The sequence below is a fragment of the Ranitomeya variabilis genome, chromosome 7 (genome assembly GCF_051348905.1).
Source record: "Ranitomeya variabilis isolate aRanVar5 chromosome 7, aRanVar5.hap1, whole genome shotgun sequence".
In the NCBI taxonomy this organism is placed as follows: domain Eukaryota; kingdom Metazoa; phylum Chordata; class Amphibia; order Anura; family Dendrobatidae; genus Ranitomeya; species Ranitomeya variabilis.
Window position 1 is genome coordinate 67,744,828 of NC_135238.1, and position 144,179 is coordinate 67,889,006.

At 45.0% G+C, this 144,179-nt stretch overlaps 3 protein-coding genes across 5 annotated transcripts in view; all 3 read left to right on the top strand.

The window, feature by feature from the left end:
- Positions 1-8,065: 8,065 nt before the first annotated feature.
- CARHSP1 (calcium regulated heat stable protein 1) lies at positions 8,066-119,490 on the top strand. Of its 3 annotated transcripts, XM_077275234.1 has the most exons (5): positions 8,159-8,205; positions 54,544-54,672; positions 57,156-57,356; positions 62,100-62,222; positions 118,910-119,490. In XM_077275234.1, the coding sequence occupies exons 3-5, from the start codon at positions 57,169-57,171 to the stop codon at positions 119,070-119,072; spliced, it is 474 nt and encodes a 157-aa protein (XP_077131349.1). In that variant the 5' UTR covers positions 8,159-8,205; positions 54,544-54,672; positions 57,156-57,168; the 3' UTR covers positions 119,073-119,490. The 3 variants fall into 3 exon arrangements, with proteins under 3 accessions (XP_077131348.1, XP_077131349.1, XP_077131350.1); XM_077275233.1 differs by lacking the exon at positions 54,544-54,672 and having other exon boundaries at positions 8,066-8,205; XM_077275235.1 differs by lacking the exons at positions 8,159-8,205; positions 54,544-54,672 and adding an exon at positions 14,852-14,976.
- A 12,545-nt stretch (positions 119,491-132,035) lies between these two features.
- On the top strand, positions 132,036-135,267 carry LOC143786057 (uncharacterized). Its single transcript, XM_077275236.1, has 4 exons — positions 132,036-132,496; positions 132,612-132,837; positions 132,920-133,079; positions 133,195-135,267. Exons 1-4 carry the CDS (start codon positions 132,389-132,391, stop codon positions 134,114-134,116), a joined length of 1,416 nt encoding a protein of 471 aa, XP_077131351.1. The 5' UTR covers positions 132,036-132,388; the 3' UTR covers positions 134,117-135,267.
- Positions 135,268-135,307: 40 nt separating this feature from the next.
- The window catches only part of LOC143786058 (uncharacterized), a 10,781-nt gene continuing 1,909 nt past the window's right edge, over positions 135,308-144,179 (top strand). The window contains exons 1-4 of the mRNA XM_077275237.1: positions 135,308-137,067; positions 137,839-137,953; positions 138,951-139,036; positions 143,485-143,646. Coding sequence (XP_077131352.1) covers positions 136,959-137,067; positions 137,839-137,953; positions 138,951-139,036; positions 143,485-143,646 — 472 coding nt within the window. The 5' untranslated portion in view covers positions 135,308-136,958. The remainder of the gene's footprint in view (positions 137,068-137,838; positions 137,954-138,950; positions 139,037-143,484; positions 143,647-144,179) is intronic.

Sequence of the window (144,179 nt, forward strand, 5' to 3'; positions counted from 1 at the left end):
CCACCTAGTGAACTGAAAGATCTCTATTCGAAACTGGAGAAGTTTTCTCAGCAAGAAATACGCACCTGGTGGGACCATAATACTCTCAGAAAATACGTTGAAAAAGAAATGATTCCCAGGGGTTTGCGTATGAAAAAATCTCCTACTTATATTTTTTCTGACAAATTTCTCTCTGAGTGGAATATGATTCTTTCACAATGCTCGTTAAAGCTTATGAGTTTGATTATATCATATGAAGAAATAAAACTTCACCAACTCAAGGTGGATATTGAAAATACTAACAAAGAACTTTCCAAATATACAAACCAGCCTGATTTTGATATGCTTTCTAAAAAAATGACTGATCATTTGAAGACAATGGAGGATTCCATTATAAAAATGAAAAAATCTAAATTTAATAGAGACTCTTTTGACTACAAAAATGATAAAGTGTACTCATGGAAAAAACGAATTGATCACACACCCAAGCCTATACTTAGAAACCAACCTCAGTGGCATCAATGTGAATATGCACGTAGAAAATCTGTGTCTTTTTCTTCATCGGAGTATAATCCATCGGAGTGTGAAACAGATGTGTCCTTCTCCAGTGCGGATGCCAGACATGCTCATAACACTGCTATGTCAAAAAACGCCGGAGGAGGAGGGGGGGCAGGAGAGCCCGCAAGAGACGAATGGAGAAGATATCCCAGGAGGGAAAGAAAACGCAGATATCAGTATTGAACCAGCATCTGGTCAGTGTCATAGTTCTGACTCCGACCATTTTATCTTCTACACAAATTGAGGTATTGGCCAAGGGTCTGAACTTCGTTCCATCTGGCAACTTTAACTTATTTGAGACTATCAAAGATGTCAATAAATTTACTCGTCTTCTTACGATTAAAAGACATTTTTTTTCAGAAAATCTAAATGACTTCAATCCTGGCAGCAAAAGATCATATTGCACTAAAGAAAATAATGCGTCTCTTTCATTCATGGAACAATGTATGCTACTTACTTTAACCTCCCTCCAAGAGGAAAATTTTGATGAGGACAAAATAAAGGACAAAGATGTGCAGGTGCTTTCATCTAATCCCGCATATTATCCCCTCCAATCAAGAGTTCCTGCTCTAGACTTGTTTCAGACCTTAGTAGAACAGGATTTGAAAAAACTACATGCTGAAACACGGAATGCTAACCATCGAAGCAACTTGAGTAAAATCCAATCTCAGGCTGTTAGAGATTTACAACATAATTATGATCTGACAATTCGCCAGTCAGACAAAGGGGGTTGTATAGTAGTTATAGATACTGCTTTGTACTGTAAATTGATAACATCTATTATACAGGACACCAGTACATACACTTCTATAAAATCTGACCCCACATTGTCTTTCAAATATGACATGACTGATATACTGAATAATGCACAGAGATTGGGGGTCATTGACAACAAAATTTATAAATGGCTACTTCCGGAACATCCAATCATTCCAATTTTTCATGGGCTCCCAAAAACACATAAAAATGTTTTCCCTCCACCTTTACGACCTATAATCTCTGGGATGGGTTCCCTAAATGAGAATCTCAGTCATTTGATCGATGAATATCTTCAGCCTTTGATCCCAAGAATCCCAGGGTATCTTAAAGACACCTCATCAGTTTTGAAGGTTTTTGATACCTTCCAGTGGTGTCACGATTATTCTTTTGTGACTTGTGATGTCACAAACTTATATTCGTGTATTCCCCACTCTTTGGCTATGACAGCAATTGAATATCATCTAAATAAGTATAGCAGTTACTCAGACTCATTGAAATGGTTTATTCTTGCGTCCTTACATTATCTACTAAAACACAATTTTTTTATGTTCCAAAATGACTACTATATTCAAACCATGGGTGCTCCTATGGGGTCTAAGTTCTCTCCATCTTTAGCAATTTTATTTATGGCATGGTGGGAAGAAATTTATATATTTACAGATGATAATCCATTTCTCCCATGCCTTAATTGGTATGGGAGATTTGTGGATGATTTTTTGTTAATTTGGCAGGGGGATGTGACAACATTTCTTGATTTTATGTCCTATCTAAATGACAATCAGTGTAATCTGCGTTTCACCAGCGGCATTCCTTCAGATGAAGTCTCATTTTTGGATGTTCTCCTTACAGGCAGTAATACAACACAGAGGGTTAACACCTCACTCTATAGAAAAGATAACTCTGGTAACACGATCCTGATGTCCTCAAGCTCACACCCTCGTCATACCATTCACGCCATTCCTAGGGGTGAGCTTACCAGAGCGAAAAGAATTTGCTCTAGCAATGAAAATTTTCATAAAGAGTCGCATTATTTCCGATAGACTGCTGGATAGAGGGTACAAACATTCTAATATAAAGCATGCATTCAGACAGGTTTCCAAAATTCCACGTACCAATTTGTTGCATTCTGAAAATAAAAAAGTAAATGCTGCTTCTGAAACGCATATCACATTTTCTACTGCTTATAGCAGTCAATACAACAAAATCAGACAGATTATTCTTAAATATCTTCCTGTAGTCAATCAAGATAGTTCTTTGTGCACAATTCTCCAAAATGGTTGCAGGGTAGTGGCGAAAAGAGGTTGCACACTGGGGAATATTTTATCTCCCAGTATGGTGCGCCCGAGAAAAACTCCCACATCATGGTTATCAGTGAAGGGATTCTTTAAATGTTCTGGCAATAGATGTAATGTCTGCCAATTTGCAGACAATAAGAGAACTTCTTTTTCTTCAAATCACAATGTTACTTATAATATAAAATCATTTATCAACTGTGATTCTGATCATGTTATATACTGCATAAAATGCAAAGCCTGCAATATTTGTTATATAGGTTATACCACAAGGAAAATCAAAAAAAGAATTTCTGAACATATAGCCAATATAAAGAATAGTAATCCAGGTTATTCTGGGGCCACAAAACATTTTATTTCTGTGCACCAGGGTGATCTGTCAGATTTTTCCTTTTTCGGCATTGAAAGGGTTAGTCAGTCACCCAGAGGTGGAGATTGGAGGAAGCAATTAGCTCTGCGGGAAGCCTTTTGGATTCTAACTTTAGACACCAAATATCCACATGGTATGAATTACAAAAACGATCTTTTTTATATATATTGAATCAACAAATGGATTTTGTGGTAATTTAAAACAGATATTTATGTATTTCTAAGACATTTGAAAAATAAGGTAAAGTTTTGTTATGTGAATTTAGCTGCAGCCTTTTCCAATGAAATTAATTGCTATGTTTGTGATTGGTTCCCTGTCATATATAAACCTGTGTATTCATGTCATATTAGTTCCTATGACTAAGGGCGCAGTGGTGCGCCAGAAACGCGTCAGGCAAAGAGAGTTCTTCTCTCTTTTTTTAATATTGTTTTTTAAAATGTCCTAATAAATTTTGGTTATTTTACTTATACTGGATGGATGTGCTGGAAATCCCCATTTCTCCTCTCGTCATGGAGGGTAACTCTGCATCTCCAGAGCTTCCAGCTTGGCTGAATAAATCCTTACACAGACAAAGCTGGACAAGAAAAAACACAGAAATGCACTGAGCCATAAGGTCCACAGCAAGTGGACTGCAAAAACAAAGCCAGGACCCATCTCTGACGACTTGGACAGTCTAGCAGGAGAAACCAAGCAGAGATGTGAATCCTCCAAGAAACAATGGACAGCTGGCACTGACCAAAGGATCTAGCCAGAATAAATAGCCCAGTCAGAATTGGTAGTAAGTGAAAGCACCTGATAACTGCTGAGATCCAAAGGAGCAGCAGTACCACTTACAACCACCGGAGGGAGCCCAAGAGCAGAATTCACAACAGTCTCCTGTCTCTAGCAGCTCTGTGAAACCTCATACCACAGTTGGATTGCAGAGCTTCAGGAGGACAGATATAACTGTGCTAATCTCTCAGGCTCATTGTATGTGAACACATCACACTCAATAATGTTGGTATTTTATGTTTTTATTCATCACAATTGTTTATTTAGCTTGTTTTATGAATGTATAGCACAAAGTGTGAGGATATTTCATAGAAATAAGGCAGATTAAAAAAAGAAAGTGTGCTGCTCAGGCATATACAGTAGATTCCGCCCAGAAGATGATAGTGAAAATTCACCACCTGCACCACCTCCCAAAAGAAGGAGATGCACCACCTGCACCACGGAAAGCGGAATCAGAAGGCTTTCTAATTATGAATGTCACAAATGTCATAATGCAATCTGCCTGACACATGCAAAAATGATGTGTAATTCTTGCTCTTTGCTCTGCAAGTGTAATTTTTCTGGGGAAACTTCAGGATCTAATTCTGATTGAATATGTGTTTAATAGTACTTAAGGTACCTTAAAATTAAGTTTGTTTCCATAAATTTTCTTTGTAGAGTTTTTTGACAGAGTCGAACTGGGGACTATTTGGCGGGAGTTTTGAAATGTTTGTATTTCAGAGTTATTAGTTTTATGTTAAGTAAATGTTTTTTTTTGCACCTATTATGTGTAGTCTCTTTTATTACATCCCTATGAAGGTCACTGATCACTTTTAGAGCACTGAAATTGCAAACATTAGATATTATAGGTATTTTTCTAGCCTGCGCCTGACAGTCACATTGTATGTGAACTCGTTAGAACCGATATTGTATGTGACGGAGGGTTTTTTAAGGTTTAATGTTATGATATACATTTTAACTAACATATTTGAAATGTCTTGTATGAATCTATAAGGAATTCTTGTATGAAAATCTATTGTTTTCTTTCTCCTTTTTTCCCTATTCCTGTTTCTCATCCCCCTTTTTTTCTCGACTTTATCTTCATAAAATTTAAAACCCAATAAAGTTTATTGGAAACAAAAGTACGAGTTAAGGAGGAAATGCAGTGAGAAAGAATATTTATAACTCCCATCCTTATGTGAGCGGAAGCAGATGCAGAATTTCTAGCCCACACTGGAAAGTCTGTAAATTATAAAGAACATACTGCAACACATCCAGACTTCAATACACATTACATGCTGAGAACGGCACAGATGTAATGATCCATAAATCAATTCTTAATCAAACATTCTCTGACAATTCATGAGACTGCTTGATCTATTCTATGACCTGTAAAAGCATTGTGGTGAATGCTAATGTATTATACCACAGTGTGTACACCCACATAGATCTGTATTATGACCTCAAGCTGAAGCCCACTTCGGTTTTGCAGCAGGACAACGATCCAAAACACACCAGCAAGTCCACCTCTTTAATGGCTGAAGAAAACCAAAATTTAGACTTTGGACTGTTCTAGTCAAAGTCCTGACCTTAATCCGATTGAGATGCTTTGGAATGACCTTAAAAGGCTGTTCATGCTCGGAAACCCTCCAATGTGGCTGAATTACAACATTTCTGCAAAGATGAGTGGGACAAAATTCCTCCAGAGACTTGTAAAAGACTCATTGCCAGTTATCACAAATGCTTGATTGTAGTTGTTGCTGCTAAGGGTGGCCCAACCAGTTACTATGTTTAGGGGGCGATCACTTTTTCAGGGCTCTATAGATTTGGATTTCTTTCCCATAATAATAAAGACCTTCATTTAAAAACTGCATTTTATGTTACTTGTATAAAAGAATTTGTGCTCTGTAATTCACTTCCAGAGGAGGGAGGGATTAGTCAGAAGAGCTAAAAACACGTCAATAGCGAATGGAGAAATCAAATATTCCAGTACTGGCAGTGTGGTTGTTCATAGGTTAAGATGTAGTCCAGTTATTAGGATGTATATAACCAGATAGTCAGCACAATGATAAAAAATTGGCAAATAAAAATCAAAATTGGACCATGGAGTAATGAAAGGTCACCAGGTCTGATGAACCACATTTCTTGATGATGGCCAGGGACATGTGGCATCTCTTCTCCCAGATAGGACATTGCACAAGGCGAGCGGCGGAGAAAGCTTCATCCTCTTTGAAATGTTCTGGAAGTAAACCTTGGACCCTGGATATATTTATGGATGATACTGTGACAAGTACTGTGTACCTTCCAAAGACATACTGGTAGGGAATTTAGATTGTGAGCCCCATCGGGGACAGCGATGATAATGTGCGCAAACTGTAAAGCGCTGCGGAATATGTTGGCGCTATATAAAAATAAAGATTATTATTACCTCAACTTTTTTCCAGACCAAGAACCCTTCTAATGACAGTGGCCTTTTGGGGCAGGATAATGCCTCTGCTTCACTGGAAAACATGCACAATTGGTTTTAAGGAATTTGATAAATAGTTCAAAGTGTTGACTCCATGTTCCCCAGATGTTACTGTGATTAAGCACGTGGGAAGTGCTGGAAAACACCTCCACACCGGAGGCTGGACCTCACAACTTACAGGCCGTGAAGGATCTGCTGCTTACGTCTTGGTGTAGGTCCCACAGGATCTTCAGAGGCCTTGTGTAGCCAATGGCCCTGCTTTAGTCTTCTTCAGGACTTTATCCCTGACCTGTCTGTGTGTTCCTTGGTTTTCATTATTCTGTTTGATCCCTATTGTTCTCAAACAAACCTCTGAGGCCTTCACAGAACAGCTGTAGTTATACTGAGAATATATTACACACAGGTGCACTCAATTTACTAATTATGGAGGCAATTGCTGACTTAGGGTTTTATTTAGGGGAATCGGACTATAGGGGGCTGAACATCAATGCACTTCACAATTTTCAGTTTAATATTTTTATTATAATTAGAAAACCATGCATCAATTCCTTTGCACTTCACAAATACCTGCTATGTGTTGGTATATCACATAACATCCAAATAAAAAAGCATTTTAGTTTGTTAGTCTAATGTGGAAAAGTTCATGAAGGATGACTGTTTTTCAAGGCACTGTATATTCACTTCACATTAGGACTCATTCAGACATCAGTGATTCTTCTTGTACGCAAAGAGATATGCGTTTTATTGATGTTTTTTGATGTGTTATCAAAGTTAGATCACTTTTTTTCTCAGATCAGATGAAAATACTGAGTAAGGCCATACTCACATGCAGCAGCGTTTTTAATGCAGCCAAAACCTGCTATCTTGACAGTAAAAATTCTGCAGTCAAAATGCCCGTTTTCATCAATTTGGCCAATTTTTTTTCATAGTGCCTTTTGGGTGCGGATTATGTGTGTGCTTTGTCTACAGTACGTGTTTAATAAAATTAGTTTTAGTCGCCAAAAACGATTAAAATCGCTGTTGCGCTTATTGGCAGCGTTTTTTCCTAATCTTATTGCTTTCTAAGGGTAGAAAACGGCAAGCGACCATGACAAAACACACAGCACTGGGACCAATGATATCCAATGCGGCTGTGCAGATAGGCAATTTTTTTCACTGGCCAAATCTGTGTATGAAAAACAAATCGCAGCATGGACGAGCTCCTCCGGTAAGTCGGGTGAGGTTCGCACATTCAAGTCTATGGATGCCCCAAAAGCAGGAGGCAACAGTATGGCATCCGATTATTAATGGTACACTTCTGTAACATAGGAATCTGTAAATGATTGATAATGCTGTAAATAAACGGATTGTATGCGGACTGGGGCCTCATTACTTTCATGGACCCATAAACTCGCATTGGGGAGTTTGACCCAAGACTTTCATCAAAATCTGACCACTTAGTAGGTAAGAACACACGGCCATTGCATGTCCCATAGGCTACAACTGGTAGAGTCCCATCTGTGACCATATCTGTGGTGTATAGTCACTGTGTGCACCAGAAAATCTCCTCAGAGTCTATAGACACAATGGCTTCCTGTCCTGCCTAATGTCCCGGGCATGTATGGGCCATATAGACAGCCACACAGACTAGAGACAGCCATTGTGCTGCTGTAGACTAGTCAATGACTGCTCACTAGTGCTTGTGAGGAGACGTGTGAGCTGAGCGTAGGGCCTCGTTCACATTAGTTGTACGCGTTTTATCTCAGTGGCCACTGCATTCGGCTGAGGGTGGTTTGGCGGCTGCACAATGCCCGTTATCTGCCACCTCAGCAGTTTCCCGCCTCCTGCACCTCACACACTTCCCGCTGTGCCCGGAGGACGGAGGATATGGGAGGCGCCGCTGCGAGAGGAGGGGGAGCGGCCATGATGACACGAGGCGTGGTGTGCTGATGTCACAGGGGGAGGAGGACAGGAAAAGCCCGGAGGACAGTACTTTTCTAGTGAGAATTGGGTCTCTGCCTGCGAGTGGTGTAGCTGCGCTCTGCCCTCAGGTGAGTGACTGGTGTCGCTGCGGCTTCTGCCCTCAGGCAGGTAATGTGGCCTGTGTCGCTGCGGCTTCTGCGTCTTGTGTAAAGTTCTCTCACTCTTCGGACGGCGCTGTTGTCCGGCCAGTGGCTGCTGGTAACTGGTACCAGTGGGAGGTCTGGAGCAGCTGACATTGCAGCCCTGGGTGCAGCTCTGCGTCCTGTGTGCCCGCAGCCTCTGACAGTATGTGGAGGGCTGACCGCACCTGTAGCCTCTGCTCTATTCTGCCCTGTTCTCCATGGGGGAGGCATCTGCAGTCATTCACCTCTTCCGCGCCCCATTTCTGCATCTGTGCCCCATTATCCACGTCTGTGCCCCATTCTCCTCGTCCGCAACCCATTTCTGCATCTGTGCCCTTCCCCTTGTCCATGGCAAATTTCTGCATCTGTGCCCCATTCCCTGCGTCCATTCCCTGCACCCCATTCCCCTCATCCACGCCCCATTTCTGCATGTTCCCCATTCCCCTCATTTGCGCCCAATTTCTGCATCTGTGCCTCATTCCCCGCACACCATCCCTCACGCTCCATTCTTTCCTGCCATCTCTTTTGCATGTAGTATGGGACAGTCCACAAGTAAGTTTGCGTCCGTGCCTCTCTATAACATCATATTTCTCAGTATGGCGCAGATTCATTCGTGTCTGAAGTGACGTGTACGGCCGCTCCTGCACACCACGGCCATATGCTCCATTCTGTAGGTAATACCTGTGAAGTCTTGCTCCTGTTGCCATCCAGGTGTAGTTTTAGCCAGATGTGACCAGCACAGACCTTGAGGGGTGACCCCGGGGGGCAGTGGTTAGTACCCACTAAGAGTGGTCTGTGTGAATCGATTCGCAGGATCCCGTGCATCAGCCAGGTCAGTAATCTGTGGTCGCTGGACGGAGAGCCCCCTCTTACCTTACCTGGTGTAACGTCCAGCCCAACTAACAAAAAGACGGGCTATGGCTGCCGGGAGGTAGGAGGTGACTCTCGGGGCTCCCACCCAGTGGCCATACATCACTGGTGTGGCTGATGGATGGGCTCCTGCACTAATTCTACTTACCAGCAAACCGACGACCGTCAAAAATGCCCGAGCTCCTGTATGTACATGGGGAAGAAGGGCTCGCCTGTCTGATCCCACAGAAGAGCTACGGTAACCACATTACTGCTCCCGTGATAGAAAGCACAAAAAGGAGGATATAGAGCAATGATTTAATCAAAAGAACCTTTAATTTATTAAATAGTACATAAGTAAATACTTTACAAGTAACAGTAATGAATGGCTAAAACACAGGATGAATGCCCGACAACGCTGATGTAAGCCCCCATCTCCCACACTCCCCCAGATGTAAAACCGGTGTAAAGGCAGGTCAGTAAATCATGATGCTGCCCCCCAAAACTAGGGATGTAATAGAGCAAAAGGAAACACACAATAGGTGCATGGTAGCACCTTTGAAACCGGGCTGCACCGCCCAAGTGGGGACCCAGTAGTAAGATCCTATGATGCACCAGTGAAAAAAGTACTAACACTCACCTATACAAAACCGGGTGGGGAGACTGGCGTGGATGACACCCCAACGCGCGTTTCGTGGCCGCACGGGACCACTTCCTCAGGGAATAGAAAGGAGTGCGGAGTCACTGGGTACTGATGCCTGCGAACACTGCGGCTCAGTATTCCCAGACCGTTCAGAGAAGCCATGTTGTTCCCTGTCCACCACCAAAAATGTCCACAGATGGCAAATAAACATCAGAATTGGACCATGGAGTAATGAAAGAAGGTCGCCAGGTCTGATGAACCACATTTCATGATGATGGCCGGGGACATGGGGCATCTCTTCCCCCAGATAGGACATGTACAAGGCGAGGGCTGAGGAAGCTTCATTCTCTGGGAATGTTCTGCAAGGAAACCTTGGACCCTGGATATGTTTATGGATGATTCTGTGACAAGTACCGTGTACTTCAACTTTTTTCCAGACCAAGAACAATAATAACAGTGGCTTTTTTGGTCAGGATAATGCCCCTGCTGCACTGGAAAACATATGCACAATTGGTGTCACTCTCCATAAGGAGAAATGTTGCCCCTTAGGGTATGTGTCCACGGGCCGTATTACATCTGGAATAGCTGCGGATTGAACGCTGCGTAGAGCCGCAGAGTCCAGATGTTACAGCATAGTGGAGGGGATTTTATGAAATCCTGTCTCCACTATGCATGCGAACACGCACCCGGCGGCCCTGCGTTTCCGGACATGCGGCGTGTCTTTTTAGAACGCAGCATGTCCGCAGCATGTTGCGCCGCCGCAAGGTAAAACACAGGGCCCTATGTGTGGGGTGCGATGATTCCGGATGTGTGCAATGAACACATCCAGAATCATCGTGTCTGCAGAAGGGGGCGGCGCTTTGGGCAGAGCGAGTTTTCTGCGCCGGCCATCCTGAAAGTGGACACGTACCCTTGGTCCCCAGTCCAAAGCCTCTCATCTAGCCAAATTAGTTCTCATGCTTCGCGCTGACGAGGGCCAATAGCCTGAAACAGTGTCTGCGAATTGAGATACTGATTTGGCTTTAATCCTAAGTCATATTGCATGACTCGTTAGAGGGTTGATTGTGACTTGTAGGATCGCTACTTCCAACAGGTGGCGCTATAGAGTTTACGGCTATGTGCACACGTTGCGGATTAGGCTTAAGAATTTCTGGTGCGGATTCTGCCTCTCCTGGCAGAAAACGCACCTGCGGATTTGTCACGTTTTTGTGCGGTTCTGCAGCAATTTTTGCTGCGGTTTTCTTGCGGATTTGCTGCGTTTTTTACCCCTGCGGTTTTCTATAATGGAATGGGTACAAAAACGCTGCAGATTCACAAAAAAAGAAGTGACATGCTACTTCTTTTAAACCGCAGCATTTCCGCAGCAGATTTTCTGCAAAGTGTGCACAGCATTTTTTTTTTTTCTCATTGATTTACATTGTACTGTAAATCAATTGCGGATCTGCAGCGTTTCTGCACCTCAAAAAACGCTGCGGATCCGCAGAGAATCCGCAACGTGTGCACATACCCTAAAGGTACCTTCACACGAAACGACTTTACAACGAGAACGACAACGATCCGTGACGTTGCAGCGTCCTGGATAGCGATATCGTTGTGTTTGACACGCAGCAGCGATCTGGATCCTACTGTGATATCGCTGGTCGTTGAATAAAGTTCAGAACTTTATTTGGTCGTCAGACCGGCGTGTATCGTCAGGTTTGACACCAAAAGCAACGATACCAGCGATGTTTTACGCTGGTAACCAGGGTAAATATCGGGTTACTAAGCGCAGGGCCGCGCTTAGTAACCCGATGTTTACCCTGGTTACCAGCGTAAAAGTAAAAAAAAACAAACAGTACATACTCACCTGCACGTCCCCTGCCGTCCGCTTCCTGCTCTGACTGAGCGCCGGCCCTAAAGTGAAAGTAAAAGCACAGCGGTGACGTCACCGCTCTGCTGTTAGGGCCGGCGCTCAGTCAGTGCAGGAAGCGGACGCCGGGGGACGCGCAGGTGAGCATGTACTGTTTGTTATTTTTACTTTTACGCTGGTAACCAGGGTAAACATCGGGTTACTAAGCGCGGCCCTGCGCTTAGCAACCCGATGTTTACCCTGGTTACCCGTGGACCTCGGCATCGTTGGTAGCTGGAAAGCGGTCTGTGTGACAGCTCTCCAGCGGCCAAACAGCGACGCTGCAGCGATCGGCATCGTTGTCGCTATCGCTGCAGCGTCGCTTCGTGTGAAGGTACCTTTAGTCCTCTTTTTCTCTGAAGAGGCAATTTGCAATTGGTTTAAGGAATTTGATAAAGAGGTCAAAGTGTTGACTCCAAGTTTCCCAGATGTTGGTGTGATTGAGCATGTGGGAAGTGCTAGGAAACACCTCCAATCCGTGGAGGCCGCACCTCACAACTTACAGGCCGTGAAGGATCTGCTTCTTACGTCTTGGTGCAGGTCCCACAGAATCTTCAGAGGTCTTGTGTAGCCAATGGCCCAGGAGGGCTAAGATGTTTTGGGGGTGCAGGAAGGAGCTGCATAATATTAGGCAGGTGGTTTTAATGTTAGGGTATGTGTCCACGTTCAGGATTGCATCAGGATTTGGTCAGGATTTTTCATCAGTATTTGTAAGCTAAAACCAGGAGTGGAACAATTAGAGGAAAAGTATAAAAGAAACATATGCACACTTCTGCATTTGTCACCCACTCCTGGTTTTGGCTTACAAATACTGATGAAAAATCCTGACCAAATCCTGACCAAATCCTGATGCAATCCTGAACGTGGACACATACCCTTATGGTTCATAGGTGTAAGTATCTGTGTTGTGGCTCGCTCACACTGCTTACAAGGCTGAGTGCTATGAGGTGTCTTATCAGATAGCACTCGGCCCAATGTTATACTGTGGGGCAGTGCAGATCTGCGATTATTTTTTCATACCGATTCGGCATAAGAAAACAATTGCAGCATGCTGCGAGTATGGCCGAGCATTGGATCATGCACACCCATAGAAGTCTATGGGTGCATGTGAACCATCAGACTGCACTCAGATGTCATCCGAGTGCAGTCTGATGAACTTGCACGGAGACAATAGGATAGATGAAGAAATTATATTCTCCATCTTCTCCGCACCTGAGTTGCATTTATCTCATGCAGGAGAGTCAGATCACACACATGCCTATGCAGCATCAATAGTAAAAGATCTAATGTTAAAAATAATAAAAAAAAAAATCATGATATTCTCACCTTCCGGCGCCCCCCGCAGCCTTCCCGCTCCTCATGATGCTCCCGTTCTCAGTTATGCCTCACGACAATGACCCCAGATGACGTAGCATCACGTGAGACGGCTACCTCATCACAGGTCATTGCCGCAAGGCATTACTGGGAACAGGAGCATCGTGTGGAGCGGGAAGGCTGCGCGGGCTGCCGGAAGGTGAGAATATCACGATTATTTATTTTAATTTTACAGGTATATGGTTCCCAGGGCGCGGAGGAGAGACTCCTCTCCTCCACCCTGGGTACCAACCGCACATGATCTGCTTACTTTCTGCATGGTGGGCATAGCCCCATGCGGAAAGTAAGCGGATCAATGCATTCCTGTGTGTGGAATCGGTGCGATTCCACACAAAGAATGAACATGCTGCGTTTTTCTCCGGAATGCGATTCTGCCGCGGAAAAAAAAGCAGCATGTGCACCAAAAATGCGGAATGCATTAAAAATGATGGGATGCTTATGTAAGTGTTTTTTTAGCGTTTTTCAGCGGAAAACGGCCGAAAACCGCTAAAAATCCTGAATGTGTGCACGTAGCCTTAATGAGTTTTTTTACGCTGCACCATTTCTGCACCTAGTATTTAAATTGGGCTGCTTGCAGTTTTTCATTGCGTTTGTGTGCGTTTTTTTTAACACGCTGTTTTATCTTATTTTTTTATGCTGCATTTTTTTTGTCTCTTTTTTTTTTTTGGTGTGTCCTGCTTTAAATAAAGCTGCTTTGTTTTTGATACTTCCTGGTATTTGGCTTTGACAAAAATTTATTGATATACTTAATTGCGGATTACATGTGTTTTTGATGCATTTCCGCCACGGAGACGCACTAAAAAACGCATGTGTGTGTTTATTACCTGCATTTTTTTCTGCATCTAATGCAGCTCTATGGCCGGTGTCACACTTTTGAGTGCAATGCAAGAAACTCGCATCAATGTCCGGCACTGCCGACGGCGGTTCGGACCGGAGCGTTCAGCTGCACTCCGGACCCGAGTGGCGGCGGCAGTGCACTCATAAGTGTGACACCGGCCTATGAGGAAAATCTGCATAGAAAACTCAGTATACTCACAAGAGGAAGACGCTGCATTTTTGATGCAGCAAATATATGCAACAATCAGCTGACATATTCTTTGGCAGTAGACTGATGTAATGACTCGTTTAAATGTGATTTTGCTTTACAGCACCAGCAAAATGAACGAGATCTCTGAAATCTCATGCACACGCTGCTTATTTTTTCCAGATAGATTTGAATCCGTTTTATATTTGCAGCATGTCAACCCCTTCTGCTGTTTTGCAGCGTTTTTCACATATTCTAAAGAAGAGTTAAAAAACAGCATATTTCCTGCCAACACTATGGTTTTTGGTGCAGAATAATCTGTTATAAATACTCAAGATGTGCAGATCCCCTAAACAGTGTACAGGGCAGAACAAAGCAGCTCAGTACACTTAGTGGCTGCAGTTTATCCTCCTGCCCATGAACCAACTGATCTGGTAATGACCTAGCCTATGGATAGATCATGGTTAGTTTAGTCCCTGACAATCTCTTTAACATGGATGTCTCATGAGGACAGCCCCTCTCCTAAATGCAGACCCGCTAGAGTGCAGCTCCTTGTGGGTTCCACAGCTGAAATCCCCAGGGCAGCTACAGTTCATCTTGTTCTAATTTATTGGTGACCATATGTTTCCTGTAGTCGGCAAGTCACATCTACATCTCAGTTCAAGCCAGGAAAATCCAGTCTTGCAGAAGGAGGCACAAAGGACATTGGGACAAGGATACACACTGTGTTACCGCAGGGCTCAGGAGGAGTCACATACCATCCTGATTTGTCTCATAACGGGACTGAAACTTTCTGATTTACATGCTGCAGCCGTTCAGCCCCAGCACTGAGATCTCGAGGAGATGTTTATGCGCTTGTATCTAACCACAGACCTGCTACAAGCTGCAGAATCTATTTATTCTGCTCCTCTCAGTCTCCGTTCCAACCCTGAGCTTTTGGTGAGTTTTTGATGTTGCAGAATTTCTGCACCTATTATTTACTTGCATTTTTTTTCTTGCGTTTCTATCGCGTTTTGGTCTCCTTTTTGGTATGTCAAGCTGTAAATAAAGCTGCTTTGTTTTTGATACTTCCTGTTATTTGGCTTTTACAAAACTTTATTGACATACTTGGGTGCGGATTATATGTGCTGCGGAAACGCACTAAAAAGGCCATGTGCTTTTTTACCTGCAGAATTTCTGCACCTGTCGTAAGTGTATGGGGAAACTACGCACAGAATACTCGGCGTACCCACTAGTGAAATTGACATGCTTCGGATTTGAAACACACTCCGCAGTTCAGTTTCCGCTGTGTTAAAAAAAAAAAAACACAGTGGGCATGAGATTTCTATAAATCATATGCACTTTGCTGGAACTGTAAGACGCTGCGTTTTTGCCGCAGCAAAAATATGCAGAAAAAAATATGCACCAAAAACTCATTGTGGGAACGTAACCTAAAAGACACATTTTACAACCTAAAAGAAAGCTGATATGTCATTTGTATAATGCATGTACATACCGGTAGTAACCCGTGTATATGCCTGTCCAAGCAATAATAGAAATACACTTCGTAGGCTTCTCATTGGTGCTCAAGTAAAGTCTTGGACAATTTGTGTAGCAGTCAGGAGCCTACCAGAGAAAGCCAGCCGTCCCTTCTTGAATGCTGAAACTTGCAGACATTTTCCTACTTGTCTGAGATTCTTGTGGTCTATTGATGTTGAAATCTCTCATTGGATGTTGTTTTTATATAGCACAAGAAGAACTCCCCCCCACCCCCCCCCCCACCCCATATCTAAATTCAAGAGCAAGTGGGCACAGAGATCAGCAGCCATGTCAGAAAATTGTTTTTAATTAAGTAGTAAATTTTTGGAACAAATTTTTAGCAGATGTGGGTGGGGAGCAGCCACCGGGGACCCGCCTACCACTGGCAGTGGGTGGGGAGCTGCCACCGGGGACCCGCTTACCACTGGCAGTGGGTGGGGAGCAGCCACCGGGGACCCGCCTGCCACTGGCAGTGGGTGGGGAGCAGCCACCGGGGACCCGCCTGCCACTGGCAGTGGGTGGGGAGCAGCCACCGGGGACCCGCCTGCCACTGGCAGTGGGTGGGGAGCAGCCACCGGGGACCCGCCTGCCACTGGCAGTGGGTGGGGAGCAGCCACCGGGGACCCGCCTGCCACTGGCAGTGGGTGGGGAGCAGCCACCGGGGACCCGCCTGCCACTGGCAGTGGGTGGGGAGCAGCCACCGGGGACCCGCCTGCCACTGGGTGTGGGTGGGGAGCAGCCACCGGGGACCCGCCTGCCACTGGGTGTGGGTGGGGAGCAGCCACCGGGGACCCGCCTGCCACTGGGTGGGGAGCAGCCACCGGGGACCCGCCTGCCACTGGGTGGGGAGCAGCCACCGGGGACCCGCCTGCCACTGGGTGGGGAGCAGCCACCGGGGACCCGCCTGCCACTGGGTGGGGAGCAGCCACCGGGGACCCGCCTGCCACTGGATGGGGAGCAGCCACCGGGGACCCGCCTGCCACTGGATGGGGAGCAGCCACCGGGGACCCGCCTGCCACTGGCAGTGGGTGGGGAGCAGCCACCGGGGACCCGCCTTTCCAACTAGTCTCCTGGGCGGCTCGGGCCTCAGTGACTTTGTATAGTTTTTCTTTGAAACAATGCAGTGTTTGAGAGTCAAATATAACTGGCTAAAATCATTCAGCCACATGCTGCTTGTGGATCGGGCAGCATGTATCTGCTGTCAGGTTCTCTTTAAGATGGTTGTGACTGATCTTCCAGTTGCTGTACACCACCGCAAGAAATGTACTACATTTCAAGACTGAAGTACTTTTCGGACATACCGTAATTACACTTTTTTGTGTAAATGATGATTTTGTTGGCCTTGCACATTCAGCTAAAGTCTTCCTACTTTTCAAAAAGTTGTTTGGTCAGCAGGTTTGGACAGGCGTAAAAAAGTCATACATTTCACGATCACATCAGTTGCCGTAATTGTGGCCTAAAACTGGAGAGTAACTGTGGTTTGTCTGTGTCTGCGTCACGCTCTTTATCTTCCTCGCTCCCTACGTCCATAGAGTTGTCAGAGCACCACCTGTCATCTCCTATCTCAGTCATGGGGAAATCTGTTTTCCCCTGAAACAGAGAGTGAAGGGTAAATCCAGAAAGAGAGAAGCAGATTTTTTTTATGAGATATACATATGTAATTTCTTATTGTCGTGCACTTTTGATTTATAGGAAAAGCTAAAACGACGTACTCTTTAATCCGGCTGTGGTGACATAGATTTGAGCGCTGGTCCCGGCTGCTCCTTCTGATGGGTTCATAAGCAGGATCGTGCTCAGTTAGTACTGCAGCATACAATGTGTTCTGCAGCAATCGTCAATTTATCTTCTATTTACTCTGGATCTGTTGGCGGTGAACCTGTGCTTTATTACAAGCTTCCATTTTGATGGTACTTATCCTGTGTGTGAATATATATTGAATTTCTTCTCTTCCATATTGTTATTGGGTGCAAATCAAATGAAACATCTAATATATAAAGCTGAATGTGTGTATGTCCGGGATTGGCATCTGAACCGTCGCAGCTACAGCCACAAAATTTTGCACAGTCACACGTCTGGACCCCGAGAGCGTCAAAGCTATGTTGTGAGGTGAAATTTTAACCCCGCGCTCTCCAATTCACCAAACAATTTTGCCCCTATCTACATAATGGGGAAAAAATGAAAGGAAAAGTGTTGGAGGCAAATTAACAGCTGCCAGATGTGAACAAGGGGGACTTAAAGAATGAGAGCGATGGCGCCAAAGAGTATATACTGTACAGTTGCTAAGGTGGGGCCCCGACATGGGATAATCACCACACCACCACGGGGATATGAACACACACACAAAATGCGCCACACACTACCACGTGCTCGAACACATATACCACTCTCAGCGCACATTTCACCACACCTACACCAACCTCGCCACATAAAAGTCGAAACACAAAAGTCGCCGCTCAAAACTCGCCACGCGCAAAACTCGCCACGCGCAAAACTCTCCACATGCAAAACTCTCCACATGCAAAACTCACCTCATGGAAAACTCGCCACACGCAAAACTTGCACACGCGGAAAAATTGCCACATGCACAAAAGTTGCAACACATGTAAAAGTTGCCTCACACAAAACTTGCACATACGCAAAAGGCACCACACATAAAACTCGCCACGCGTAAAGCTCACCATGCGCAAAACTTGCTGCACACAACTTGCTACACTAACCTGTCACATGCAACTCGACACACAAAAAAGTTGCTACACGCATGTCGCCACACAAAACTCATCTCACAAAAGTCGCTACATGCATGTCGCCACACGCAACTCAACACACACAACTTGACACACGAAACTCGCCCTAAAACACACACGTCTGGTATTATCCTTCAAAAATAAAAATCTGATTAATAAGCAGACAAACTACAAGAGCAACAAATGTACCATATAGGAATCCGGCAGCTGTCAGTCACATGACCAGTCTATTATGTGTATGTGTGAGCTAATATATACTGCCAGGGGGTGGGCTTACTGTTGGCTGGGGATTTATCAGGCTGCCAATTTAGCTTACAAATACTGAGGTAAAAATACTGACCAAATAACGTGTGAACGAGGTCTAATACAGGAGGAGATGACATACAGATATATACTATATACAGGAGGAGATGACACACAGGTATATACTATATACAGGAGGAGATGACACACAGGTATATACTATATACAGGAGGAGATGACACACAGATATATACTATATACAGGAGAGATGACACACAGGTATATACTATATAGAGGAGATGACATACAGGTACATACTACATACAGGAGGAGATGACATACAGGTATATACTATATACAGGAGGAGATGACACACAGGTATATACTATATACAGGAGCAGATTACCTACAGGTATATAGTATATACAGGAGGAGATGACATACAGGTATATGCTATTATAGGAGGAGATGACATACAGGTATATACTATATACAGGAGGAGATGACACACAGGTATATACTATATACAGGAGCAGATTACCTACAGGTATATAGTATATACAGGAGGAGATGACATACAGGTATATGCTATTATAGGAGGAGATGACATACAGGTATATACTATATACAGGAGGAGATGACACACAGATATATACTATATATAGGTGAGATGACACACAGGTATATAGTATATACAGGAGAGGAGGAGATTACATACAGGTATATACTATATATAGGAGGAAATGACATACAGGTATATACTATATACAGGGGAGATGACACACAGCAGGTATATACTATATACAGGGGAGATGACATACAGGTATATACTATATACAGGAGATGACATACAGGTGTATACTATATATAAGGGAGATGACAAACATGTATATACTGAGGTGACAATGAGAGGTGTGAGGTGAAAATGAAAAGGTGTGAGTGCAAAATGAGAGGAGTGAGGGAAAATAGTGGAGTGATCGGAAAATGACAGATGTGAGGTCGAAATGACAAGTGTTAGGGGGGAATGAGAGGAGTGAGGGGGAAAATAAGAGGAGTGAGGGGAAAATGAGAGGTGTGAGGGAGAAAATGAGAGATGTGATGGGAAAATAAGAGAAGTGAGGTGCTATAACTAACCACAGATATTTACTATGCCCAGGCAATGCCGGGCTCTTCAGCTAGTTTATTAATAAATACTGAATAAAACACTTTCTGCAGTTACTGACTTCTTTGTACTAATATTACGGTCAGTGGCAGTAACCAAAGAAGGGGCAACCGAACACATGCAAAATTGACCCATACGTCTCCTCTTATAGGGCTTTCTCCTATATTCTGCAGTACTTGCATATATGAAGGAGTGAGACGTAGTGTATCAGTATGTTGTCAGCAGTGTTTGCTCAGCAGTCAGCACATTGATTATTGCTTGCCCCTGCCTCATGTAAAGAACTCATCTGCCTGGTTTGTTTATTGCCATGGTTGGCTGATCTGGCCTCTACAGACAGCTGTATACAATAGCAGGGATGACGTACCTGTATATAGTCTGCAAGGTGGTAGAGGGCACAGAGTGGGTCCTTGTTATCAGTGAGTGACATAATTACTTGTCATCCGTGACATTTACAGACAATATCATCCTCCATCATGCTGCAAAGTGTTTTGTTTTTTATTTCTCTGCATGGCATTGATGCTTGACAAACTATACTGTTTGCGAGAGATAAAACGAAAACTTGCAAAAAGCATGACTTCCTTATATTTGTATGGTGTCAATGAAGTGCCAAGATGCGCTCTTTAATCCTGCCTTCTGCAGCACAGGAATCCTGTGTGCTTACTAACGTCTGCAGTGTGGGGCTTTATAGCTAATGATGTGCAGCAGAAGTTTTCTGTATTGCAGCAGTATAGGGAAGACTCAGAGGTTTGAGGCTTTGCCTTCTGTTACTTTGTATATTATATTATTATAGGGAACTTATCATCTGAAACATGCTACCCCAACCACAGGCAGCACGAATCAGAGCCTGGCTGCATGATTGCGCCAGCACTTTAGAGAATATATACTTTTTAATGATCTTGACCATAGCCAGAAGAAGCGAGACTAGTCTGACGCTCTCCCAGCCGGTTATTCCCTGATCTGCTTGAGACGTAGGGATACATAGACCTGGGAAGAGCTGGCCACTGGATTTATTTTCATCTCCAGATGTTCCATGTCCAGATTTTTTATTTTTTTTTTATTGATTTTCTAAAGATACATAATAGATGTTCAACAAGATATAGGAATGTAAACAATTTAAATAGGAACAAAGAGATGGGAGCAAACGGGATGAAGGGAGGTAGAGCAGTCTGAGGAGGAAGGCCGAATCTTTTGAATATAAGTTTATTGAGGGGAGTCGGGAATGGTGGAAGCCTGCAGACGTAGTGGTGGTGTGGCGAAGGGAGTGCGGTTGGTATGGTAAAGCAGGAAATAATTTCTTAGCTTAAAGAAAACCTGTCAGTATGATTTTGTAATGGAAAATAAAGACATGGCTGTAATACTGATTACATTGATACCTTTGACAAAATCCACTTTGTTGTTGTTCTTTATCAGCATTTGAAGTTTTCTTCTAATTAGATCTCGGTGCACAGGGGCCGGACTGTACACGGGGTCTTCTCCTGTCTGTGATTCCCCAGCCCCTCCACCTGCCTCCGGTCTTCAGTTCTCCAGCCCCTCCACCAGCCTCTGGTCTGCAATTCTCCAGCCCCTCCGCCTGTCTCCAGTTTGTCAACTGCATATTGATAAACGTAACAATTAAATATTAATACAAAAAAAATTGGGGTTTGGGAAACTCCTAGTGGGCAGTGTGTGTCTTGACTATTGCAGACGCAGTAGAGGTCATATTGATTCCTTACTGTTAATGGCTGAGCCAACTGTTACTTGTGACTGTAGTGTAGCAAGTCCCATAGAAAAAAGTCATTACTATTGGCCTCAGATGAGCATAGTCACTGTGTGCCACCCGTGCGCAGCGGACAGCACACTGAGCCAGTGTTATTCTGTGGGTAGTGTAGCGATGGATAGAATCGCTGCTTTTACAGACCAGATTGATGTATTTGTATTTTGCGTGTAACCCCTTCTTATGTACAGCACTATGGAATGAATGGTGCTATATAAATAAATAATGATGTACAGTGGGGCAAAAAAGTATTTAGTCAGTCAGCAATAGTGCAAGTTCCACCACTTAAAAAGATGAGAGGCGTCTGTAATTTACATCATAGGTAGACCTCAACTATGGGAGACAAACTGAGACAAAAAAATCCAGAAAATCACATTGTCTGTTTTTTTTTTCATTTTATTTGCATATTATGGTGGAAAATAAGTATTTGGTCAGAAACAAATAATCAAGATTTCTGGCTCTCACAGACCTGTAACTTCTTCTTTAAGGGTCTCCTCTTTCCTCCACTCATTACCTGTAGTAATGGCACCTGTTTAAACTTGTTATCAGTATAAAAAGACACCTGTGCACACCCTCAAACAGTCTGACTCCAAACTCCACTATGGTGAAGACCAAAGAGCTGTCAAAGGACACCAGAAACAAAATTGTAGCCCTGCACCAGGCTGGGAAGACTGAATCTGCAATAGCCAACCAGCTTGGAGTGAAGAAATCAACAGTGGGAGCAATAATTAGAAAATGGAAGACATTCAAGACCACTGATAATCTCCCTTGATCTGGGGCTCCACGCAAAATCCCACCCCGTGGGGTCAGAATGATCACAAGAACGGTGAGCAAAAATCCCAGAACCACGCGGGGGGACCTAGTGAATGAACTGCAGAGAGCTGGGACCAATGTAACAAGGCCTACCATAAGTAACACACTACGCCACCATGGACTCAGATCCTGCAGTGCCAGACGTGTCCCACTGTTTAAGCCAGTACATGTCCGGGCCCGTCTGAAGTTTGCTAGAGAGCATTTGGATGATCCAGAGGAGTTTTGGGAGAATGTCCTATGGTCTGATGAAACCAAACTGGAACTGTTTGGTAGAAACACAACTTGTCGTGTTTGGAGGAAAAAGAATACTGAGTTGCATCCATCAAACACCATACCTACTGTAAAGCATGGTGGTGGAAACCTCATGCTTTGGGGCTGTTTCTCTGCAAAGGGGCCAGGACGACTGATCCGGGTACATGAAAGAATGAATGGGGCCATGTATCGTGAGATTTTGAGTGCAAACCTCCTTCCATCAGCAAGAGCATTGAAGATGAAACGTGGCTGGGTCTTTCAACATGACAATGATCCAAAGCACACCGCCAGGGCAACGAAGAATGCTTCGTAAGAAGCATTTCAAGGTCCTGGAGTGGCCTAGCCAGTCTCCAGATCTCAACCCTATAGAAAACCTTTGGAGGGAGTTGAAAGTCCGTGTTGCCAAGTGAAAAGCCAAAAACATCACTGCTCTAGAGGAGATCTGCATGGAGGAATGGGCCAACATACCAACAACAGTGTGTGGCAACCTTGTGAAGACTTACAGAAAACGTTTGACCTCTGTCATTGCCAACAAAGGATATATTACAAAGTATTGAGATGAAATTTTGTTTCTGACCAAATACTTATTTTCCACCATAATATGCAAATAAAATTATAAAAAACCAGACAATGTGATTTTCTGGAATTTTTTGTCTCCCATAGTTGAGGTCTACCTATGATGTAAATTACAGACGCCTCTCATCTTTTTAAGTGGTGGAACTTGCACTATTGCTGACTGACTAAATACTTCTTTGCCCCACTGTATGTGTGTAGCAGGCAGCTCCTACACCCATATCCCATGCGGATGAGCACATGAGCCAGTGACCAAAAACTGTATGACTGTGCCTACGATCCGGAATGTCAGTGTTTTGGATTCAGCGCACATGCACTGCCTCCTACATTAGAAGCACAGTGGATGAGATTTAGGCTGGGTTCACATCACGTCCAAGCAGTCCGTTGAACGGACTGCGTTACACCGCAGCATAACGTGGTGTAACGCAGTCCGTTAACACTGCCATTAATCTCTATTTCAGGCGCATCGCTAGCGCACGCCCAAAATGGGCGTGCGCTAGCAATGTGCCGTCATTGAGTGACAGACCCTGAGACGCGGGGCTGCAGCATTTCCGGGTCCGTCACCGCTAGTGCAGATAGTCGGCACTTGCGTTAACGCAGCCCGTTTAACTCATGTGTTGAATGGGCTGCTGCTAACGCAATGTGAACCTAGCCTTATAGAAATCCCATGCCCACTGTGCTTCTATGTAATTCTGTGTAAACTCTCCTGCGGTGCGGGTTTATGAGCTGCAGCATGAACATTTCTGTAGCGAAGACGCTAGTTTCCGCCATGGATTTTGATCAATTAAATGTCATTACTTGCGGTGGATCTGCATGTACAGACAAACAAGTGCTGCAATTGGAAGGCAGCGTTTTGGATGCAGCGAAAATATGCTTCTCCCAAAACGTTGCTATTCCTGATCGTGGGGACGTAGCCTTAGGTGCCGTAAACCTCAGACTTCTGGTGTCTCTTGCAGTGTATTACTAAACTGCTTGTTCAGGATTGCTATGTGAAATCATCTTGTAACCACTGCAGTGACACTGACCATGCACATTGCCACCACATTCCTGCTGGGGTCCTGTCCTACTGATACTTCCGAACACGTCTGTCTTCTCTTCATCCTAAGGCTCCTTGCACGTGTCCGTGAATCCCATGGGATGCATTACATGTGCTGTCTGTTACATCAAAGAACCATTCATAGACACGTGAGTTTGATCCACGAGCCTCACCAAACTCAGGCTTGTTTATTTATTTTTTTCCCAAATAAAAACAAATCAGGCGATCATAGGTTCACCTCTGCTAAGAGGACTACAATCATGGGGTTAAATTAAATACAAATAAATGTTTTAATATAGATAGAAATATAAAACCTTTATTCGCCCCCCCATCAACCCTATTAAAACATTAAAAATACTTTTATGCCCAAAAATGACAAGTGTTCTACACTGTGTGCAGAATTATTAGGCAAGTTGTATTTTAGAGGATTATTTTTATTATTGATCAACAACTATGTTCTCAATCAACCCAAAAGACTCATAAATATCAAAGCTTAATATTTTTGGAAGTTGGAGTGGTTTTTTTTTAGATTTGGCTATCTTAGGAGGATATCTGTTTGTGCAGGTAACTGTTACTGTGCAGAATTAGTAAGCAACTTAATAAAAAACAAATATATTCCCATCTCACTTGTTTATTTTCACCAGGTAAGGCTGCTTTCACACTAGCATCGGTACGGGCCCGTCACAGTGCGTCGGGCCAACGTACCGACGCATGCTGTGAAATAAATGCCCGACATGGGCAGCGGAAGCAGTCTTACGACACTTCCGCTGCCCCATTGTTACATGTAACTTTTTTTGTGCCGACGGTCCGCCAAAACACGACGCAACCGTCGCACGACGGTTGCGATGTGTGGCGATACGTCGCAATGCGTCGCTAATGTTAGTCTATGGGGAAAAAACGCATCCTGCAGACAACTTTGCAGGATGCGTTTTTTTTTTCTCCTAAACGACGCATTGCGACGTACAGCCAAAAACGCTAGTGTGAAAGTAGCCTAAACCAATATAACTGCACAAAATTTAGAAATAAACATTTCTGACATGCAAAAACAAAACCCATAAAAATTAGTGACCAATATAGCCACCTTTCTTTATGATGACACTCAGCAGCCTTCCATCCATAGATTCTGTCAGTTGCTTGATCTGTTTACGATCAACATTGCGTGCGGCAGCCACCACAGCCTCCCAGACACTGTTCCGAGAGGTGTACTGTTTTCCCTCCTTGTAGATCTCACATTTTATGAGGGACCACAGGTTCTCTATGGGGTTCAGATCAGGTGAACAAGGGGGCCATGTCATTATTTTTTTTCTACTTTGAGACCTTTACTGGCCAGCCACGCTGTGCAGTAGTTCCCTTCATGTGATGCGAGTCGAAGGGCAGCGCAAACTGTGCATGCCCGACAAAAACCACTTACAGCGCAGGCGTCGGGGACGTTAATGAAGGAAGTGGAGGCGGCGCACGGAGGCCCTGAATGATGGCTGGGAGGCGTTTGTGTCAGGGGGAAAAGACATGCCCCCCTGACAAACTACAGGTAGGAAAGGCAAATTCTAAAAACGAATAGTTCAGCGTTGGCAGGGACCCCAACTAAAAGAGCCACCTTGACAGAATGCAGCATTAGTGCTGCACAAGGTGGCTCTTTTAGTTAAAAAAGCCTGGGGGGTGACAGGTTCCCTTTAAGCAGAAGATTGATACGATCAGAGAAAGCTTTGGCCTGCAGCCCCCAATGCCAGTCTTCGTTTCTCAGCACTGTTCCTTCAAAACCAGCTTCTCCACCATGACAGATCAGCTCTCTACCCTCCTGTCAAGATCACATCTTACCACTTGTATGCTTGACCCGCTCCCATCCCACCTCATCCCTAACCTCGCCACAGTCTTCATTCCAACCCTAACACACCTCTTCAACCTCTCACTTACAAATGGTGTCTTCCCCTCATCCTTCAAGTATGCCTCGATCACACCCATCCTCAAAAAGCCCTCCCTTGACCCATCCTCTGTGTCCATTTATCGCCCGATATCCCTTCTCCCTTATGCCTTAAAACTACTGGAACAGCATGTCCATCTTGAACTGTCCACCCACCTCTCCTCCTGCTCCCTCTTTGACCGCTTACAATCTGGCTTCCGACCGCATCTCTCCACTGAAACTGCCCTAACTAAAGTCACCAATGACCTACTAACTGCCAAGAGTAAGTGACACTACTCTATCCTCCTCCTCCTGGACCTGTCTTCTGCCTTTGACACTGTGGACCATTCCCTCTTGTTACAGATTCTGTCATCTCTTGGCTTCAGATTTGGCCCTATCCTGGATCTCGTCATATCTAACAGATCGGACATTCAGTGTCTCCCTCTCCCACACCACCTCCTCACCTCGCCCCCTGTCTGTCGGTATTCCCCAAGGCTCAGTTCTAGAACCCCTGCTTTTCTCAATCTACACCTTTGGCCTGGGACAGCTCATAGAATCCCACGGTTTACAGTATCATCTCTACGCAGATGACACGCAGATCTACCTATCTGGAACTGACATCACCTCCTTACTTACCAAAATCCCACAATGTCTGTCTGCTATTTCAGCTTTTTCTGCTCGCTTTCTAAAACTGAACATGGACAAAACAGAATTCATCATCTTTCCCCCGTCTCACTCCGCCCCTCCACGAGACCTATCCTTCAATGTCAATGGCTGCTCACTTTCTCCAGTCCCACACGCTCAGGGCATCTCTTTCAAGCCACATATCCAAGCCCTGGCCTCCTCCTGCCGATTCAAACTAAAAACTGTTTCCCGGATCCGCGCTTTCCTTGACCATGAAACCACAAAAACACTAGTGCACGCCATTATCTCCCGCCTCGACTACTGCAACCTGCTACTCTCTGGCCTCCCCTCTAGCACTGTGGCACCACTCCAATCCATCCTACATTCTGCTGCCCGACTAATCCACCTGTCTCCCAGTTATTCCCCAGCCTCCCCTCTCTGCCAAGCCCTTCACCGGCTTCCTATTGTCCAGCAGAGGCTCCAGTTCAAAACCCTAAGGGTATGTGCACACGTCCGGATTTCTTGCAGAAATTTCCTGAAGAAAACCAGAAATTTTCTGCAAGAAATCCGCATTTTTTTTTCGCGTTTTTTTTTTAGCATTCTGCAAGCGTAATTAGCTTGCAGAATGCTAAAGTTTTCCAAGCGATCTGTAGCATCGCTTGGAAAACTGACTGACTGACAAGTTGGTCACACTTGTCAAACATACTGTTTGACAAGTGTGACCAACTTTTTACTATAGATGCTGCTTATGCAGCATCTATAGTAAAAGAATGTTTAAAAATAATAAAAAAAATAAAAAAAATGGTTATACTCACCCTCTGCAGACAGCCAATCTCCTCAGCGGCGTCCGTTCCTATAGATGCCGGTGTGGTTCAGGACCTTCGATGACGTCGCGGCTTGTGATTGGTCGCGTGAGTCACATGAGCGGTCACGCGACCAATCACAAGACAGCGATGTCATCACAGGTCCTGAACCACACCATCTATAGGAACGGAAGAGAAAGCATGCACCGGAGAGGCGGGAACACTTTGGGGGGCCATCAGAGGGTGAGTATATCACTATTTTTTATTTTAATTCTTTTTTTTTTACCAATTATATGGTGCCCAGTCCGTGGAGGAGAGTCTCCTCTCATCCACCCTGGGTACCAACCGCACATAATCTGCTTACTTCCCACATGGTGGGCATAGCCCCGTGCGGGAAGTAAGCAGATCAATGCACTCCTAGGTGTGCGGAATCCCCGCAATTCCGCATTTTTAATGAACATGTTGCTTTTTTTTCCGCGATGCGATTTTTTCGCGGAAAAAAATGCAACATTTGCACAAAAAATGCGGAATACCCTGTAAATAATAGGAGGCATATGTAAGCGTTTTTTTCACGTTTTTATAGCAAAAAAAACGCGAAAAATCCTGAACGTGTGCACATGGCCTAACTATGACATAGAAAGCCATCCACAACCTGTCTCCTCCAAACATCTGTGACATGGTCTCCCGATACTTACCCACACGCAACCTTCGATCCTCTCAAGATCTCCTTCAATACTCCCCTCTTATCTCTTCTTCGCACAACCGCGTACAAGACTTCTCCCGTGCTTCCCCCATACTCTGGAACTCTCTACCACAACACATGAGACTCACGCCTACCACGGAAACCTTCAAAAATAACCTGAAGACCCACCTCTTCTGACAAGCCTACAACCTGCAGTGATCCTTAGTCTGCTGACTGCCGCACAACCAGCTCTACCCTCTCCTAGTGTATCCTCACCCATCTCCTGTAGACTGTGAGCCTTCGCGGGCAGGGTCCTCCCTCCTTATGTACCTGTGTGCCTTGTTTTGCTCATGTTTATTGTACTTGTCTATAATTGCCCCTTCCACGTGTAAAGCGCCATGGAATAAATGGCGCTATAAAAATGAATAATAATAAAAATAGTAATAATAATGAAACAAAATAGGTGAAAAGCCAAATTTTGCAAGCCACTGTATATTTTTCCTTGCAGTTTGTGTTATGCATTTACAGCATGATGTATTTGGCCAAACACAGGAGGCTTATACATGGATAACAAAAAGCACGCTGGCATAAGATGCGCCTAAGAGATGCACGCCGGTGAATAAATTGTGCACATCTCTTGCTGCCCGTGAAAATGAATTCTTGCTAAGTATTTTACACCTCTTTCTGACGTAAATGTGTTTGGCCTAGTTTCCAATTTTTTATACCAAATCAAAAAAATCCCTCCTCCATAATGCTGACATGCAGATGGAAACATCAGAAGGTTTTTTTTCCATTCTGCGCTGGAAAATTTCCTCACTAATGTATATATCTCATAATTTACAGCTGAAAGCAGAAAATGTAAATCGTACATTCATCTGTTTTTTCTTGATGATGTACACCAGCATCACATGTCTGGGTCTGTTCGCTCTGTGCACCATGGGTGAATCTGCTGACTATCTATTCTAGAAAGTTATCACAAGCAGAATGTACTGGTAAAGGTAAAAGCCATGTCCGCAGCATGTATTATTCACTCCAGCCTTCTGTTTCAACCAGGATCATTTACTCCACTGCAGTCCCAGTGGTCTCGGTATCCTGGTAGCTCAGGTTATATTTGTTCCCTCTGTCTCTAGCTGATGTAACCTTATCACCATTAATAGTAAAACAACACCAGGGGTGAGACTCATTACTATAATGCTTTGGGCCGCTATTGTTCTAGACTAAACAGGTAACTTGCTTCCATCAAAAAGAGATGCGTAGAGATTTCACAGGTTTATACCTCTTTGTGTTTCTTTTTTGTGTAAAATGTTGTGACTCAGGATCCATGCCATGTTTGCACTAAAATTTGCAATTTTCTTCAGTACTTAAACTTATGAAATTAGGGGTTTCGGTGCACCCTTGGTGTGGCCAGTAGTCCGGTGCTTAAGTATGCCTCCTCTTGCATATTGAGGACATTCTCCAGCTTCTAATTGACAGGCCTCACTACACACTACTCTGATTGGTGGCAGTGGGGATAGTCACATATTAGATGATGGCGTAAACTCAGGAGCTGTCCTTTTTTTTTTTTTTTTTTTTTTTTTTTGTCTCCACCCTCTCCTGTTCTTTGAAGCCGCCAGTTACACATATCTGGTCTATTAGTGCAGTGAATGGAATCAGCAGAAAGAAGCAATTGTGTGCACCCACGGCACAGGCAGTGTCAGTGTGCATGGGCCTACACGCTAGCAGCATTAAAGCTACTTTCACACTAGTGTCGTGTGACGTACGTCGCAATGCGTCGTTTTGGAGAAAAAACGCATCCTGCAAAGTTGCCCGTAGGATGCGTTTTTTTCTCCATAGACTTGCATTAGGGACGCATTGCGTCGTATGCCACACATCGCTTCCGTCGTGCGACGGATGCGTCGTGTTTTGGCGGACTGTCGGCACAAAAAAATGTTCCATGTAACTTTTTTTGTGCGTCGCGTCCGCCATTTTCGACCTCGCATGCGTGGCCGAAACTCCGCCCCCTCCTCCCCGGACATTACAATGGGGCAGCGGATGCATTGAAAAACTGCATCCGCTGCCGCCGTTGTGCATTTATTTCACAACGTACATCGGGCCGACGCATGGCGAAGGCCCCGTACCGCATCTAGTGTGAAAGTAGCCTAGACAGTGCTCGCTCTAGGGAAGCACTGTCACTCAGAAGAGGGGAAAATCTTCTGCAAATGAGGAGGCAAAATGATGCACCAAACTCTTGGCCTTTGCTTTTGGTTTTCAAGGGTGAAGTTTCTGGCCCTTGCGGTGGCTGAAACCTGTTCAGACCGTGGTGTAATAGCAGAAGATCTGGTGTGTGGGGTCTGTGTCTGACCTTTATAATGTGTGCTCCACCAGCACTTCTGCCTTTGCCACCAAAACGATGGTGTTTGTGTGACAGCTCTGGAGTGTCTGTACTGGGTAGGTTTCCCTCCTGGAGCTCACACCTCAGAATACAGTATATTTCAGCTTTGCAGCAATCTCCATCTGCTGCTGATTGTTATGAAGATTGGGACAGAATTCACTCATTGCAAATCTGTTTTTAAAGGGTTGTTACTTCTAGGACATTTGTGTCTTATCTTATTTATGTGCCATAAATGTCGTGGAATGGAACTCCTCTTCAGATCTATAAAGGGAAGAGAATAAAGCACCTCAATAACTGCTCCATATTCCAGTTGGTAAGTTGTGATAAGATAAGAATTGGACAAAGTCCGCTTGCCTGATACTGCAGCTGTAAAATGATGTACTAACAGCAAGAGTGAATTCATCTGTTTCCCAATAAAATGACTGAATTACCTTTTATTTTATTAGGCCACATGCTGAAAGGAAAGTAACTGCTTTTACTGGAGATGCTATAGATTGGTGCATGAGATTTAGGATGAAATCGCACACAGAGGATTTTGTTGTGGAAGGTTCTGTAACTGTCCGATTCATCTGAAACGACGTCATTCAGATGGATGGAACTGATTTTTGGTCTCTGAAACATCTGTGAGATGTCAGAGTTTGAGCCAAGTGTCATCTTGGTGTGATCTTGCATTCAGAGAATCGTTTCACATGTGTGGAGAAGACAGAAAATCTAATTTCTCCATCTTCTTCATTGTCTGAGTCTGCCAATGTTGGACCACCCGATGTTTCACACCCAGCCATAGACTTGTATGGCTGCATTTGATTTAAATTCCGGAGCCACTTGCAGCATGCTGCGATTTATTGTTTTATTCTTTCATGCCGAATAGGCATGAGAAAATAATAGCAGATCTGCACTGCTCCATAGTATAACATTAGTCCGAGTGCTGTCCAATAAAACATTGGATAGCACTTGGCCATGTTAAAGGGGTTGTCCACTACTGGGCAGCTGCCGCTTAATCAGTAAAATGTATACTCGCTTCCTGCAGTGGCACCATTTGAGCGATGGCGGGTGACGTGACACTATTGTCACATGCCATTTGCAGGCATTGGTCGTCCACTGTTTGACTGCAGCCTTTACTGTTTCATCAGATCAATGGTCCGCTCTGACGAAATAGTAAACACTACAACTGGTGAGTGGTGGCTGATTGTCTGCAGCGGTCACGTGACACAACAGTGTAGAATCACCTGCAAACATCATTGGAATGATGACACAAAAAGTTGAGACATTGAAAACTATCAACAAAATTTTGCTGTCTAGACAAAGCTCTGGGTTAACTTTGAGTGTGTTTTTAGGTTTCGAAAGCCTGCATCAGAACGATGGCTGCCCCAGCTTACAGGTCATCATATCTGACAAGCATTAAATGTCTACTATATGGGGAGCTGGTAGGTGAAGGACCGTGCACACTTTATAATGCACCTGCCAGTGCTGAAATGTTCTCTGCAGGACAGAGCTCAGTGGATAGGTGATGGGTGTCCCAGTCTGTAAAAACCTTTCTAATAATGTGTAGAGCAAAACCTGAATGAGTCACGTCGGATATACAGAATATGGTGAATCTAGTTAATGTCACCCCATAAATGCAAACCTAATTGTTAATAAATATTTTTATTTTTAAAGCAGCATTGATTCCATGCTGCTGTACATGGGTTTTCATACAAAATGTAACTTACAATGAACACACTAGCAATGTCAGACTGGTAAAGACGGGCCCTGATCTCGTGGGATAACAGTCTGCTTGGTAATGGAAATGAGGCAATAGGATGTGGTGGCAGCAGCTCTGTTGGTGGTGAGTTTGGCAGCGGAGTTATTGCGGGTTGTAGGTTTTTCTTTAGAGACAACTTTTTAGGTTGTATCTGAAGGTATCAAATATGGGAGATAATTGCACGTGCCAAGGCAAAGAGTTACAAAGGATGGAGGATGCTCAGGAAGGATCTTGGAGACAATTGGGTGAGGAACGTACAAAAGCGGAAGAAAGAAGAAGGTCTTGTGAGGACCAGAGATTACATATGGGAAGGTATCTGGAGATTAGTTTGGAGACTGTGGAGGAGATTGGTTATGGATGCCCTTGTAAATCATTGTTAGTAGTGCAATCTGGATTTGCTGTGGAAATGAAAGCCAGTGAAAGAATTGGCAGAGTAGTAGTGAGGACAGAGAGGGGGTAATTGGCCAATAGAGTTAAAGAAGGACTGGAGGGGTGTGATAGTTGGGAGGCCACAGAGGAGAATATTGCAGTAGTTGAGGTGGGAGATGATGAGGGCATGCACTACTTTTTTAGTTGATGATATTTTCTGGTTGCATTGTCAACCTGGTCCTGGATGCAATAACTGTGAGAACTGCAGGAAAAAAGGGGAATAAACATCACAAAGATGCTACATTTCTTAGCTGTTGCTTTCAATGCCTAAATAAAATGGAATATGTATTTATTAAAGGGAATCTGTCAGTAGAATCAGCATGTATATATGGGCATGCAAGTCTGAAATAGAAGATGTAAAGGTGTCAATGGAATTACAGGTCACAGACCTGAAAGAACATATATGCATGTTGGGGGGGATTGATCTCATCGACAGATTCCGTTTTACGGCTTTTTGAATAGTAATGTTGCAGTGCAACAAGAACAGCAAGACCCTGCCAAAGTAGCTGCAGCGTATACGCTGGACATAATGCGTATCTGAGTGAAAGGGAATTTGTAGATTTGATAAGTGGAAACTTAGTCAGGAAGCATTATACAGAGAGGAGCAATGACTTGTATGATGACCGCACAGCACAGTTCAATAAGTGACATGTTCCAAATTGATAATTTTTCATCTTCCACATGAAAAGAAACGCTTCAATGGTAAAACATGAGTGGTGAAGGGGTTAATCAACTGCACAATTAAAGTGCTACTTTTTTTAATTTTTCAAAAAAATGTGGAACCCAAAATAAGGCATTTTGCAATATTAGTCAAGAAGCTGTAATCAAGACATCAAGTCTCGGATTGTATGGTGTAAGGTCACCGGACACTGGAGCATCAGAAAAATATTCTTAGGAGTTATAAATGACGTTTGCCTTTCTCAGTCTGCTTTAAGAATCTTGGTTTAGCAGACACCTTGAAGGAGTTGTCCACTACTTGGACAACCACTTACTTCCCCATGTTTGGCCCCGTTAAAATGAAATCAATTGTACTTCGTTCCAGCGGTTTCTGCACTCGCACTCCCAGGACTCACGTGAGGGTGTGGCACAGGACCCCTGCTCCCAATTACTGCTGAAATCACTGTCTCCACCTTTGGGTAATCGTAATGAGGAAATGAGTGGCCAGCCGCACCTCTCACACCTCTTGATTACATATACATCTGAAGGTGGGGACAATGAAGCCAGCGGTGATTGGGCTCAGGGGTCCTGTGTAACAACCTCACGTGAGTCCTGGGAATGCGAGTGCCCACACTGCTGGAATGGCGCCTGCACCGTAGGAGAGTATAAGTGTGTTTTGGTTTTTTTTTGTAATGGTGCCAAACATGCTGAATGAGAAGTGGACAACCCCTTTAATAATTGTACTTACCGAAATGACGTGTTTACTGTAAATTTTGATGGAGGAGGGATAATCATGTAGGGCTATTTTTCACTGTCTTGTCTAGACCCCTTATTTTCAGTGAAAGGTAATGTTAACGGCTACATCATATATATAGACATTTTAGGCAATCGTATGCTTCCAGCTTTGACTGACTGTTTTTTTTATAGCATGACTGTTCCTGGCTGTGACCCTAGGCACATGGGGTCTGTAAAAACATTGTGTGACAGATATGGTGTACAGGAACTGGAGGGACCTGCATGAGCTTTACCCGCAACCCAATCTTAAACTTTTTTTAAATTACCGTAATAAGAGCACAGACTGTATGAGAAGGTCTGACTTGTAAAGTCTATTACTCCCTTCCACAATGAGTCAAATGATGCATAGCAAGGAAAATAGCAGATCTAAACCCCATCTTGTGTACAGTACCCACTGAAGCAGCCATGAATGTAGATTACATTTTATGTTTAAGCCTTGAATATTGGTCAATTTGGTACACTGGCTGTGGAAGGATTTTAGAAGATTTGACATTCCCAAGAAATAAAGCTCCATCCACCCTTCCTCCTCCACCCTGAGCTTCCTGTATCTGAATACATAGTTATTTATTACTCTGGGTCTGTGTGAGCGTCATATGTAGCTTATTCTAGAGTAAACCAGTGCTGGTGACATAAAGCTAGTGTATCAATCATAGCCTCTAATGGTACTAAATTGTACCTGTAACGTGGCATGGGGCGTTACCCGTGGGCGAGGTACTCGTCTCTTACACCCCGGCATGTTACATGAAGGCGGGGGGTCCTGGCTGGGTGTGTGGACTGTCTAAAGGGGCGCTACAGCCTTGCAAGGCCGCGTGGTGCTGAAGATTTCGGCTGGCCAGCACCAAATGTTGAGAAGATCGATGAGGGATAGACCGTCACTCAAAAGTAAACTGTCTTTTACTCAACATTTGACTTTGTGGGAACTGGGTTCAGTAGATAGCGGGTGCATAACTTTAGGAACGTTTCTTTCACAGTACGGAACATCTTCACACAGTCTCTCTACCTCTTCAAGTTTACTTGTTCGTGCCTCAAGTTTCCCTATCTTCACCACCACCCCAGCACAGTACTACAGTCTGGTTAGTGAGAACTAGTTTGCCAATATGGCCGGTACTTGGCTTCTAAACTTTCTGACGCCTTGGAACTCTCACTCGGGGAAATCTCTTCGTCTCATGTTCTATGTTCCATCCTGGCCCGTTAACTCTGGTTATAAACTAGAGGCCATACCGCTAGGCGTACTGTCCCAGGACCTGTGGTCCAGTACATCACTCTGTCCTTTTGTCATGTCTCTCTGTCTCTGTTCATTATCACAGTATCCACTGCCTCAGTCTCCACTCGTGTCATGGACACTCGCATCATGCGACTCTGCTTAGTACTCAGATCAAAGGTCAGCTCTAGATGCCAGCTAGGCCCAAACGGACTTTGTAACAGGAAGCTGTCTCTGTCCCTTCACTTTAGCCCCTCCTAGTCTGGGCTATTCCCAACTATTAACATTGTTTCCCCCTGCTAACTACCTGTTGGTGGGCAGAGCACAACTCTATCATTAACAACGCATGTCACAATACCCATTATACACCATAACTATACTTGTGTCTTCAAGGGGAACGTGGGCAGTATGTCCATCTCCTTACATGCCAAACATTAGCATGCTGACAAACTGGTGACTCCCAGGGTTCACTTGACGCTAAGTAGCGTGAGCACTGCAGCCCATAAGCGGCCTTCTTTCAGATGGAGTTTTGTATTTTGAGAAAATATTCAGGCTAACATGGGCTCATCAAGGAAAGATGATACATTTAATACATAAATAAAATGAGTGGGTAAAATACAAAAAACCTTGAATTTAAAATTTTCATTGTTCACTGCTATAAAGAAATCTTTCTTGTCCTCATGCCTGAAGAGACCACGGTTGCCCTGAAAGTATGTTCTTTGCGGTCTCTTCAGTAAGCCATTAAAAGGTATCAGTTGTCAGTGACATGCACCAGCTGGTGCCGAGAATGCACAGTCCAGCGATTCTACTGATGAAATATGGTCGTGGCTGATACAATAATGTGAGATCCAAATACCTGAGACACAAAATTGTGAAAAAAGACAACAATTTGTTAAATTTTGGAGTACATTTTCATTACTCATGAGCTCCCTGGTTTTCTGATTTCGTGGTGCTGTCCTCAGGATTGACAGTTCAGGCTCGCGGCGTGGTTGAACCGCTTATCTGAACTCTGTTCTTCGATACTACAAGCAGCGTCCGCATTTGAGCAGCCCAGGGGGCACTGAAGCTGGCGGATCCATGTATCTTGCCTACTTTAGAGCAGAGCTTGCACACTTTTAAGCACGTGCTCGTTGTCTAGGAAACCGGCCACTCATAGACTGCAGGGTGGCTGGCAACCTGGGCAACGAGCTCTAACTACAGAATTAAAAATCCCTTGCAACCATAGAGTAATTTTTAATGGGCGGTTAATTACACCGTTGCTTGTTACAATTGCAATGTTACCCATTTAACAGCTTGACACGACCCCTTTAAGATTACAGTAGTATACATTTTAACACATTATTGGCTGCAAACACTTGTAATGAGAATTGCAAAATATTGGTTGTAGTAACATCTGTGGGAAAAATGTGATTCAGTGAGATTTATCTGAATGAGCCAATGGCAAATTCTCTACTCACAGGATACATTGACATGACTTGCCGTAGATTGGCCGGTGATCAGCTACATGTTATCTGATTATCCTTTGTTTAATAGACTGTGGAAACAGGCTGACACGATCAATTCTGGTTTGGTTTTTAAGCAAACCATCTTCACTGTGCTGCACACCAGTCAGATAGGGTGGCATAGCTATATCGGTCAAATGGGTTCTTCCCTTTCAATTACATTTTTTTTCTACAGCTCCAGTTTGCTATAAAAACAAGAACACCTTGCTGTACTCTCCCTCCCCGACTCCACCGACGAGTCTCAGCCGCTGTTCCTGATGTCTGGCGTCGAAAGCAGCACTATTGTCACATGGACAGTAGCAGCCAATCAGTGAGCTCCGAGCTCTGCTAACGTGACCTTAGTGCTGCAGATAGATAGATATATATATATATATATATATATATATATATATATATATATATATATATATATATATATATATATATATATATATATATATATATATATATATATATATATATATATATATATATATATATATACACACACACTCACCGGCCACTTTATTAGGTACACCTGTCCAACTTCTTGTTAACACTTAATTTCTAATCAGCCAATCACATGGCGGCAACTCAGTGCATTTAGGCATGTAGACATGGTCAAGACAATCTCCTGCAGTTCAAACCGAGCATCAGTATGGGGAAGAAAGGTGATTTGAGTGCCTTTGAACGTGGCATGGTTGTTGGTGCCAGAAGGGCTGGTCTGAGTATTTCAGAAACTGCTGATCTACTGGGATTTTCACGCACAACCATCTCTAGGGTTTACAGAGAATGGTCCGAAAAAGAAAAAAAATCCAGTGAGCGGCAGTTCTGTGGGCGGAAATGCCTTGTTGATGCCAGAGGTCAGAGGAGAATGGGCAGACTGGTTCGAGCTGATAGAAAGGCAACAGTGACTCAAATCGCCACCCGTTACAACCAAGGTAGGCCTAAGAGCATCTCTGAACGCACAGTGCGTCAAACTTTGAGGCAGATGGGCTACAGCAGCAGAAGACCACACCGGGTACCACTCCTTTCAGCTAAGAACAGGAAACTGAGGCTACAATTTGTACAAGCTCATCGAAATTGGACAGTAGAAGATTGGAAAAACGTTGCTTGGTCTGATGCGTCTCGATTTCTGCTGCGACATTCGGATGGTAGGGTCAGAATTTGGCGTAAACAACATGAAAGCATGGATCCATCCTGCCTTGTATGGAGCATCTTTGGGATGTGCAGCCCACAAATCTGCGGCAACTGTGTGATGCCATCATGTCAATATGGACCAAAATCTCTGAGGAATGCTTCCAGCACCTTGTTGAATCTATGCCACGAAGAATTGAGGCAGTTCTGAAGGCAAAAGGGGGTCCAACCCGTTACTAGCATGGTGTACCTAATAAAGTGGCCGGTGAGTGTATATATATAATTGTCTAAGGGGTACTTCCGTCTTTCTGTCGGCAACTTCTGTAACGGAAATCCCGCGTCGCTGATTGGTCTCACCAGCTGCCTGTAATGGCTGCCGCGACCGATCAGCGACGGGCACAGTCCGATTAGTCCTTCCCCTACTCCCCTGCAGTCAGTGCCTGGCGCCCGCTCCATACTCCCCTCCGGTCACCGCTCACACAGGGTTAATGCCAGCGGTAACGGACCGCATTATGCTGCGGGTAACGCACTCCGTTATCGCTGCTATTAATCCTGTGTGTCCCCAACTTTTTACTATTGATGCTGCCTATGCAGCATCAATAGTAAAAAGGTCTAATGTTAAAAATAATAAAAAAAAAAAAAAAAACCTGCTATTCTCACCTTCCGTAGTCCGACGATGCGCTCGCGCCTGCCGCCATCTTCCGTTCCCAGAGATGCATTGCGAAATTACCCAGGAGACTTAGCGGTCTCACGAGTCTTCTGGGTAATTTCGCAATACATCCTGGGAACGGAAGATGGCGGCAGCCGCGCGCGCATTGCCAGTGCGCCGCTGGATCCCAGGGGGTGAGTATATAACTATTTTTTATTTTAATTCTTTTTTTTTAACAGGGATATGGTGCCCACACTGCTAAATACTGCGTGGGCTGCGTTATATACTACATGGCTGCTACAGTTATATGAAAAAGTTTGGGCACTCCTATTAATCTTAAGCTTAAAGTTTTACAAAAATTGTTTTTTTTTTGAAACAGCTATTTCAGTTTCATATATCTAATAACTGTTGAACACAGTAATGTTTCTGCCTTGAAATGAGGTTTATTGTACTAACAAAAAATGTGCAATCTGCATTCAAACAAAATTTGACAGGTGCATAAGTATGGGCACCCTTATCATTTTCTTGTTTTAAATACTCCTACCTACATTTTACTGACTTACTAAAGCACTTTTTTTGGTTTTGTAACCTCATTGAGCTTTGAACTTCATAGCTAGGTGTATGCAATCATGAGAAAAGCTACTTAAAGTGGCCACTTGCAAGTTGTTCTCCTGTTTGAATCTCCTCTGAAGAGTGGCATCATGGGCGCCTCAAAACAACTGTAAAATGATCTGAAAACAAGGATTATTCAACATAGTTGTTCAGGGGAAGGATACAAAAACCTGTCTAAGAGATTTAACCTGTCAATTTCCACTGTGAGGAACATAGTAAGGAAATGGAAGAACACAGGTACAGTTCTTGTTAAGGCCAGAAGTGGCAGGCCAAGAAAAACATCAGAAAGGCAGAGAAGAAGAATGGTGAGATCAGTCAAGGACAATCTTCAGACCACCTACAGAGAGCTGCAGCATCAACTTCAGATGGTGTCACTGTGCATCGGTCAACTATGCAACGCACTTTGCACAAGGAGAAGCTGTATGGGAGAGTGATGCGAAAGAAGCCATTTCTGCAAGCACGCCACAAACAGTCGGCTGAGGTATGCAAAAGCACATTTGGAGAAGCCAATTTACTTTTGGAAGAAGGTCCTGTGGACTGATGAACAAAGATTGAGTTGTTTGGTCATACAAAAAGGCGTTATGCATGGCGGCAAAAAAACACAGCGTTCCAAGAAAAACACTTGCTACCCACAGTAAAATTTGGTGGCTGTTCCATCATGCTTTGGGGCTGTGTGGCCAATGCCGGCATCGGGAATCTTGTTAAAGTTGAGGGACGCATGGATTCCTCTCAGTATCAGCAGATTCTTAACAATAATGTTCATGAATCAGTGACAAAGTTGAAGTTACGCAGGGGATGGATCTTTCAGCAAGACAATGATCCAAAACACCGCTCCAAATATACTCAGGCATTCATGCAGAGGAACAATTACACTGTTCTGGAATGGCCATCCCAGTCCCCAGACCTGAATATCATTGAACATCTGTGGGATCATTTGAAGAGGGTTGTCCATGCTCGGCGACCATCAAACTTAACTGAACTGGAATTGCTTTGTAAAGAGGAATGGTCAAAATTACCTTCATCCAGGATCCAGGAACTCATTAAAAGCTACAGGAAGCGACTAGAGGCTGTTGTTTTTGCAAAAGGAGGATCTACTAAATATTAATGTCACTTTTCTGGTGAGGTGCCCATACTTATGCACCTGTCAAATTTTGTTTGAATGCAGATTGCACATTTTCTGTTAGTACAATAAACCTCATTTCAAGGCAGAAACATTACTGTGTCCAACAGTTATTAGATATATGAAACTGAAATAGCTGTTTCAAAAAAAAACTATTTTTATAAAACATTAAGCTTAAGATTAATAGGGGTGCCAAAACTTTTTCATATAACTGTATATACTACGTGGGCAGTGTTATATACTACATGGCTGCTGTATACTACGTGACCTGTGTTAGATACTGCGGGGGCTGCGTTATAGACCGCGTGGCCTGTGTTATATACTACGTCACCTGTGTTATATATCTACAATATGTATGTATATAGCAGCTACATACTATATAGCACAGGCCACGTACTATTTGTCTGCTATATACTACATGGCTCCTATATACTACGTGGCCTGTGCTATATACTGTGTGGCTGCTATATACATACATATTCTAGAATACCCGATGCGTTAGAATCGGGCCACCATCTAGTGTGTGTGTGTGTGTGTATGTATGTATATATATATATATATATCTCTGAGGAGGGTACATTGTGGGCCACGGGCAAAAGACTCTGTGGGTCCCATTAAAACATATACCACGATTAATGATGCACAGATTCGGCAGACAAGTATAGGTATAGTAGTACAATTCCAAAGATTTCACTTAATTGGTGGAGAAAGGTTGAACTTGATGGACCTAAGTCTTTTTTCAACCTATATAACGATATATGTAGCTTCTTATATTACATGAATAATATATATTGTAAATTTTACAATATCATACAGCAGAGGGGATTCAGGTGATCTAGGGTCCACCGGTTTCAGTACCTGTAGTATTAGAGGTAAACGGGATATTGATAAATGTATCCTACTAGTAGAAACTGTCTTCAGCAGTGTACCCTTTACAGAAGTAATTTTCCTTCTATATAGTCCTCCATACAGTATTATCAGTATTATGGGCACCACATAGTCCTCCACACAGTATTATGGGCACCACATAGGCCTCCATACAGTATTACGGGCACCACATAGGCCTCCATACATACGGCCACACATAGTGCTCCATACAGTATGATGGGCCTCATTTAGTGCCCCATATATACTGCTCAATAAATAAATACTCCTCTCTCCCTGTTCCCCTGCTGCTCTGGTGTCTGTAGTCTTATGATCTGCATTGCTCGGCACAGAGGGTGCACTGTAGTGACATCATCGCGCCCTCTGCTAAAACGTTGCATAGCTCAGACACAGAGGGGGAATGATGGGAGAGGAAATGTCAGGTGACAGCTCCCTCTACAATCATTGTTTTCAACTGTATCGGTATTCAGGAAGTTGAAAGTATAATGTGGGGGAAGGGCCCCATTGGTGGTATGCCGCTGTGTGGGCCCCCTGTTTGTCCAGGGCCCCAGCACTTGCCAGGGTCCGCCGGGTGCTGATGCTGGCCCTGTGTACATTGTTTTTTTTTCTAGGCATATGCTAAAGCACTCTAAATATAATACGGTAGTATATTGTGATGTCATATTTTGTATAATGGGGTAATGTCACAATAGCTACTTTCTTACTAGAGGTCCTAGTAACCAGAAACCATTCTCCTACTATAGGAACATCACACCATTAATGAGAGAATAAAAACACCGCAAGGTCTTGCTGAATAAAGGACTTGTTCATCTAAGGCTATGTGCACACTTAGGAAAAGAGATGCAGAATTTTCTGCACAAAATCCGCATCTCCTGGCAGAATCCGCAGCCGCGGATTTTGTGCGGATTTTCTGCTGTTTTGGCACTGCGGAATTTTAACATGGAGGGGTGCAGAAACGCTGCAGATGCACACAAAAGAAGTGACATGCACTTCTTTGAAATCCGCAGCAATTCCGCACTGATTTTTTCGCACCATCTGCACAGCTTTTTTTTTTCCATTGAATAACATTATACTGTATATCACAGTGCTGATCTGCAGCGTTTCTGCGCGGAAAAATCCGCTGAGGATCCGCAGCAAATCCGCATCGTGTGCACATAGCCAGTCTTGTAGTTTCAGTAACATTATTGCAGCACGTGTCAATTAAACTGGGATTAGTTAGATTAAATTGTCTAAATTTGATTAGGAATGGTCGGATTCACACTAATGCAGGAAACGCTCTGCTGAAAACGTTGATTATTTTTGGTGTTTCTGTGTTAATGAGTGGCAACAATCAAAGTTATGACCTCAACTAAAAGCTACAAACCTGTTTTGAAGCCCTGTTCATGTACACTTTAGTAACCTCAACACTTCCACTTCCTCTTACAGATTTTTTCCTTTCAGTCACATAATTGTAGCCTGAATTATTTAAATAATGCAAATACAGTTGTGTAAAAAAGTGTTTGCCCCCTTCCGGATTTCCTATTCTTTTGCATGTTTGTCACACTAAAAGATCACCAAATAAATAAATATTAGACAAAGATAACACAACACAAAATGCAGTTTTTTAAGTGAAGGTCTTTATTATTAGGGGAAAAAGAAATCCAAACCTACAGGGCCCTGTGTGAAAAAGTGATTGTCCCCTAAACCTAATACCTGGTTGGGCCACCCTTTGCAATAACTGCAATCAAGCATTTGTGATAACTGGCAATGAATCTTTTACAACATTCTGGAGGAATTTTGTCCCACTCATCTTTGCAGAATTGTTGTAATTCAGCCACATTGGAGGGTTTCCGAGCATGAACCATCTTGCTTATTTTTCCGTTGGTGGCCATTTTCCTGAAGCAGAGTTCGCATCTCTGCTTCAGGAAAATGGCCGCCGCGATCTCCATCTGCGCACGCGTGGCATCCCGCGGCCATTTTCCTGAAGCCCCGGGCAGCAGAGCGCTCCATCTGCGCACGCGCGGCCACAGGAAGATGGCCGCCCCCACCGATCACCAGGAGAATAGCGCACATCGCGCTCTTTTCCCTCCCCTGTGCAGTGGATTCTGGACTTGGTCATGCGCAAACCACTACGCCACCAACGGAAAAATAAGCAAGATCTGGGGGAAGACACCACGCCCATCTGACCAGACCAGCCTGATTGACAGGCGAAAACGGCTACTTTGGTAACGTATTTCGGCAGCATAGGTGGGGAATCGGGGTCCACAAAATACACTATTGTAATGCACAGCTCAGGCCCTATTTAACAGTATTTTTATCTCATATGGAAAAAACAGGGTGACAGGTTCCCTTTAACCCCTTCACCCCCAAGGGTGGTTTGCACGTTAATGACCGGGCCAATATTTACAATTCTGACCACTGTCCCTTTATGAGGTTATAACTCTGGAACGCTTCAACGGATCTTGGCGATTCTGACATTGTTTTCTCGTGACATATTGTACTTCATGATAGTGGTAAAATTTATTCGATATAACTTGCGTTTATTTGTGGAAAAAAATGAATATTTGGGGAAAATTTTGAAAATTTCGCAATTTTCCAACTTTGAATTTTTATGCCCTTAAATCACAGACATGTCACGCAAAATACTTAATAAGTAACATTTCCCACATGTCTACTTTACATCAGCACAATTTTGGAACCAAAATTTTTTTTTGTGACGGAGTTATAAGGGTTAAAAGTTGACCAGCAATTTCTCATTTTTACAACTCCATTTTTTTTTAGGGACCACATCTCATTTGAAGTCATTTTGAGGGGTCTATATGATAGAAAATACCCAAGTGTGACACCATTCTAAAAACTGCACCCCTCAAGGTGCTCAAAACCACATTCAAGATGTTTATTAACCCTTCAGGTGTTTCACAGGAAATTTTGGAATGTTTAAAATTAACATTTAACTTTTTTTCACACAAAATTTATTTCAGCTCCAATTTGTTTTACCAAGGGTAACAGGAGAAAATAGACCCCAAAATTTGTTGTACAATTGGTCCTGAGTACGCTGATACCCCATATGTGGGGGTTAACCATTGTTTGGGAGCAGGGCAGAGCTTGGAAGGGAAGGAGCGCCATTTGACTTTTCAATGCAAAATTGACTGGAATTGAGATGGGACGCCATGTTGCGTTTCGAGAGCCCCTGATGTGCCTAAACATTGAAACCCCCCACAAGTGACACCATTTTGGAAAGTAGACCCCTTAAGGAACTTATCTAGATGCGTGTTGAGCACTTTGACCCAACAAGTGCTTCACAGAAGTTTATAATGCAGAGCCGTAAAAATAAAAAATCATATTTTTTCACAAAAATGATCTTTTCGCCCCCATTTTTTTATTTCCCCAAGGGTAAGAGAAGAAATTAGACCACAAAAGTTGTTGTGCAATTTGTCCTGAGTACGACGATACCCCATATGTGGGGGTAAACCACTGTTTGGGCGCATAGCAGAGCTCGGAAGGGAAGGAGCGCTATTTTACTTTTCAATGCAAAATTGACTGGAATTAAGATGGGATGCCATGTTGCGTTTGGAGAGCCCTTGATGTGCCTAAACATTAAAAACCCCCACAAGTGACACCATTTTGGAAAGTAGACCCCCTAAGGAACTTATCTAGATGGATGTGTTTTGAGAGCTTTGAACCCCCAAGTGTTTCACTACAGTTTATAACGCAGAGCCGTGAAAATAAAAAATCTTTTTTTTCCCACAAAACTTATTTTTTGGCCCCCAGTTTTGTATTTTCCCAAGGGTAGCAGGAGAAATTGGACCCCAAAAGATGATGTCCAATTTGTCCTGAATACGCTGATACCCCATATGTGGGGGGGAACCACTGTTTGGGCGCATGACAGAGCTTGGAAGGGAAGGAGCGCCATTTGGAATGCAGACTTAAATGGATTGGTCTGCAGACGTCACGTTGCATTTGCAGAGCCCCTGATGTACCCAAACAGTACAAACCCCCCACAAGTGACCCCATATTGGAAACTAGACCCCCCAAGGAACGTATCTAGATGTGTTGTGAGAACTTTGAACCCCCAAGTGTTTCACTACAGTTTACAACGCAGAGCCGTGAAAATAAAAAATCTTTTTTTTCCCACAAAACTTATTTTTTGGCCCCCAGTTTTGTATTTTCCCAAGGGTAGCAGGAGAAATTGGACCCCAAAAGATGATGTCCAATTTGTCCTGAGTATGCTGATACCCCATATGTTGGGGTAAACCCCTGTTTGGGCACACGGGAGAGCTCTGAAGGGAAGGAGCACTGTTTTCCTTTTTCAACGCAGAATTGGCTGGAATTCAGATCGGATGCCATGTCCCGTTTGGAGAGCCCCTGATGTGCCTAAACAATGGAAACCCCCCAATTATAACTGAAACCCTAATCCAAACACACCCCTTACTCTAATCCCAACAGTAACCCTAACCACTCCTCTAACCCAGACACACCCAACCCTATTCCCAACCGTAAATGTAATCCAAACCCTAACCCTATCTTTAGCCCCAACCCCAACCCTAGCCCCAACCCTAGCCCCAACCCTAGCCCCAACCCTAGCCCCAACCCTAGCCCCAACACTAGCCCCAACACTAGCCCTAACACTAGCCCTAACACTAGCCCCAACCCTAGCCCCAACCCCAACCCTAACCCTAATGGGAAAATGGAAGTAAATACATTTTTTAATTTTTTTATTTTTCCCTAACTAAGGGGGTGATGAAGGGGGGGGTTTGATTTACTTTTATAGCGGGTTTTTTAGCGGATTTTTATGATTGGCAGCCGTCACACACTGAAAGACGCTTTTCATTGCAAAAAATATTTTTTGCGTTACCACATTTTGAGAGCTATAATTTTTCCATATTTTGGTCCACAGAGTCATGTGAGGTCTTGTTTTTTGCGGGACGAGTTGACGTTTTTATTGTTAACATTTTCGGACACGTGACATTTTTTGATCGCTTTTTATTCCGATTTTTGTGAGGCAGAGTGATCAAAAACCAGCTATTCATGAATTTCTTTTGGGGGAGGCGTTTATACCGTTCCGCGTTTGGTAAAATTGATAAAGCAGCTTTATTCGTCGGGTCAGTACGATTACAGCGATATCTCATTTATATCATTTTTTTTATGTTTTGGCGCTTTTATACGATAAAAACTATTTTATAGAAAAAATAATTATTTTGGTATCGCTTTATTCTCAGGACTATAACTTTTTTATTTTTTTGCTGATGATGCTGTATGGCGGCTCGTTTTTTGCGGGACAAGATGACGTTTTCAGCGGTACCATGGTTATTTATATCAGTCTTTTTGATCGCGTGTTATTTCACTTTTTGTTTGGCGGTATGGTAATAAAGCGTTGTTTTTTGCCTCGTTTTTTTTTTTTTTTTCTTACGGTGTTTACTGAAGGGGTTAACTAGTGGGGCAGTTTTATAGGTTGGGTCGTTACGGACGCGGCGATACTAAATATGTGTACTTTTATTGTTTTTTTTTTTATTTATTTAGCTAAAGAAATGTATTTATGGGAATAATAAATATTTATTTTTTTTATTTATTTAGGATTTTTTTTTTTTTTTTTTTTTTTTTTTTTTTTTTTACACACGTGGAGAATTTTTTTTAACTTTTTTACTTTGTCCCGGGGGGGACATCACAGATCGTTGATCTGACAGTGTGCACAGCACTCTGTCAGATCTGCGATCTGCTGTGCAGGGCTGCAGGCTTACCAGCGCCTGCTCTGAGCAGGCACTCGGTAAGCCACCTCCCTCCCTGCAGGACCCGGATGCCGCGGCCATCTTGGATCCGGGACCTGCGGCGAGGAGGGAGGTAGGAGACCCTCGGAGCAACGCGATCACATCGTGTTGCTCCGGGGGTCTCAGGGAAGCCCGCAGGGAGCCCCCTCCCTGCGCGATGCTTCCCTATACCGCCGGTACACCGCGATCATGTTTGATCGCGGTGTGCCGGGGGTTAATGTGCCGGGGGCGGTCCGTGACCGCTCCTGGCACATAGTGCCGGATGTCAGCTGCGATATGCAGCTGACACTCGGCCACACTCCCCCCGTGAGCGCGGCCGATCGCGTATGATGTACTATCCCGTCGGTGGTCATACGGGCCCACCCTACCTCGACGGGATAGTACGTCAGATGTCAGAAAGGGGTTAAGGTCATGCCACAGCATCTCAATTGGATTAAGGTCAGGACTTTGACTGGGACAGTCCAAAGTCTCAATTTTGTTGTAATGTAATTCAATGTGGCTTTCCAGAAGAGACTTGCCTATTGGAAATGCTGTGCGCAAAAAAAAAAAAGCTTTTGTGAAGCATCAGATTTTTCTGGATACATTGCCTTTTAACACAAACTATATTTGGTCTTGTAAATTGTATTCCCTGCTGATGCATAAAAACGCTTGGCAAATGGATTGCATACAAATGGCATACAGATGAAAAAGTCAGCATGAAAAATCTCCGCATGCACAATTCTCCTCTGCATTTTTGATGATCCTTGCCTATTTATGTGTATGAGAGTGCAGATATATTGATTCTCATACAGATCAACCTTTTATAGCATCTGATATTTATGGCTGCATTTAACATAGAAAACTGTATTTGGTCGTGTAAATGTTACACGCTGCTAATGTATAAACTGGACGACAACACATGTTATACACTCGTGGGTACTTGGCTTTACAGAGGATTCACATACAATGGATTTTTCCAAAAATTTCTCTAACTCTCCCATTCATGAAGGAACGTGCAGAAATCCATGTGTTTGCTTCAAAACAACATCTTAATGATTAGACGTTTTCAGATTTACAAACTTCTGCAACAAAGTCTTCTGTATGTAAATCCACTGTTTTAAGAAGCCTTCCCACAAACTTTTTTTTATTCAATAAATGTACAGTATGTGTACATGGAAGTACTGTAGTGTAAGTGTAATAATACACTCCCCTATCGCCGCCTTCTCCGGTGTCCAGCGCCGTTCTGCTCCTCTTCTCAGTGACATCACCGCTCTGCGAGACCCGGAAGTAAATTTTACAGTGTAAGCCTATGGAGCGTCAGAATAAGGCCTCATAGGCGTTCATTGTAAAATCGACTTCTGGTTCATGCAGAGCATATAGAGCGAGCCGGCTAGTCACAATTGTGGTGACGTCACTCAGAAGCGGAGAAGAACGGCGCTGGACACCGGAGAAAGCAGCGATAGGTGAGTGCATTAACTCACACTACAGTACATGCACATACACACATTTACTGAATATAAAGGTAGTGCGAGGGCTTTTTAGTCTAAACCACCATGGTATAAAATACCTACAAGAAATAATAAGATTAGAAACAATCAAGTTCATCAGCTCAGCAATTCACAGGTAATGACTAGTTGGGTGCGGTGCACGGACAAGACTGCGGGCCGGTTCCCAAGTAACAGACGAAGTGAAGGTGGGAAGTAAATTACGAGGCCCCTTTTTGCGCTTGAAATGCGTAGGTCAAGTGTTAAATTGTATTTTATATTTCCTTCTAGAGCGACATATCGAGATATGACGTAAAATGAGTGAATGAATGAGCGTCCTGAAATCTCATTCACACATTGCTTATTTTTTCCTTGCAGATTTGAAGCATATTCATGTCTGCAGCTTGTCACTTCTTACAGCGTTTTTGCAACATTTTTTACCCATTCTAATGATTAATGCTTAAAAATAGTATCAAAAACGCCAGTTTTTTTATACAGCGTTTTTCCTGCGAATACATATTTTTGGCGTATAAATGTCTGCAGGGCCGCGCTTAGTAACCCGATATTTACCCTGGTTACCATTGTAAAAGTAAAAAAAAAACAGTACATACTCACCCTCTGATGTCTGTCACGTCCTCCGGCGTCCGCGCTGCTGCTCAGAGCTTCCTGCACTGAGTATGTCAGTGCCGGCCGTAAAGCAAAGCACAGCGGTGACGTCACCGCTGTGCTTTAGGGCTGGTGCTTACACAGTGCAGGGAAGCTGAAGGCGAGGGACGCGACAGACACGGCAATGTAAGTATGTAGTGTTTGTTTTTTTATTTACACTGGTAACCAGGGTAAACATCGGGTTACTAAGTGCGGCCCTGCGCTTAGTAACCCGATGTTTACCCTGGTTACCCGGGGACTTCGGCATCGTTGGTCGCTGGAGAGCTGTCTGTGTGACAGCTCTCCAGCGACCACACAACGACGAAACAGCGACGCTGCAGCGATCGGCATCGTTGTCTATATCGCTGCAGCGTCGCTTAATGTGACGGTACCTTAAGTGACACATCACTGGAATCAGGGTCTTTCTCTACCTCATGCTGCTCAGATTGCAAAAACCTGCTGACAGATTCCCTGTGTGTGTGTGTGTGTGTGTGTGTGTGTGTGTGTGTGTGACCTAATGAGAGTGAAGCAGCAAAGCGGGGTTATAACACCTGAAAAATTGGATTGCACAATGGATCTGTGCAGAATGTCCATCTTCTGGCCATGTAGCATTTACTGGAGCTTGTTAAAAATGTTTCCTTTTATATACAGTCATGGCAATTTCCACTTGCAGTGGCTACAGGAATGCATGGAAGGCCAGAGACCTGCAAAAATGGCTGTTTAATGAATTGTTTTAAAGTTAACACTTTGTATTGGTACATCTATATACATACTGTGTATGTATAAATATATGTGTGTGTGTATGTGTGTGTATATGTATATATATATATATATATATATATATATATATATATAATATATATATAATATATATATTAATCAGCGATATTGGCACGGGATTTAAATACCGCGTCGGTCATTGGTCGTGCCCGGCCGGGCGCGACCAATTAGCGATATTGGCGCGGAATTTAATCCCCACTCACAGCGCAACGTACATACATACATCTAATATATATGAGGCATCGTGATTACTTGCTAATCCCGCCCCTGCACAGTAGCTCCGCCACCACATCGCCAAACATAATCCCGCCCCCACCCCATTACCACACACAATCCCACCCCCACCACATTACCACACATAATCTCGCCCCCCCACCACATTACCACACACAATCCCGCCCCCACCACATTACCACACACAATCCCGCCCCCACCACATTACCACACACAATCCCGCCCCCACCACATCACCACACATAATCCCGCCCCCACCACATCACTACACATAATCCCGCCCCCACCACATCACCACACATAATCCCGCCCCCACCACATCACCACACACAATCCCGCCCACATCACCACACATAATCCCGCCCCCACCACATCACCACACATAATCCCGCCCCCCCACCACATCACCACACATAATCCCGCCCCCACCACATTACCACACACAATCCTGCCCCCACATTACCACACACAATCCCGCCCCCCACCACATCACCACACATAATCCCGCCCCAACACATCACCACACATAATCCCGCCCCCCACCACATTGCCACACACAATCCTGCCCCCACATTACCACACATAATCCCGCCCCCACCACATAACACAATCCCGCCCCACCACATCGCCACACACAATCCCGCCCCTCCACCACATTGCCACACATAATTCCGCCCCTCCACCACATCGCCACACATAACCCCGCCCCTCCACCACATTACCACACATAATCCCGCCCCCCAACACATTACCACACATAATCCCACCCCCCAACACATTACCACACATAATCCCACCCCCCAACACATTACCACACATAATCCTGCCCTCCACATTACCACACGAGGCTCCGTCCCCACACATTACCACACGAGGCTCCGTCCCCACACATTACCACACGAGGCTCCGTCCCCACACATTACCACACGAGGCTCCGTCCCCACACATTACCACACGAGGCTCCGTCCCCACACATTACCACACGAGGCTCCGTCCCCACACATTACCACACGAGGCTCCGTCCCCACACATTACCACACGAGGCTCCGTCCCCACACATTACCACACGAGGCTCCGTCCCCACACATTACCACACGAGGCTCCGTCCCCACACATTACCACACGAGGCTCCGTCCTCACACATCACCACACGAGGCTCTGTCCCCACACATTACCACACGAGGCTCCGTCCCCACACATCACCACACGAGGCTCCGTCCTCACACATCACCACACGAGGCTCTGTCCCCACACATTACCACACGAGGCTCTGTCCCCACACATTACCACACGAGGCTCCGTCCCCACACATTACCACACGAGGCTCCGTCCCCACACATTACCACACGAGGCTCCGTCCCCACACATTACCACACGAGGCTCCGTCCCCACACATTACCACACGAGGCTCCGTCCCCACACATTACCACACGAGGCTCCATCCCCACACATTACCACACGAGGCTCCGTCCCCACACATTACCACACGAGGCTCCGTCCCCACACATTACCACACGAGGCTCCGTCCCCACACATTACCACACGAGGCTCCGTCCCCACACATTACCACACGAGGCTCCGTCCCCACACATTACCACACGAGGCTCCGTCCCCACATATTACCCAGCAGCGTTAATTAGATAGCAATGAGCGTGCCGAGCGTTAGCTGGCTGGAAACAGCTAGTACATAAATATACATATTCTAGAATACCCAATGCGTTAGAATCGGCCCACCATCTACTTCTATATAATTATGTTATTAGTCTGAGGAAGATGAATAAACACCAGAGGTGTTCTGTCCGGCTCTAGCTGTCTGCACATCTGATTGTGGTAACTTTGTAATAAATCTGAGCCCAATCTGCTTTGTCTGCTGCCTTCACCCCTCCTGATGTAGTGCTTGTACTTCGGCCTTTCAGCGCAGTCAGGTAAGAGTCCGCTCTGTGCCAGGTATTACAATGTAGCATTACATATTGACGCCGCATATTGTAAAGGTTATTTCCAGCTACATTTATGCCACTTCCCAAAATATATCTGCTGCTTTACAGAATTAAATAATTAAAATCCCAGTATAGGGAAGCTCCTGCCATGTGTGCTTTCTACTTTGTCCTCCTGACTTTGCATGTTCTATAGCACAATGTAGCGCCCTGCAGAAGAGACACTTTATTTGTTGTGTTGGATCCAATAATCCACAGTCATTAGTATAATTGACTAGTGAACCTTGCCGGCATTCATGAAATCTGCCAATTAGCATTTATCTCGATTGGTCTAGTTTTACATTTTGAACAGGGCTACTGTAACGTCATAGAGGATTAATCCGATTTTTATAATGGAAAATCTCTCATTTCCACCACCCACTCTCCTTGTGATGATTAATGCCTTCCATTTCGGCAAATGCCCGATGATCAGCTATTTATGGGCAGGCTTTCTATTCCAAACTCATCGTCAAAAATATACGAAAGAACGCTAACTGTTCAGACTGTATTGGATGAGATTCGGTGCTTGCAAAAAAAAATGACCATGTTCTCCTCCCCTTACACACCGACACACACACAGACACTGCTCAAAACACTATAAGGGATACTTAAACAACGCATTGTAGCTCCAAGTCTATCACACTTCTGTGAAATCAACCTGTTCAGTTATGAACCAACACCGATTTGTGTATCAATTTCTCCTGCTGTCGTGCAAATGGAACAGACAACGGGTAGAAATGATAGGCAATTAGCAAAGACAACCCCTATAAAGGAGTGGTTCTGCAGGGGGGACCACAGACCATTTCTCTGCTCTCATCCTTTTTAGCTGTTGTTTTGGTCACTTTTGCATTTTGTCATTGCTCTCACCCCTAGAGGTACTGTACAGTAGCATAAGGCAGCGTTTACAACCCACAGAAGTTGCTCAGGTCGTACACCTCATCTAGGATTACACATCAATGCGAGCTGCGGCAAGAAGGATAGCTGTGTCTGTCAGTACAGTGTCCAGAGCATGGAGCAGATACCAGGAGACCAGCCAGTACACCAGGAGACGTGGAGGGGACCGTAAGATGGCAACAACCCAGCAGCAGGACTGCTACCTCCTCCGTTGTTCAAGGAGGAACAGGAGGAGCACTGCCAGGGCCCTGCAAAATGACCTCCAGCAGGCCACAAATGTGCATGTGTCTGCACAGATGGTCAGATACTGACTCCATGAGGGCCCAACATCCACAAGTGGATGTTGTGCTTACCGCCCAACACCATGCAGGGCGATTGGCATTTTGCCAGAGAACACCATGATTGGCAGATTTGATATTGGCACCCTGTACTCTTCATGGATGAGAGCAGGTTCACACTGAGCACATGTGACAGAGTCTGGAGACGCCGTGGAGAATGTTCTGCTGCCTGCAACATCCTCCAGTTTAGTAGTGGGTCAGTAATGATGTGGGGATGGCATTTCTTTGGAGGGCCGCACAGCCCTCCATGTGTTAACAAGAGGTAGCCTGACTGCCATTAGGGTCTGAGATTAGATCCTCAGACCCATTGTGAAACCATATGCTGATGCACTGGGCCCTGGGTTCCTTTTAATGGATGACAATGCTAGACTTCATGTGGCTGAAGTGTCAGCAGTTCCTGCATTATGAAGGCATTGAAGCTATGGACTGGCCTGACCGTTCCACAGACCAATCGAGCACATCTGGGACATCATGTCTCCTTCCATCCACCAATGCCTCGTTGCACCACTGACTGTCCAGGAGTTGACTGATGCTTTAATCCAGGTCTGGGAAGAGATCCCTTTGTAAGAAGCATTTCAAGGTCCTGGAGTGGCCTAGCCAGTCTCCAAACCTCAACCCAATAGAAAATCTTTGGAAGGAACAGAACCACAATGTTGCCCAGTGACAGCCCTGAAACCTGAAAGATCTGGATAAGATCTGTATGTAGGAGTGGGCCAAAATCCCTGCTGCACTGTGTGCAAACTTCGTCAAGAACTACAGGAAACATCTGACCTCTGTAATTGCAACCAAAGGTTTATGTACCAAATATTATGTTCTGCTTTTCTATTGTATCAAACACTTATTTCATGCAATAAAATGCAAATTAAATATGTAAAAGTCATACAGAATTTTTGGGATTTTTTTAACATTCTGTCTGATCATACATGTAAAGCCACTGTTATAAGCTAGGGTAAAGGGGTGATTGCATACACTAAGATTACATGTTGTAAAACGTGCACCATTGCAGGTGTACATCAACCGGCGAGTCCAGCACTGAGATCAATTCCTGATAAAGTCCTTGATTTATTTGTTGTTAACGTAAAATTCCATTACATGGAACGTGTTCAGCTGGTCTGGTTTTCCGAGAGTTTAAGTCATTGTAAATTGCAGTTTTTATGCTTTAGCAATCTAGTTGGGAGCAGGTTTAGTGCCGGCCGACAGAGATGGGGACCCCTAAGACAAGCGCGAAGCAGATAAATCTCTTCTGTCTTCTTTCAGTTCCCACTGTAAACCTGGAAATTGTGATCTCTGAGAGACCACAGGTATGAAAAAACAGGGGCAGACCCATCACTGCCATCATCTGTTCTCGAAAGGAGTATATTTTGATAGCAGCGCAGCCAAAAACAGGTAAATAAGGGATGGAATAAACAGGGGCTTGGAAACCACTTTCATGTAATTCTTACAGAAATTAAGACAAATCACCTAATAAAGTGTTTTGGTAAGTTTCATTACTTTTCAGGCAGGACAACTTTTATTAATAAAAATGTAATTGAGAGTTTCTCTGTAGTTAATTTTATGCATCTTTTGACCGTCCAGAATCAGAAATGCCTGTAGCCGTGAACAGGTTTCCACTATACCCTGCTCCTCTTTCTGGTGCAGATTTATAGTGAACTAGCTGTACTACCCGGCTTCGCCCGGGTTAATGACTGCTGTTAGCAAAATAGAATGTGATAACACAAATTTATTCTGCACACAAAAACCGCAAAACAAATAGATAGAAATGTAATTATTAAAAGGCAAAAATTAAGCTAATAGAAGAATTTCACAACATATATTAGCTTTGTTATACTGAGAATGTCTTTGTTGCCTATATTAACCAATCAGAGCTCAGATTAATTAACTGTAGCAAAATAGAAGCTGAGCTGTGATTGGTTGCTATTGGCAGCCTGATAAATCCCCAGCCAACAGTAAGCCCACCCCCTGGCAGTATATATTAGCTCACACATACACATAATAGACAGGTCATGTGACTGACAGCTGCCGGATTCCTATATGGTACATTTGTTGCTCTTGTAGTTTGTCTGCTTATTAATCAGATTTTTATTTTTGAAGGATAATACCAGACTTGTGTGTGTTTTAGGGCGAGTTTCATGTGTCAAGTTGTGTGTGTTGAGTTGCGTGTGGCGACATGCGTGTAGCGACTTTTGTGAGATGAGTTTTGTGTGGTGACATGCGTGTAGCAACATTTTGTGTGTCGAGTTGCATGTGACAGGTTAGTGTAGCAAGTTGTGTGCAGCAAGATTTGTGCATGGCGAGTTTTGCGCGTGGCGAGTTTTATGTGTGGTGCGTTTTGAGTATGTGCAAGTTTTGTGTGAGGCAACTTTTGCATGTGGTGCAACTTTTGTACATGTGGCAATTTTTCTGTGTGTGCAAGTTTTGCATGAGGTGAGTTTTCCATGAGGTGAGTTTTGCACGTGTGGCGAGTTTTCCATGAGGTGAGTTTTGCATGTGGCGAGCTTTGCATGTGACGAATTTTGCACATGGCGAGTTTTGAGTGGTGACTTTTGTGTTTAGACTTTTATGTGGCGAGGTTGGTGTATGTGTGGTGAAATGTGTGCTGAGGGTCGTATATGTGTTCAAGCACGTGGTAGTGTGTGGCGCATTTTGTGTTTGGGTTCATATCCCCGTGTGTGGTGAGTACCCCATGTCAGGGCCCCACCTTAGCAACTGTACGGTATATACTCTTTGGCGCCATCGCTCTCATTCTTTAAGTCCCCATTGTTCACATCTGGCAGCTATCAATTTGCCTCCAACACTTTTCCCTTCACTTTTTCCCCATTATGTAGATAGGGGCAAAATTGTTTGGTGAATTGGAACGCGCGGGGTTAAAATTTCACCTCACAACATAGCCTATGACGCTCTCGGGGTCCAGACTTGTGACTGTGCAAAATTTTGTGGCTGTAGCTGCGACGGTGCAGATGCCAATCCCGGACATACACACATACATACACACATTCAGCTTTATATATTAGATTAAGTGGACTGTGGTTGGCTCCGGCTCTTGTAATTTTCACCCGTTTTTTTTTTCCCCCTAATCTAGAGGTAGTGTATAAACGATAAGTCACAGAATGTTCCAGATTTCTTGTGTAAAAGCCAGAATTAATGAATTCCCCTGAGTAAAGTATTAAAGGGAACTTGTCAGATTGAATCCCAGTGTTAATTGTTCCTGTGATGTTATGGAGCAGGATGAGCTCGGCTGCTTCGTCTTTAGCTGTGTAATCAGGTGATTCTGTGTAACTTGTGATTTATGTAATGTAAACCTCTGCTTATTACGTGGTCCCGCTGGGATTGCCGGCCTTCCTGTGTAAGTGTGTACAGAGACGGCTGTCGATCATGGAGTAGGACCGTCTACTTGTTTCCAGGTTGAATATCGGACAATAGATTACAACTTGCACAGAATCTTTTCCTACAAAACGATATATTGAGCTGCCCCTCCTGCCGGCGGTACTGTCCCATGGTAACTCTTGTGCATCATTTCATCATCTTGCCATACCTAGTACATGACGAGAAGTTCTCCACCGTACAGGGAACAACCACCCATCTCATAATAATAAATACCTAAAGTAAGCGTTTGTAGATGGTAAATGCAGTGTGTAATATCCAGAGCCATTCTGGAAAAGTCAGGCCATCCTTTTTGTAGATTTGAGCAGCGATGTTTTCGTGTTTCTGTAGATCCACCATGAATGATGCATGTAATAGTCAGAAATGTTTATTTCATTAGCTCCTGCTGGCAGGGAATTATACAGGATGGATCATTTGTGTGTGTAACCTTTCTGAACACTTAGAATAAAGCTCACGCACATATTCTGTCTTTGTTGTGTGCCTTTCAGATAAGAAACAGAAATGTCATCTGACGCCACCTCCCCTGTTACCAGCACATCCAGTGAGACGCCAGTGTCGCCCCAGTCTCCAGAGTCTCCAAAGACCCTTAATTTACCAGGCCCCCGACGAGTAAGAGATCGCTCTCCTTCTCCTATGAGACACCTCATACCTAGTCCACTCCCAACCAGACGTACAAGAACATTTTCTGCGTGAGTCTATTTATCTTCTTGTCTGTAGCAGGTTATCATTTTATATGGTTGCAGATTATTGATCTAGGTAAACAGCAAAGTGAATTTGGTTTTGTCCCAAAACATATTTAACATTAGTATTTAAAGGGAATCTGTCACCTGGTTTTTGCTACCCCATCTGAGAACAGCATAATATAGGGGCAGTGACCCTGTTCCCAGCTATGTGTCACTTACTGCGCTGCTCGCTTCAGGTTTGATAAATTCTGTTTTCTGAGCTGCAGGTCTAGCAGTTCTCTGAATCCTGAGCGCTGTGTAACCCCGCCCACATCACTGATTGGCAGTTTTCTGCCTATGCCCAGTAAACACATCTGCCAAACAGTAGTGGTGGTGGGGTTATATAGAGCTCAGGAATATGGAGAACTACATGGCAGCAGGGTGTCTGTCTCTAATTATGCTGTTTCAGATTAGGTGGCAAAAACCTGGTGACACTTTCCCTATAAAATAAAAAATATTAAATGTCAGTGTCATAAAAATAAACAGTATTAGCAGATAAAAAACAAGAATCTGCATTTCTCATCCTACACCAACAAGAGTAATCTCTATAAATTTCCTAGGCTTGATGTAACTTGACAATATAAAGGTGACATCAACCCCAATACTATTACCCCTCTTGACAACGCACCAAGCCATGTGGGAAGAGGGAGGCTAATTGTCAGATTTGGCCCATCTTATGGATGCACCATTTCTGTGGCAGCTTACAGCTGATATTTTTAGTCTAGCACGGGGCCAATATCCATGACATCTTCCTAGGCTATTAATATCAGCCCACAGCTGTCTGCCTACCCTTTGCTGGTTATTAATTATAGGGGGGACCCTACGTCATTTTTTGGGTGGTCCCCATTTTAATAACCAGTAAAGGGGTTTATTATACAGCTGTGAGCTGATATTAATAACCTGGGAAGCTCCATGTGTATTACCCCCTTCCCAGGCTATAAACATTTGCCCCCAGCTGTCTGCTTTACCTCTGCTGGTTAATAACATTTCAGGGGATCCCATGCTATTTTTTTTTCTGAAAATGTATTTAGTAATAAAATACATATACAGTAAGCTACACAAGCACTATACTAATTATATATGTCACTGACATCTTTATATCTATGTATTCTACGTATGTATCTATTCTTATTCTAATCTGTCTGGTCACACTGATTTTACTGTAAGTGGCAGATGAAATGTCGGCTTTTCAAGGACATGGCGTGTAAAAATAAGACTGCACTCGCATGGTCCATATGCTGTGTGATTTTTTTATTTTTTTTTTAATTATTGCACCTATCAACTTGCATTGGTGAGTTTCTTTCAGTGTCGGGTGTTTACCAATTGGGTTAATTATTTTTATATTTTGATAGATCTGACTTTTCTGAATGTGGCAGTACTGCATGTGTAGTTTTTTATTATCTTTATTTTTAATGGAGAAAAAGGGGTTCATTAGAACTTTTTATTTATTTTTAAATATGTTTTAAAACTTTTTATTTTCACTGTTCTTAATAGTCCCAACAGGGGACTTGAAGCTGCAATCAATGGATCGCTTTGCTATATACAGCAATGCCTCAGCATCGCTGCATAAAGCAGAAATCACAGTCTCCTTTGAAGCCCAATCACAGGCAGGGTTTCAGCTCTGTAATGACAAGCACGGGGGTCTTCTGCAGACACCTGTCTGTTATAGCAACCCATCGGAGTATCTGGATCACATCATGGGTGTGCCGATGGGCGCATGGAATGACGCGCCCTATGCCAGCGAGTATTAAGTGCCGCTGTCAGAGATTGACACTGGCATTTAAAAGGTTAACAAGCCGCGGCATCCGCGATTGTTAGAGGCAGGCCCTGGCTGTAACACGCACTCTGTGAGCCAGCCCCATACGCTGCTTCCGACTTGCATTAAAATACATGTACGATACATGTCGTGAAGGGGTTAAAAAGACGCCGGCGTCATTGCTGAAACAACCGTGAAAACACCAATGAATACACTTCATGAAAATCACCCACGGCATTTTTTGAAGTGTCTTTGCTTTGGAACCTGCAGCTGACGAGGGTGGACATAGCTCAGCACTTGCCAGGATCAACATTACATCATTACATCTGCCCGGTTAGAGTAGGGGGCCCTCCGCCATTTACTATGCTAGTCCACAGGCTCCTGCCGTAATAGGAATTTAATAAGATGTTCAATAAGACCATTATCATAATATAATTGCTGCTTTATGGTCATATTGCCTCCCTAAAAAAGTCATTGATGATCAAAATCTCTGAAATCCAAAATCCACAATCTTAGTAGAAATAATTGAATTGGTTTATGGCGACAAAAAACAAATGTATCGGTCTTAAAGTTAGGTTTGGAAAATGTTTTCCATTCTTCTATTCTGCTTTAAATACTGCTATTATTGCTATCATTTAATTTACCATAGAATGTATTGAAAAATAGCAACAACAAAAAAAAAAAAAAAAGAGCTACTTTGTCAGAAAACTGAAAAGGTTATGGCTCTTGTAAGTTCAGGATGACAAAGTAAAGGCAAAAACTGTCCACGAGGTCACAGGTTCCCTGACCTCATCCGCATGCTCTACTGGCTGCATCAATCTTCTGATGGACTTCCCATTTCTGCTGCTCATCAGTCGTGATCATGACTGCTGATTTTGCTGCCACTTTCCACTCCTCGTTTTGCTTTTGATTGACAAGACTAATATATCACCAGCACATGAGTTCCCATCTGTTTTCCTTGGCTGATCTGGTCTTCAGCGTTATCTTTTCGGAGTAAACGGTGGCTTGGTGGTCAGCACTGTTGTCCCTGAGGTCCTGACCCGAACAAGGACATAATCTGCATAAGGTTGTATGTTCTCCCCGTATTTCTGTGGGTTTCTTCCTCCATACTCCAAAAACAAACTTTTAGGAAATTAACATTGTGATCCCCAATAGGGACAGTTGCTGATGGCAGTGCCTCTATGGTGTGATGGAATATCTTGGCGCTATATAAGCAGGAGAAATAAATAACTCCAGTGTTTAAGAGCTTTTCTTTGAAGACCCAATGTCTCATAGCTCTTTTTTCTCAGCTTCTTGTAATGAACTGGCGATAGCTTGATATATGGAGGAGGATAGATCATTGACTGCACACTCAGAAAGAAAAGGTGCAGTGCTGCATTTGGTGAACATGCCCCTTGAACTACAGAAAAATATTGCTTTCTATTTATTGGGGGGGGTGGGCCGGGGTCACTGGGTATTGATGGGTCACTTCTGTGTCATTGGAGCACTAGGATCTTGTGGCTACCAAGCACCACAGATGACTGTAACCATGGCCGTGACACTATTTCCACCCATCTGGGAAAACATTTTGCTGCCTCAGGTATTAGGTTTGATTTTCGATATATTTAGCCCTCTGAATAAGAATGTCATTCGTTTTTTTGTAGCAGCTGTAGTTTTTGACATAATGTACAATTGCCCACATGTGAATTAGGGATTTTTTTTCTATATTCCTGGGTTCATCCCATCTCATTAACTAAAGGTGATGGGAGAAAAATAAGGGCCAAAACTGACCTAGCCACAGGCACCAATTCAGTGGTTCCCCAGCATCGGCTGTCAATCAGAAGCGGGGGACAGGACCCAATATGCACATGAGTAGGCGTAACGGTTTATTAAAGCCTCCTCATTTGCATATGAATGAAGTTCTTTTCACAGGCGCTGTAACAGGTGCAGTGCTTGTTATAGAGGCTACTTACCCTACAATGGTAGTGTGCACAATGTCTGCAACAAATACTTCACTTGTGCACATACCCCAAGTGTCCTCATGTACATTTCTCGCCATGCCCTCTCTGTTGGTGCACCTGAAGGTTGTGTCCTGAGACCTCTAATTTTCATCTATGCCTCTTGGCATGGTACAGCACATAACATGTCACTGCCTTCAGTACCAGATCTATCTGTGATACCAGTATGTCTATCGTATGTGTTCTGTATTTCTCCTTTCACTTTCTAAAACTCATCAGGAAAATAAAAGAAAATACTGTATCTTTCCATCATCTTGCACAACCCCACAGCTAACTGCTCCGCACTTTCCGGAGTGTGACCAATCTATTGCCTTTAGGGTAACCTGACACCTTCTCCAGCTTAAAAACATTACTCAAATCTACGACTTCAACTTTTAGGAAACAAGTTTAGGAAACGAGCCCTCTTCCTCTCCTTCCTGGACTACTGCAACACCCTTCTCTGTGGCCTCCCATATTACACTTTTGCTGTTGCAAATCCGTCTCAATTCTGCTGATTAATCCACTTTCCTTTTGTTACTCCAGTGCCTCTGATCATTGACAATTCTTGTTACCATGGCCCAGATAATTCAGTCCAAAAAGCTGATGACATGGCCGCCCATTACCTTCCCCCGCCATACTTGCCTACCTTAATTTCCTTATATCTCCTCACACAAGGTCTCTGGTCTTCACAAGATCTGTGCCCACTTCTTGTCTGCCCCTCACACAATAGTCTCCAATGTATCTCATGCTTCCCCAATAATCTGGAATGCTTTACCTGAAGCCCAACACTTCAGAAAAGCCAACAGCCAACTACATGTGCCGCGTGGGCAGCATCTACTCAGTACTTGTAAAGTCGTGCTCGTTTTACTTGTTTTCTACCCCGTGTTCTCTATCGATATATGTACCGTATGTTATGTATTGTCAAGCCACATGGAATAAAGGATAATTTACATTGCTGCCATTCTTCATTTCCCACAGAACTGTCCGAGCTTCTGAAGGACCATTGTACAAAGGAGTATGTAAATTCTTCTCCCGTTCCAAAGGACACGGCTTCATAATACCTGAAGATGGAGGGCCGGATATTTTTGTACACATTTCGGAGTAAGTGTGGTAACGTTCTGCTATATATAAATAAGGACATGGATCCTCTGAGCATTTGGTGTTGTGCTGGACGCCTTCATGGTTCTTCATTCAATGTGTAAGAGAGTCATGGGAAACTTTGATTTTAAGGCTCGTTCCAGTTATTGCATCACCCTTCATTACTGGCTGTGGGCTCTCTGACTTCTCTAAGATTGATAGCCCACTTTAATTCCTGTAGGGCCGGGGAGCCAGCCATTATAGTTGTCTAATGATGGATCCACATCAATTATTTATAAGGTCATAAACCTTCACTTGTTTTATTGGTAATTGTCAATGTTTGTAAAGGTTTATTTTTTCTTAATTCTTTAATGGTTTGTTTTATTCCATATATGAACAGGTCAGAATAGCAGGTGCAGGTTGTTATGGTGTAAACTGATCAGTGTATGTTTTAAAAAAAATTTTTTTTTTTTGTTTTTTTAGTGGCACAAGAAATGGATGAACTTTTAGGCCACGTTCACACTTTGCGGCCTGCTCTGCGGGTTAATCCCGCAGCGGAATTGATAAATCTGCAGGGCAAAACCGCTGCGGTTATCCCTGCAGATTTATCGCGGTTTGTTCCGCGGTTTCCGCTGCGGGATTACTCCTGTACTATTGATGCTGCATATGCAGCAATATGCAGCATCAATAGTAATGTAAAAAATAATAAAAATTGGTTATACTCACCCTCTGACGTCGCGATCTCCTCGGCGCTGCACGCGGCTGTACCGACAAGGACCTTCGTGACGTCACGGTCATGTGACCGCGGCGTCATCACGGTCATGTGACCGCGACGTCACCACAGGTCCTGCTCGCACAGCAAACCGAAGACCGGACGCCGCGGGCAGCGCTGAGAGGTGAGTATAGCATCATTTTTTATTTTAATTCTTTTTTTTACACCAAAATATGGTTCCCAGGGCCTGGAGGAGAGTCTCCTCTCCTCCACCCCGGGTACCATCTGCACATTATCCGCTTAACTTCCCGCAACGTGGGCACAGCCCCGTGCGGAAAGTGAGTCGATCAGTGCATTTCTATGGGTGCAGAATCGCTGCGATTCTGCACCAAGAAGTGACATGCTCCTTCTTTTTTTCCGCAGAAAAGCCGCGCGGCTTTTCCCGTGGAAATCCGCAGCGTGGGCACAGCGGGTTTTGTTTTCCATAGGGTAACATTGTAATGTACCCTGCATGGAAAACTGCTGCGGATCCGCAGTGTCAAATCCGCTGCGGATCCGCGGCAAAACCTGCAAAGTGTGAACATAGCCTTATTGTATCAGTTGTCAAGTCCTGTAGCATGTATGAATTTCACTTTGTATATATGGATCTACACTCACCGGCCACTTTATTAGGTACACCATGCTAGTAACGGGTTGGACCCCCTTTTGCCTTCAGAACTGCCTCAATTCTTCATGGCATAGATTCAACAAGGTGCTGGAAGCATTCCTCAGAGATTTTGGTCCATATTGACATGATGGCATCACACAGTTGCCGCAGATTTGTCGGCTGCACATCCCAAAGATGCTCCATACAAGGCAGGATGGATCCATGCTTTCATGTTGTTTACGCCAAATTCTGACCCTACCATCCGAATGTCGCAGCAGAAATCGAGACTCATCAGACCAAGCAACGTTTTTCCAATCTTCTACTGTCCAATTTCGATGAGCTTGTACAAATTGTAGCCTCAGTTTCCTGTTCTTAGCTGAAAGGAGTGGTACCCGGTGTGGTCTTCTGCTGCTGTAGCCCATCTGCCTCAAAGTTCGACGCACTGTGCGTTCAGAGATGCTCTTAGGCCTACCTTGGTTGTAACGGGTGGCGATTTGAGTCACTGTTGCCTTTCTATCAGCTCGAACCAGTCTGCCCATTCTCCTCTGACCTCTGGCATCAACAAGGCATTTCCGCCCACAGAACTGCCGCTCACTGGATTTTTTTTCTTTTTCGGACCATTCTCTGTAAACCCTAGAGATGGTTGTGCGTGAAAATCCCAGTAGATCAGCAGTTTCTGAAATACTCAGACCAGCCCTTCTGGCACCAACAACCATGCCACGTTCAAAGGCACTCAAATCACCTTTCTTCCCCATACTGATGCTCGGTTTGAACTGCAGGAGATTGTCTTGACCATGTCTACATGCCTAAATGCACTGAGTTGCCGCCATGTGATTGGCTGATTAGAAATTAAGTGTTAACAAGAAGTTGGACAGGTGTACCTAATAAAGTGGCCGGTGAGTGTATATTGGGCTAATTTTTGACTGAATTTTAGCATCCATACGGTAGCAAACCCTGCTTTTATGATACGTCCATATACTCAGTCTAAATGTACAAAAAAGACTGAGTGCTGAAGAGATCCTTGAGATTAAATTTTATTGAGATTAAAAAAGAAGAATGTCCAACAGGAGACGCTGGTAGTCAGAAGAAAAAACAATCTGTATATATCGACCAAATAACAAATGTATAGAAGTGTGGAAAAGGTATAGAAAAAATTCATGTAACGTGACCCCTCTTCCTCCTACACAAATCTATTATTAAAAAGAGATATCATATATAGACTCAACAAGGTACCTATAACCAGGACGCCAGGAAAAAGGTGGCAGCGAAATTCACGTTGGTGTGAGGGGACGCTAGTGGCAGCCATTCCCATTCCAGGGCTATAACATTATTCTATGTATACAGGTACCCAACCTTTATGACAGCACTATATATGAACATAAGAGGGGATGTTTGATTTAATATGGTGGAAACATCTCTCTCCTGTATAATTTATTTGGTCTCCCATGACAACACCATGACAGAGGGGATCCGCCCTTCCAAGGCCAGGAAACCTACAGACCTAAAAGGGCGGCACCTCTCCCACACATCAGTTGGTTTCCTGTCCTTGACGGGTGAACCTCTTCCAGACGTACCTGTGAAAGTAGAAGATTTGTCGGATTCCCAGGCCTGGCCGGTCAGTTCAGGCAGCGGGGGTACCCTGCCAGTGCGGGGTCCCTGGAAGTGCTACAGTATGTCCGGGGTGGACCGCACGGTAGTGAGCTGAGCTGGTGGATTGGTGTCCGGGGAGGAATACCAGCCCCAGATGGTCGGTGACAGAATACAGGTGAGTATGCCCCTGGAACTTGCCAGCAGTGTCTCTTGCGCGGCATGCTCTGGGGTGTCCCGTGGACCCCGATGACGTGCTGGCGTGTCCTAGTGATGCGTCCTGGGACTCCCAGTGATGTATCCGGGTCGGGCCCTTTTGACCCAGCCGGGGGGCGCCATGATGACTTCTCGAGGACGGGGTCCTGGTGAGGCGTCTGGGGCAGGCCCTGTTGACGCGGCCAAGGCGATCCGGTGTGGTGTCCGGAGCCGTTATCAGCTTCGGGGCTCAGTGGTCATGTCGGCATGGTGTGTGTGGCCAACGGTCACGTGTTCCATGCCTGCGAGGGGCGGGGCGCTCTGGGGACCGCGTCACATCCGGGGTGGCACAGCTTGTGGGCTCGGGGGGGAGGAGATCTCATAAATGGCGCCGAAGACCAGGTGACCTGCTGACCCGGATATCCGGGGGGTATCGGATGGGGGTGTGCCCAGCATTGTAACCCCTTCATGACCTTGGGATTTTCAGTTTTTCCGTGTTCGTTTTTCACTCCCCTCCTTTCCAGAGCCATAACTTTTTTTCCGTCAATTTGGCCATGTGAGGGCTTATTTTTTGTGGGATGAGTTGTACTTTTGAACAACATCATTGGTTTTAGCATGTCGTGTACTAGAAAACGGGAAAAAAAGTGCAGTGAAATTGCAAAAAAAGTGCAGTCCCACACTTGTTTTTTCGTTGGCTTTTTTGCTAGGTTCACTAAATGCTAAAACTGCCATTATGATTCTCCAGGTCAGTACGAGTTCATAGACACCTAACATGACTAGGTTATTTTTTACCTAAGTGGTGAAAAAAAATTCCAAAGTTTGCTAAAAAAAAAAAAAAAAAAAAAAAAAAATTTGCGCCATTTTCCGATACTCGTAGCGTTTCCATTTTTCATGATCTGCGGTCGGTTGAGGGCTTATTTTTTGCGTGCCGAGCTGACGTTTTTAAAGATAGCATTTTGGTGCAGATACGTCCTTTTGATCGCCCGTTATTGCATTTTAATGCAATGTCGCGGCGACCAAAAAAACGCAATTCTGGCGTTATGAATTTTTTTCTCACTACGCCGTTTAGCGATCAGGTTAATGCTTTTTTTTTTATTGATCGGGCGATTCTGAACGTGGCGATACCAAATATGTGTAGGTTTGATTTTTTTTTTATTGATTTATTTTGATTGGGGCGAAAGGGGGGCGATTTAAACTTTTTATATTTTTTTCACATTTTTTTTTACCTTTTTTTTTTTTTTACTTTTGCCTTGCTTCAATAGCCTCCATGGGAGGCTAGAAGCAGGCACAGCGCGATCGCCTCTGCTACATAGCAGCGATCTGCTGTTCGCTGCTATGTAGCAGAAAATCAGGTGTGCTGTGAGCGCCGACCACATAGAGGTTTCAAGGACCTCTTTTTCTAAGATGTCTTATTTTATTACATATTCCTCTTTACTAATGTAAGAAGTGTCTCTGTGTAAAATTTGGGGGCTCTAGCTATTAAATTAAAGGGTTAAATCCCGGAAAAAACTGGCGTGGGCTCCCGCGCAATTTTCTCCACCAGAGTGGGAAAGCCAGTGACTGAGGGCTGATATTAATAGCCTAGAGAGGGACCATGGTTATAGGACCCCCCCACCCCGGCTAAAAATATCTGCCCCCCAGCCACCCCAGAAAAGGCACATCTGTAAGATGCGCCTATTCAGGCACTTAGCCTCTCTCTTCCCACTCCAGTGTAGTGGTGGGATATGGGGTAATGAAGGGTTAATGTCACCTTGCTATTGTAAGGTGACATTAAGCCAGGTTAATAATGGAGAGGTGTCAATTATGACACCTATTAATTATTAATCCAATAGTACGAAATGGTTAATAAAACACACACATTATTAAAAAGTATTTTAATGAAATAAAGACACATGGTGTTTTAATATTTTATTATACTCTTAATCCACCTGAAGACCCTTGTCATCTGAAACAAAGTTAAAAAAAACAAACAACAATATTCCATACCTTCCGTCGTTCAGTCTTGTCCCACGCTGTAAATCCATCTGAAGGGGTTAAATCATTTTACACCCAGGAGCTCTGCTAATGCAGCTGTGCTCCTGTCTGTAAAACTTGGTGAATGAATGGAATGCAGGGGAATGTACTGTAGTTACCTCGAGTCGTGGTGATGCGCCCTCTGCTGGATAAACTCATATGAACTCGAGCCTGGGAACTTTTCAGAATATTTTCTCACACTCGAGTTCATCCAGCAGAGGGCGCATCACCACGACTCGAGGTAACATATATATATATATAAACATTCTTATAAACATATATACAATTTGAGCCGATGGATCCATGATATGTCCATTTTGCAAGCCTGCGAGAAAAAAACACCATACGGATGACACACGGATAAATTTGTGTGTAAAAATCGCATCCTCGCATTCACTAAGAAACAGTGTTTTGGGACAATTACTGCGTATTACGGCCGTAAAAAACTGACCGTATTTCCATACGCTGAGTGTGACGCCGGCCTAAGAAGTCACGCCTAGAGCCCTTAACCCCTTCACGACCTTTGACGCATACGCTGCGTCATGAAAGTCGGTGCCAATGCGACCTATGACGCAGCGTATGCGTCATGGAATGATCGCGTCCCTGCAGATCGGGTGAAAGGGTTAACTCCGATTTTACCCGATCTGCAGAGACAGGGGGAGTGGTGCTTCAGCCCAGGGGGGGTGGCTTCACCCCCCCCCCCCCCCGTGGCTACGATCGCTCTGATTGGCTGTTGAAAGTGAAACTGCCAATCAGAGCGATTTGTAATATTTCACCTAAAAAACTGGTGAAATATTACAATCCAGCCATGGCCGATGCTGCAATATCATCGGCCATGGCTGGAAATACTCAAGTGCCCCCCCCCCCACACCCACCGATCGCCCCCCCAGTCCTCCGTTATGGGGGCCGGTCCCCTCCGTCCGCCTGCCGGCTCCCCCGTCCTCCTGTCCGCTCCCTCCTTGCTCAGATCCCCCCCCCCCCCTGTGCTCCGATCACCCCCCCTGTGCTCCGATCCACCCCCCCACCACCCCTTCATACTTACCGATCCTCCCGGTGTCCGGCCGTCTCCTCGCTGGGCGCCGCCATCTTGGAAAATGGCGGGCGCATGCTCAGTGCGCCCGCCGAATCTGCCAGTCGGCAGATTCCTTACAAGTACATTTTGATCGCTGTGATAGAACCTATCACAGCGATCAAAATAAGAAAAATAATAAATAACCCCCCCCCCTTTATCACCCCCATAGGGACAATAATAAAATAAAGAAAATTTTTGTTTTTCTTTTTCCACTAGGGTTAGGGTTAGAACTAGGGTTAGAACTAGGGTTAGGGTTACGGGTAGGGTTAGGGGTAGGGTTATGGCATGTGCACACAGAGCGGATCGGCCGCGGATCGGCAGCGGATCCGCAGCGGATCGGCCGCGGATCCACAGCGGATCGGCCGCGGATCCGCAGCGGATCGGCCGCGGATCCGCGGCGGATCGGCGGCGGATCCGCAGCGGATCGGCCGCGGATCCGCAGCGGATTGGCCACGGATCCGCAGCGGATTGGCCGCTGCGAATTCGAAGCAGTTTTCCATCAGGTTTACAGTACCATGTACACCTAAGAAAAACCAAATCCGCTGTGCCCATGGTGCGGAAAATTCCGTGCAGAAACGCTGCGTTGTATTTTCCGCAGCATGTCAATTCTTTGTGCGGATTCCGCAGCGTTTTACACCTGTTCCTCAATAGGAATCCGCAGGTGAAATCCGCACAAAAAAACACTGGAAATCTGCTGTAAATCCGCAGGTAAAACGCAGTGCCTTTTACCTGCAGATTTTTCAAAAATCGTGCGGAAAAATCTCACACGAATCCGCAACGTGGGCACATAGCCTTAGGGTTAGGGTTGGAATTAGAGTTAGGGTTTGAAATAGGGTTAAGATTAGGCTTGTGGTTAGGGTTACGGATAGGGTTAGGGGTGTGTTGGGGTTACAGTTGTGGTTAGGGTTGGGATTAGGGTTACGGTTGGGATTAGGGTTAGGATTAGGGTTGGAATTAGGGTTACGGGTGTGTTGCGGTTAGGGTTGTGGTTAGGGGTGTGTTGGGGTTAGGGTTGTGATTAGGGTTATGGCTACAGTTGGGATTAGGATTAGGGGTGTGTTGGGGTTAGTGTTGAAGTTAGAATTGAGGGGTTTCCACTGTTTAGGCACATCAGGGGTCTCCAAACGCAACATGGCGCCACCATTGATTCCAGCCAATCTTGCGTTCAAAAAGTCAAATGGTGCTCCCGCCCTTCCAAGCCCCGACGTGCGCCCAAACAGTGGTTTACCCCCACATTTGGGGTACCAGCGTACTCAGGACAAACTGGGCAACAACTGTTGGGGTCCAATTTCTCCTGTTACCCTTGCAAAAATAAAAAATTACTTGCTAAAACATAATTTTTGAGGAAAGAACAATTATTTTTTATTTTCACGGCTCTGCGTTATAAACTTCTGTGAAGCACTTGGGGGTTCAAAGTGCTCACCACACATCTAGATAAGTTCCCTTGGGGGTCTAGTTTCCAAAATGGAGTCACTTGTGGGGAGTTCCTACTGTTTAGGCACATCAGGGGCTCTGCAAACGCAACCTGACGCCCGCAGAGCATTCCATCAAAGTCTGCATTTCAAAACGTCACTACTTCCCTTCCGAACCCCGACGTGTGCCAAAACAATGGTTTACCCCCACATATGGGGTATCAGCGTACTCAGGAGAAACTGGACAACAACTTTTGGGGTCCAATTTCTCCTGTTACCCTTGGGAAAATAAAAAATTGTGGGCTAAAAAATAATTTTTGAGAAAAGAAAAATTATTTTTTTATTTTCACGGCTCTGCGTTATAAACTTCTGTGAAGCACCTGGGGGTTGTAAGTGCTCACTATGCATCTAGATAAGTTCCTTGGGGGCTCTAGTTTCCAAAATGGGGTCACTTGTAGGGGAGCTCCAATGTTTAGGCACACAGGGGCTCTCCAAACGCGACATGGTGTCCGCTAACGATTGGAGCTAATTTTCCATTCAAAAAGTCAAATGGCACGCCTCCCCTTCCGAGCCTTGCCGTGCACCCAAACAGTGGTTTACCCCCACATATGAGGTATCGGCATACTCAGGAGAAATTGCCCAACAAATTTAAGGATCCATTTTATCCTGTTGCCCATGTGAAAATGAAAAAATTGAGGCTAAAATAATTTTTTTGTGAAAAAAAAGTACTTTTTCATTTTTACGGATCAATTTGTGAAGCACCTGGGGGTTTAAAGTGCTCACTATGCTTCTAGATAAGTTCCTTGGGGGGTCTAGTTTCCAAAATGGGGTCACTTGTGGGGGAGCTCCAATGTTTAGGCACACGGGGGCTCTCCAAACGTGACATGGTGTCCGCTAAAGATTGGAGCCAATTTTTCATTCAAAAAGTCAAATGGCGCTCCTTCCCTTCCGAGCCCTGCCGTGCGCCCAAACAGTGGTTTACCCCCACATATGAGGTATCAGCGTACTCAGGACAAATTGGACAACAACGTCCGTGGTCCAGTTTCTCCTTTTACCGCTGGGAAAATAAAAAAATTGTTGCTAAAAGATCATTTTTGTGACTAAAAAGTTAAATGTTCATTTTTTACTTCCATGTTGCTTCTGCTGCTGTGAAACACCTGAAGGGTTAATAAACTTCTTGAATGTGGTTTTGAGCACCTTGAGGGGTGCAGTTTTTAGAATGGTGTCACTTTTGGGTATTTTCAGCCATATAGAACCCTCAAAATGACTTCAAATGTGAGGTGGTCCCTAAAAAAAATGGTTTTGTAAATTTTGTTGTAAAAATGAGAAATCACTGGTCAAATTTTAACCCTTATAACTTCCTAGCAAAAAAAAAAAATTGTTTCCAAAATTGTGCTGATGTAAAGTAGACATGTGGGAAACGTTATTTATTAACTATTTTGTGTCACATAACTCTCTGGTTTAACAGAATAAAAATTCAAAATGTGAAAATTGCGAAATTTTCTAATTTTTTTCCAAATTTCCATTTTTTTCACAAATAAACTCAGAAATTATCGACCTAAATTTACCACTAACATGAAGCCCAATATGTCACGAAAAAACAATCTCAGAATCGCTAGGATCCGTTGAAGCGTTCCGGAGTTATTACCTCATAAAGGGACACTGGTCAGAATTGCAAAAAACGGCAAGGTCATTAAGGCCAAAATAGGCTGGGTCATGAAGGGGTTAAAGGTGCTGGAGTTTCTAGGGATAATTCTAGCAGCTAGTAAATTAGATAACATTTAACATCAGGTGATGAGAGCATTAACCCCTTAATCCCATATGACGTACTATACCGTCGAGGTGGGGTGGGCCTTAATTCCCGGTGACGGGATTGTTGAGTCCTTCTTCCGTCCCTGGCTTCCTGGATGTAGGGATCCAAGTAAATGACACGCAGCACAAAGGTTGTGTGGTCATAAACAGGGGTAGCCCTGGAGCACGCCTGCCTCACTGGGCGCTGCCCCTTCTTTATATAGTAAAAAGTTTAGACATTTTACAGACATGCGCACAAGCGCTCATATTTCACAATCACTTACAAAGCAAATCTTATTCTAGTGAAAAAGTTACAATTATTTGGCATGTAGATAAAAAGCTACAATATCAAGGAGGAATGTGCGCGTGATTACTAACAAAACAAAGAAAATGTCAAGTTTGCAGAAATATTTCTTGTTGTATACCAGATTTCTCAGGAAGAACACAAAATGGATTCCCCGGTTCAGTCTGATCTCCACAATTCCCCCCTTTGACATATTCTTTTTTTTTATTACCACAGGGCCAAAGACAAAGCCTTTATTTTTTGGTATTACACATGCACACACTTATATTATTAATAAGAGAATCAAATCTAGTATTAATTCTTCTATCGCAAATTATTTTCTTCTTTAGCAGTATACTAAAATATAAAAACAAAAATTAGTACGGTAATATTAATTAGAATCACTAGAGGATAACATAAGAATAAAGAAAAAAAAAATTTATACTCTTGCATCTATTACACAAAATTTATCTGTGCATACTGAGATACCCTTGAGCACAATCTTGAATAATACATATATAATTACAATAATTATAACTATATGTATTATGCTCTGCATGATCCCAGCAACCCACCCACCAATCCCTCTGAACCAGTTGGCTGGGTTGAGAAAAGAAAAGGTATCTGACCACCAGCTATCCTTATTCTGGTCATTGTCTTTGTCATACTGATCTCTGAGTCGTTGTACGTCCTTTAATTTAAATGTCATACTCATAGTACTATTCGGGTCTATATAATGACAGCAGGTGGGTCCAATGATTTGACACATACCCCCTTGTGAGGCAGTTAGGTAATCTAATACCAGGGTATGTTGGTTGACGACTATTATAAGCTGATTCTGTACAGCTATACTAGTGTTTAGTATATCCAATATATCCCAGATCTGATCATCTAGATAATCTGTGGCTCTAACTAATTTATCCCACATTTGTGTTAACATAGGATAAATAAAAATGGTACATAATACATCACCCAGCTTTGCGCATAGACTTTCCCCTGCTCCTAGCATTGTGATGGTATGTTCATCCAGCTCTCCTACATGAAGCGCACATAATACATCACCCAGCTTTGCGCATAGACTTTCCCCTGCTCCTAGCATTGTGATGGTATGTTCATCCAGCTCTCCTACATGAAGCGCACATAATACATCACCCAGCTTTGCGCATAGACTTTCCCCTGCTCCTAGCATTGTGATGGTATGTTCATCCAGCTCTCCTACATGAAGCGCACATAATACATCACCCAGCTTTGCGCATAGACTTTCCCCTGCTCCTAGCATTGTGATGGTATGTTCATCCAGCTCTCCTACATGAAGCGCACATAATACATCACCCAGCTTTGCGCATAGACTTTCCCCTGCTCCTAGCATTGTGATGGTATGTTCATCCAGCTCTCCTACATGAAGCGCACATAATACATCACCCAGCTTTGCGCATAGACTTTCCCCTGCTCCTAGCATTGTGATGGTATGTTCATCCAGCTCTCCTACATGAAGCGCACATAATACATCACCCAGCTTTGCGCATAGACTTTCCCCTGCTCCTAGCATTGTGATGGTATGTTCATCCAGCTCTCCTACATGAAGCGCACATAATACATCACCCAGCTTTGCGCATAGACTTTCCCCTGCTCCTAGCATTGTGATGGTATGCCTTTCAGCTAACCCCCAACTTACTGTGTGATATTTATGACCTTGTTTACTTAGTCTTGATTGTATGCATCTGGTCGACCCTTAATTCTCTGACCAAGATGAGCAGAGACCACTCCTCTCTGCTCCACACCTGACCGCACTTAGTTTTCCATATATTGTATAGCACAAGTCTGCTAGACTTCAGTCTGCAGTGTGATTTCTAGAAGTGTGTTCTAAAAGTGTGGATTACATTAGAATTAAAACCTGAATTGAACCTGAAGGGAACTGAAGGTAACTGGTCAGTCACTGCAAACAATGTTTCTGTTTGTTGTCACTTTTACTACTATAATCTTTCACTTTCTGCAACCTCCCCCAATCCCCACACCAAGTAAGGAACTGTTCATCTCCTCTTCAATCCTCCCCATCCATCTCACCTCCTCCTCAGAACTGTTCCTTAACATACAATCCTCTGTCTCAAAGCACAGGCAGCCCCCTCACGCTCTCTCCTGCTCCCACCTGCTAACACTATCTCTGCTCCTTCTCACTGCTGGTGATATCTCTCCAAATCCTGGTCCTCCTCACCATATTCCCACAGTCATTTCTACCTCCCATCCACGCTCCATCACAAACTTCCGTAACCTCTCTAACCTTATACCCATTCGCCCAGCCCCCGCTTCCCCAGTCCCACTAACAGGAGCTCTGTGGAACGCTCGCTCTGTCTGTAACAAGCTTTCCTACATCCATGATCTTTTTGTTACTACCAAACTTTCCTTCCTCGCCATCACCGAAACCTGGCTCACCCCTTCTGACACGGCCTCTCCTGCTGCACTCTCTTACGGTGGCTTCCACCTTTCTCACACACCCCGCCCCAGCAGCAAGCATGGTGGAGGAGTTGGTTTTCTCCTGTCAGATAACTGCTCCTTCACCCCAATCCCACTGCCACCCTCTGTTACCCTCCCTTCCTTTGAGGTGCACTCTGTGCGCATCTACTCCCCCTCCAACCTCCAACTTGCTGTCATTTACCGCCCCCCAGGGCCAGCCACCACCTTCTTTGACCACTTCACCACCTGGCTACTTCATTTCCTTTCTGCGGACATCCCCACTATCATCATGGGCGATTTCAACATACCCATTGACACTTCCCTCTCAGCTGCCACTAAACTTCTATCTCTCTCTTCCTCCTTCGGCCTCACTCAATGGTCTTCTGCAGCCACTCACAAAGATGGTCACACACTGGACCTCATCTTCACCCGCCTCTGCTCCCTATCTAACCTCTCTAACTCGCCTCTTCCTCTCTCTGACCACAACCTTCTCACATTCTCATCTCTCTCCACTCCATGTCTAGAGTCCCCACCCCACAAACTTTCACACCCTCGCAGAAATCTTAAACATCTTGACCTACATTCATTCTCTGAATCCCTCCTCCCTCTCACAGACATAATTTCCATACACAATGCGGATGACGCTGCCGCTCTATATAACACCACAATAGCTGTAGCTTTGGAATCTGCTGCCCCACTTACACATACCAAAGCTCGCAAAATCAACAGACAGCCCTGGCACACCAGCCTGACCAAAGAACTGAGGCGAGCTTCCAGGGCTGCTGAGCGCAGATGGAAAAGATCCCACTCCAACGACCACTTAATCGCATTCAAACAGTCCCTCACTACTTTCAAGACCGCACTCGCCACAGCTAAACAAACCTACTTCTCATCTCTCATATCCTCCCTGTCTCACAACCCTAAACAGTTATTCAACACCTTCAATTCTCTCCTCCGTCCCCCAGCACCTCCTCCCTCCTCACTTATCTCTGCTGAAGACTTTGCCTCATTCTTCAAGCAGAAGATTGATAACATCAGAGACAGTTTTGGTCAACAAGCCCCAGAGCCCTTCCTCCCAACTTCCCTACCCTCCACCTCCAAAACCAACTACTCCACCATTACAGAAGATCAACTCGCCACTCTACTCTCAAGATCGCATCTCACCACCTGTGCACTTGACCCGCTCCCAACCCACCTCATCCCAAACCTCACCACAATCTTCATCCCAACCCTAACCCATCTCTTCAACCTATCACTAACAAATGGTGTTTTCCCCTCAAGCTTTAAACATGCCTCCATCACACCTATCCTCAAAAAGCCCTCTCTTGACCCATCCTCTGTATCTAGCTATCGCCCTATATCACTTCTCCCCTATGCCTCAAAACTACTGGAACAACACGTCTACCTTGAACTGTCCTCCCATCTCTCTTCTTGCTCCCTCTTTGACCGCTTACAATCTGGCTTCCGGCCACACCATTCCACTGAAACTGCCCTAACTAAGGTCACCACTGACCTTTTAACCGCCAAGAGCAAGCGACACTACTCTGTTCTCCTCCTCCTCGACCTGTCGGCTGCCTTTGACACAGTGGACCATTCCCTATTATTACAGACCCTCTCATCCCTTGGCATCACAGACTTGGCCCTATCCTGGATCTCATCATACCTAACAGACCGGACATTCAGCGTCTCCCACTCACACACCACCTCCTCACCTCGCCCCCTCTCTGTCGGAGTCCCACAAGGTTCAGTCCTTGGGCCCCTGCTCTTCTCCATTTACACCTTTGGCCTGGGACAGCTCATAGAATCTCATGGCTTTCAGTATCACCTCTATGCTGATGACACACAGATCTACATCTCTGGACCAGATATCACCTCCCTACTAACCAGAATCCCTCAATGTCTGTCCACTATTTCATCCTTCTTCTCCGCTAAATTTCTGAAACTTAACATGGACAAAACAGAATTCATCATCTTTCCCCCATCTCACGTGACCCCCCCAACGAACCTATCCATTACAGTAAATGGCTGCCCACTCTCCCCAGTCCCACAAGCTCGCTGCCTCGGGGTTATCCTTGACGCTGATCTCTCCTTCAAACCACATATCCAAGCCCTTTCCACTTCCTGCCGACTTCAACTCAAAAATATTGCACGAATCCGTTCATTCCTCAACCAAGAATCTGCAAAAACCCTAGTCCATGCCCTCATCATCTCTCGTCTTGACTACTGCAACCTCCTGCTCTGTGGCCTCCCCTCAAACACTCTCGCACCCCTCCAATCTATTCTAAACTCTGCTGCCCGACTAATCCACCTGTCCCCCCGCTATTCTCCGGCCTCTCCCCTCTGTCAATCCCTTCACTGGCTCCCCATTGCCCAGAGACTCCAGTACAAAACCCTAACCATGACGTACAAAGCCATCCACAACCTGTCTCCTCCTTACATCTGTGACCTCATCTCCCGGTACTTTCCTACACGCAACCTCCGATCCTCACAAGATCTCCTTCTCTACTCCCCTCTTATCACCTCTTCCCACAATCGTATACAAGATTTCTCTCGCGTATCACCCCTACTCTGGAACCCTCTACCACAACACATCAGACTCTCGCCCACCATCGAAACCTTCAAAAAGAATCTGAAGACCCACCTCTTCCGACAAGCCTACAACCTGCAGTAACCACCGATCAACCAACCGCTGCACGATCAGCTCTATCCTCACCTACTGTATTCTCACCCATCCCTTGTAGATTGTGAGCCCTCGCGGGCAGGGTCCTCACTCCTCCTGTACCAGTTATGACTTGTATTGTTCAAGACTATTGTACTTGTTTTTATTATGTATACCCCTCCTCACTTGTAAAGCGCCATGGAATAAATGGCGCTATAACAATAAATAATAATAATACTAACAATTTTGTTGGGAATTCCCATTTGTACTATATGTGGCCTCCCCGAGGGGCGTGGTGAGTTATCTGCAGCTCTTTTATATAGTGTGTGCTTGGGCACGGCTTGCATATTTACTTGTTTATTTGAAATTATGAAAGTAGTTGGGGTTAGGCGTCCTAATGTACAAGTACCCTTTATACCTACGGGAAGCCATTTATATGCTCCTTCTCCGCATATCCAAAATGTACCTTCAGGCAGATCCCATAAAGCTGAGTGCTGTAATACCAATCTATGAGCCAAATCCACAAAACTAGATACATTCTGAAGCATACACCAAGAGGGTTTTTGTCCCAAAGGGCTACAGTATCCGGCTGCGGGATTCCCACATACAGGCATTCCTTTGACATACTCATCGGATTCATTACAAATCAGGTTTCCTGGCTTACTTGTACAACTGTTTGCATCACCTTGGGGGAACAACTCAGAATGTTCCCATTTTCTATTATGTATGTATCTTTCCAATACTACAGGTTTGAAGGCATCAGAGGAAGGGACGGTTGTACTGAAACTGAGCTGTAGATTTTCTGTGGGGACCTGTCCTAAATCAGTTAATCTAGTCTTATTTCTAGGTACCCATTTTCCTCCCCTGAATGCTAAATATTGTAGATGTGTATTACTCCCTGAGAGATTACCCTGCCACCAAGGAAATTCTACCCATCCCACAATTGGTATGGCGATTGTAGTATTCCACAGCCTAGTATTACCAGTTTGGTTGTTGGCCAGTGTGTCTGAACAATTAGGCCAAGCGAATATTTCTTCTGCTAACACGGGGACTGCTAGAAAAGGTATACTTGTGGCTGATACTGGTGAATGGGTACAGATCCAACAATCTGCCAGGGGTTGCGTATTATTTAACAAGTCATGTACTAATTTTCTATGATGTTGTACAAATCTATTGTTCAAAGGGGCTAGAGAATTCAGTCTATCCCATGCCTCCGTTGAGATTAACATTATTAACATCAATATCATGAGTTTTGTACTGCTTTTTTGCAATGGCTTGCATGTATCCATGATGCCTTTCCTTCAAGCTTGACTGATGTAGGTGTTGTCAACAGGACTTGAAAGGGTCCGTCAAATCTTGGTTCAAGAGCCTTTCTGGTGTGTCTTTTTACATAGACTTGATCACCTGGTTCCAACTTGTGACTTCCTTCAGTGTTGTCAGGATCTGGAAGGGAAGCAAAAACTTGTGCATGCACCTTAGTTAATTGTTTCTGAAGATTTTGCACATAAGAAGTCAATGATTCTACATTTAACACAAGTTGTTGTGGAAAATAACATCCTAAATTGGCAGTCCTGCCAAACAAAATTTCATATGGAGACAGTTTAGTCTTACCCCTTGGGGTATTGCGTATTGAGTAAAGGGCCAGTGGAAGGCATTCTGTCCAAGGCTTTCCTGTTTCAGCCATGGCTTTCTGTATTTTTAATTTTAAAGTTCCATTCATGCGTTCCACCTTACCAGAACTTTGTGGATGATACGGAGTGTGTAACTGACTTTCAACACCCAACATTTTCAGTACATTTTGAAATATTTCTCCAGTGAAATGAGTACCCCTATCTGACTCGATCACTTCAGGGAGACCATAACGGGGCACCAGTTCGGCAACTAGCTTTACAGCAGTGTTTTTAGCTGAAGCCTTCCGAACTGGATAGGCCTCTGGCCACCCCGAGAACATGTCCACACACACCAACACATACTCATACCCATTACTTTTTGGCAGCTGGATAAAGTCTATCTGTAATCGCTGAAACGGGTAGAGAGGTCGGACGTGGTGCTTCATAGGGGTCTTTGTTGTCTGTCCGGGATTATGTGCCAGGCATATAGCGCATGCAGCACAATAGTCTCTTGCATAGTTGCCAAAACCTGGAGCCAACCAGACTTGCTTTGCCAGCAGTGTCATTGCATTTGCAGACACATGAGTAGGGTGGTGTAGTCCACCAACTACAATCGGGTACCAGGCTCTAGGTAGACATATTAGTCCATCTTTCTTCCAAATTCCCGCTTGTTCTTCTGCCCCTTCCTTTTTCCACCTGTCCCTCTCCTCTTCTCCTGCATCTTCCTGTGCTTGTCTCAGTCTATCTTCAGTATTTTCTGTGAGGTTTACAGTATGAACCTGTTGTAAGGGTTTGACTGCTGCTGCTTTGGCTGCTTTATCAGCCCTATCATTTCCCCTAGATTCCCTAGTGTCGAGTCTCACATGTGCAGCTACCTTGATTACTGCTACTTCTTTTGTTTCTTGTACAGCCTCTAAAATCTGTTTGATCAGAGAAGCATGTTTTACAGGTTGTCCTGACGCTGTCATGTAACCTCTAGCTCTCCAGATTACTCCAAAATCAAACACAATACCATGTGCATACCTAGAATCAGTGTATATATTAACTGTCTGATTCTCAGCTATTTTTAGCGCTTCAATCAATGCTGTTAGTTCTGCTTCTTGTGCAGACTGTTTCGGTGGAAGAGGTTCTGCTTTGAGAGTTTCAGATTCTGACACAACTGCATACCCTGTATGGAAGTTACCTGTGTCATCTGCAAACCTACTACCATCTATAAACAGCTCTAAATCTGGATTTTGAAGTGGTGTTTCGGATACATTGGGTAAGCCTACCGTTTCTTGTAAAATGAGCTCTGTACAATCATGTGTGTCTGTAGGGAAAAAATTTGCGTGTGGATCAGTGTCCTTATTCCCCCCTTCAGACTCGAGAGGTAGCAGTGTAGCTAAATTGAGAGTCTGAAGCCTTGTAAATGTGATAGTAGAGGGGAGTAGCAAAGAACACTGCAGCCGCAAATGTCTGGCCATGGAAATGTGTTTTGGTTGGACCTGGTTTAATATCCCATAAACATCATGTGTAGTTTGAACTGTGAGTGGATGCTCTAGGACAATTTCTGATGCTTTGTCCAACAATAGTGAGACAGCAACAACTACACGTACACAGGTTGGCGCTGCTCTAGCTACGGGATCTAACCTTGCTGAAAGATATGCAATTGGTCTTTGTTTCCCTGCATGCTTCTGGGTAAGAACTCCTGTAGCATGGGAATCAACTTCTGCAGCCATAAGCTGAAATGGTTTAGTGTAGTCTGGTAGCCCTAACGCTGGAGCTGAAACAAGGGCATCTTTTAATTGTTGGAACGAAATCTGACCTTCTTTTGTCAACAAATAAGGTTCACTTTTTACACAGTCATACAGTGGTTGCATTAGTTGACTGGCATGTATAATCCATTGTCTACAATGAGACACTATTCCTAAAAATGCTCGTAGCTATTTATGATTTTTAGGCTCAATCATCTGTCTTATTGCTTCAGTTCTTTGAGGTGTAAGATGCTTTTTACCTTGAGAAATGCAATGACCTAGAAAGACCACTTTGGTCTGACAAACTTGTAGCTTTTGTCTATTCACTTTACACCCTTCTTTTTCTAGAAAACATAGTAAACTTACAGTGGACCTTTCTGCGGTTTCTAGATCTGGGCAGCAAAGTAGTATGTCATCCACATACTGTAAAATTACTACCTGTGGTTCAGGTTCAAACCTCTGAAGAACTGTTTGTAGAGCATTTGAATAAAGAGTAGGGGAGTGTATCATTCCCTGTGGAAGGCGTGTCCACGCCAACTGTTTGCCCTTAAATGTAAATGCAAACAAATGCCAACTGTCTTGGTGTAAAGGAACCGAGAAAAATGCATTTGAAAGATCTATTACAGTAAATACATGAGAACTGGCTGGTATCTGTGATAGTAACGTATGAGGATTGGGTACAACTGGGGTGATTGGATCTAGAACTTTGTTTATTTCTCTTAGATCATGTACCATACAATATTTGGGCATAGAACTCTTATCAAGAGTTCTCTTCTTGACTGGATACAGAGGAGTGTTAGCAGGTGATTGTATCTCTACCAAAACTCCTTTCTCTCTGTATTCCTCTATCTGTTTTGTAATTGCTAGTTCCTGCTGGGCACTCACAGGGTATTGTCTGAGCTGTGGGAGAACAGTTCCTGGTTGCACAGATAGTTTTACAGGAGCTATATGCAATAGTCCTACATCAGTATCTCCCTGTGCCCACAGTGTTTCTGGGACCATTGAGAGGTCTAGATCTGTGGTGTACTCTTTTTCTTCAGTATAATCCTCAAAAGCCTGAATTCTGACATATTGTTCTAATGATTCTGCATCATCAGGAATAGTCAACATAACTGTGCCATCTTCCCTAAAATTGATGTTAGCTTCTAATTTCTTTAGGACATCAGTTCCTAACAAACATGTTGGGGCACCTCTGGCATACAAAAATCTGGATGCAAAACATTTAGGTCCTAATGAGACCTCTAGGGGCACAGTATATGGCAATATTCGAATTACCCCATCATAACCCTCAGCAAAAGTTGTTTGTTGTGAAATATCTTCCGGGTTTGGAAGAAAATCTTGATTCAAAATTGAGGAAGTTGCACCTGTATCTATCAAAAATGGAATCTCTCTCCCCCCCACATTCACCTGTATCATAGGTCTTCTAGCTGGTAGGGAAGTTTGTAACACATCGAGTCAATCTGAATCTGGTATGGGACCATCTACGATGGTAGATTTCTGCTGGTTGTCCATTTGGGGAGGGTTATTTCTGGGAACAAATTTTCCTGACTTTATATCTGCCAACTTTTTCCTGCACTCTTTTTGGAAATGACCTGGCTTTTTGCAGTAATGACAAGGAAAATTGTGTCTTGCTCTCCCTCCTGTTGTGTTTGCTTGCGCTATTCTGACAGGCTTATGATTTTCTCTTAAATCCAACTCTATCCCTACGGCTTTTTGCCTAGCCAAGTGTGGGTCTTCCAAGGTTCTCCAATCAGGAGTTGCGGCCTTAAGTTTCTCCTTCACTTTTGGAGACAATCCATCTATGAAGGTTTTTGTAATTAACCTCATCATTCCTGGAGTGGTCAGATCTATTCCTTCATCTCTAAAGCTATTTTCTACCCCTAGATAATACTCATCTACTGATTGACCAGGTTTCTGAGCCACCACTCCCGTTGTTCCTCTCTGCCTCTGTTTCTGCCTCATGAAAATTATTAAGTGGTCTACGAACTGATTGCCTGATTCTACCGTTTGTAGGGCACCTTCTCCTGCTTGTCCTACTTGTCCTACCTGTCCTGCCTGTGGCCTATGTCCCTGTAGATATGCCAGTAATTCCTGGAAGAGACCAGGAGTCATTTTCATTCTACATAATTCCTCTCCATCCGCCCAGACTCCTGCGTGAGTCTGCATAATTTGCTGTATATATTGTGCAAATCTGACTGGAAACTGGGTGGGGTCTGGCGCGTTATGCAAGAGAGACATACCTTCAGCAGGGGACCAAGGGAAATATTGCCGAGTTTGATGATACCTAGTTCCCATTACCCCGTCAGCATTTGTTTCCCTAAAAGGTCTTGGTACTACCCTAACAGGAGCAAGTACAGTGCCATGTCTAAGCGCACCACAGGCTAGGCAATCATTCCTCCAATCTGGATTTTGTTGTCCACAGTGTGAACATACCCATCCTCCTACCCCACCAAGATTGGGATACAAGGCTGGAAATTGTTTTCCTCCTTCTGCTCCTCCAGATGGTACAAATGATTGGGCATTTGGATCTAGGTAAGGTGGCGGGATTATGTCACAACATTTTCCCTTCCCCATGATCCATTTGGAAGTGTCTGGATCGTACTTCCAATTCTCCTCTTTAGCTGTTTTTGAGACTTGTATCATGCAGTGCACGATGTCTTCCCATCCATTATCTTTAATTATTCCTCCTCTTTCTTTATTTACTCTTTCCCATTCTGTGCTGAACATAAGTGCTTCTGAAATTCCCAATTTTTCTCTTACCCTTCTAATCTGCTTTCTGACTGTCTTTCCACATCTTTCCTGTATGATATCTGCTGCTTCCACTTGTCCTAAGACGGTTTTTGTCTGTTTATTTCCCATTTTTCTTTTCAATACTAGCTATGACTACCCTAGGTGACGTTTGGACAACCACTTCCTCTGTTGGTGGCGTCTCGTTGCCTTCTCTCCTAGGGAGCTAAAATATTGAAAGGCTCGTCTGCTCCGTTTCTTCTAATATGCAGGACGTACTTAAGTGCTATTATGCACGCAAACAGACTCAGCAACACCATACAGATCACAGAACTTTCTGTCTCAGTTAGCATACTTGTCCCAGGCTCATGAAACCGCGTCCTGGGCTCATTCTATCAAACCTTATCCAGAAATGAAGGAGGTTAAGCACTTATTGAGAGTCAAGCATGGGCGGAGGTCTCCTCGAAAGGACGCTACCACATGACCCAGTTAGGCTGACTTCCGTGTATAAGGCTTATACCCCAACTATTTCGGCTTATTTTCTACGTACTTTTGCTCTTCTTTCACAACATGCCACAACCTTCACACTGTTCACACACTGCCAGGGACAGGACTTATAAATCTATACAATATGGTAACCCGAGTTTTATAGGTATCTACTCACTACTAGACTAACCCAGCGTGACACGGCTCATAGAGATCTTTCGGATAATACAGGGCAGATAAAAGAGAACTAATAATGTCTCTTACCTGGCCAGGTTTTTTTTCCAGTTCATTTGCCGTCCATTATCCCAGATCTCCGTTGTCCGTATCCGCAGGTGAATCTCGAGCAAATACTCTCGCCTCGGGTCCCTGTTCGGGCGGCCAAGAAATGTTGAGTCCTTCTTCCGTCCCTGGCTTCCTGGATGTAGGGATCCAAGTAAATGACACGCAGCACAAAGGTTGTGTGGTCATAAACAGGGGTAGCCCTGGAGCACGCCTGCCTCACTGGGCGCTGCCCCTTCTTTATATAGTAAAAAGTTTAGACATTTTACAGACATGCGCACAAGCGCTCATATTTCACAATCACTTACAAAGCAAATCTTATTCTAGTGAAAAAGTTACAATTATTTGGCATGTAGATAAAAAGCTACAATATCAAGGAGGAATGTGCGCGTGATTACTAACAAAACAAAGAAAATGTCAAGTTTGCAGAAATATTTCTTGTTGTATACCAGATTTCTCAGGAAGAACACAAAATGGATTCCCCGGTTCAGTCTGATCTCCACAGGGATAGTACGTCATACGCGATCGGCCGCGCTCACGGGGGGAGCGCGGCCGATCGCGGCCGGGTGTCTGCTGCATATCGCAGCTGACATCCGGCACTATGTGCCAGGAGCGGTCATGGACCGCCCCCGGCACATTAACCCCCGGCACACCGCGATCAAACATGATCGCGGTGTACCGGCGGTACAGGGAAGCATCGCGCAGGGAGGGGGCTCCCTGCGTGCTTCCCTGAGACGATCGGTACAAGGTGATGTACTCACCTCGTACCGAACGTCTTCTCCCTGCAGGCCCCGGATCCAAAATGGCCGAGGGGCTGTATCCGGGTCCTGCAGGGAGCACTTCCGGGTCGGAGCAGGCTGCAGATGAAAGCTGCAGCCTGCTCCGATGAAAGTATGATCGCAGATCTGATAGAGTGCTGTGCACACTATCAGATCTGCGATCTGTGATGTCCCCCCCTGGGACAAAGTAAAAAAGTAAAAAAAATAATTTCCACATGTGTAAAAAAAAAAATAATAATAATTCCTAAATAAATAATAATAAAAAAAAAAAATATTATTCCCATAAATACATTTCTTTATCTAAAAAAAACAAACAAAAACAATAAAAGTACACATATTTAGTATCGCCGCGTCCGTAACGACCCAACCTATAAAACTGGCCCACTAGTTAACCCCTTCAGTAAACACCGTAAGAAAAAAAAAAAAAAAAACGAGGCAAAAAACAACGCTTTATTACCATACCGCCGAACAAAAAGTGGAATAACACGCGATCAAAAAGACGGATATAAATAACCATGTTACCGCTGAAAACGTCATCTTGTCCCGCAAAAAACGAGCCGCCATACAGCATCATCAGCAAAAAAATAAAAAAGTTATAGTCCTCAGAATAAAGCGATGCCAAAATAATTATTTTTTCTATAAAATAGTTTTTATCGTATAAAAGCGTCAAAACATAAAAAAATGATATAAATGAGGTATCGCTGTAATCGTACTGACCCGACGAATAAAACTGCTTTATCAATTTTACCAAGCGCAGAACGGTATAAACGCCTCTCCCAAAAGAAATTCATGAATAGCTGGTTTTTGGTTATTCTGCCTCACAAAAATCGGAATAAAAAGTGATAAAAAATGGTCACGTGTCCGAAAATGTTACCAATAAAAACGTCAACTCGTCCCGCAAAAAACAAGACCTCACATGACTCTGTGGACCAAAATGTGGAAAAATTATAGGTCTCAAAATGTGGAGACGCAAAAACTTTTTTGCTATAAAAAGCGTCTTTTAGTCTGGTTTCACACTTGCGTTTTTATCTGCATGCGTTTTTTTAAAAAACCGCATGTGTGAAAAAATGCATGTAAACGCGGTAAAACGCATGCGTTTTTATAGAAAAACACAAGAAAACAAGAAAAAAACCCTAACCCTACCCCTAACCCTACCCCTAACCTGAAATACGTGGCACTGAAATACGTGGCACTGAAATATACGTTTATATACGTATATAAGTGCCACGATATTTCAGTGGCCACGTATTTAAGTGCCACGTATTTAAGTGCCACGTATTTAAGTGCCACGTATTTAAGTGCCACGTATTTAAGTGCCACGTATTTAAGTGCCACGTATTTAAGTGCCACGTATTTAAGTGCCACGTATTTAAGTGCCACGTATTTAAGTGCCACGTATTTAAGTGCCACGTATTTATGTGCCACGTATTTACGTGCCACGTATTTACGTGCCACGTATTTACGTGCCACGTATTTTTCAGTGTCTGAAATACGTGGCACTGAAATACGTGGCACTGAAATACGTGGCACTGAAATACGTGGCACTGAAATACGTGGCACTGAAATACGTGGCACTGAAATACGTGGCACTGAAATACGTGGCACTGAAATACGTGGCACTGAAATACGTGGCACTGAAATACGTGGCACTTATATACGTGGCACTTATATACGTGGCACTTATATACGTGGCACTTATGACTGTCAGAAAATGTTCAGTAAACGGTTAGGGGTAGGGTTTCAGGTAGAATTGGGGAGTTTCCACTGTTCAGGCACATCAGGGGCTCTCCAAACGCGACATGGCGTCCAATCTCAATTCCAGCCAATTCTGCGTTGAAAAAGTAAAACAGTGCTCCTTCCCTTCCGAGCTCTCCCGTGCGTCCAAAAAGGGGTTTACCCCAACATATGGGGTATCAGCGTACTAGGGACAAATTGAACAACAACTTCTGGGGTCCAAGTTCTCTTGTTATCCTTGGGAAAATAAAAATTTGGGGGGCTAAAAATCATTTTTGTGGGAAAAAAAATATGTTTTATTTTCACGGCTCTGCGTTGTAAACTGTAGTGAAACACTTGGGGGTTCAAAGTTCTCACAACACATCTAGATAAGTTCCTTGGGAGGTCTAGTTTCCAATATGGGGTCACTTGTGGGGGGTTTGTACTATTTGGGTACATCAGGGGCTCTGCAAATGCAACGTGACGCCTGCAGACCAATCCATTTAAGTCTGCATTCCAAATGGCGCTCCTTCCCTTCCGAGCTCTGTCATGCGCCCAAACAGTGGTTCCCCCCCACATAGGGGGTATCAGCGTACTCAGGACAAATTGGACAACAACTTTTAGGGTCCAATTTATCCTGATACCCTTGTGAAAATACAAAACTGGGGGCTAAAAAATCATTTTTGTGAAAAAGAAACATAATTTTTATTTTCACGGCTCTGCGTTATAAACTGTAGTGAAACACTTGGGGGTTCAAAGTTCTCACAACACATCTAGATAAGTTCCTTGGGGGGTCTAGTTTCCAATATGGGGTCACTTGTGGGGGGTTTGTACTGTTTGGGTACATCAGGGGCTCTGCAAATGCAACGTGACGCCTGCAGACCAATCCATTTAAGTCTGAATTCCAAATGGCGCTCCTTCCCTTCCGAGCTCTGTCATGCGCCCAAACAGTGGTCCCTCCCCACAAATGGGGTATCAGCGTACTCCAGACAAATTGGACAACAACTTTTGGGGTCCAATTTATCCTGATACCCTTGTGAAAATACAAAACTGGGGGCTAAAAAATCATTTTTGTGAAAAAAAAAATAATTTTTATTTTCACGGCTCTGCGTTATAAACTGTAGTGAAACACTTGGGGGTTCAAAGCTCTCAAAACACATCTAGATAAGTTCCTTAGGGGGTCTACTTTCCAAAATGGTGTCACTTGTGGGGGGGTTTAATGTTTAGGCACATCAGGGGCTCTCCAAACGCAACATGGCATCCCATCTTAATTCCAGTCAATTTTGCATTGAAAAGTAAAATAGCGCTTCTTCCCTTCTGAGCTCTGCTATGCGCCCAAACAATGGTTTACACCCACATATGGGGTATCGTCGTACTCAGGACAAATTGCACAACAACTTTTGTGGTCTAATTTCTTCTCTTACCCTTGGGGAAATAAAAAAATGGGGGTGAAAAGATCATTTTTGTGAAAAAATATGATTTTTTATTTTTACGGCTCTGCATTATAAACTTCTGTGAAGCACTTGTTGGGTCAAAGTGCTCAACACACATCTAGATAAGTTCCTTAAGGGGTCTACTTTCCAAAATGGTGTCACTCGTGGGGGGTTTCAATGTTTAGGCACATTAGGGGCTCTCCAAACGCAACATGGCGTCCCATCTCAATTCCAGTCAATTTTGCATTGAAAAGTCAAATGGCGCTCCTTCCCTTCTGAGCTCTGCCCTGCGCCCAAACAATGGTTTACACCCACATATAGGGTATCAGCGTACTCAGGACAAATTGCACAACAATTTTTGGGGTCCAATTTCTTATCTCACCCTTGGGAAAATAAAAAATTGGGGGTGAAAAGATAATTTTTGTGAAAAAATATGATTTTTTATTTTTACGGCTCTGCATTATAAACTTCTGTAAAGCACTTGTTGGGTCAAAGTGCTCACCACACATCTAGATAAGTTCCTTAGGGGGTCTACTTTCCAAAATGGTGTCACTTGTGGGGGGTTTCAATGTTTAGGCACATCAGGGGCTCTCCAAATGCAACATGGCGTCCCATCTCAATTCCAGTCAATTTTGCATTGAAAAGTCAAATGGCGCTCCTTTGCTTCCAAGCTCTGCCATGCGCCCAAACTGTGGTTTACCCCCACATATGGGGTATCAGCGTACTCAGGACAAATTGTACAACAACTTTTGGGGTCTATTTTCTCCTGTTTCCCTTGGTAAAATAAAACAAATTGGAGCTGAAATAAATTTTGTGTGAAAAAAAGTTAAATGTTCATTTTTATTTAAACATTCCACAAATTCCTGGGAAACACCTGAAGGGTTAATAAACTTCTTGAAAGTGGTTTTGAGTACCTTGAGGGGTGCAGTTTTTAGAATGGTGTCACACTTGGGTATTTTCTATCATATAGACCCGTCAAAATGACTTCAAATGAGATGTGGTCCCTAAAAAAAAATGGTGTTGTAAAAATGAGAAATTGCTGGTCAACTTTTAACCCTTATAACTCCGTCACAAAAAAAAATTTTGGTTCCAAAATTGTGCTGATGTAAAGTAGACATGTGGGAAATGTTATTTATTAAGTATTTTGTGTGACATATGTCTGTGATTTAAGGGCATAAAAATTCAAAGTTGGAAAATTGCTAAATTTTCAAAATTTTCGCTAAATATTCGTTTTTTTCACAAATAAACGCAAGTTATATCGAAGAAATTTTACCACTAACATGAAGTACAATATGTCACGAGAAAACAATGTCAGAATCGCCAAGATCCGTTGAAGCGTTCCAGAGTTATAACCTCATAAAGGGACAGTGGTCAGAATTGTAAAAATTGGCCCGGTCATTAACGTGCAAACCACCCTCGGGGCTTAAGGGGTTAAACAGTCCCTCTGTCCCTTAGAAAGGCGATGTTCCTTTTTAGGGTCACTAACCTCCTCCCTCCCAGCAGTCCTGTCGGCTCAATTTCATACGAGAGCCTTAGGGTATGTGCACACGTTGCAGATTTTCTCTTGTATCTGTGCAGATTCTTCCTCTCTTGGCAGAAAACACAGTTGAAAATCTGCAGGTTTTTGATGCGTTTTTTCATGCGGATTTCTATGCGGAATTGTCTGCCTTTTTGTAAGCTAAATAAAGATATATAATTTAACAGAAAAAGATTGTGATGTCATTTCCTAGTCCAACCTCTTTTTACGTTCTCCATTGAAGACCATAATAACATTACATCCCATGTTCAAATATAATGTTTACACACACAAAACCAATAAGTGAATGTATGTGTGTGTGTGTGTATATATATATATATATATATATATATATATATATATATATATATATATTTATATATTGTATCCCCCTCTCCCCTCTGTACCAGTCTCATTGTAAATTTGTTTACTGTAAACAATATCTATAAGGGTATGTGCACACGTTGCGGATTCTCTGCGGATCCGCAGCGTTTTTTGCAGTGCAGAAACGCTGCAGATCCGCAATTGATTTACAGTACAATGTAAATCAATGAGAAAAAAAAATGCTGTGCACACTTTGCGGAAAATCCGCTGCGGAAACGCTGCGGTTTAAAAGAAGTAGCATGTCACTTCTTTTTTGTGAATCTGCAGCGTTTTTGTACCCATTCCATTATAGAAAACCGCAGGGAGAAAACCGCAGCAAAAACGCACAAAAAAAAGCTGCGGAACCGCATAAAAAACCGCAGGTGCGTTTTCTGCCAGGAGAGGCAGAATCCGCACCAGAAATTCCTAAGAATAATCCGCAACGTGTGCACATAGCCTAACTCTACTGTGTGTGTAACCCATTTCTCATGTACAGCACCATGGAATTAATGGTGCTATATAAATAAATAATAATTCCAAGCCTGAGGTTTAGTACTGACCAGGTGTCCGCCATATACCATCATTACTAAAATGGTAAATAAAAAGTTAAATAAAACACACACACACACACACACACACACACACACACACACACACACACACACGCGCACACACGCACACACACACACACACACACACACACACACACACACGAAATCTGCGTGAATCTCAATATCTGTTTAATTTGAAAACATTTCTAATGGGTACGTTTCCATGGTCAGTAAACGCTGCGGGTTGGACGCTGCGTTCATCCGCAGCGTCCAACCCGCAGCGACCAGATTTTACAGCATAGTGGATGGGATTTGAAGAAATACCATCTCCAATATGTGTGCATCGGCACCCGCTGACTTCCCTGTGGAGACGGACATGCTTCGCATCTTTCCAGACTGCAGCATGTCAATTTATGTTGCGGAGACGCAACGTCTCCGCAAGATAAACGTCCCCGTACAATGTATTGGGCGCTGTGATTCCTCACGGTTCATTGAACACATGCAGAATCGCCTGCGTTCAAAAGCCGGCAGCGCTTTTAAGCTAAGCGGACATGTGGTGTTTCCAAAGCACTTCCGGTTCCTGACCATGGGAACATACCCTAAAAAAAATTGTGTGAACTCCCACGTAATTTTCTTAACAAGCAGAGAGAAAGCTGATGGCTGAGGGCTAATATTAATATTCTGGGAAGGAGCCAATAGCCATAAAGGTTCCCAGGCTATTAATATCAGTTCACAGATGTTTGCTTAGCCTTTACTGGCTAGTTTACAGGGGAACCCCAGAAATAAAATTGACATGGGATCCACCTATAAAATCGAACCAGCAAAGGCTAGGCAGACAGCTAAGGGCTGATATTAATAGCCTGGAAAGGGGCCATGGATATTGGCACCCCCCAGGCTAAAAACATTAGCTCTCAGCCACCCCAGAAATGGCGCATCTTAGATGCGCCAATTCTCGCACTTAGCCTCGCTCTTCCCACTTGCCCTGTAGCGGTGGAAAGTGGGGCAATATTTGTGGGGTTGATGTCACCTTTGTATTGTCAGGTGACATCAAGCCCACAGATTAGTAATGGAGAAGCGTTTATAAGACACTTATACATTACTAATCCTGTAGGTGTATGGTCAATAAAGACACAGCATGAATAAAGTCCTTTATTGATCTTAATTAGCCATACTTACTGCATCACCTAATCCCCAAATCCCTCGATTCCCTGCAACAAAAATAAAATAATAAACCAACATAAATACTCCCTGTCCGCCGTAGTCCATTTAATAACGAGTATCCCACGACGATCTTCTTTGTAAAACAGTCACATCAGGAGATGTGACTGTTTTATAGAACCTGCGGTGATACACTGACAGGAGATAATCCTCCTGCAGTGCATCACTGAGAGTTTTGCATTTTTATCCATTGACTTTACAAAGTTGCTCATTAGGCCCAACTTGACATGCAATGGTGGTAACAAAATCTTATGAATCATCAAGAAATCCTACATGCTGTATACCTTATGCAGAGAGCACTTATAAATGTAGGTGATGCAACTGTAACTAGGATTATATCATCGGAGCGGAGTTGGTGTTTTTTGATTGGTCACCCCAAGATGATAGGATACTGATGGCTCAATATACTAAATAGACTAGCTGCTAGCAATGTGAGTCGCCCAGCCAGGGCAGTGGGGTGCTCAGTACCGGATCCGGTCTCAAGGGGGATGTCATGGTGGCCCTGGGGCTCAACGTTAAAGGGAACGGTCTTTTAAGGGAAAAATGTTGATAAGTCTGTCGAGACGCCACCTGTGGTTTTCGGTCAGGGTGACTGACGCTGCTTTAAAGGGGTCCTCTGGGGGATGTTAATGCAGCCGTGATGCTGACGCTTCCCACAGGTGAAGTGGGGTCCCCAGGGGTCCTATGGTGTGTGGCAAGGTGGTGAATGCTGACGAATAAGTGGAGGACACAAGTTGTAAGTCTTGACCTGGTTTACTGTAGTTGGCAGGCCACAGTCCAGGGTACCAAGCACGGATGATGGTGGTCCCGCTGGCTCAGAGGCAGTGGAGGGTTCCCTTGTTCCAGTAGAGGTCTGTGAGCCTTTCCAACTAGCGCTTGTGTATATGAAGTCCCTGCTGCCTGAAGCTTCCTGCAGAGTCCTCTATTCCCCCTGTCCTAAGACAGGTACCTGCATGACTGGCAGCTTGAGCCGTTTTACAGGGTTTCTATCATGCCCCGGGCTCCTTAGGTGCTGCTGCATCTCAGGTGTGGTGTGGGCAATGTCTGTTTGATCTTATGCCCTCCGGTTCTGCCAAGTGTTGTACAGTTCCACTAAGGCCTCGGGCTCCTGGTACATGTCTTCTGCGCTATGGCTCTGAGGGTGTCCCACCACTGTTCCCCTCTGAGCCCTGCTCCTCTCCTTTGCTCCTTCCCTTCCGGCTACTCGACATACAACCCTTCCAGTTTATCTGTCCTTTCAGAGGCTGCAGCTCCCTTGTGGCTGCCAGGCCTCTCATGTCTGCTTCAGACGTCCTTCCACTTCAGTCTCTCCGTCCAACTAGCCTCCTTGGTCTCCTAGGATCAACTAACCTATCTCCTCCAGATCAGGACATATATCCATATTTGAGGGAAGCTCCCCAGAATCCGTGTCCTGAGCTTCCCCCTCCTGGCCTGGATTCAGAATGTGTTGCATGTGTGTGCCTTAGGCCTCTTTCACACTTCAGTCTTTTGGCGTCAGTTTGAAACCGCCATTTTCCTCAAATAGCGGATCCGCCATTTTTTTTTTTGCGGATCCGCTATTTTCCCATAGACATGCATTAGCGACGGATTGTGGCGGATGGTCGTCCGTTCCATCCGCCATGCGACGGATCCATCGAAATTTGGCGGACGTTGTCTAGACATTGACGGACATTATAACGTTTTTTGTCTGCGCCGAAATGGCGGTTCGCGATGGATCCGTTGCTTCCGCCATTCCATAGAATGGCCGCCTATGGGCGACGGATCCGTCGCCCCAGTCCGCTTTTTCAATTGCGCATCCTCCAAAAAGTAGATACTTTTCCCAGACAACCCCAAAGTAACTGATCTGTCAAAAAAAACAAATCCGTTAGAACCGTTTTCTCAACAATTGTGACGGATCCGTCACTATTTCGGAGCAGACTGACGCCAAACAACTGAAGTGTGAAAGAAGCCTTACCTGGTGAAGAGAACTCCATTGCCTCTGAGCATGACATTACCTTCCCTGAAGGAAAAGCTACATCACTGCAGCAACCGGTTACCTGGGGTGCTGCAAATGCAATAATGATGAAGTAATAAAGACATAATTTGTCTGTAAGCCTGCTTGAAGGGTGTCATAACTAATTACAACCTCCTGTAGATCTTGAAAATTAGAGCCAATTGGCAAATTTAAGCCCTTCCCGACATGCGCCATACTAGTACTGCGCATGTCGGGTCCCCTGCTTTGATGTTGGCTCTGGCGGTGAGCCCACATCAAAGTCGCGACATGTCAGCTGTTAAATGCCGCTGTCAAACGCTGACAGCGGCATTTACCACTTCCGGGCCGGAGGTGAGCGCATCGCCGACCCCCGTCACATGATCGGGGGTCGGCGAAGCATCAGGATGGTAACCATAGAGGTCCTAGAGACCTCTATGGTTACTGATGCCGGCCTGCTGTGAGCGCCCCCCTGTGGTCGGCGCTCATAGCAAGCCTGCATTTCAGCTACATAGCAGCGATCTCCTGATCGCTGCTATGTAGCTGAGACGATCGAGTGGTGCCAGCTTCTAGGCTCCCAAGGCAAAAGTAAAAAAAAAAAATGTTTTTAAAAATATGAAGAAAATTTAAAAAAAATAAGTTTAAATCACCCCCCTTTCGCCCCATCCAAAATAAAACAATAAAAAAAATCAAACCCACACATATTTGGTATCGCCGCGTTCAGAATCGCCCGATCGATCAATAAGAAAAAAGCATTAACCTGATCGCTAAAAGGCGTAGCGAGAAAAAAAATTTGAAACTCCAAAATTAAGTTTTTTTTGGTCGCCGCGACAATGCATTAAAATGCAATAGCGGGCGAATAAAAGAACGTATCTGGACAAAAGTGGTATCATTAAAAACGTCAGCTCTGCACGCAAAAAAATAAGCCCTCACGCGACCCCAGATCATGAAAGATGGAGATGCGTACTGGTATCGGAAAATGGCGCTTTTTTTTTTTTTTTTTTTTAAGGAAAGTTTTGGAATTTTTTTTTTCACCACTTAGATAAAAAATAACCTAGACATGTTTGGTGTCTATGAACTCGTAATGACCTGAATCATAATGGCAGGGCAGTTTTAGCATTTAGTGAACCTAGCAAAAAAGCCAATCAAAAAACAAGTGTGGGATTGCACTTTTTTTTGCAATTTCACCGCACTTTTTTTTTCCCATTTTCTAGTACAAGACATGGTAAAACCAATGGTCCCACAAAAAAATAAGCCCTCACATGACCATATTGACGGAAAAATAAAAAAGTTATGGCTGTGGGAAGGAGGGGAGCGAAAAAAGAAAACACAAAAATGAAAAAGGGCCGCGGCAGGAAGGGGTTAAGTACCATATTTGTTTTGAGGACCACAAAATAAGTTTAGTTCAATGGTTTTAGTCTCTGAACCAATTTTGGCTGTAGAACAGTTTCCTTCAAAAACTGCATGTGAGTGCTCATGGAAGAGTTAGGCTATGTGCACACGTTGCGGATTTGCCTATGGAATTTTCTGCACAGATTCTTCCTCTCTTGGCAGAAAGCACAGTTGAAAATCAGCGCGTATTTGATGCATTTTTAATGTGGATTTGATGCACATTTTCATATGTTTTTTTCATGTGGATTTGTATGTGTTTTTGTAAGCTAAATAAAGATCTATTTAACAAAAAAAAGAATTGTGATGTCATTTTTGTCCAGCCTCTTATTTTACATACACCATTGAATACCATAATATCTTCACATACCATGTTCAAAAATAATGTTTACACACACACAAAACAAATATACCGTATATACATGAGTATAAGCTGAGATTTTCAGCCCATTTTTTTTAGGCTGAAAGTGCCCCTCTCGGCTTATACTCGAGTCATTGTCCCTGGGGGGTCGGAGGGGGAGCGGCGGCTGTCACATACTCGCCTGCTCCTGGCACGGTCCCTGCATCTCCTATGGTCTCCGGGCGCTGACAGCTTCTTCCAGCGTTGAGCGGTCACATGGTACCGCTCATTACAGTAATGAATATGGACCCGACTCCGCTCCCATAGGGGTGGAGCCGCATATTCATTAAAGTAATAAGCTGTACCATGTGACCGCTCAACGCTGGAAGAAGTTGTCAACGCCCGGAGAACCAGGGATGTGCAGGGACAGTGCCAGGAGCAGGTGAGTATAATGGGGAGGGGGGAGCATTGCGCGATATTCACCTGTCCCAAGTTCCGGTGCCGCTCCGTCTTCCACGCCCTCTACAGTGACGCTCAGGTCAGAGGGCTCGGACTAACCACGTCATCATGCCCTCTGCCTGAACGTTAGTGCAGAGGACGCGGAAGACAGTGGCGCCGGAACAAGGACAGGTGAATATATTGCAAGTGCCGGGGGCCTGAGCGACGAGAGGTGAGTGTGTCATTTTTATTTATTTTTTTTTTATCACAGCAACAGCATATGGGGCAAATATCTTTATGGAGCATCTTATGGGGCCATAATCAACGTTTGTGCAGCATTATATGGGGCAAATATCTTTATGGAGCATCTTATGGGGCCATAATCAACGTTTGTGCAGCATTATATGGGGCAAATATCTTTATGGAGCATCTTATGGGGCCATAATCACCATTTGTGCAGCATTATATGGGGCAAATATCTTTATGGAGCATCTTATGGGGCCATAATCAACGTTTGTGCCACATTATATGGGGCAAATATCGCTATGGAGCAACTTATGGGGCCATTATTAACCTCTGCAGCATTATATGGGGCATATTTTAATATGGAGCATCTTATGGGGCCCATCATGAACTGTATGGAGCATTATATGGGGCTCCTGATTCAATATGGATATTCAAAAACACTTAACCCACTGATATCTCAATTAATTTTACTTTTATTGGTATCTATTTTTGTTTTTGAAATTTACCGGTAGCTGCTGCATTTCCCACCCGAGGCTTATACTCGAGTCATTAAGTTTTCCAAGTTTTTTGTGACAAAATTAGGAGTCTCTGCTTATACTCGGGTCGGCTTATACTCGAGTATATACGGTAAGTGAATATCTATAGATAGATCTATAGATAGATGGATACATGGATAGATAATACCAAGCCAGATGTTTATTAATGAACATAATAAAATGGTACATTAAGAGTTAAATAAAGGCACAAACACGCACGCACAAAATATGCATTTATAACGCAATATCTGTTTAACCCCTTCATGACCATGGGATTTTCCGTTTTTCCGTGTTCGTTTTTCGCTCCCCTCCTTCCCAGAGCCATAACTTTTTTATTTTTCCGTCAATTTGGCCATGTGAGGGCTTGTTTTTTGCGGGACGAGTTGTACTTTTGAACGACATCATTTGTTTTACCATGTCGTGTACTAGAAAACGGGAAACAAATTCCAAGTGCGGTGAAATTGCACAAAAAGTGCAATCCCACACTGGTTTTTTGCTTGGCTTTTTTGCTAGGTTCACTAAATGCTAAACCTGACCTGCCATTATGATTCTTCAGGTCAGTACGAGTTCATAGACACCTAACATGACTAGGTTATTTTTTATTTAAGTGGTGAAAAAAAATTCCAAACTTTGCTAAAAAAAAAAATTGTGCCATCTTCCGATACTCGTAGCGTCTCCATTTTTCATGATCTGGGGTCGGTTGAGGGCTTATTTTTTGCGTGCCGAGCTGGCGTTTTTATGATAGCATTTTGGTGCAGATAAGTTCTTTTGATCGCCCGTTATTGCATTTTAATCAGGGTGGATAAAAATCAATGTTTTTTTAAAAAAATCAAAAAAATCGGATTTTTTTGATTTAAATCGGATTTTTTTCAATAAACTGCTTTTTGAGGAAAATATTTTACCATCCAAAGGTTCTTCCATCATGAGATAAAGCTGAGTTGTTTAACTCAGTAGAATAAAGGCTGTATATGTGTAACATTCACAATGCCATGCTCTTCCAGAGGTTTCTGTAGGATGCTGACTATCCAACAAGTTTGGGCATGTCAACTGAATGGAAAAAGAAACTAAACCAAAAGTGAAACCAAGCTAGAAGTGTGGAATTAAAGGGGCAGTATGAACAAAATGTGGAGGCTATTAATAGTTTATACAATTAAGACATGCTGCTTTTAAACACCTACCTATTGCCATATAGTAAAACAAAAAAGATTTTTACTTACTTTGGGGTCCCCCCCTCACCCTGGCGTTAGATCGTTGCCCCTAGTTTCATCCGTGTAACTATGGGCGCACATGCGCACTGCTCTCACTTCTCATTTTAATCGTGATTTATATTAAAAAAAACCTTTTGATTTAAATCATGATTAAAATCATGATTTAAATCGATCCGATTTAAATAGAAAAAAATCTTTTGATTTAAATCGTGATTTAAATCATGATTTAAATCGGCGTGATTTAAATCAATCCACCCTGATTTTAATGCAATGTCGCGGGGACCAAAAAAAACTTAATTCTGGCGTTTCTAATTTTTTTCCCGCTACGCCGTTTAGCGATCAGGTTAATGTTTTTTTCCACATTTTTTTTACTTTTTTTTTTTTTTTTTTACTTTTGCCATGCTTCAATAGCCTCCATAGGAGGCTAGAAGCAGGGACCACTCGATCGGCTCTGCTACATAGCAGCGATCTGATGTTCGCTGCTATGTAGCAGAATTGCAGGTGTGCTGTGAGCGCCGACCACAGGGTGGCGCTCACAGCTAGCCGGGATCAGTAACCATAGAGGTCTCAAGGACCTCTATGGTTACTATTCTGAAGCATCGCCGACCTCCGATCATGTGACTGGGGTCGGCGATGCCATCATTTCCGGCCGGAAGCGGTAGTTAAATGCCGCTGTCTGCGTTTGACAGCGGCATTTAACTAGTTAATAGGCGCGGGCAGATCGCGATTCTGCCCACGCCTATTACGGGCACATGTCAGCTGTTCAAAACAGCTGACATGTCCCGGCTTTGATGCGGGCTCACCGCCGGAGCCCACATCAAAAAGGGGCTTCTGACCTTGGACGTACTATCCCGTCCGAGGTCAGAAAGGGGTTAATTAAAAAAATATATATATGTGGGCTCCTGCGCAATTATCAAAACCAGAGAGAGAAAGCCAGCGACTGGGGCTCGATGTTTATAGCTTGGGAAGGGGGTAATACCCGTGGAGCACCCAGGCTATGAATATCAGCCCGCAACTGTATATTTAGCCTTTACTGGCTATTAAATTAGGGGTCTCCACAAAAAAAATGACGTGGGGTCCCCCTAGAAATAATAACCAGAGAAGGCTATGCAGGCAGCTGGGGGCTGATATTTAATAGCCTAGGAAGGGGCCATGGATATTGCCCTGCCCCTTCCCCAGCTACAAACACCAGCTCTCAGCCATCCCAGAAATGGTGCATCTCTAAGATTCCGGCACTTAGCCTCTCTCTTCCCACTTGCCCTGTAGTGGAGGCAAGTGGGGTAAATGTCACCTTTGTATTGTAAGGTGACATAAAGCCCAGGGGTTAATAATGGACAGGTGACAATAAGACACCTATCCATAACTAATCTATAGTTGTTATTGGTTAAATAAAGACACAGCCAGAATAAATCCATGCGATGCCCTCGATCTCCTGTAATCACACACACACACGCAGACAGCCGCGCAGACACCCGCACACACACACAGACTCCCACACATACACAGACGCCTGCAGACAGACCCACACATATTCTCCGCTTATACATAGTCTCTGCCCACACACACATTCTCTGCCCACACACTCTTCCTCCTTCCTTTCTGCAGTGTTTTTGGCACACAAATCTGCAGCTAATCCGCAGACCTTTTTACACCTGCAGTTTAGCTGAGGATTTGACTGACTCAGTGTAAGTCAATGAGTGCAGAAACGCTGCAGATCCGCAAAAAGAATTGACATGCTTCGGAAAATAAAACGCCGAGAATCAGTGCGGAATTTTCCGCAGCATGTGCACACTAATTCTGGATTCCCATTGATTAACATTGCCTGAGCACTCTTTACGGATTTGGTGCAAATCTGCATGGAAAAAACGCTGCAGATATGCAAAAAATCCACAACATGTGCACATAGCCTTACAATGGGACGTCTTGCTTAATGACAGATTCCTCAGGGGGTACCTGGATGGTGTAATTACTTTATCCTCATCTTCTTTGCAATCTCTGACGTGGTAGTTAGACCTGGCTAATCTATCCAGAGGTGTTCTCTGGGTAAATCAGATACCTCACGTAGTCACTACATACGCTAGCTCTACAGGTTGGGGGGGGCTCATCTGGGTGAGGTCATGGTCCAGGGAATTTGGAGGGGAGAGCAGTTAGATAGCTCATCTATCCTGAAGGAACTGATGGCGGTGGAACTAGCTGTAAAAAGGCTCCTTATATCCCTACAGGGTCATCATGTCAGTATCGTCTCCAACAATCAGGTGACCGGTGGCGTACATCAACCACCAAGGGGGAACCCAGTTCAGACCCTTAATGGAGGTGGTAGATCGATTGTTTCAAGTAGCGGAGAACCATTTTCTATCAGTGACTGCTCTTCACATAAGAGGAAAAGAAAATATCAGATCAAACTTTTTTAGCTGAAACATCCTGGCAGGGAGAGTGGATACTGAGTGGTTCCATCTTCAAGCAGATTGTGTGGATGTGGGATCATCCAGACATAGAACTCTTCACCACCAAAAGAAACAGGTGAAGCAGTTCTGTTCTCTCAACCCCAGGGAAAGGCCACTGGCGGTGGATACCTTCCTGATCAAGTGGAACGTCAAGCTAGCTTATGCTTTTTCCCCTATTACCTCTGTTGCTACTGGTAGAAAGGAAGGTAAGAGAAGACAGGGCAAGGATTATCGTGGTTGCCCCCTTTTGGCCCAGAAAGGCATGGTTTTCGTGGCTGAGGACCATGTCGGTCACTGAGCCTTGGGTGCTACTGGAGCTCCCGGATCTCCTCTCCCAGGAGCCAGTCTGCCATCTACGAGTGGCCGAGCTTCACCTGACAGTGTGGAATTTGAAAGGTCATTGTTGAGGGAAAGAGATTCTTCTCCTAATCTGATGGCCACTCTTCTAAAGAGTAGGATTGTGGTCCCGACCAGAATTTATGCCAGAACTTGGAAAAGGTTATTGTCTACCTCAAATTTTAAGATGGGGGAGGGGGCCCGGTCTCCCAATTGGTCTGATTCTGGAGTTCCCTAAGAAGGGTTTTGAGATGAGACTAGTACTCTAAGTCCAGGTATCAGCCCTGGGGGCCTTGTTTAGTTGTGATCTCGTGTTGAAATACTGGATAGCTAGATTTATTAAGGCGTCAACTAGATCTAGGCCAATCCTTAAGGAGAGAATAATGCCGTGGGACCTGAACCTGGTCCTGACAGCTATGACAGGTTCCCTGTTTGAACCCATTGAGTCAGCACCAATAAAGTTGCTTTGCCTTAAAGTAGTCCTCCTGGTTGCATAAACATCTGCCCAAAGGGTGAGTGATATTCAAGCTCTTTCTAGGTTTCCACCATAGCCCTATCCTCCAAGAACTGGGTATATCATAATGCCAGATCCATCTTACTTACCGAATGTAGCCTCCAAATTCCATAGGAAATAGTTCTCCATTCCTTCTTTCCCAATCCTAAGAACTAGATGGAAATGAAGCTTCATACGCTCGATCTAAGGAGGTGCTTGTTAGAGTACTTATCAGTCATTGTTACTTGGAAAAAGGATAATTCGTTATTTGTCTCTTTCCATGGAGCTATAAAGGGTCTTAGGGGTCAAGAAGCACATTAGCTAGATGGATCAGGGAGGCCATTTCATTAACTTATATGTCAAGTGGCAAGACAGCGCCAGAAGGTCTGAGGGCTCACTCCATATGGGCCATGGCAGCCTCCTGGGCGGATAGATCCGAGGTCTTGATCGAGCAGATATGTAAGGCAGCTACATGGTCTTCTCCTTCCACCTTTTATACACATTATAGGCTGGATATGGGTGCCTCTTCCGATCTCACATTTGGAATAAGGGTACTTCAGGATGTTGCCCCTCCCTAAAATTCTTACCTCTCTGTAATTCTCTCATGGTGTTGTCATGGGAGACTGAATAAAGTCTTAGTTACTTACCAGTAACGGTGTTTTTCGGAGCCCATGACAGCACCCTTATATCGCCTCCCTTCATGTGTGGGTGGGCACTTCTTCCACTTGTCCGTATTCACAGTTGTGAAATTATCTGGTGTGTTAGGTGTATTGTATGTTTTCTGCCATTAACCATGGGAGGTCCTCTCCTGCTCTGTAATCCAGCTGATGTGTGGGAGAAGTGCTGCCCTTTTATGTCTGTAGGTTTCCTGTCCTTGAAGGGCGGATCCCCTCATTCATGGTGCTGTCATGGGCTGCGAAAACTACCGTTACCGGTAAGTAACTAAGACTTTCCACCTCTTTTGGTCTTTACACACAACTCATCCATACCATAGGGATACAGGTGTGGAACATATCTCTCCCTATTATATGCTCATTTTACATTATTTTCATTTTTTGGACTTCTGGCAAATTAAGAGACCACTTCAAAATTTTCAGGTTGTCTGATTTTTCTCTTTAGATGTAAAATGTAAATTGTTCTTTTATTCTATAAACTACTGACATGTCTCCGAAGTTCCAAGCAATACATTTTGTATTTATTTTCTGAAAATGAGAAATGGTCAAAATAACAAAAAATTGCATTGCTTGCAGCCATCAAATACTGGGAAAAAAAAGTTCAGAATCATTTAGAAACAACAATACTAATGTTTTAACTGTTCAGAAATCAATATTTTGTGGAATAACCATGATTTTTAATCACAGCTTTCATGCGTCTTGGCATGCTTTCCACCAGTCTTTCACACTGCTTTTGGGTGACCTTATGCCACCCCTGGTCTAAAAATGTAAGCAGCAGCAGCCGGCTTCAGCCTCAGCCGTTCCCTCCCTCTCCTGCCATCTTCTGGGACAATGACTCATGTATAAGCTGAGAGGGGCATTTTCAGCACAAAAAAAAGTGCTGAAAAAACTCGGTGTACCTCTTTTTGAAAAGAGGAGGAAGAGAGGTCACAGTTAGTGTTGAGCATTCCGATACCGCAAGTATCGGGTATCGGCCGATACTTGCGGTATCGGAATTCCGATACCGGGATTCCGATACTTGCCGCGTATCGGATACCGGAATCGGAAGTTCTAAGATTCAAAAAGCAGAAATTCAGCCAATGAGATTGATTCCAAGTGTGGGCACATCCTGTTTAGCATGGAGGGCATGAAACTACTGGCAAGGCTGTGATTGGCTGGTGTAATGATGTCATGATGCAGTTTAAAAGTCGCTGGCGCCATTTTGCGATCACTCTGCTGTGAATTCAGTTAGTGACAGGACGCTGTTTGCTGACTGAGGGACAGTTTAGAGATAGCGATTTGCTTCTTTGTGCTTTCCAAAGGCTAATTTAGCAACCGCTGTGTTCACCTACTATTCACCTTGCTTTTGCCTTGTAGCGCTGTTTTCACAGCGATCTGCAGGGTCTGTGTGTGTGTGTGTGTGAGTGCAGCCCAGTCTCCAGTCTGAGTGCAGCCACATAGGCCATCCATAGTTGGTTGTATTCAGTTCAGGGAGGGTGGTTCATTGCCTCATACTGTTCCTTTTTTTTTTTTTTTTCCCAAGTAGTGTAGTCTGCTGCTAATTTATTCAAAAAAATCCTATTAGTGTCTTTCCACCCGTCTCCAGCTAATTTGTGGAAAAACACTACATAGGATAAAGTAGAGGAGGGTTTTTGGGCCTTGCAGCGCCGTTTACGGCTGTCTGCACGGTCTCCGTGTGACTGCAGCTCGCCCTGTAATCTGTGAGCAGCTATAGCCTGGTTGTCTCCAGCTCAGGGTTTTTCACTGCGTCATACCGCCAAATCAATTTTCTTTTTTTTCAAAGTAGTGTAGTCTGCTGCTAATTTATTTTAAAAAATCCTATTAGTGTCTTTCCACCCGTCTCCAGCTAATTTGTGGAAAAACACTACATAGGATAAAGTAGAGGAGGGTTTTTGGGCCTTGCAGCGCCGTTTACGGCTGTCTGCACGGTCTCCGTGTGACTGCAGCTCGCCCTGTAATCTGTGAGCAGCTGTAGCCTGGTTGTCTCCAGCTCAGGGTTTTTCACTGCGTCATACCGCCAAATCAATTTTCTTTTTTTTCAAAGTAGTGTAGTCTGCTGCTAATTAATTTAAAAAAATCCTATTAGTGTCTTTCCACCCGTCTCCAGCTAATTTGTGGAAAAACACTACATAGGATAAAGTAGAGGAGGGTTTTTGGGCCTTGCAGCGCCGTTTACGGCTGTCTGCACGGTCTCCGTGTGACTGCAGCTCGCCCTGTAATCTGTGAGCAGCTATAGCCTGGTTGTCTCCAGCTCAGGGTTTTTCACTGCGTCATACCGCCAAATCAATTTTCTTTTTTTTCCAAATAGTGTAGTCTGCTGCTAATTTATTCAAAAAAATCCTATTAGTGTCTTTCCACCCGTCTCAAGCTAATTTGTGGAAAAACACTACATAGGATAAAGTAGAGGAGGGTTTTTGGGCCTTGTAGCGCCGTTTACGTCTGTCTGCACGGTCTCCGTGTGACTGCAGCTCTATCTGTTGTCAGCTCAGCCCCCAAAAAATAAATAAATAATAAAGTTCACCAAACACACCAGTTACACCACTTTACATTTCTGTAGGCCACATTAGCTCATATTAAAGTCTAGTCCACACTTTAGATAATTAGTGCTTCTTATACCTGTTAGGAGGAGTTGCTCAGGAATAAGCACACAAATCCGTTAGTACTTTTCTGCTTATCTTTATCAGTCAACCAAGATGAAGAAGGCAGTGAGTAAGGCACGGGGGCGTGGGAGCCGTCGCGGAGCAGGGAGGGGACGTGGGGATTCTGTGCCTGCTGCGGGCACCGGTGACTCATCAGCACCCACTTTCACCAGGCAACAGTCGTTCATGCGAAGCTTTGTGTCCGAGCGCCGTACACCGCTGCTGCGTGAAGAACAAATTGAAGCTGTTGTCGGATGGATGGCAGCTAATGCATCAACTTCCATTAGTGCCACATCCTCTCAGACACAGAGCACTGGAGAGCAGCCATCTGTCTCTTCACCACCTGCCAAATTGCCCAGGCAGACAGAGAGCCCAGGACAGGAGCCGTCTCTACTTCTGTTCTCTGAATCTCTTGGCTTGGAAACAGGGGGCCAGCCAAGCAGCATTGGAGAAATGGAAGAAGAGGCAGGGTGCAGTGATGCCCAACAGCTTTTTCTGTCTTCCTCTGAAGAGGCGGGTGGGCCAGTGGCTCCGGTCACCACATCGCAGGCCGCATCAGCTGATGATGACACTCAGGTGCCACTTACTGGTGCGTGCTCTGCTGCTGAGACTACCCAGGAGGAGCAGTTGGGGGCAGAGGGTAGTGTAGATGATGAGGTCCTCGACCCATCTTGGCGTGAGGGACAGGAAGGTGGTGGGAGCAGCTCTGAGGAAGAGATTCCCCGTACGGCCCAAAGAGGGAGAGGGAGGGGGAAGACTGCGGATCCTGCAGCCTCCGCTTTGGCACCCGTTAGGAGCATGTCTCTTCCAAAAGCCAAAAAGGGCGCTCCCAAGACTTGCAGTGCCTGGTCCTTTTTTGACACAGTTGCAGATGACATTTGCTATGTCAGATGCAACGTGTGTCATCAAAAAGTCAAAAGAGGGAAAAATGTCAGCAACCTCAATACCTCCAACATGTGGAAACATGTGCGCAACAGGCACCCGGCGGAGTTAGAAAAACACACTGAAGAGGTAGGCCAACCAACAGCGGCAGCTACCACCTCTTCAGCTCGTGTTGCCTCTTCCTCTACCTCACACGCAGCTGGTTCGGCGTCCTCCCAGGATCGCCGTGGAAGAACCTCTGCCCCTGTTGTCCAGAGACCCGCTGTAATTCCACCCGCAGCGCCACTTTCCCAGTCATCCACACACTCCCAGCCCAGTCTACAGCCATCGGTAGTACAGGCATGGGAGAAAAGGCGGCCTTTCTCGTCAAACCACCCACGAGCACAGGCTCTGACTGCAGGCATTGCCAAACTTCTGTCACTGGAAATGCTGTCATTCAGGCTGGTGGAGACTGACAGCTTCCGTGACTTGATGTCATTGGCAGTCCCACAGTACAATGTGCCCAGCCGCTTTTACTTCAGCAGGCAAGCCGTCCCTGCCCTGCAGAAGCATGTGGAGGGACACATAAAACACGCGCTACTGAACGCCGTCAGTAGCAAGGTCCACCTCACCACCGATGCGTGGACCAGTCAACATGGACAGGGGCGATACCTTTCCCTCACTGCCCATTGGGTTAATGTCGTTGAGCCGGGTACAGACCGTGCGAGTGGCGCAGGACGTGTCCTGCCCACTCCAAGGATTGCAGGAATCCATTCTGTACGCATTGACTCCTCCTCTTACACCAGTTCCTCAGAATCATCGCTGCAGGAGCCGTCACAGTCCACCTCCACATGGACCCGTGATGAACGTGTACCTGTTACGACCGACATGAGCACAGCCGTGGCCAAACGTCAACAGGCCGTCTTGAAATTAATTTTCTTGGGGAATCGTAGCCACACAGCGCAGGAGCTCTGGAATGCCATCAAGCAGGAGAGCGATGTGTGGTTTGTGCCAGCGAATCTCCAGCCAGGCATGGTAGTGTGTGATAATGGCCGAAATCTGGTGGCAGCTCTGGGCCTCGGCAACCTCACTCACATCCCATGTCTGGCACATGTGCTCAATTTGGTCGTGCAGAGCTTTTTGAGGGACTATCCGGATCTTGATGCACTGCTGCACAAGGTCCGCCTAGAGTGTGCTCACTTGCGGCGTTCCAGCACGGCAAAAGCGCGCATTGCGGCTCTGCAGCGCCGACACCGCCTGCCGGAACATCGCATCATATGTGACCTACCTACCAGGTGGAATTCCACGTTACATATGTTGGAGCGGTTGTGTGAGCAGCAGCAAGCTGTAATGGAGTACCAGCTGCTTCAGGCGCAAAAAAGTCGCAGTCAGCGCCGTACAGACTTCACAACCACAGAGTGGGCCACTATGAATGACGTCTGCCAGGTTTTGCGTCCCTTTGATTATTCCACGCGGATGGCGAGTGCAGATGATGCACTAGTCAGCATGACTGTCCCCCTTATCTGCCTGCTTGAAAAATCACTGCAAGCGCTAAGGGATGATGTTGTGGAAGAGGTGGAGGATGAGGATTCACCATTTCCATCATCTTCTGGACAGTCAGCGCCACGTGGTTCCTCACAAACGCGTAGGCAGGGGACCGTTTGTGAGGAGGATGAGGAGGAGTCAATGGAGGAGGAAGACATCCGTCCAGAGGAGGGAGTTACACAATTGTCCAGTACTCAGTGTGTACAGCGAGGGTGGGGTGATGACGAGCGGGCAGAGATCACGCCTCCAGCAGGGGACAGCGTTTCTTGGGCAGTTGGCAGTCTGCAGCACATGGTGGATTACATGCTGCAGTGCCTGAGAAACGACCGCCGCATCGCCCACATTCTCAACATGTCTGATTATTGGGTGTTCACCCTCCTCGATCCTCGCTACCGGGACAACGTAGAAAGCCTCATCACACCGTTGAACCGGGAGCGAAAAATGCGGGAGTACCAAGACACACTGGTCAATTCCATCATCTTCTCCATTCCAACTGAGAGAAGTGCTGCTAGTGCATTCCAAAGCAGCTCAGTGCGTCCAGGCCGTGGTGGAGGCTCTGCACAAAGAGGGAGCAGAAGCAGTGCCTCTGCCCAAGGCAAGACCAGTATGGCCGAACTGTGGCACAGTTTTCTGTGCCCGCCACAAAAGTCTACACCATCACAGACGGCTCCAGTCAGCAGGAGGCAACGGTTCCGTCAGATGGTGACAGACTACATGTCTTGCCCTCTTGCTGTACTCCCAGACGGCTCTTCCCCTTTCAAGTTTTGGGTCTCAAAGCTGGATACATGGCCAGAGCTAAGCCAGTATGCATTGGAGGTGCTGTCTTGCCCTGCGGCCAGTGTATTATCGGAACGTGTCTTTAGTGCTGCAGGTAGTGTACTAACTGACCGTCGCATGCGACTATCCTCCGATAACGTTGACCGGCTTACTTTCCTGAAAATGAACAAGGCCTGGATCTCGCCGGAATTTGCCACTCCTCCTCCTGATTGAATAATTAGGTCACTGTATACGTTATCCAGGTCTCCTGTTGTGTTCATCTTTCTACCACCTGAACTTAAATTCCTGGGCTCCAACACCGCCAGTTGAGGCTCAGACGTGCCGTCTGCACAGTCAAAACATACGACCCAGTGTTATTGGGTTTCAGTAACGTCAGCTGATCCCCAGCTGTGTAGCCGGCAATGTGTCATGCGACCGCCACGCTGACACAACAACTGAAATGTAAGGGAATCTGTCCCCCCCCCCCCAAGGCGTTTGTTACTGAAAGAGCCACCTTGTGCAGCAGTAATGCTGCCCAAGGAAAAGGTAGCTATTTTTGTTTAGCTCCTTGCACACGCAGAACTTAACACTTATAAAATGTGTCCACTGATACCGTAAAACGGTCCCGGAGGTGGGACTTTCCTTCGTAATGTGACGCAGCCCAGCCGTCATTCCTACCCCCCCGGCGCCGCGCACCGGCTCCTCAGCGTTGTTTTATTCCGTCCAGGAGCCTGCGCTGTTATGTTATCCCGTGGCCAGGCACACTTAGCGCTGCCCGTCTTCTGGCATCATTTGGTGTCTGGATGGCTGCGCCTGTGCGGCCGCGCTGGCAGAGAGCCCGCCTCGCAGTGTCTTCTGATTTAATCCCACTGGGGGCCTGGGATCCATGGACATGCGCAGTGCATATCTGAACCTCCACCTCTCACTCATTTCCCTATGGCTTCTTCAGACTGTTCGGTGTCAGCTGGTCCCTAACAGCATGCCACGGCCGTGACACCGCACAGTCTGAAGAAGCCATAGGGAGATGAGTGAGAGGTGGAGGTTCAGATATGCACTGCGCATGTCCATGGATCCCAGGCCCCCAGTGGGATTAAATCAGAAGACACTGCGAGGCGGGCTCTCTGCCAGCGCGGCCGCACAGGCGCAGCCATCCAGACACCAAATGATGCCAGAAGACGGGCAGCGCTAAGTGTGCCTGGCCACGGGATAACATAACAGCGCAGGCTCCTTGACGGAATAAAACAACGCTGAGGAGCCGGTGCGCGGCGCCGGGGGGGTAGGAATGACGGCTGGGCTGCGTCACATTACGAAGGAAAGTCCCACCTCCGGGACGGTTTTACGGTTGCAGGGGACACATTTTATAAGTGTTTAGTTCTGTGTTTGCAAGGAGCATGATGAAAAGAGCCACCTTTTCCTTTTGCATCTTTTGTGCTGCACAAGCTGGCTCTTTCAGCTACAAACGCCTTGGGGGGGGGTTAAAGGTTCCCTTTCGACTTTCTCAGGCTTCGGCCTACATTGTGTTCCTCTGCTTTTCCACCTGTCCCTGGGCTCCAACACCGCCAGTTGCCGTCCAGAAGTGCTGTACGCACAGTCAACAGTCCCTCCTCTGTTATTGGGGTTCAGTAACGTCAGCTGTTCCCCAGCTGTGTGTGTGGCAATCCCTCCTACCTCCTCCAACCTCCTCCTCCTCCACCTGTCCCTGGGCTCCAACACCGCCAGTTGCCGTCCAGAAGTGCTGTACGCACAGTCAACAGTCCCTCCTCTGTTATTGGGGTTCAGTAACGTCAGCTGTTCCCCTGCTGTGTGTGTGGCAATCCCTCCTACCTCCTCCAACCTCCTCCTCCTCCACCTGTCCCTGGGCTCCAACACCGCCAGTTGCCGTCCAGAAGTGCTGTACGCACAGTCAACAGTCGCTCCTCTGTTATTGGGGTTCAGTAACATCAGCTGTTCCCCTGCTGTGTGTGTGGCAATCCCTCCTACCTCCTCCAACCTCCTCCTCCTCCACCCGTCCCTGGGCTCCAACACCGCCAGTTGCCGTCCAGAAGTGCTGTACGCACAGTCAACAGTCCCTCCTCTGTTATTGGGGTTCAGTAACGTCAGCTGTTCCCCTGCTGTGTGTGTGGCAATCCCTCCTACCTCCTCCTACCTCCTCCAACCTCCTCCTCCTCCACCCGTCCCTGGGCTCCAACACCGCCAGTTGCCGTCCAGAAGTGCTGTACGCACAGTCAACAGTCCCTCCTCTGTTATTGGGGTTCAGTAACGTCAGCTGTTCCCCAGCTGTGTGTGTGGCAATCCCTCCTACCTCCTCCTACCTCCTCCAACCTCCTCCTCCTCCACCTGTCCCTGGGCTCCAACACCGCCAGTTGCCGTCCAGAAGTGCTGTACGCACAGTCAACAGTCCCTCCTCTGTTATTGGGGTTCAGTAACGTCAGCTGTTCCCCTGCTGTGTGTGTGGCAATCCCTCCTACCTCCTCCAACCTCCTCCTCCTCCACCTGTCCCTGGGCTCCAACACCGCCAGTTGCCGTCCAGAAGTGCTGTACGCACAGTCAACAGTCGCTCCTCTGTTATTGGGGTTCAGTAACATCAGCTGTTCCCCTGCTGTGTGTGTGGCAATCCCTCCTACCTCCTCCAACCTCCTCCTCCTCCACCCGTCCCTGGGCTCCAACACCGCCAGTTGCCGTCCAGAAGTGCTGTACGCACAGTCAACAGTCCCTCCTCTGTTATTGGGGTTCAGTAACGTCAGCTGTTCCCCTGCTGTGTGTGTGGCAATCCCTCCTACCTCCTCCTACCTCCTCCAACCTCCTCCTCCTCCACCCGTCCCTGGGCTCCAACACCGCCAGTTGCCGTCCAGAAGTGCTGTACGCACAGTCAACAGTCCCTCCTCTGTTATTGGGGTTCAGTAACGTCAGCTGTTCCCCTGCTGTGTGTGTGGCAATCCCTCCTACCTCCTCCAACCTCCTCCTCCTCCACCTGTCCCTGGGCTCCAACACCGCCAGTTGCCGTCCAGAAGTGCTGTACGCACAGTCAACAGTCGCTCCTCTGTTATTGGGGTTCAGTAACATCAGCTGTTCCCCTGCTGTGTGTGTGGCAATCCCTCCTACCTCCTCCAACCTCCTCCTCCTCCACCCGTCCCTGGGCTCCAACACCGCCAGTTGCCGTCCAGAAGTGCTGTACGCACAGTCAACAGTCCCTCCTCTGTTATTGGGGTTCAGTAACGTCAGCTGTTCCCCTGCTGTGTGTGTGGCAATCCCTCCTACCTCCTCCTACCTCCTCCAACCTCCTCCTCCTCCACCCGTCCCTGGGCTCCAACACCGCCAGTTGCCGTCCAGAAGTGCTGTACGCACAGTCAACAGTCCCTCATCTGTTATTGGGGTTCAGTAACGTCAGCTGTTCCCCTGCTGTGTGTGTGGCAATCCCTCCTACCTCCTCCAACCTCCTCCAACCTCCTCCTCCTCCACCCGTCCCTGGGCTCCAACACCGCCAGTTGCCGTCCAGAAGTGCTGTACGCACAGTCAACAGTCCCTCCTCTGTTATTGGGGTTCAGTAACGTCAGCTGTTCCCCTGCTGTGTGTGTGGCAATCCCTCCTACCTCCTCCAACCTCCTCCAACCTCCTCCTCCTCCACCCGTCCCTGGGCTCCAACACCGCCAGTTGCCGTCCAGAAGTGCTGTACGCACAGTCAACAGTCCCTCCTCTGTTATTGGGGTTCAGTAACGTCAGCTGTTCCCCTGCTGTGTGTGTGGCAATCCCTCCTACCTCCTCCAACCTCCTCCTCCTCCACCCGTCCCTGGGCTCCAACACCGCCAGTTGCCGTCCAGAAGTGCTGTACGCACAGTCAACAGTCCCTCCTCTGTTATTGGGGTTCAGTAACGTCAGCTGTTCCCCTGCTGTGTGTGTGGCAATCCCTCCTACCTCCTCCAACCTCCTCCAACCTCCTCCTCCTCCACCCGTCCCTGGGCTCCAACACCGCCAGTTGCCGTCCAGAAGTGCTGTACGCACAGTCAACAGTCCCTCCTCTGTTATTGGGGTTCAGTAACGTCAGCTGTTCCCCTGCTGTGTGTGTGGCAATCCCTCCTACCTCCTCCAACCTCCTCCAACCTCCTCCTCCTCCACCCGTCCCTGGGCTCCAACACCGCCAGTTGCCGTCCAGAAGTGCTGTACGCACAGTCAACAGTCCCTCCTCTGTTATTGGGGTTCAGTAACGTCAGCTGTTCCCCTGCTGTGTGTGTGGCAATCCCTCCTACCTCCTCCAACCTCCTCCTCCTCCACCTGTCCCTGGGCTCCAACACCGCCAGTTGCCGTCCAGAAGTGCTGTACGCACAGTCAACAGTCCCTCCTCTGTTATTGGGGTTCAGTAACGTCAGCTGTTCCCCTGCTGTGTATACGGCAACGTGTACTGCGACCGCCACGCAGGCACAACAAGTTAAATGTAAGGGAACCTGACCCCCCCCCCCCCCAGGCGTTTGTTACTGAAGGAGCCACCTTGTGCAGCAGTAATGATGCAAAGGGAAAAAGTGCCTCTTTTCGTGATGCTCCTTGCACATGCTGAACCAAACACTTATGAAATGTGTCCCCACACAGCGTTAAACCGTCCGGTAGGTGGAACTTTCCTTTGTCGTGTGACGCAGCACAGCCATCATTTTTACCCCCTTGGCGCCGTGCGCCCCCTCCTCAGCGTTGTTTGAATCTGTCCCGGTGCCTGCGCTGTTAGGTTAGCCCTTGGCCATGCACACATGTTGCGCTGCCCGTCTTCTGACCTCATTTGGTGTCAGGCTGGCTGCGCCTGTGCGGGTGCGCTGGCCGAGATCCCGCCTCGCAGTGTCGTCTAATGTAATCCCACCGCGGGCCTGTGATCCGTGCCCGTGCGCAGTGCATATCCTCTCCTCTCACTCCCCTCCCTACGGCTTCTTCAGACTGTGCGATGTCAGCTGGTCCCTAATAGCATGCCACGGCCGTGACACCGCACAGTCTGAAAAAGCCGTAGGGAGGGGAGTGAGAGGAGAGGATATGCACTGCGCACGGGCACGGATCACAGGCCCGCGGTGGGATTACATTAGACGACACTGCGAGGCGGGATCTCGGCCAGCGCACCCGCACAGGCGCAGCCAGCCTGACACCAAATGAGGTCAGAAGACGGGCAGCGCAACATGTGTGCATGGCCATGGGCTAACCTAACAGCGCAGGCTCCGGGACAGATTCAAACAACGCTGAGGAGGGGGCGAACGGCGACAAGGGGGTAAAAATGATGGCTGTGCTGCGTCACACGACAAAGGAAAGTTCCACCTACCGGACGGTTTAACGCTGTGTGGGGACACATTTCATAAATGTTAGGTTCCGCATGTACAAGGACCATAATTAAAAGAGCTAAGTTTACCTTTTCCAGCATTAGTGCTGTACACAATGGCTCTTTCAGCTACAAACGCCTGGGGGGGGGGGGTTAAAGGTTTCCTTTCAACTTGCTCGAGTGCAGGCTTCGGCCTACACTCCGCTCCCCCTGCTCCTCCTGCTGACCCTGGGCTCTAACACCGCCAGTTTTTGCCCAGATGTGCTAGCTGCACAGAGAAAAACACCAGCCAATGTGTCAGTGGGGTCCAGCACCGCCAGCTGTTCCCCTGCTGTGTAGCCGGCAACGTGTCCTGCGACCGCCACGCAGACACAAGAACTGAAATTGAAGGGAACCTGTCCCCCCTCCCCCAGGTGTTTCTATGTTTTACAGCTACCTTGAACAGCAGTAATGCTGCATGTGTTCAAGGTGGCTCAGAAACTTATTCTCCTTGCCCATGTTGAAGTGAACACGTCTAAAATGTGTCCTCTGTGACCATTAAAACGTCCCTCAGGTGTGATTTGACTTTGTATTGACACACGCAACAAGCTCCTTGGTAACGCTGCCCGTCTTCTGGCATCATTGTTTGGCTGGCTGCGCTTCTGCGGCCGCCCTGACCCACACAACAGCCCTCGTTGTCTTATTTAATGGGACTGCGAGGGTGTGATTGATGGGCAGGATCAGTGCATCAGTTCGCCTGTCCCTCCTCTCCTTCCGCCTTCTTCGGACTGTGCGGCTTCATGGCCGTGGCATGCGATAAGGGATCAGATGACGCCGCACAGTCTGAAGCGGGTGTAAGGACCCGAGTGTGAGAGGCGAACATATGTGCTGCGCCAGGCCCTGAATCCCAGCCCCGCAGTGTTTTAACAATGTTAAGACACTGCGGGGCTGGGATTCATGGGCATCGCGAACCGCACCGGCCGACATTACATGATGCCAGAAGATGGGCAGCGCTAACGGCGCTAGGCCAGGGGATAACACGACAGCGCAGACTCCTGTACAGCAAATAACAACGCTCGGGAGGCTGCACCCAGCACCAAGGTGGGATTCTTGACACCTGTGCTGCGTCTCATTACAAAGGGAACTCTCGCCTCCATTACACAGTTTGACTGTATAAAGGGCTAAATGTTATACGTGTTCCATTCAGCGTGTGCAAGGAGAAAAATTACAAGAGCAACCTTTGACTTGCGCAGCACTGCTGCTGCATAAGCTGTGGCTCTTCTACTTTGTAACCCCTGAGGGGGGGTTAAAGGTGACTTTTGAAATCGGTTCAATTAGGCTTCGGCCTACACTCTGCTCCACCTGCAGAGCCCGGGCTCCAACAACGCTAGTTGCTGTCCGGAAGTGCTGGCTGCACAGAGCCAAACACCTCGCCAATGTGTCAGTGGGGTCCAGCACCGCCAGCTGTTCCCCTGCTGTGTAGCCGGCAACGTGTCCTGCAAAAGCCACGCAGACACAACACACCCAAAGCTGCCGCCTGTGCAGGCTTCGGCCTACACTCCCCTCCCCCTGCTCCTCCTCCTCCTGCTCCTCCTCCTGCTGTCCCTGGGCTCTAACACACCGCCAGTTTTTGCCCAGATGTGCTAGCTGCACAGAGAAAAACACCAGCCAATGTGTCAGTGGGGTCCAGCACCGCCAGCTGTTCCCCTGCTGTGCAGCCGGCAACGTGTCCTGCAAAAGCCACGCAGACACAAGAACTGAAATTGAAGGGAACCTGTCCCCCCTCCCCCAGGCGTTTTTACGTTATCCAGCCACCTTGTACAGCGGTAATGCTGCATGTGTGCAAGGTGGCTCAGAAACGTATTCTCCTCGCACATGTGGAACTGAAAACACGTCTGCAATGTGTCCTCTGTGTGACCATTTAACCGTCCCGGTGGTGTGACTTTCCTTTGTAATGACACGCTGCAACCCCCTTGGTAGCGCTGCCCGTCTTCTGGCATCATTGTTTGGCTGCCTGCGCCTCTGCGGCCGCCCTGACCCACACAACGCCCCTCGGTGTCTTATTTATTGGGACTGCGAGGGTGTGATTGATGGGCAGGATCAGTGCATCAGTTCGCCTGTCCCTCCTCTCCTTCCGCCTTCTTCGGACTGTGCGGCTTCATGGCCGTGGCATGCGATAAGGGATCAGATGACGCCGCACAGTCTGAAGCGGGTGTAAGGACCCGAGTGTGAGAGGCGAACATATGTGCTGCGCCAGGCCCTGAATCCCAGCCCCGCAGTGTTTTAACAATGTTAAGACACTGCGGGGCTGGGATTCATGGGCATCGCGAACCGCACCGGCCGACATTACATGATGCCAGAAGATGGGCAGCGCTAACGGCGCTAGGCCAGGGGATAACACGACAGCGCAGACTCCTGTACAGCAAATAACAACGCTCGGGAGGCTGCACCCAGCACCAAGGTGGGATTCTTGACACCTGTGCTGCGTCTCATTACAAAGGGAACTCTCGCCTCCATTACACAGTTTGACTGTATAAAGGGCTAAATGTTATACGTGTTCCATTCAGCGTGTGCAAGGAGAAAAATTACAAGAGCAACCTTTGACTTGCGCAGCACTGCTGCTGCATAAGCTGTGGCTCTTCTACTTTGTAACCCCTGAGGGGGGGTTAAAGGTGACTTTTGAAATCGGTTCAATTAGGCTTCGGCCTACACTCTGCTCCACCTGCAGAGCCCGGGCTCCAACAACGCTAGTTGCTGTCCGGAAGTGCTGGCTGCACAGAGCCAAACACCTCGCCAATGTGTCAGTGGGGTCCAGCACCGCCAGCTGTTCCCCTGCTGTGTAGCCGGCAACGTGTCCTGCAAAAGCCACGCAGACACAACACACCCAAAGCTGCCGCCTGTGCAGGCTTCGGCCTACACTCCCCTCCCCCTGCTCCTCCTCCTCCTGCTCCTCCTCCTGCTGTCCCTGGGCTCTAACACACCGCCAGTTTTTGCCCAGATGTGCTAGCTGCACAGAGAAAAACACCAGCCAATGTGTCAGTGGGGTCCAGCACCGCCAGCTGTTCCCCTGCTGTGCAGCCGGCAACGTGTCCTGCAAAAGCCACGCAGACACAAGAACTGAAATTGAAGGGAACCTGTCCCCCCTCCCCCAGGCGTTTTTACGTTATCCAGCCACCTTGTACAGCGGTAATGCTGCATGTGTGCAAGGTGGCTCAGAAACGTATTCTCCTCGCACATGTGGAACTGAAAACACGTCTGCAATGTGTCCTCTGTGTGACCATTTAACCGTCCCGGTGGTGTGACTTTCCTTTGTAATGACACGCTGCAACCCCCTTGGTAGCGCTGCCCGTCTTCTGGCATCATTGTTTGGCTGCCTGCGCCTCTGCGGCCGCCCTGACCCACACAACGCCCCTCGGTGTCTTATTTATTGGGACTGCGAGGGTGTGTTTGATGGGCAGGAGCAGTGCATCACTTCGCCTGTCCCTCATCTCCTTCCGCCTTCTTCGGACTGTGCGGCTTCATGGCCGTGGCATGCGATAAGGGATCAGCTGACGCCACATAGTCTGAAGCAGGTGTAAGAACCCAAGCGAGAGGCGAACATATGTACTGCGCCAGGCCATGAATCCCAGCCCCGCAGTGTTTAAACTATGTCAATACACTGCGGGGCTGGGATTCATGGGCATCGCGAACCGCACCGGCCAACATTAAATGAGGTCAGAAGATGGGCAGCGCTAACAGCGCTAGGCCAGGGGATAACACGACAGCGCAGACTCCTGTACAGCAAATAACAACGCTCAGGAGGCTGCACCCAGCACCAAGGTGGGATTCTTGACATCTGTGCTGCGTCTCATTACAAAGGGAACTCGCGCCTCCAACACAGTTTGACTGTATAAAGGGCTAAATGTTATACGTGTTTCATTCAGCGTGTGCAAGGAGCGAAATTAAAAGAGCAACCTTTGACTTGTGCAGCACTACTGCTGCATAAGCTGTGGCTCTTCTACTTTCTAACCCCTGAGGGGGGGTTAAAGGTTACCTTTGAAATTGGTTCAAGTAGGCTTCGGCCTACACTCTGCTCCCCCTGCAGAGCCCGGGCTACAACACCGCTCGTTGCTGTCCGGAAGTGCTGGCTGCACAGAGCCAAACACCTCGCCAATGTGTCAGTGGGGTCCAGCACCGCCAGCTGTTCCCCTGCTGTGCAGCCGGCAACGTGTCCTGCAAAAGCCACGCAGACACTTGCTCTTGTACCTTCTGCTCCACATCCTGGTTCCAGTACCGTCAGCTGGTTCCGGGCAGAGCCTTTGGCTTAGGTGCCTCCCTCTGGGTATCCGAGTTCCACCAACGTCAGGTGGTCCTTGGTAGTGCTTTCAGGCACGGGTACCTCCTGCTTAGTAACCGGGTTCCAGTAACGTCAGCTGGTCCTCGGTAGTTCCATTGGCTCTTGGACCTTCGGCTACCCATCCGGGTTCCAGCACCGTCAGCTGGTTCTCGGCAGTGTCTTTTGCTCTTGTACCTTCTGCTCCCCATCCTGGTTCCAGTACCGTCAGCTGGTTCCGGGCAGAGCCTTTGGCTTAGGTGCCTCCCTCTGGGTATCCGAGTTCCACCAACGTCAGGTGGTCCTTGGTAGTGCTTTCAGGCACGGGTACCTCCTGCTTAGTAACCGGGTTCCAGTAACGTCAGCTGGTCCTCGGTAGTTCCATTGGCTCTTGGACCTTCGGGTAGCCATCCGAGTTCCAGTTCCATCAGCTGGTTCTCGGCATTTTCTCAGCCTTCTTGTACCTTCTGCTACATTTCCAAGTTCAAGAGACTAAACACGATGACCCGGAAGAACACCCCTAAGATGACGACGACACCAGAGACGACAACCACCGTGATGACGACGACCCTGGAGACGATGACCCTGAAGACCACCCCGATGACGACGACCCCGGAGACCACCCCGATGACGACGACCCCGGAGACGACGACCCTGGAGACGACGACGACCTGGAAGACCGAGAAGCAGAAGAACAAGAGGCTGCAGAACAAAGAGCAGAAGGACATTAAGCATAACACAAAATATCAGAGCAAAAAAATATTATGTAAATTATAAGCAGAAGAAGACTAAGCAGTGTATGGGGGTGAGTCCGTTCCTCCTCGTGGTGCCCCTGGATAAAGCCTGATGCTGCAGGCCAAACTGAACGCGGACAAATGTAACTGGTTTGTGACAGGCAGAACGGAAGGTGTAATCTTCAAACTTTTATAGATAACAACTACGGGAATGCCTGTCACAAATAAGAATATGATGAAGAAGTTGAATATGATGAAGATAATAGTAAAATAAAAAGAATATGAACAATGTAACCCAAAAAATAATAGGTAGAAGATGAAGAAGAAGATGAATAAGGTGAAGAAGTTGATGTCAAAGAAGCTGATGATGAGGATAATTAAGAAGAAAGCGTGGGAGAAGTAAAAAAGAAGGTGAAGGGCGTGGAAGTAGTGAAACATCAATATCTGACATAAAAAAAAAAAAAAATTACATAGTCAAATTCTTTCTAACGCCGAACTTCATAAAAAAAAATTAAAAATCATGCTATTCTATTACATTGGGCTAAACCTCTGTCCCTTTAATATCTCCGCCACGTCCCCCAATACATCCTACATTATTCTTAGTTGTTTTCCTTCATGTAGAATGAACCTACAAGTTTATAAAGGGTTTATTTTAATTCCGATATTTTCGTCCCATTGACTTGCATTGGGATCGGGTATCGGTATCGGATTGGATCCGATATTTTGACGGTATCGGCCGATACTTTCCGATACCGATACTTTCCGATATCGGAAAGTATCGCTCAACACTAGTCACAGTACATTAGTTTTTTCTATACCTCTTCAACACTTCTATACATTTGTTATTATTTGGTTTATATATTCTGTTTGCCTTTTCTTCCTGTTTTTATATTTTTTGTCTCAGTAAAATTTATTCTCATGGATCTCTTCAGAACTCGTCTTTTTGTACACTTAGCCTGAGTATATGGTTGTATCATGTTGTGCGGGAAGTGCCATCAATAATTACATGTGGATATTTATGATAAAAATAAACCCTGCTTTTAGTCTACTGCCATGTGCCCACAAACACCGTACATGTGTAATAGTTGGAAGTCCCAATGTGGAAGAATGGGCGACATCTTTGTAGCTTCTGCAGATGTTTAGGAAAGCTACCCTAAGGATACACCATTAATGTACCATCAGAATACTGCATTCATTTGCTATTAATCTGTCACTGCAGGTATGAAGTGTAAGTAAATTACTGGCCGATATCCAAGGGTATTTTGATTACAGAAATGTGTTTTTTTTTCACCTTGACAGTATTGAAGGCGAATATGTCCCTGTAGAAGGGGATGAAGTCTCTTACAAAGTCTGCACCATTCCTCCGAAGAATGAGAAGAAGCAGGCGGTGGATGTTGTGATCACCCATCTAACTCCGGGGACAAAGCACGAGACGTGGTCTGGACATATCATCTCTTCTTAGATCCAAACCACAACAGAGTTTTATTTAATTTTTTTTCTAACCATTGTTGATAACATACATTGTGTGCTACTGCATAAGGTGATCAGCGATAAACATTCCCACCATGGATGCACTGGACTCTATATGTTATGGTTTCTCAACATGCTGCCTTATATTCCATTAATAAGTGTCTGGGGGCAGAACGGTCTGATCTCCGATGCGGTGACCTCCGGTACCGTGCTTTATTGTATAGCCCAACCCAGACAGATCGGAGCACCGCTCTCTTGTAGCTTGTGACATTTTTATTTTCTTCTTCCACTTTTATTATGTACAAAAAAATTGAAGACTGCACATCACTGACTTCCGATACTAAAATAGGAATAGCTAACTCTTTTACAATGTTCTGCCTCCAATAAATAATTACACTTTATGTAATAAATGTCTACAAATATTTTGAGTTTTCATTTAGCTGAAAGTAAAATGTCTGTTTGCACATGTGCCTTAGCGGTTGGGCACCGGCAATATATATTTTGTAGCCCAAGCAAATATTAGCACAGATTGTGTATGTCAGTTGTACACCAAACCCTTCCTGTCTGGCATGGGAAAAAAAAAAGAATATAATGTGCTGTATGTCATGTGCATGTGGATACTGCAGTGAAAACAGCCTTTCATTACTTGGTATTAGCTTTGATATATACACTATGTTCCAAATTATTATGCAAATTACATTTTTATCAGATTTTCCTAAATGGTCGGTGCAAATGAGTCAGTCTAATAAAAGTAATCACCCGATAGAGTATACATCGAATTTTATTGAAGAAACCTCCCAATGATAACAGTATAATCTCCAAAATGAATAAAAACTCAAAATGCACTGTTCCAAATTCTTAGGCACAGTAGAATTTCTAAACATTTGATATGTTTTAAAGAACTGAAAATGCTCATTTGTGGAATTTGCAGCATTAGGAGGTCACATTCCATGAACAAAAAAGCTATTTAACGCCAAAACATCCCAACAGGCCAAGTTACATGTTAACATAGGACCCTTCTTTGATGTCACCTTCACAGTTCTTGCATCCATTGAACTTGTGAGTTTTTGGAGAGTTTCTGCTTGTATTTCTTTGCATGAAGTCAGAATAGCCTCCCAGAGCTGCTGTTTTGATGTGAACTGCCTCCCACCCTCATAGATCTTTTGCTTGATGATCCTCTAAAGGTTCTCTATAGGGTTGAGGTCAGGGGAAGATGGTGGCCACACCATGAGTTTATCTCCTTTTATGCCCATAGCAGCCAATGACTCAGAGGTATACTTTGCAGCATGAGATGGGTCATTGTCAGCATAAAGATGATTTTTGCTCCTGAAGGCACGTTTCTGCTTTTTAGACCATAGAAGAAAGTTGTCAGTCAGAAACTCTATATACTTTGCAGAGGTCATTTTCACACCTTCAGGAACCTTAAACGGCCTTACCAGCTATTTCTCACTATTCTGGCCCAAAACATAACTCCTCCACCTCCTCGCTGACGTTGCAGCCTTGTTGGGACATGGTGGCCATCCACCAACCATCCACTACTCCATCCATCTAGACCATCCAGGGTTGCTCAACACTTATCAGTAAACAAGACTGTTTGGAAATTAGTCTTCATGTATGTGTGGACCCAATACAACCATTTCTGCTTGTGAACACTGTTTAAGGGTGGCCGAATAGTAGGTTTATGCACCACAGCAAGCCTTTGAAGGAGCCTTCACCTTGAGGTTCGAGGGACTCCAGAGGCACCAGCAGCTTCAAATATCTGTTTGCTGCTTTGTAATGGCTTTTTAGCAGCTACTCTCTTAATCCGATGAACTTGCCTGGCAGAAATCTTCCTCATTATGCCTTTATCAGCACAAACACATTTGTGCTAAGATACAGCCACAAATCTCTTAACAGTACGATGATCACGCTTATGTTTTTGGAAAATTTCTAATGTTTTCATCCCTTCACCAAGGCATTGCACTATTTGATGCTTTTCAGCAGCAGAGAGATCCTTTTTCTTTCCCATGTTACTTGAAAACTGTGACCTGCTTAATAATGTGGAACATCATTTTTAAGTAGTTTTCCTTTAATTAGAATCACCTGGAAAAACAATTATCACATGTGTTTAAGATTGATTTCAGTGATCCATTGAGCCCTGAGACACAATACCATCCATGAGTTTATTTGAAAAACAAAACAATTAAATCTTTATGACACTTAAATCCAATTTGCATAATAATTTGGAACACAGTGTATATATATAATTTTTTTTTTTTTTTTGATTAGTACGTCTTATAATCTGGAAGTGGTTTCTTTTGTTTGAGGACAATGCTGACACCGCATCCTTCATGGTCACTAACAGAACTATGTAGCAGTGTTGAGCACAAGTGCCCTTTACTTGAGTTTGCTGAGGGCGCTCGAGTGAGATATTCACGTTCCACGTTTCGCAGCTGTTAGACAACTGCAAAACATGCGGGAATTGTCTGCGATCTATGGGCAATCCCCGCGTGTTTTGTGGCTGTCTAACAGGTGCGAAACATGCAGCTGCAGTGATGCAAACATTTCACTCAAGCACCCATGCTACTCAGTGCATTCCCAAGCACCGTCGAGTAACGAGTACTTGCACTCATCACTACTATGCAGTGGTATAAATTGCTCTCCTCCAGTCGTCTACTGAGCAGCCTTATCGGTTCAGGGCTGCAGAGACCGCAATCAGAACCAGCACATCACTAAGGATCCTGCGTAGCTGAAGGACTTTTCAGGTGTCATGAGCAGTCACATGAGTGGAAGGAACTTCAAAATGTGCGTGTGTGCTCATGTAGCTGATCTCTGTATGATTGTTTTGATGCAGCTGAACATTTTGTGTGCCCGTGCTGCAGCCAGGGCTGTGGAGTCAGTAAGCCAAGACGCTGACTCCTCAATTTCTCTTACTCCACAACTGCGACTCCCCAGCCCTGGTCAGTACTGAGCATGTACATAAAGTGCAGCACAGATTCGCCTCATCTACAACTCCCCAGCCCTGGTCACTACTGAGCATGTGCCTAAAGTGCAGCACAGATTCATCTCTACAACTCCCCAGCCCTGGTCACTACTGAGCATGTGCATAAAGTGCAGCACAGATTCATCTCTACAACTCCCCAGCCCTGGTCACTACTGAGCATGTGCATAAAGTGTAGCACAGATTCATCTCAGCTAAAAGCCGAGATCCTTAGATCAGGAACAGAAGACATTTATACACATTTCAGAACTTTCCCAAATTCTTATGAAAACAATTACAGCTCATTCCTGTTGTCTGTTCCATTTGTACAACAGCAGAAGAAATTTATTCACAATCAGTGTTGCTTCATAATTGGACAGGTTAATTTCACAAAACTGTAGTTGACTTGGAGTTACGTTGTGTTGTTTAATTGTTCCCTTTATTTTTTGAGCAGTGTACATAAAAGTTTTTAGAAGTGTGCTATATCCAATTTTTATCAATTTTTGGTTTGTTTTTACAATTTTTGTGGCATATATTTTTTTATACGTAAAAAATCATTTCAAGCAATCCATATTCTGTTTTTTTCATAGACCCTTTGATTTGAATGGGTGAGTGTGATCTGACACTGGTATCAATAAATGGACATGTCTCCGTGGTTTATTTTTCTGGAGTAACTCAGTCTGCCAATAAACAAAGACATGTGAAGAACCACATAGACAATAATTGGTAGCTGTTCTACTTGTGAAAAGCAAACATCAGAAAGAAGACTGAGGCTCATATGAATTTCAACGCACACCACAGCTTTTGTAGAGTTAAAGAAAAGGCAATCATTCTGATTTTGCTTTACTCTTTTCCCTTTTGTTTTATGCAGTGTTAGGGCTCGGGGCTTACATCAATTGATTATATCAGAAGGGTATTATGAAGCGGCTAACTCAAAAACAACCCTTATAAAATATATCTTTTAGTAAGTAAAATTTAAAAAAGTTTTAAACACAAGAAAAAGATGAAAAAAATGCATTTCCCCCATGACTGGGTTCATCAGGAGATCTATAGATGTTGGCGTATGGCAGAAGATCAGTGTCCTGTGGATGAGGCTGCTGCAAGCTTCACCCAGGCAGTAGAGGCCAGGATGAACAGAATACATTGCCGCATACAGCGGGAAGATAATTGCGCAATCGTAGATTAACGTGTCCAAGACTCTGCCCCCAATTCTGAGGACGCTGATGACAATAAAAATAAAGATAAATATAGACGATCGAGCGCATCCTCTGCACATGTCCAGTAGCCGTATAGATGTATCTCAATGGACCACTTCCTGAATCCAGTTAAAAAAAAATGCCATAGGGGAAATGTGTACTGTGCGTGTCTGAAAAAAAATAAACGCTAGACTCTGTACAGGGACTTTTTTTTTTCCAGAAGTCCATTTTTTTTTTTGTTCTGGTTCTTTACCAAATAAAGTTTATAAATAAACACAGATTCGGACTGATACAGTAGGAAGCTGAATGAAAAGAACCAGAATAGGCGAAAAAAAAATTATTAATCCATAGTAAAAACATCAAGGAATAAGAGATAATCGTACAACTAAAACAGCACCCTAGCAAGGGGGGGATACTGTGCTGCTATGCCGTAAATCATTTTAAAGAGAAAGTTGCCCTAAAGTAGTAGGATAACATCATAGCTAATATCCAGGTCAGTGACCTCCTAAACAAACTGCACAGTATGTATAGACTGCTCAGCAAGACAATGGCTAAAGTGGTAATATGTCATTTACAGTCTCTAATGCTAGAGTAGTGAAATGGAGCACAGCCGTAGGAAGACCTCAGTGTCCCTCCTCACCCCGATGTATATTTCGCATCCGGGCGTGTCTTCACGCTTCTTAACTGCTGGTGGTGGCTGTCCCACAATACGTGGTTCCCAGCCACCACTACTTTTCCAAGCTAGCCATCCCTGCTCTGCACACACATGCTGCAGGCTAAAGCAGGTGTGCACTGCTCAACTCCATCACTGGCAAGGTTCTCATAACCATCAACACATGGACCAATAAGCGTGGGCAGGTGCACTATATCTCCCTAACTGCCCACTGGGTAAATGTGGTAGCTGAGGCAGAAGGCATTCTGGCGAATGTCCTACCACCACCGAGGATTGCTGGACGTTTCGCTATCCATGTTGCCTACTCCTCCGCCTCATCTGGTCAACGATACACCTGCAATACCACCTTGAGCACAGCCAGTGGGAAATGACAGCAGGCTATTCTGAGACTCATTTATGTGGGGGACAAATCCCACACCGCCCTGGAGCTGTGGATGGGGATCAAACAGCAGACAGATGAGTTGGTGCCGATAAACCACAAGCCGGGTCGGGTGGCATGCAATAGTGGGCAAAATCTCGTAGCAACTCTGGGCTTAGCCGGTTTCACACACATCCCTTGCTTGGCACATGTGTTGAATTTGGTGGCACAGAGCTTCCCTAAAAATCACCCACATAGGTCAGAGCTGCTGCTAAAAGTGCAGGCAGTGTGTGCGCACTTTCAGCTTTCTCACCCTGCTGCTGCTCGCCTGTCTGTGCTGCAGCATCACATCTGCCTTCCCGCTCACCGCCTCATATGTGACGTACCAACAAGGTGGAACTCAGCCTTACATATGCGGGAGAGACTGCGAGCAGCAGAAGGCAATAATGGATTTTCAGCTGCAGGGGTGAGTTGCTCTGTGGAACAATACCACTTCACGACCAATGAGTGGGCGTCCATGCAGGACATGTGTGCCATGTTGCGCTGCTTCGAATACTCTACATCATGAGTGTCACTATACCATTTCTAAAACAAAAAAACACTTCAGGAGATGATGGATGAGGTGGTGGCAAAGAAGGAAGAAGAGCAGGAGGAATAGGGACCATTCATACCGTTATCAGGCCTGTCATCTGCACATGGCTCGGAGGGTGTGTTCCTGTACTAACAGCAGTCAGGTACACAACTGTCTGACAAGGGGACAAATTTGAAGAAGGAGGAGAAACTGTTCACAGCAGGTTGACACTTAAAGCAGCTCATGGGCATCACTGTAGCTGGGGCGATACAGAAGACCCGGATCATACACCTCTAACAGAGGACAGCTCCGAATTGCCTATGAGCAGCCTGGCACACATGAGTTACGGTAATACATAACTCCTTTTTTTAATTATGTCCTTTTTTAAAATAATTGTTAAATAAAAATCCATACTTTTTAGACACTATTTTGCGTTTGGAGGATCCTTTTTTCCTTATCGGTTTTTAGTCTTTACGGTCCTCCGTGTGATTATATAGGGCACAATAGGCTCTTATGAGTTAACTAAATGGTGGCCCGATTCTAACGCATCGGGTATTCTAGAATATCTATGTATGTATGTATGTATGTGTATAGCAGTCACATAGTATATAGCACAGGCCATGTAGTATATAGCAGACAAATACTACGTGGCCTGTGCTATATACTATGTGGCTGCTAAATACATACATATTGTACAATACCCGATGCGTTAATACAGGCCACGCAGTATATAACTGTGGCCACGCAGTACATAACACAGCCCACGCAGTATATAACACAGCCCACGTACTATATAACAGCCCACGCAGTGTATAACACAGGCCAAACAGTATATAACACAGCCCACGTAATATATAGCACAGCCCTCACACTATATAACACTGGCCACGTAATATATAGCACAGCCCACACAGTATATAACATTGCCTACATAGTATATAGCACAGCCCACGCAGTATATAACACTGGTCACGTAGTATATAGCAGCCACGCGGTATATAACACAGCCCACGTAGTATATAGCAGTGTGGGCACCATATCCCTGTTAAAAAAAAAATATTTAAAATAAAAAAATACTTATATACTCACCCGCCGGGATCCAGCGAAGCTGTGCCGAGACGCGCGCGGCTGCCGCCATCTTCCGTTCCCAGGATGCATTGCAAAATTACCCAGATGACTTAGCGGTCTCTCGAGACCGCTAAGTCTTATGGGTAATTTTGCAATGAATCTCTGGGAATGGAAGCTGGCGGAGGCCGCACGCGTCTCGGCGGACTACGGAAGGTGAGAATAGCAGGTTTTTTGTTTTTTATTATTTTTAACATTACATCTTTTTACTATTGATGCTGCATAGGCAGCATCAATAGTAAAAAGTTGTGGACACACAGGGTTAATACCAGCGGTAACGGAGTGCGTTACCCGTGGCATAACGCGGTCCATTACCGCCGGCATTAACCCTGTGTGAGCGGTGAATGGGGAGGGGAGTATGGAGCGGGTGCCGGGCACTGAGTGGACGGAAGTAGGGAGGGACTAATCGGACTGTGCCCGTCGCTGATTGGTCGCAGCAGCCAGGACAGGCAGCTGGCGAGACCAATCAGCGACGCGGGATTTCCGAGACAGACAGACAGATGGAAGTACCCCTTAGACAATTATATAGTAGATACATGCTGCTGTGCCTGGGCAACGAGTCTGAATTGCCTGCAATGTTAAAAGTGCCGATTAATGGGTGGCAGCCTTGCTGGATCCCTGCTACAAGGACAACATACCATCATTACCTCCATCAATAGAGTGGGATCGCAAGATGCGTGAATACTAGCGCACACTGGTAGAGGCACTACTGACGGCATTTCCACCTGACATCGGGAGCTCAGTGGAAGAACAGGACAGTGGAGGAGGAAAAAGTGGCCAATGCAGCTGGAGCATCGGCACCACCACGAAAGTCAGGGTTAGCATTGCTGAAATGGGGAAAAACTTGCTCAGCACGCCACAAAATTCGGCACCATTGTCTGATATGGTCCGGAGTTGCGGAAGGCAGGGTTGCAGTAACATGGTGTAAGAGTATGTGTCCACACATCTCCACCTACTAATTGATGGGTGTGCCCCATTTAACTCCAGGGTCTCCTAATTGGAAACATGGCCTGAGCTTCTCCTTTATGCCTGGGAGGTGCTGGCCTGCCCTGCAGCAAGTGTTCTGTTGGAACGAGTGTTTAGCACAAGAAGGAGTGTGATCACAGACTGACATATCCACCTGTCCACAGCCAACGTGAGGAAACTAACATTAAAACTAACCACGTGGGATCCCACAGGAGTTGACTAGACAACTATACCAGCCGCACTAAGCCATTATAGTCTATTTGCCATTCGTTTAATTCTGGGGGATACCCAAATAATAACCGCTGCCCAAACCCCCCCCCCCCCCCCCCCCATAAAACAGTGTTGGGGCTATCTCCTCTTCCACCGCCAGGCACACCTCCACTTACTCTTCCTCCTCTTGGACCTCCACCAACTGGTTCTAGATTGTTTTTTTTATTATTATTCTATGTTCTTTTAAGTAATTTCCCTAAAATCAAAACAACAAAAACAGTGTTGGATAAATCCTCCATTCCTTCTTCCACCTACACCGCCACATCCATCTCCACCTCTTCCACCTTCTCCACCTGGACCTCTGCCTCCTGGTTCAAGATAAAATTACAGAGAATAAACAAATATCTAATAATTAAGTCAAATTGCTATCTACATTTGTTTGCAAAGCAACTGTCCTGCTCCTACCCCCATTTTGCTTCCTTTTGCAGCCCCCAACCACATTCAACCATCATTTTATAGCACACGTTTGGGCCTCTACTGGCTTTTATTGCAAGTGAGCTGTTCTTATTACGCTGGGAAGGGCCCAATAACCATGGAGTGTCACAGCCTTTTAATTTCAGCCACAGTTGTCTGCTTTGCCTCCGCTAGTTTTTACAAATAAAGGTGGAGCCTAAAATAAAAATGATGTGGGGTTCCCAATATTTACCCAGCCAAGGGAAAGCAGACACTTGTGAGCTAGTATTACAATGCTGGTAAAGGACCACTATCCATGGACCTTCCCAGCATGTTAATATCATCACCCAGCTCTCGGCTTTGCCTTAGCTGGTTATTAAAAATAGGGAAAAATCCACTGTTTTTTCTCATTTATTTATTAACAAATACAGTAAAATACACAAGCAAAGAACTGTTCCACTCCCCAACTTTGACTTCCTTCTGTTTTTTTATATATATATTTTGCTAGTTTAAGTAATTTTCCTATATACATTTGTTTACAGGGAAATTGTCCTGCTCTTATCCTTATTTTGCTTCCTTTTGCGAACCCCTAGCCCTTACTACGACCATTTTACAGCACCAAAATTCAGGTCCCCATTGACTAATATAGGGTTCGTGTCCGGGGTCAAGTTTGGGTCTGTTTCTAGTACCCGAATCAAACTTTGTACTAAAGTTTGTTCGAACCCGACAAACCTGAACTCTCACGAGTCCGCTCACCTTAATATTAACTTAAATTATTATATGATGCCATGCATAAAACAACCAAGGATGATAAATGCTCCCTCCTATTCATCTGACTTCACACCCTCCATGCACACGAAAACCGCTCTTGATATCGGCAAACATACTGTCTGTAACTGTACCATGCAGTTTTATATGAAAATCCCTATTTATTATAATGGCTGGACCTGAAATAACAAGTGCTTTTCACCTATTGTACCCCCTCCCAATTCCTTGTAGATTGTAAGCTTGCGAGCAGGGCCCTCACTTCTCATGTAAGTGTTTAACTGTCTTACCTTGTGTGGAATTTATTGTCTGTATATGTCACCGCTCAATTTTAAAGTGCTATGGAATATGTTGGCGCTATATAAATAAAATTATTATTATTAACGTATATACTCGAGTATAAGCCAACCCGAGTATAAGCCGAGGCACCTACTTTTGCCACGGAAAACTGGGTAAGCTTATTGACTCGAGAATAAGCCGGGTATGCATTGTCCCCTCATCCCTGTCCTGCTATGTGTGGCTCCTCTTTCCCTGTCCTGGTATGAATGCCTCCCAGTTCCGTCCCTATATGCATGGCTCCTATTGAAAAAAAAAAAAAACAACCTCATACTCACCTACCTGCGCGCCTTGGGTGCTGGCACGGCATCTCATTCCAGCCACCGGTGCCTGCAGCTCTTCCTGTGCTCAGCAGTCACGTGGTACCGCTCATTAAGGTGATGAATATGCACTCCACCCCTATGGGAGTGGAGACGCGTCCATATTCATCACCTTAATGAGAGGTACTACGTGACCACTGAGCACAGGAAGATCTGCAGGCAGGCGCTGGTGGCTGGAACGAGATGCAGTGCCAGCACCCAGGGCACGCAGGTAGGTGAGTATGATGTATGCGCTGGCACCCGCTGCTCCGACGACCCCCTCACCGACAGCTTTCTGTACCGTGACTCGTGTATAAGCCGAGGGGGCATTCTCAGCAGAAAAAAATGTGCTGAAAAACTCGGCTTATACACAAGTATATACGGTAATAATGACATGATATCAGAGTATATGCATAATACAGACCAAGTGAGCATGCCACAAATCCAACACGCGTTTCGCTTCCGCTTCAACAGGGAGTGTGGTGGAGGGGTATTGGCTGGCTAATATAGTGTGAATACAGCTGCTGCAAATAGAAACTCAGGGAAAATGTCACCTTACTGGGCCCGACGCGTGCGCATGGACATGACATCTGCTGCCCGCCGACAGTAAGATGCGCATCAATGAAGTGCGACAATATCACCGTTCATGATGTGGGACCAGCTAGCCAGTCAGGACGGTGCACAACAATCATGGCAGCCATCTTTAAAATTGGAAAAAAAGTTGAAGATATTCTGTGATAATCTGTCTGTAGATCTAATAGGAAGGGGAATTGGGATAGAGATATTGTGAAGGAAAAGACAAATATGAACGTAAGGCTACTTTCACACTAGCGTTTTTCTGCGGACATCTAAAACCGTCGTTTTGGCAAAAAAACGCATCCTGCAAAATCTCCCGCAGGATGCGGTTTTTTCCCATAGACTTGTATTGGCGACGGATCGCGACGCATTGTCATGCGTTGTGTACGTCGTGCGACGGTTGCGTCGTAGTTTGGCGACACGTCGTCTGGAAAAAACGTTGATTGTAACGTTTTTTGTCTGCTGCGGGAAAACATGTGGCGACGCATCCTGCGTCATACGTCGTTGGCTAGAATGGAAGCCTATGGGCGTAGGATGCATTGGGACACGTCGTATGATGGAATGCAGCGCTGCAATAAGTTTTTTTACACTGAGCATGCTCAGAAGCAGGATTTTGTAGCCAATTCACCAGACACCCCCAAATCTATATAAACCTGGCCTGGGCCTTCACCTCCACATTTGCTAGCAAGACTCCAGGCAGCAAGCATCCAGCTCAGAGGCCTGCTAGCCAGTGTGAGTATTGCCATTTTTGCGTGCGTCTATGTGCATGTGTGTGCATGTGTTTGTGTGCGTGTGTTTGTGTCTGTATGACGTACTGAATACAGCAAGAGCTAAACCTGAATACAGCCAGAGGCCAGCCATCATCATGCAAAAGTCAGAGTCCAGCTCCAGCCTGAGGCCTGCCATCGTCGTGCACCTGCCAGCGTCCAGAGGCCTGCTATAAAACCTATGCAGCCAGAGGCCTGACTGTGGTGCCCGAAGCCAGTGTCAAGCTACAGCCTGAGACCTGCCAGCATTCTGACAGTGGGACTCCTGCCATGTTTGCGTGTGTCTGTGGGTGCATGTCTTTGTGTGCGTGTGCATGTGTTTGTGTGCATTTGTTTTGGTCCACCTGTGTGGTTTTGTCCATCTGTCTGTTTGCATAGCCTGTGTGCATCTGTGTGTGTTTGCGTACGGCTGTGGTTTTTGTTGTGTGTGTGCATTATATGCTTGCGCCTGTGTTGTGCATGCACCTGTGTGCTTTCGTGTGTGCCTGCTTCTGGGTAATTGAGGGTGCATGTGTCATTGCAACTGGGTGAGTGCACGTTCCTTTTTTTAAAAAGTGTGAAGTATTTACCCAGTAGTGTGGTCTGTGCAGCATGTGTTTTCAGTGTGAGCGTGTGTCTTGTGTGTGTGTTTGTTATTTTCCTTTCAATTTTTTTTTATTTTTGGTGTTTTACTGTTGAAACCATTTCCAGTTGATGTACTTGTATTTAAAATAAAGCGCATTTTAGCTCTTATTGTGATGGTAAAAAAAGGAAACTAAAAAAGAGTTAATACAATTTTTCTTAAAAATGTCCGTAGTATCATTTCACAAAGGTAAATTTCAAAGTGGTGCATGTAAAAATGGCCACACATGCAATACTGTGTTGGTTCAGGGTTTATTTTTTACGATAAAAGGTAATCTTAAATTTTTTAAATGGAAATGTAATCTTATTTTTAAAGGGATCTTTTCTAAATCACATATCTTATTAATACATTTTGGACTGGTGTGTAGGTTTTTACATTTTGCAAGAGGTTTTTTTTTTGGGTGGTGGTAGGGTGAAATGGTTTTACAGCTTGCACATACTATTGCAGTTGGGAATCCAGCTCAGACTGGTGTGCATTGGGTACATTTTTTTGGGTGGTTTGCTCAGATAATTTCAGCAGGGTGGTTATTAAAATTATTACATTAGCGAGTTTGGGGGGTGGTTGTAATGATAAATGTTATACTTGCAGAGCTACGAGGAACCATAGCCGCCTTCTCAGACAGCCGCCTTCCCAGAGGGACCACAGCCGCCTTCCCAGAGGGACCACAGCCGCATTCCCAGAGGGACAACAGCCGCCTTCCCAGAGGGACCACAGCTGTTTTGCTGATGTAAGTATTAATTTCACACAGACCCTACAGCTTCAATTTCAATGTGTACATTACATTACAAGGGTTTTTATACTTGCAGAGCTACCAGGGACCACATCCGCCTTCCCAGAGGGACCACAGCCGCCTTCCCAGAGGGACCACAGCCGCCTTCCCAGAGGGACCACAGCCGCATTCCCAGAGGGACAACAGCCGCCTTCCCAGAGGGACCACAGCTGTTTTGCTGATGTAAGTATTAATTTCACACAGACCCTACAGCTTCAATTTCAATGTGTACATTACATTACAAGGGTTTTTATACTTGCAGAGCTACCAGGGACTACATCCGCCTTCCCAGAGGGACCACAGCCGCCTTCCCAGAGGGACCACAGCCGCCTTCTCAGAGGGACCACAGCCGCCAGTGCGGGGAAAAAATGTCTTCTTCTGATGAGAGCCCTTCTCCACAGCGACAGCGTGTTGCGGTAATTTTCAATTTTTAAAGTTTTTGGTGCTATACTTAAAATGTTGGTTATTAACTATATGCATTACTTATGTTTTCACAGGAAGCTGAAGCTGGCGAGGGCCTCACAGAAGGAGACGAGATGGGTGGAGAAATATCAGGAGCGGGCGCACAGAGTGTAAGTTGTGCAGAAACAGACGCTTCACACATAACAGTGCACCCAACACATACAAAACAGCTCATCATACATCACAGTACACATACAACATATGCCTACTTCAAAACTATTTTTTTTTTTTTTGTCTGCTGCACCAGAAGTTCCTCCCAGCAGCAGGTCCCAGAGTCGGCGTCGTTATCGTCGCCGCGGTCAGCCACCAGTGAGGTTTTTTTTATTTGTTTATTTTTGGGGGAACTGGTTAATTTTGGGGGAACTGGTTAATTTGTAGTTTAAGTGTACTAATTTTTTTTTATTATTTTTTTATCTTTTCACAGGTTTCACAGCAGGCTCCCGAGTCAGATGAGGAACAGGGAATAGATGTGGACCAGGGAATAGATGTGGACCTTCTCATCGAGGAGGTCCGCGAGCGGGAGCCGCTGTGGAATATGGATGACCGCAGGCATTCAGACAAGTACCTTACACGTCGGCTCTGGTTAGAAGTCTGTCACAATATAATCAGCAACTGGGAGGACCTAAATCCAAGGCAGCAGACTCTTGAACGTAAGTAGTCAAATTTCAGTAATTTCTGGAGCTGGTCGGAATGTGTTGTAATTATTTTATTTTTTTTTTTTTTGCTTTACAGGTGAAAGGGTTAGCAATCGGTGGCGGTCACTCAGGGATCGCTTCAGGAGGGGGTTTAACCAAGAGATGCAGGCCCCAAGTGGCTCAGCAGGAAGGAGAAGGATCCATTATAAATATGGCCCAGCCCTGTCCTTCCTCAGGCAAACCATGCTGAGTAGAACGTAAGTATTTAAAATCCCATTAAATAAATCACCATGTTTGCCTGTCTAACTTTTTTGGTTTCAGTCAGGTCTTTTTCCTCTCAAGATATTAAATTTTTTTTTTACTATTTCACAGCACCCTCTGCAGCCATCCGGCGCCTGCATCGACCTTGGATCCCTCTGGAGCGATCTCTCAGGAGTCCGCCACCGAGGGCCACGTCGGTAGGCTCCACCCCTCTGACCCCTCGTCTGGCCCTTCAGGTACCTCTGCCCCATCCACCTCCACCGCCACCAGCAGTGAAGCAGCATCGCAGACTGCGGTACTTGAAGCTGCTGGTCAAGACGTAGCGTTCCCTTTACCCCACCCCTCTGATCCTGCCACCTCTAGACCACCATTAGGTTCGTGGCGGCAGCGACAGAGGGGTCAGGAAAGGAGCTATGCTCCTGAGTTCTTACATCTGAATGCATCCTTCCAAAGCTCTTTCAAAATTTTGGGAGAGCAAGTGACTGCTGGTTTCAACATGGTGCAATCACGCATCAGTGAAACCAGCATTGAAACCAGCAGTCGCTTGGATAGGCTGCATTCAGATGTAAGTCAATCTCCAGCAAACCTTTTTTTCCAATCCATGCTCAGGAGCATGGAAAAGCTTTCTCTTGACCAGCAGATGCAGGTAATGCACGACTGCCATGCTGCTCTACTGCGGGTCATGTCCCAAGGCCAAACTCCCACACCTCCCCACACAGCCACTACAACTTTCCCAGCCCAGGCCCAATTCCCACCACAGTCCCAATACCAACCCCAGTCCCAAAACCAAACACAGTCCCAATTCCCAACCCAGCCACAAATCACAATGTCTTCCCCAATGTTTTCCTCGTCAAGCTTTCCTTCCCCGTTTAGTACTCCACCTACCCCTGCAACACCCTCCCCTGCTCAGCCTCCTGCTTTTTCACCCCATCCCACTACACCCCAAGCCAGTAGGCTTTCCCCACCTATCGACGTGGTCCAACCTTCTAGCCCCTCCGCTAGTATCTCCACCCCACACTTTTCCGACCTGTGATTTCTGTTTTGTAAAAAAATGTTAGTGTTATGTAATTTTTCAAAAAAAAAAATTATGGAAACAAAGTTAACCACAGCGTTATGAAAAAAAAAAAGTGTTTATCTTTTAAATGTAGAACCTAAAAAAAAAAGAGGTTTTACAATAAATGTTATGAGAAAAAAAAAGGTTTTGAAGAAAAAAATTTGCAAAAATTTTAAATAAAATTATTTTTGGTTCAAACATTTGTTTCAGTGCAATCATTTAGGTAAATACGCTGGTATGGTACTAAAAAAAGGTTATTGAAAAAAAATTACACACCACACGTTGTAAACATATTTGGTTTATTACCAAGAATAGCACAGTTTTTTTAAATAATAAAACTTGGTGTCAATGAAACCACTTTGTACAAAAACATAAATCAGAGACAAGAAATAAAGATCCCACACTATGTTATCTTGCCAGGGCACTCATCCATACAGGTGATACAAAATACTCTGCAAAGTGGTCCCTCATTCCGGTAACAGAACCTGTGGAGCGAACAGAGCTGCTGTGGTAATCCCACAACGTGGTTTCAGAGTCCCCATCATCGATGGAAACAGGCTCTTTTGAAAGTACATAGTTGTGAAGGACCACGCAGGCCTTCACTATCTCATCCACTGTTTGGGTGTGCAGTCTTATGGCCGTTAGCAGAACTCGCCACTTTGCAGTTAATATTCCGAAATCACACTCCACCACTCTTCTTGCTCTTGTCAAATGATAGTTGAATACTCTTTTTGTTGTGGACAAGTCTCTGCTTCCATATGGTTTTAGTAGGTGCAGCGATAACTGGAAAGCCTCATCACCCACACATTAATAGGCATAGCTGGTCCAGTGGTTCCCGGTAGTGGCCTGGCTGGTGGAAACTCGTACGTATCTCCATACAAAGTCCCATCGGAGACGTTTTGAACACTTGTGAGTCGTTGGACCGGCCATAGGCTCCAATGTCCACTGCCAGGAATTTCAAGTTGGCATCTGCAATGCCCATGAGAACGATAGAAAAGTACTTCTTATAGTTGTAGTACTCTGATCCTGAGCCTGCTGGTTTTGCTTTTCTGATGTGTTTCCCATCGACAACCCCCACACAATTTGGAAAATGGCAAAGTTTCTCATAAAGTTCTGCACTCTGCAGCCAGATGTCCCTTGTTGGTGGTGGAATGTACTCCTGGTGCAAGTTATCCCAGATAGCCAAACAGGTATCTTTCACAATTCGGGAAATGGTAGATATTCCGAGCCGGAACTGGTAATGTATTGACGTCAGGGATTCTCCTGTAGCCAGGAATCTGAAAAACAAATAAAAATGTTAGTAAAAATCTCAAAGACCAACAATAAATTTGTAAGCAATTTACATAAATATATATATATTTTTTTTGGGGGGGGGTGACAAAAAATGGCACAGAGGACATTTTTGTTCTGTTGTGATGCACATTACAGCCAGCATTTTAACATCTGTGCATTCCTATTGTGGAGCAGGTGTAAAACACTGGAATGGCCACAAACAATAAAAAAATTAACATGCTGCAGAAAATGCAACGCAATGTTTCAGCGCAGCATGTTCACTGCTGATGTTGTTTTCTATAGGTAAAAACATGTGTGCATGACCTTACATTTGAGCAATGTTATAAACCAAAAAATAAAAAAAAATAAAAAAAACTTACCGCAGGGTAATCAGCCGCTCCGCCGGTGCGATGGAAGACCTCATGCATGTGTCCTGCCTTCTGATGACATCCCCAACTTTTACCAGCAACAAATCAAAATGCTCCTGCCTCATCTGGACATAACTGAAAAATGTGTCTGGGTTCTAACGCAACTACATGTACAGAGCAGAGTAGACGCCCCGGGTCATCCGCAGTGCATTTATTGGATGAATGCATAGTCGGCGACGTTGCTGCAGAAGCATCCTCCGTCTTGCTGCTTCCTCCTTCTCCCGAACTATAATATCAAGCCGATTTGTCTCAAAAATCACATCAGTTACCACATTGCAATCCTCACAAGCACTCCTTCCATCTCTGCCACTTTCTATAAACCCTTTCAAAGATGGGATGTAAAAACAGTCAGTATATAGTTTTCCTTATTTTACAGTAGCCAATCACATTTGGGAGACTCCCATTTTTAAAGTTTTGGAAAACGGATCCGTCGTAAAAACGGATGGTAAAAACGGACACAACGGATGGATCCCAGTTTTTCGACGGGACCGTACGACGGATCCGTCGAAATACTGGATGCGTTGCATCCGTTTTTCACTATTTTTGACGCATCCGTCGATAAGTCTTGCCGACGCATTGAGACGTCCGCAGAAAAACGCTAGTGTGAAAGTAGCCTTAGTGATAATGATAGTGGAAAAAAACCCAGTAAAAAAAGTTTCTATGTGTATATGTATGTGCAAATAAATAAAAATGCAATTAAAGTGGAAAACAAAAAAAAAATAAGTAAAACAAAATGTGTAAATGAATGTTGAAAAAAGTGAATGATTGAATGTGACAATGATTATTCTCCCAAAAGGGAATAATTATTTTTTTTTGTATAAATGTATATAAAATATAATAAATGTGAGTATGTGAAAAAAAAATGTTCTTTTTCCTTGATTTATTTTTCTTCTTTCCTTTTCTTTCTTTTGTAAAATTATTATATTCATTGGGAACGTTTAGTGGATGAGCCCCATTGTGACATCACTCATGTGTAGCCCCGCCCACCATGATGTCACAGTTGGGTTCCATTTGTGATGTCACGGAATTCTTAGCTGTAACCAGCGATTGTGCAGTGAGATCCTCTGTCTGGAGAAGCTGATTGTGCCGTACACAAGTAAGCGATATTTCTCCAGGCTACAATGCTGTTTAGAATACTTCTAGTTCTCAGCGTGCTATTCGCACCTGCGGAAGGTGCTCCCATCTTCATCTGCAACCCTCGATCACAAGAGCAGATCACGATTAACGAAGGTAAGTGCATTACCAGATACACTCTGACTATGGGGTTAACCCTTCCCTCCTCAGTGAAATTTTGTTTTTGGCCTTTTTTTCCTTCTCCACTTCTTCCAAAAGCCATAACGTTTTTCCATTCCTATGGCTGTATGAGGGCTTGTCTATCTTTTTGGGGAACAAGTTGTAGTTTTGAATGACAACATTCATTTCACCATTCAATATGAAATTGGGGAAAAAATGCAGTTTGGGCTCCAGTGTACTAACATAGATGAGACACAGAGCATTAATACTGTTCTCTCCTGGCTGGATACTCTGACTACTACATGTAGCAGAAGGCCCCACAAGACACGTGATAAGCAGCTCAGAAATCAGATATGTCCTTCACATGTAGCATTTCACATCCGGACCCAGAAACTATTAGGATCCATTATTAGGGCCCAGTTTATGAGCGTCAGGCTCCGTGTCATTAGGGCTTCTGTAACTTTTCTTCTGTGACTGGACATTTATATGGCGTCACATAATACATGGAATGGAGGAATTTTCATGTGTTTCTTGTAATTTCAGGTGTCATCTCCCATCCTGTGTTTGTTCCCAATTCCTGGAATATAAAAGAACACATCTCTGTATTGTCCATTATGAAAAATAATCCATCATTTTTCCAAACTAAATCCCCCTCTCTGTAGTAGTGATACTTGGTTCCTCAGTCCGCCCAGTCCATGTATTTGATTTCCACTTCTGAGCACATTCCAGCTCTGGTTACCTGATCACTTATGTTCTTTGTCTTTTTAGAGAATATCACCGTGCCTCCAAAAACATCTGAGGATACAGTCTATAGGATTGTTATACCGGCTGCCGTTCTCTTCGTCCTTGCTGTAATTATTGGTGCCATTGCTATCATCTGTTGGTAAGTATAGTAAGTAATGATTTATGGGCTACACAGGAGTCTGTAGAGAAAATGTCACATCTCCAGGTTACACCAGTAATGGGAATATTTTAGTGTAGACCTCTTGTGGCTCACACTCGTCACCCTGGAATTGTGCCCTGCGGGTAACTGATGGGTATATATTAGACTTTGCAGGGATTCACCCTCTCAGGTAGGCATTCAGTACCTTCACACAGTCAATGCGGTTTGGTTCAAACCTGTGCAGTTTTATTGCCTTCACAAAATTCCAAGGGATTCCAAACCAAAAACCATCCTCTTCTAGGCACAAAGGTATCACAGCAAATACACAGTTCATTTAGCAGGGCCCATATGTCAGTGCGGGCTCACCCGAATAGATTACAGTCCTTTTTCCAGAAGCAAACTTCATACATAGAAGAGACACGATCCCACCAGTCTTGGTATCACCTTCAGTATGAGCTCCAGCAACCTCCAGTGCCAAACAGAAGTGTCCAACTCCTGGGCACGGTTCATACTAAACAGACTGCAGCTGACACACGGTTCCCTGCCGCTCCTGCACACAGACTGCTCAGCTTTCCTAGCTGACCCATGCTGTCTCCATTCATAGAGAGATTCCAATATATCTCCCTCTCAGATACAGCTCAAATGTTGGCTGAACACTCACTAGCTCCAGTACACTCAAATCTGCTCCATCTAGCAGACTGACACAAATAGTGAACACAGGTCCTGGCTGCAGTAAAAAAAAAAAAAAAAAAGCTAGGCGGTTGCATCTAATCAAATCCTGCAAAGATAGGAATTAACCCTGTCCTACCTGGCTCTGCTATGACATGTATATACTTTATTAAAATAAATTGCTGATTGTCATGGACACCACAATGACTGACTGGTGATCTTTCTACAGATAGGACTAGAGTAAATGTTTCATTCTTACATTCTGCAGAATACAGACATGTTTTACTTTGTGATTTACAATGTGACTTTTATTTTTGCAATTTTATAGTTGTCTGAAAAAGAAAAAGCCAACGAAAGATGCTAAAAGCAAACATTGTGCCGATGATATTAGAGCGAGCAACACCGAACTAAATGGTAACTACAGCTTAACAAATCTGAAAACCTGAATCAGATGGATAGAGGTCCCAAAAATATTACAACTTAAACGGAACCTATCACCCCGTTTTTTAAAGATTAGATAAAAATAGTGTGAAATAGGGGCAGAGCTGGGCTTTACATTACTGACTCTTTGGTGCCTTTACACCCCCGTTAGGCTGCCGAAATACCTTTGTGAAGTGTCCGTTTTGTCCTGTCACTCAAGCTGGTCAGGTCGGATGGGCGTGGTCACAGCGCTGTTTGTCCCCCAGGATCCTGCTCATCATTACGTTGGTGGCGTAGTGGTGTGCGCATGTCCAGCAGGCGAATCCACTGCCCAGGAGATGAATAACGGCGCGGTCTTCGCTATTCAGCCGTTTACCGGTGGGCGCGGCCATCTTTCCTGTGGCCGCGCCTGCGCAGATGGAGCGCTCTGCTGCCCGGGGCTTCAGGAAAATGGCCGCGGGATTCCGCGCGTGCGCAGATGGAGATCGCGGCGGCCATTTTCCTGAAGCCCCGGGCAGCAGAGCGCTCCATCTGCGCAGGCGCGGCCACAGGAAAGATGGCGGTGCCCACCGGTAAACGGCTGAATAGCGAAGACCGCGCCGTTATTCATCTCCTGGGCAGTGGATTCATCTGCTGGACATGCGCACACCACTACGCCACCAACGTAATGATGAGCAGGATCCTGGGGGACAAACAGCGCTGTGACCACGCCCATCCGACCTGACCAGCTTGAGTGACAGGACAAAACGGACACTTCACTAAGGTATTTCGGCAGCCTAACGGGGGTGTAAAGGCACCAAAGAGGCACTAATGTAAAGCCCAGCTCTGCCCCTATTTCACACTATTTTTATCTAATCTTTAAAAAACGGGGTGATAGGTTCCCTTTAAGCTAAAAAAATCCCTTCTACTATATACAAAATTATCATAAAAAATGGGGACTTATAGATATAATAGAGTCACAGGGGGAAGGGGGCCTGGCCATAAAGCAGCCTCAATAAATGCCCCTACCTTGCTGCTGAGGTTCACACCCTAATATTGCAATATGGCACCCCTGCTCCTCGTCGGTTCTCCCTCCCAGACCCTATTATGCCACCAGAAAAGTGTGTGGAGGTGACCGTGATAATGAAAACAATAATGTAATTTTCACATTGGTAAAAAAAGAGGCCATTAATGAGATGGTTTCTGAGCATCAGCACAAAAAAATGTGTATTTGGTCACGGTTACAAAAGAGGACCAAGTTAGCTCAAATAGATAAAAATCCCAAACGATGGTATTAGAATACTTGCTGGTATAGCGATATACAGATCAATACGGTTGATATTACTAGATAGTTAAATGTCAGTGGTAAATCTGGTACAAACGTCATACAGACCACCTCAATCAGGTCAGATGGTGCAGCTACATCCTATATATTCAGCCAGCAAAGTACACAGTAACCAAAGGATATTCCTGGACACAAAATAGACAGAAAACAGGATTTAGTATATGTAGTAAACTCCCACATTCAATCTAAATATTAAGCAGGGAGTCAAATGCACCATCATTTAGGATGTAATAGAAGTAAATCCGTTACTCAGATACCTAAACATTATTAGTAAGTGTCCAGTGTAGAGGTTCGTACTCAGCTGTGGATGAGGTAGGCACAGGGAGCGGTATTGCTGAAATGTCCAGGCAGGTTTATTAAGACTGCATAAACCACTCAGGATAGCAAAACAAAAGAACAGCCTCTTCCGGCACAAAATGGAAACATAAAGTAAAAAGTCCATACAATATATAGCGGGTCCGCCCACTCAGGACAGTGTCCGGTTCTTTAGGCCTTAGCACAGACCAACACACAGGAGACCCACACATCTCCAGCTCCAGGCACTGAATGAGACACTCGGCCTCCATTTTATCTGCCAAACCACGCCTCTGGGATGAGGATATGTGAGCAGTCATTCCCACCCATCTATTATGACTGCTCATAAAAGCCGGCACTGGAATAGGCTAATAACTCTCTCAGCACTATATGTGCTGGAGCATGCTTCCGAGCTCACATCACTGCGTATACGAACCGCGATGACACCTATCTCCCCTCAAGGACCCATCCGGCCGCCAATTAACACCAGATGCAAACACAAAAAGGGACAAAAGGGATAATATTCCCTAAACATCAGATTAGTGATCACTGGTTTTATGCACAACATGAGTAATAAAAAACAGTGGTGCATATATAGCATTATACATATCATTTGTCTGCATATTATATAAATACATTATACCTATTGTTTTTTGAAAACATGATAAACCGTAGCTCCCAACTTGTTTCCCCCCTCTATTTCAAGGGTTTTTTCAGGGGAAAAGGTTTCAAATTAGTTGACCAAAACCATCAGAGCATAGCTTTGCTTCCACTTGATTATGGATATTTCAGTGTCACTTAGTAGCACCTATAGACATGCCCAATGCTGAAGGACATGTTGTTCTGATAATTTTGAATAAAAGTTTTGTATATAGTAGGAGAGTTTTTTTTAGTTTAAGTTGTTGTAGCTTAACTATTCTGATATTACAGAAGCATTCCAGCTACATACAGTACATTTTTCACTCTTTGTTTCATTGCAGCCATGTGATAAATTCAAAAAAGTTCATTTTTTCACATTAATGCCCACTCTGCACCCCATTTTGACTGAAAAAAAAAACAAATGTAGTAATTTTTGCAAATTTATTAAAAAAGAAAAACTGAAAAATCACATGGTCATAAGTATTCAGACCCTTTACTCAGACACTCCTATTTAAGTCACATGCTGTCCATTTCCTTGTGATCCTCCTTGATATGGTTCTACTCCTTCATTGGAGTCCAACTGCATTTAATTAATCTGATAGGACTTGATTTGGAAAGACACACACATCTATATAAGACCGCACAGCTCACAGTGCATGTCAGACCAAATGAGAATCATGAGGTCAAAGGAACTGGCCAAGGAGCTCAGAGACAGAATTGTGGCAAGGCACAAATCTGGCCAAGGTTACAACAGAATTTCTGCAGTACTCAAAGTTCTTAAGAGCACAGTGGCCACCATAATGCTTAATTTGAAGAAGATTGGGACCACCAGAAGTCTTCCTAGACCTGGCAGTCAAGCCAAACTGAGCAATCGTGGGAGAAGAGCCTTGGTGAGGGAGGTAAAGAAAAAATGTAAGGTCACTGTGGCTGAGCTGCAGAGATGCAGTAGTGAGATGGAAGAAAGTTCCACAAAGTCAACTATCACTGCAGCCTTCCACCAGTCAGGCCTTTAGAGTGGCCCGACAGAAGCCTCTCCTCAGTGCAAGACAAATGAAAGGCCGCATAGAGTTTGCTAAAAAACATATGAAGGACTCCCAGACTATGAGAAATAAGATTCTGTGGTCTGATTAGATGAAGATAGATCTTTTTGGTGATAATTCTAAGCGTATTGTGTGGAGAAAACCAGGCACTGCCCAATACATTCCCAACAGTGAAACATGGTGGTGGCAGCATCATGCTATGGGGGTGTTTTTCAGCTGCAGGGACAAGATGACTGGTATTATTGTTGGAAACATGAATGCGGCCAAGTGCAGAGATATCTTGGATGAAAACCTGCTCCAGAGTGATTTGGACCTCAGACTTGGCCGAATGTTCACCTTCCAACAAGACAATGACCTTAAGCACACAGCTAAAATATCAAAGGAGTGGCTTCAGAACAACTCTGTGACCATTGATGACTGGCCCAGCCAGAGCCCTGACCTAAACCCAATTGAGCATCTCTGGAGAGACCGGATAATGGCTGTCCACCAACGCTCACCATCCAACCTGACCGAACTGGAGAGGATCTACATGGAAGAATAGCAGAGGATGCCCAAATCCAGGTGTGAAAAACTTGTTGCATCATTCCGAAGAACACTCATGGCTGTCGTAGCTCAAAATAGTGCTTCTACTCAATACTGAGCAAAGGGTCTGAATACTTATGACCATGTGATATTTCAGTTTATTCTTTTTTAATAAATTTGCAAGAATTACTACATTTCTGTTTTTTTTTCATTTACCAAATGGCTGCAATGAAACGAAGAGTGAAAAATGTAAAGAGGTGTGAATACTTTCTGTACCCACTGTATGTATTGTCTAATCCCTTCTAGATATATCAGTAATGTAGTGTACATGTGATACAATGCTTACTATTTGCCGTCTTCTCTGGTTTCCAGCACCATTCTGGTCTTCTCCTGAACCATATGACCACGATTCAGCTTTGTCGGCTCACACAATGTCTTATGTGTGGCGCGGTAGCGGTTTCCCCAATGTCAGCCTATGAGACTCAGAGAGAGGCTCCATATGCTTATAATGAGAAAGCAACTTCCAGTCCACACTAAGAAAGACATTGTGAAAGCCTTAGACATAGAGTAGAAACATGAAGCTTTTATTATAGAAATGTTGATTTCTATGTTCTGTATTACAGGAAAACATGAGGACTACATCACAATTACCATTGATGATTTACCTCATAGACCCGGGAATGAACAGAGAGACGTCTTCACAGGCAGCAAGATCTCAGTGCCTGGACCCCCTGATGTAATACCCAATATCAGTCCAGATGAGGATGAGGTCACCTCCTCTGACAGTAAGTTCTCAGGGGGCATTCACAAAAAAAGATTTAAAATAAAAAAAATAAAAATAGAAAAGCAACCTTATAAATAAAAAACAATGGTCTCCTATAGGAACTTGTCAGTGAATGAGCCATTAATATATTGGTAGCTATAGAGGCTCAGCCCCTCTGTTGTCATAATTCAATGTACCATTCTAGGGGTTATAATATCAAATATCTGTAGAAAACATATTTTGCAAAGCTGGCCAGCAACCACATGGAGAGACTTGACAAATCTGGTGCTGCCCCCAGCTGGCATCTCCCCGTATCTATCTAGTTGACTGACAGGTCTCTCCCATATCTTTAATTAGGGTAGGTCTGACAATCAAGTGCAGCGGGCAGGGGGAAGCCGGCTGGGAAGAATGTCGGACCAGTCAGGTCTCACTTTAGTCCCCGGGTGGCTCTTCAAACTGTGCTTTCTCTGAAACACTGGAGTATTTCTCTGGAGATTGGGGCCCTCTTTTCTCAGTCTAATGTTATAATAACCTGTAGATGTTAATATTCTTAAT

What these genes read in the sequence shown, in the direction of transcription:
- CARHSP1 (XM_077275233.1), top strand. Translation starts at nt 57,169, where the DNA reads ATGTCATCTGACGCCACCTCCCCTGTTACCAGCACATCCAGTGAGACG. An exon ending in CGTACAAGAACATTTTCTGC is followed by an intron (nt 57,357 to 62,099) that starts GTGAGTCTATTT and finishes CATTTCCCACAG; the next exon opens with AACTGTCCGAGCTTCTGAAG. An exon ending in ATTTTTGTACACATTTCGGA is followed by an intron (nt 62,223 to 118,909) that starts GTAAGTGTGGTA and finishes TCACCTTGACAG; the next exon opens with TATTGAAGGCGAATATGTCC.
- LOC143786057 (XM_077275236.1), top strand. Translation starts at nt 132,389, where the DNA reads ATGCCTACTTCAAAACTATTTTTTTTTTTTTTGTCTGCTGCACCAGAA. An exon ending in AAGGCAGCAGACTCTTGAAC is followed by an intron (nt 132,838 to 132,919) that starts GTAAGTAGTCAA and finishes TTTGCTTTACAG; the next exon opens with GTGAAAGGGTTAGCAATCGG. An exon ending in CAAACCATGCTGAGTAGAAC is followed by an intron (nt 133,080 to 133,194) that starts GTAAGTATTTAA and finishes ACTATTTCACAG; the next exon opens with CACCCTCTGCAGCCATCCGG.